Source organism: Phoenix dactylifera, unplaced genomic scaffold (assembly GCF_009389715.1).
Source record: "Phoenix dactylifera cultivar Barhee BC4 unplaced genomic scaffold, palm_55x_up_171113_PBpolish2nd_filt_p 000401F, whole genome shotgun sequence".
In the NCBI taxonomy this organism is placed as follows: domain Eukaryota; kingdom Viridiplantae; phylum Streptophyta; class Magnoliopsida; order Arecales; family Arecaceae; genus Phoenix; species Phoenix dactylifera.
This window is the reverse complement of record NW_024067843.1, coordinates 102,822-247,000: the sequence shown is the minus strand read 5'-3', so window position 1 is coordinate 247,000 and position 144,179 is coordinate 102,822. Positions and strand designations below refer to the sequence as shown.

At 39.0% G+C, this 144,179-nt stretch overlaps 1 protein-coding gene, 1 long non-coding RNA gene, 1 other non-coding gene and 2 pseudogenes across 5 annotated transcripts; 2 read left to right on the top strand and 3 right to left on the bottom strand.

The window, feature by feature from the left end:
• Window positions 1-42,343: 42,343 nt before the first annotated feature.
• LOC120105932 lies at window positions 42,344-92,724 on the bottom strand (annotated as a pseudogene).
• LOC113462133 lies at window positions 64,036-66,463 on the top strand. 3 transcript variants are annotated; one of them, XR_005508176.1, is made up of 4 exons: window positions 64,036-64,568; window positions 65,265-65,691; window positions 65,774-66,003; window positions 66,148-66,463. It is a non-coding gene; the product is annotated as an uncharacterized LOC113462133 (long non-coding RNA). The 3 variants fall into 3 exon arrangements; XR_005508178.1 differs by having other exon boundaries at window positions 64,047-64,467; window positions 65,587-65,691; window positions 66,148-66,418; XR_005508177.1 differs by having other exon boundaries at window positions 64,047-64,568; window positions 65,587-65,691; window positions 66,148-66,418.
• A 1,023-nt stretch (window positions 92,725-93,747) lies between the features above and the next one.
• On the top strand, window positions 93,748-94,449 carry LOC120105933 (annotated as a pseudogene).
• A 2,590-nt stretch (window positions 94,450-97,039) lies between these two features.
• TRNAE-UUC lies at window positions 97,040-97,111 on the bottom strand. Its single transcript has one exon. It is a non-coding gene; the product is annotated as a tRNA-Glu (tRNA).
• Window positions 97,112-117,526: 20,415 nt separating this feature from the next.
• On the bottom strand, window positions 117,527-119,161 carry LOC103697231 (pentatricopeptide repeat-containing protein At5g06540-like). The gene has a single exon (XM_008779051.2). The coding sequence runs from the start codon at window positions 119,159-119,161 to the stop codon at window positions 117,527-117,529; it is 1,635 nt and encodes a 544-aa protein (XP_008777273.2).
• Window positions 119,162-144,179: the final 25,018 nt, after the last annotated feature.

Below are 144,179 nucleotides of genomic sequence, written 5' to 3'. Positions count from 1 at the left end.
GTAAGGAATTTCACCAAGGACAAAAAGTCCTTCTATATGATTCTCGATTACATCTATTCCCTGGAAAACTTAAATCTCGCTGGACTGGCCCATACGCAGTAGAGAAAGTGCACCCGCATGGTGCAGTAGTAATATGCAATACCAAGGATGGTAGGTCCTTTCAAGTCAATGGACATCGTTTAAAACCATACCTTGAGTATCTGAGTCCAGAAGTTGAGGAGACACTTCTGACCGACCCTGTTTATCATGAATGAATTAGAATTGTCTGGCTGAAGACATAAAACTTAACGCTCTTGGGAGGCAACCCAACATGTAAATATTTTCAAAAAAAAAAAAAATGCAGGTTTGGGGGTATTTTGCCCCAATTTACCCGCCCCATATCAGGTACCTTCTCCTTTATCTTACTGCTTTAAATTTTCTTTAACATTGAGGACAATGTTAGATTTAGGTATGGGGGTGAGAATATTTCTGATTTTTCTTCAAAAATAAATAAATAAATAAATAAATAAAAAAAATAAAAAAAGGGAGAGAATATTTTTGATTTTTTTATGCAATTTAAAAAAATTTTATTAAAAAAAATTATTAAAATTAAAAAATAATAAAAAAAAGGGGATTTCAAATTTTTAACTCAAACTCTAATTTTTTTTGGCTGTACAAACTAGGAATTGCTCTGACAATAGCTTTGAGTTAAGAAATATGATAGCAGTTCTAGCTTAAGTTTTCATCCCACCTATCTTCTGCTAACATGATACAAGATGAGTTAGCACCTACACGTAAGCACCATGAATAGTGGGGTATGTAAACTTACGACTAATATGAATACTTTTAATTTTTGGGATAATTTAGAGTTATATGTGTGATGAACACCCTAACCTAACCAAAAAAAAAAAAAAGAAAAGAAAAAAAAGAGATAAAATAAAATAATGAGTTTAATTTAAGTCTCCTCACTGAGTAACCGGGCCTCCTGCCTGGCAAGCAGCGAGTGTTCGCGTAAAAAGGTAAGGACATTGAGATTAAACTCTGAGTGACTAATTTGGCCTTGAAGCCTAGTTAACTTGAGTTATTAAGCCTGTTAGGGTGTCTCTACACCTAGTGCCCTGAGCCATCTGGATCGGGAGTCATTGGCCTAACACTCGCTACATGGGTTAGCTAGAAAGCTTAATAAGGCTAGATATTGCACAAGTCATTCTTCTTAGCATTCAGTCTGAAAAAAAGAATAAATAAATCCGGGGTGTTCATTACCATTTAACTCTAGAAAGTCTTGAAAATTGGAATGATCATGTTGGAAGTAAGTGAAAGCCACTCATTTATATAATACTATCTTGCACCTCACTACATTCTTGACTTGTTAGCAGATAGATGGGGGTGTAATGAAACTTGAGTTAGAGTCTGTTTAAATATGATAACAACAAGTCTCTATTGTCCTTGCAATTCTAGTTTCATACAGTAATACTTGTTTAAATTTCGAGTTAAAATTTGGAAATTCCTGACTGATGAAGTTTGTGGGTAACTTCACTGCAAACCCTCACGAGACAACACTCGTCCGCTAGGGTAACCTAGGGGTTTAACGGCTTGTTGCACATGCTAAGTGCAATCGTAATGCTCTACGAAAGTGAGTATTTATCTTAGGATATTTATATAATAAATAACACTTTTGCTCTCTCATTTTATCATTTTCGCACTGAATTGCTAGAGACTAGCAATAAGCTAGTTGGGGGGTGTGATGAGAGCACAAAAGTGCGACCTACATGTTACTAAAATTAGTGTTATTGCTAACTAATAATGATAAATTCACTAGATTAATATTATATTTGGGTTTAACATAGATTAGTATAAATTAGAGATAAAATGCACATTGAGTACAAATTTGACTTCAAATCGGGTCCGAGTCGGGTTCGGGTCCGAGTCGGGTTCGGGTCCGAATCGGCTCCATTTCTTTGAGCCTTTGGAAAATAATTTTGGGAAAAGCTAAATTTGCCATAAGGTGCTGGGTGACCCGTGAGAATTGCACTTGACCTCTAGCCAGAATAGATGACCCGTCCGTCTACAAGCAAATTTCATATCATACTATATGACTAATCGGATGGAACTTGATGTCTCCCATATCCTCCCAGCCATCCGCACGCATCACAAAGCTCCCGGCTCCTCCCTCCTTCCACGATCGCTGCCAGCCGTCACCGCACCCAGCTTCATCCGCGCAAGGGAGAAAAAAAAAAAAGAATGAACCAAGCGCCGTCCGCGTTCATCACGGATCCCGTATCCGTCCGAGAGCCAAAGAAGAAGATGGATCTTCTTCCATCCGTGAAGCACTCCTTCCGGCGATCCCGCAGGCCTTCAAGAAGCCGCTTCAGCCGCCCGTGATTCTCCCCCAAATCCCCATGCGCGTCTCCTCCCTTCCGCTTTCATCCCGGAATCCTAGCGACCAGCCCACGGGTCATCACCTCCTCACAGCATCCAAGCAATCCCCACTGCCAGCAGCCTGTGAATCACCCCCTCCACGGATCAAGCTCCCAGCATCACGCGTCCGTGAATGGTGTCTTCCCAAGATCCCGCGGCAGCCTCCAAATGATTTCGAGCACCAACTCTCAACGTCCGCGTCATCCCCGCCTTGCAGCCGGCCCATGCGTTGCGCCTCAGCCGCGTCTCCTCCATTCCAGCCGTCGGCATTCAACGCCAACGTCCCAGCCGCTCACAGCAGCGTCCTCCTCCAGCAACGGTTCCGGGATCCAAGCATCAGCCGTGAATCATCCCGCGCCCGAGCTCCATGGATCGCGCCTCCTTCCTTCCGCGAGCGATCCCGGAATCCCAAGCATCCTCAGCCTATAAATAGGGTGGCCAAAAGAAGAAGAAGGGAGTCCTCGGCTTGGTGGTGGCCGGCGGGTCCAGGGAGAGAAGAAGAAACAGGGGAGTGGGAGTACTCTGTTTCTTTTGGGAAAGAAGAAAAAAAAAAAAAAAAAAAAAAAAGAGGGAATTAGTATTTTCCACCGTGGGAGAGAGAGAAGAGATTTGTTTTTGTTTTATTTTCTTTATTTTATTTGCAAAGTAGAAGGAGTATTAGGCCTCTAATCTCCATTTTTATTTGTAATCAGTTTTTCTTTTTATGAAATCCATCAATTTTCTTTCATGCAATCCCTGTTCTAGATTCAAGTTAATTTCTGTTTATGAAATCTTTTAATTGTTCTTTTTATGCAATACATTAAATCTTCCTTTATGCAAATTGTGTTCACTTCAATCTTCTTGTTTTCATCCATTTTAATTTATGCTAAAACTTTTCTTTGATTAGTTAAATATATAAATGCTTTTCGAATTTAAATACCTACCTTTTAGTTAATTTCAATTAAAAAAAACATTCTCCGGTAGACTAGAGAATCCATCAACATCCTCAAAATAATGTTTTTCTTTAATCATTCAAAAATCGATTTCAAATCCGAGTGAACGTTCTGATTTTTATGCAACTCCAATCGCCTCCCTGTGGATCGACCTCTTACAACCGCTATTCTTCGAGTAGGAAAGGTAAGAGTAGAATTTAAATTTAACTTTTGTTCGTCGGTTCTAACAACGATCTGTCTAGCATATTTTTAGGTAGACAGAAATCGGTCGAACACTGAGTGTCCCTTACTAAAGAAGGGCAGCAAGTACAAGAAGAAGAAAGCCCTTGTCACCACCTTATCGGACTCCGACGCATCATCTTCATCATCGGATGAGGAACAAGAAAAAAAGGCCAATTTCTGTTTCATGGCCAATGAAAATGAAGCGTAACATCCAACACGCATCTCGATTTTACCTTTGATGAATTGTATGATGCATTTAATGAATTAATGATTGAATATAAGGCCATAAATCTTAAGAATAAAGAACTAAAAATAGCTAATCAATCTTACCTACATAAATACGATAAGTTAGTTAAGGATAAGGACTGTATCACCAAAGAAAATGCAGAACTTAAAACAAGCAACCAAATCTTGATACAAAAGAATAATACCTTAACTAAAGAAAATGAAAGGTTGAACAAAGAAACATTAGAACCCAAAAACAATAAACATATAAATGAGAGTATCACAAAAGAACTGAATGATTTAAAAGTAGAAAAACAAACACTAACTAAAGAACTTGAAAAATACAAACCCTTGGTTGAAAAATTTATATATAGTTCAGAAAAACTGAATATGATACTTAATAGTCAACGAGCAGTATTCAATAGAGTAGGTTTAGGATATAAACCTAAAAATAAGCAAAAACTTATGAGTAACTTCTTTGTTAAAGCTGGAGAAAGCAAAACTAAGAAAGTAACCTGCTTTTGTTGTGGAACTGTAGGACATAAAGCAAATGTATGTGACTGTAGGAAAGGGAAAACTAAAAGAAAAATTAAAAGGGTATGGGTTCCGAAAGGAACCAATATGACTAACCATGAAGGACCCAAGAAAACTTGGGTACCTAAGATTATATGATCTGCTTGGTGTAGGAGTGTCTTGCAGCCAAGGTCAACAAAAATTGCTGGTACTTGGATAGTGGCTGTTCAAGACACATGACGGGTGACAAGGATCAATTCTTCACCCTTGAAGCTAAGAAGGGAGGTGCTGTGACTTTTGGAGACAACAAGCAAGGTCACATCATTGGTATAGGTAAAGTACAAATTATCCCTTCTACTTTTATTGATAATGTTAGATATGTTGACGGTCTTAAGCATAATTTATTAAGCATTAGTCAATTATGTGATAAAGGTTATGATGTTATGTTTAAACCATCACTATGCATCGTAAACAAACCCAAATGACAATAGTTTAGTTTTTAAAGGAATAAGACGTGGAAATGTGTATGTTGTAGACCTTGAGGATCTTGCCAAACACAACCCATGCTTAGTTGTTAATGAAACTAAGGACAATGATGCTAGTTGGTTATGGCACCGTAAGTTAGGTCATGCAAGCATGGACACAATATCTAAACTAGTTAAAAGAGATTCGGTGATAGGTTTGCCAAAATTAAAGTTTTGAAAAGAATAAAATATGTGAAGCATGTCAATTTGGCAAACAATCAAAGAACTCCTTTAAATCTATAAATTGTGTCTCAACCTCTAGACCTCTAGAACTACTACACATGGACCTATTCGGACCAACTAGAACCACAAGCCTAGGTGGAAATAAATATAGTCTAGTTATTGTAGATGATTATTCTAGATACACTTGGGTCATGTTCTTAGCTCATAAGGATCAAGCTTTTTCAGTTTTCAAGAAATTTCATAAAGAAGTAACCAATGCTAGAGATACTTCAGTAATAGCTATTAGAAGTGACCATGGTACCGAATTCGAAAATCATTTATTTGATGAGTTTTGTAGTTAAAAAGTGGATAACACACAATTTTTCTGCACCTAGGACACCACAACAAAATGGAGTTGTGGAGAGGAAAAACAGAACTCTAGAGGAAATGGCTAGAACTATATTATGTGAAAGTAACCTCCCTAAGTACTTTTGGGGAGAAGCCATTAATACTTCTTGTCATATATTAAATAGAGTTTTATGAGACCTATTATAAAGAAAACACCTTATGAACTTTGGAAAAACAGAAAACCAAAGGTAAAACTATTTTCATATCTTTGGATGTAGGTGTTTTGTTCATAATAATGGAAAAGATAATCTAGGAAAATTTGATTCTAAATCTGATGAGGCATATTCTTAGGGTACTCTACAACTAGTAAAGCATATGGAGTCTTTAATAAAAGGAACCCTAGTTATAGAAGAATCCATACATGTTGTCTTCGATGATTCTAGTGATATCTCTTCTAGCAAGAGAGTTAATTTTGATGAATGATATGGAAATTCTTGAAGAAAAGATTGACGAGATGACATTACAAGATAACAGTCAAAAATTAATTGAAGATGCATCATCAAGCCAAGAGACTATAGTAGATCATGGGCTAACTAAAGCTTGGAGATATGCTCACGGGGCATCCTAAGGAATTAATTCTAGATGATCCGTCTCAACCTATTAGGACTAGAGCATCCCTTAGGAACTTAAACAATCATCTAGCTTTTGTTTCGCATTTTGAGCCTAAACGCATAGAAGAAGCTGAAATCGATGTAAATTGGATAAATGCAATGCAAGAAGAATTAAACCAATTTACTAGAAACAAAGTATGGAATCTAGTTGAAAGACCTTCTGAATATCCAATTATAGTACCAAATGGATTTATAAAAATAAACTTGATAAAAATGAAATTGTCATAAGGAATAAGGCTAGACTAGTAGCAAAGGGCTATAATCAAGAAGAAGGTATAGATTTTGATGAAACCTTTGCTCCTGTAGCTAGACTTGAGGCTATTAGATTATTATTAGCATATGCATGCTCTAAGGACTTCAAACTATTTCAAATGGATGTAAAAAGTGCATTTTTAAATGGGTATATTAATGAGGAGGTATATGTAGAACAACCTCCTGGTTTTGAAAATCATCAATACCCTAATCATATATATAAATTGAACAAAGCACTTTATGGTTTGAAACAAGCACCTAGAGCATGGTATGAGAGGCTTAGCAAATTTCTATTAGAACATGAGTTCTCTAGGGGTAATGTAGATACAACACTATTTCTGAAAAAGCAAAACAAAGATATGTTATTAGTGCAGATTTACGTTAATGATATTATTTTCGGTGCTACTAACAATCGCCTCTGCGAAGAATTTGCTGATTTGATGCAGAGTGAATTTGAGATGAGCATGATGGGAGAGCTGAACTACTTCCTCGGACTTCAAATCAAACAGTCTGAAGGAGGCATCTTCATCAATCAAGCCAAATATATCAAGGAGATGCTTAAAAAGTTTGATATGGAGGGGAACAAGTCAATCAGCACCCCCATGAGCTCATCATGCAAATTAGACCAAGATGAATCAGGTAAATCTGTAGATCAGAAACTATATAGAGGTATGATAGGATCTTTATTGTATCTTACTGCAAGTAGACCTGATATCATGTTTAGTGTTTGCATGTGTGCTAGATATCAGTCTAATCCTAAGGAATCACATCTAATTGCAGTTAAGAGAATCTTTAAATACCTAATAGGAACTAAGAATATAGGTTTATGGTATTCTAAAGAATCTAGCCTAAAATTAATAGGATACACAGATTCAGACTTTGCTGGATGTAAACTTGATAGAAAAAGTACCAGCGGGTCTTGTCAATTTCTAGGAGAAAACTTAATCTCATGGTCTAGCAAGAAACAAAACTCGGTTGCATTATCTACTGCTGAAGCTGAATATGTTGCAGCCGGGAGTTGTTGTGCTCAAATCTTATGGATCAAACAACAATTAGAAGATTATGGCATTAAACAAGATAAAATACCCATTAATTGTGATAATACAAGTGCCATTAATCTAACTAAGAATCCAATTCAGCATTCAAGAACTAAACATATTGAGATAAGACATCACTTCATAAGAGATCATGTACTGAATGGTGATGTGACACTACAATTTGTTTGTACTGATGATCAATTAGCTGACATTTTTACAAAACCCCTAAGTAAAGAGAGATTTAGTGTGCTTAGGAGGGGATTAGGAGTGATTGATCCATGCTAGTGGTGTTTTCCACTAGTTCATGATGATTAGATTGTGGTTAATTTAGAGTTTCTTTACAATGATCATCAAATCAGATCATAACTTAGTGATTTTCCCTCATTCGGCACGAACATAGCATGATTTTTAGGTGCGTGCCAGAGTTCGAGACGACTCGAGCAAGTTTCAGAGTCGGCTCGTAAGGGGGAGTCGACTCGCGCATTTGCGGGAGTCGACTCGAGATCGATGGCAGCAGAGGGGGAGTCGACTCGCATACAGACGGGAGTCGACTCGAGGTTAACAAGCACATAAGGAGAGTCGACTCGCGCCTATTTTGGAGTCGACTCAAGGTCGAGTCGACTCGCGACTCAGAGGAGTCGACTCGCAGTCGGGATCCGACTTTTTAACCCTAACTCCATCGTTTAGAAAATACTTATTTTCACCGCCGCCACTGTTCAAAACCCTAGAGCCGACTCCTAGAACGTCTCCGGCCGCCCCTAGGTCCTTTTCCCGTTGATCCTTCATCGTCCATTAGGATTTCATACCATTATAGGTCAACCATGCCTCGCAAAGCCACTGTCCCAAGCCGGAAGAGGCCCCATTCCGCGACCGGTGCCGAGCGGCGTTCCAAGGCTCGGAACGACCCCGTGAGGCCACAACCTCCGGCTCGTTCCCCGCCGAGGGCCGTTCCCTCGAGGCCGTGTGCCGGGAAGGCGGTCTCCACCGGGAGATACGTCGATTTCGACTATCTCTCCCGGGAGGGCTTCACTATAGGAGATAGACTTAGGACCCAGGGTTTAGAGTACTTTTGTTCCCTAGACCTCCCCACATACCCTGGCCTAATTAGAGAGTTCTATGGTACTGTCCATAGGGGGAATGGGGGAATAGAGGGAACCGTAGCCGGTGTCCCATTGTTTATTTTCGAGGATTTCATAGCCCAAATCCTCCACCTTCCACAGTTAGGGGTGGCTCCCACACACCCCGAAGATAGGACTGAGGCCCTTACGGCCATTCTAGGGCATCCACCCCAGTCTCCTTTAGATGAGGTGTCCGCCAGCTCACTTTCAGTTGAGATGCGGCTCCTCTTGAGCATCATTTCTCGGTCTTTGTTTCCCAAAGACCGGACGGTTTGATTTTGTGTCTGAGAGGGACCTAGCCCTCATGTACTACATTCTTCAGGATACCCCCATAAACTTTCCCAAGATGATATATAGATACCTATGTGAGCCACTAGATAGACCTAGGCTCACCCTCCCCTATGGCATGATGTTCACCCTTATCTTTAGGGAGGCCGAGATCCCTATTCCTGAGGGGGAACCCTCTCGCGCATTGCGATGGACAGATCGCATGCGTCCGGGGACCCTACACAGGATGGGGTTTTGGAAGGTAGAGGGGACCTGGGTTAGGAAGTCTTCCACCTCCACACATACCACCAGACATTCCCTTAGTCCTGAGCCAGACTCAGATTATCCTGACTTTCCCTCCACTTCTGCTCCTACCACCTCAGTCGGACCCTCCTCCTCAGCTCCTCAGCCCATGGAGGTCCGGATCGCTCCTGAGCAGCTCCGGGAGTTGCGGCAGGAGATTGTCCGAGATCTGCGAGATGATCTACTTCGGGAGCTCCGGGGTTCAGTGCCTGCTCCCACTCCTGCACCTTCGTCAGCATTGGTCCCTTCCTTGACAGCCGTGACTGAGATGACGGCCCATGTGCGGGAAGAGATTTACAACGTCTGGAGCCTGATCCAGGCTCAATTCTCCAGTATGAGTGAGGTCACGGGCATCACTCGGAAAATGCGCGATGACATCCGGAAGGACATGAGCACCACTACTCAGGGGGCCGAGCGCTTGGCGAATGTGCTCATCGACAAGCTGGACACACTTCAGAAGTCGGTGACCGAGCTCGATACGACACATAGCAGGGCCACCTCGGCCATTATCCGACAGCTCGAGCACGTCACCAATGCAGTCACACTACTTGCAGAGCGCATGCCCCGGGGATCCGCATCCTCCTCGAGGAAGCCTTAGATCATTTTGTGTTATTTTGACATGTACTTTTTTTTTTTTGCTTTACTTATTGTATTCTAAAATGTATTTACATACACATCAATACAATGAGTAGACATATTCTCTTCAATTGTGTGCAATTTGATCTCTAAGTGATTGTTTGTTCTGCTTACCTCCTTTTTGATATGATGACAAAAAGGGGAAGAAATATTTAGTACTTATGTAAATGGAATCAACATAAAAGAACTCAAAATGAGAATCAAAAATTAAAACATAATTTGTTCTTAGTGGATTTGGTACCTCGAGGCTCATTATCTCTCTGTTGGGGCTCTTAATGGAGTAATCTCCAGAATCTATTCAAGGGATATTCGGAGATTAGTTGAATCCAACTCAAGAACAAATTGTCAGATTTTTCCTCTAAAAACCAAAAATTTCAGTTCAAAAACTTCAATGCATTAAAAGGAAATTCAGAGAATCAAAACAAAGTTGAATGCATATGTTGAGGAAAAGAATCTGAATTTTTAAGAAAGCTAAATCATTAAATATATATAAGCCAAACAATTGATTGGCATGATATGAAGGCTTATATAATTCCAAATGAAAGGGGGAGCTTTAACTCCAAAATTTATTGTTTCACACCTTTCAAGATTGGATAAATCAAATAACCAGACACTTGAATTCATTTATGGATTTTATTTCCTTGTTTATTGAGCAATTCACTTTACATATACTCAATGTTTTGTCATCATCAAAAAGGGGAAGATTGTGGAGTGATTGATCATAACCCTATTTGATTTTGATAAGCTCAAAGCATCTGAGTATATCTCTTGTTTACTAATGAATTCAATTGAGTGTTTCAGTGAAAATCTTGTCTAAAGTGTTTCTAGACTTGGTTCATAATATTTTGGATAAGTTAAGAAGTCAGTTTGAACCAAAGTCTGAGACTCGAGTCGACTCCAGAGTATTACGAGTCGACTCCAAGCGTATCAGAATCACTGGCACGGGCTCGAGTCGACTCCGGATCATTACGAGTCGACTCCGACTGAGAACAGACAGACAAGCAGAAAGCATCAACTCAAAATCTGTCAGCGAGTCGACTCCTGAAGTGCGCGAGTCGACTCCGATGTTTACCGAGTCGACTCCGGAGGAGTATGAGTCGACTCCAAGGAGTTACAGACAGAAAAGTCAGAGAGCGAATTTCGACCCTGAGATTCGAGTCGACTCCTGTGGAACGCGAGTCGACTCCGATGGTTGGCAGGTCGACTCCAAAGAAAGCGAGAGTCGACTCTCAGTGGTACACAAGGCAAAAGTCAGAGAGGAGTTTTCGGACTCTAAGATTCGAGTCGACTCCCGCAATACGCGAGTCGACTCCGAGACAGCGCGACCCCAAAAAGACAGAAGACCGATTTACTGTCTCTGAGAGCCGAGTCGACTCCCAGACAGCTCGAGTCGACTCCAAGGCAGCGCTACACCAAAAAGGCAGAAGCCTATGTTTCGGAAACTGAGAGCCGAGTCGACTCCGGGGAAGTTCGAGTCGACTCCAAGACTGGACGAGCCAAAAGACAGAAGATCGGGAGTTCGGGCTCTGAGCGCCGAGTCGACTCCCAGGATTGTCGAGTCGACTCGAGTGGGCCAAGTTGAAAATTAGCTCCATGAATTTCATGAGATGAGCCGACTCCGAAAATGCCAAGTCAGCTCCAGAAGTTGGCGAGTCGACTCCGGGTCAAGACGAGTCGACTCCCAGTCGAAGAGGCCACTTTAATTCAAATCCGGAACAGTTGCCGAGTCGACTCCAGAAAAGCATGAGTCGACTCCCGCTACAGCCGAGTCGACTCCTGATCGCGCGAGTCGACTCCGACCCCCCAACGGACATATTGTCAGGTTGTGCAGAGTGTGCAGAACGGGCAGAAAAAGGTGTCTAACGGCTAGTTTCCATGGGGGATGGCTTAAATAGCCACAGAGGACTGTAGCAAGGCAGAGACGCACCATTCCATTCAAAGTAATCAAGCATTCATTCTCTGTAAGTGGTTTTTCAACGAAAAGAGGGAAGAGCGCCATAACTCCATCCAACTACCTCTTTCCAAACATTGAAAGAGATCTCCTCCTGCATTCAAGTCGACCAGACATTCAAGAGGAGATCCGAAGTTCAAGAAGCCCTACTCTACTCCAACTCAAACGTGTTTGAGGGCTCTTAACTTCTCTCTAGTTTATATGTTATTTATCTGCTTTTGAGAAGCTCTGTTTTTCTGTTTGTTGTCATTATTTCCATCTTGTCTTTGCTTGGTTCAATCGGGGGATTGAATCAAGGGTGTAGAGGTTGGTTGGTGAGCCGAGTGTAAAACCAACGTGTACGGGTTCGATTGTGATTCCAGGAAAACAATCGGGGTGGTTCTAGTCGGTGAGCCAGGAAAAACCGACCGAGTTCATTGTGAGCTCGTAAAACAACAAGTTTGGTTGTGAGCTTGTAAAACAACCGGCTGTAATCCAAGGAATTATAGTGAATTCCCAAGTGAGACTTGGGGAGTAGACGTAGGAGCAAGGGTTAGCTCCGAACTACTATAAAAGCCTTGTGTTTGTGATTGTTTGTCTCTTTCTTTTACTCTCATTTCATTCACAGCACATAGCAATTAATTAATCATCTTGGTAAAGCATTAATCAGTCATCCACAACGTTTTAATTGCAAAATTATTTTAAAATCCAATTCAGCCCCCCTCTTGGGTTGTCTATCTGGGCAACAGTCTATCATCTGTACGATCAACTGAATGGAGGGTCCAACGCCTCCAACTGCGATTGATGGTGTGCGTGCATGCTCCTAGGTGGCTACTGCTACTCTGATAGAAGTGGTAGGTGCATCTCCATGTAGTGCCTCTTCTTAATCTCTTCCATCTCTTGCACCACCATTTGACTTAACCCATTATCCCACAACTTTCAAATGGCCCATTTTGTGAAAAATTATGTCATTATAAGTATCTAAATGGAACAACTCTCTAGCTGTATCTACTAAATCCACCCCAAATTCCTTAAAAAAATAAAGTACGTGTCAATACCACGCGACAGGGTAGTGAAGCCTTAGATCTACTTGCATCTCTTGAATCATAAGACTTAGCATATTCAATGGTAAGTAGTTGATGATATGAAACATCACACAGATATTTCTTCGAGAGTGTGAGATACGGGGCTGAAGTCGGCAGCCCCAGCCAACTTCAGCCCCGATCCTAATATGGGAGGAACCGGACAGAGGATCGCGATGGCGATCCTCTTCGGCTCCTCCGGGAACAATTGCGGCAAGGCACCGCGGGCATCCCGTGGCACCCCCCCTCCGGTCAAACTGCAGCCAATCACGGCCGCGGATCACGCTCGATCGCCGCGATTTTCGCGGGCAGAGAGCCATTACGAGGGGATGATAAAAATCCCTCTTTTTCTTCCCAAATCACCACCGACCCTCTCCTCCATCTTCTCCCTCCTCCTCCGTTGACCGCATGCACCACCCCAACCGAGCTTCTCCACCCTAGGTCATCTTCTTCTTTGGATTTTTTTTGGTTCCCTCCACTTCCCCTTTTGAGATCTAGTTTGGCCGTTGGAAACCCCACCGCTGTCGCCGCTGCTAGCTGCCGGACTGAGACACCTGTGACCGAGATCCACCGCCTCCGTCGACTCGCCGGTAAGTAATGAGAGCACAAAAGTGCGATCTACATGCTGCTTAAATTAGTATTATTGCTAACATATAACGATAAAATCACTAAGTTAATACTATATTTTTGTTTGGCATAGGTTAGTATTAATTAAAGTTTAAATGTGCATTTGGTAGGGTTTAGAGGGATGCATCATGGCTTCAAACCGCGCGGGCCCAATCCTGCCATGATCTGATCGAGCACATTTGCACCCAAACATCCGAGCCCGCGTGCGATCTCCCAGTGATCCTCGCGTTCCCTCCTTTCCAGATTAGCACCCGCACTCTTCCGGAATAGAGATTTCCACTCTCACTTCATCACAAAGAAAAAGAGCTTTTTAACCTCCAATCCCATGAAGAATAGCTGAAAATACTATTCATTCCTGAAGTTACTATTCATGCTGAAACCACTGTTTATATGAACAGTATTCCGAGATGACACTATTCATATGAATAGTATTCCGTGAAAATACTGTTCATATGAATAGTGTTTGAGATGAAACTGTTCATATGAACAATGTTACGTGAAAATGCTGTTCATATGAACAGTGTTACGAGAGACCATTGTTCAATTTTTCACTATTTTTCTTCTTCCTCCCGCAGTGCCCCAGCCGTCCATCTTCCGTGATCAACGTCCACAGCATCCCGTGATGCATTTCAGTGCTCCTAACTCTTCGTAGCCCAAAGAAGGAAATAAGAAGAAACCTCCCAGCGATCCTCCGCGTTCACAGCAGCAAATCCTCCCCACATGCATCTGCAGCCCTTCCATTTCCAACACCCCAGTGATTTTCGTGGCATCCTTCCTCTTCTGTGTGCGATCTCGAACGATCGCCTCCTCCTCCAGCAAAGATCCTGCAGCGCCTCTTTCCGGATCAGTCTCCCAGCAAACATCAGCCGTGAGCTGTGCGAAAACAGGGGAGATTTCGTAGTCAATCCTTGCCATCTTTCAGCCTCCCACGTCCGATTTCAAGCCGTGATCCCAGTGTCCGAAGCTTTCGGAGCCGATCCAGCCTCTCCCATTGTCTACAACGCATCCGGATCCACCTCCCGGAATCCCAGTGACCGCATTCTTCATGCGGTGAAAATCCCAACTGTTCACCCAATCTCCGCGATCACCGTGCTTCCTAGCGTCTTCAACGTGTCTCCAAGGGCCTATAAGAAGAGGGGAGGAGGAGCAAAGGGTGTGCTCGATTGGGGGGCCAAAGAACAGGGGAGGAGTTCTCGGTTGGGGGCCAAGAAGCAGAGGGGAAAACAGAGCCATGTTTTGTTTTTGAAAGGAAAAAAAAAAGAGAAAAAAAAATGCATGGGTTCCACCGAGAGGGAGAAGTTTTCTATTTTATTTTCTTTTAGTCTTGTTTTCTTTTTTATTTGCCGAAGAAAAGAAGCATTAGGCTTCATCTTCATTTTTACTTCTGTAATCATTTCTTGTTATGAAATCCATCATTTTTCTTTTATGAAATCCGTGTTTAAGTTTCAGTTTAATTTCTGCAATTTATTTTATGCATTTTGGAATTCTTAGTTTTAGGATAACTCTAAAATTTTTCTTTGCTATTCGATCTGTAGTTTTCATTTATATCATGTCTTCAGGAATCGATCCCTACTCTGCATTAGAATTCAATTGCAAGTTTTCTTTCTTCCCTTTGTTTATTTTCAAATAAAAAACATTCTCTGGTAGACTAGAGAATCATTCAACATCCTCGAAGTAATGTTTTTTTTTATTATTCAAAAATCGGCTTTGAATCCGAGTGAACATTTTGATTTTTATGCAACTCCAATCGCCTTTCTGTGGATCAACCTCTTACGACCACTATTCTTCGAGTAGAAAAGGTAAGAGTATAATTAATTTTGAAAAAAAAAAATTAAAATTCAAAAAAAATAAAAAATAATAATAATAATAATAATAAATTTTTCAAAATTCTAAAATTTAAAAATTTAAATTCAAAATTTGAATTCTGAAATTCAAAATTTGAAATTTAAAAGAAAAAAAATTGCTTGCTCATTTAATCAGTACAACCTAATGACATTCTATAAACTTTAAAAAACAAAAAAAATATTGAATATTTGCTACATTTAGTATTAAGCATTTGCATAAAATAATTTAAGGGCAAAATTCATTAAAAAGATAAGGTCGGAAAGTCATTACCTATCCTTAGCCCAAAAATCACCACCTTGCATACATATCCTAAGCTAAATTAAATTAAAATCAATTAGACGTTAGCTTTAGAATTTTCAAGCTCAATTAGGCTATTGGAAAGAAGCGGCTGAAAGCCACTCCAGTGAGAATTTAGTAATTGGTGATGTCTAGAAAAGTTTTACAACAGTGAGAACTGTTACGGGTATTGTGGTACTGGTGTATCCTTTCTGGTACCACCACACACCCCGAAACTTTTCTGGTCACTGGTTATTGGATCGCTTAACTGGTAAGCTCAAACTTAATCTGAAAGGAAGATTAGGAGCTGTCTAATCTAGGAGAGAATTTCAGAAACTTTTTAACCTGATAAATCTCTGTGCAACTAGATTAAAAGCTACTAAACCTTCTTTAATCTCAAGATTAAAGAGCCAATCCGTTGTGTGGTGTTGATTGTGGTCATCTTGGTCTAGCCCTTCTTCATCCCTTTTAGGATTTTGTTTAGGAGTCGAGTCTGATTAGTTATGGATAATGTATGCATGGTAGAAGGTCATTAAGGGTAAGTTAACAATATTTAACCTAGAGGTTGGAAAAAATTATCGTCACATCCAACGAATTATTGATCAACCACCAATCTTTACAATGGGTGATCATATTAGAACCCTGAATAACTTATTCGCTCCTGCATCCGCTAGTCCACCTACATGTATAGTGTTACCAATAAATAACGCAGCCCAATTTGAAATTCGGGCTGCGACAATAAATATGCTATCCAAATTCCATGGGTTTGAAAGTGAACAACCCTACATTCATCTAAATAAATTCATGACAATTTGTCAAACTTTCAAAAATCAAAATTTAGATGAAGAAAGTATAAAATTGAGATTATTCCCAATGACCTTAGAGGATTGAGCCGCGGCATGGCTATATTCTCTGGCCCCAAATTCCATCACAACATGGGAACAAACAACTATCTAGGAAGTTCATGGCAAAATTTTATCCCATGATTAAAATAGAAAAAATTAAGGATGCCATAAGAACTTTCAGAGAAAAATCTGAAGAGAAATTTTTCCAAACTTGGGAACGATTCCATGTCTTGTTGGTCAAATGCCCGCACCATAGGCTTGATAAGGCTGATCTGGTCGACTTCTTTTATAAAGGACTACTTTCGGCACATAGAAACATGATCGAGTCCATGCACAAGGGTAGGTTCATAAACCGAACCCCAGATCAAGCCTATGAATTTCTTGTTGACTAAGCCGAGAACGCCCAAAATTGGAGGAACTATGGTGAGAAAGTAAATAGAGATGAGTTTGGGTCTAGAAAACCAGATAATTATGAAATAAAAGCAGACTGATGAGAGCACAAAAGTGCGATCTACATATCACTTAAATTAGTGTTATTGCTGATTGATAACGAAAAAATCGCTAAGTTAATATTATATTTTTTGTTTGGCATAGGTTAGTATAAATTAAAGTAACAATGCGAGTTTAATACAGATTGGGTCTAGAAAGATGCACAACTCAGGCCGCGCACGCTCAACTTTGTCATGGCATGATCGAACCCACCATTCGTCAAGTGCACTTGCACTCGAGCAACACATGGCAACTATCGAGAGGCAATGCACAATGGAACATCCAAGGGCATGCATTCATCAAGCAAAGAAGATCCAAAGGACGAAAAGGCCCAAGCGGAAACAGGGAAGGAGCAACGGTCCAACATCAGGTCCCGCTCGCTCTTCCGTGATCAACGTCCCAGGCGATCGCGTCTCCGTCCATGATCCCACACCGCACCCCGCCTCTGCATCCGCCTCTTCCATGTCAAAGGGAAGAGCAATGGTCCCATCGTCCGCGTCCACATCTTTTCGAATTTCCTCCCTGTGTCTTCCTTCTGGATTCGAGACCCCCCCCCTCCTCCGCCTCTGCTTCCGCCCGTGATGCATCCAAGATCCAGCATCCCGAGCGATTTCTCAGTTTCTTTCGGATTCCCTCCGCGACCCAGCACACATCGCAGCCATCCGTGAAGGAAGTCCCAGATTCCTTCCGGATTTGAGATTCCAAGCGTCCGCGATGCACAGATCAGCAAGCCGCGTCCGCCCTCTCCTTCCTCGCGTCAATCCCATAGCACTCTTCATTCCGGATCAGCCTCCTCTCAGCAAAACTCCAAGCAATCCCATGATCTCCGTCCGTTGCAGCCTCTGCATCCGGACATCCCGCTACCAGCTCCCGTGGTCCAGCCGCTTCTTCTTCAGCCCTCCCGCATCCGCACCGGATCTCTTCCACGATCAGCTCCTCCATCAGGGGATCCATCGCCAGCTTGAAGGGGTGGGGGAGATCTATAAAAAGGGTGCTCGGTTGGGCCAAAAAGAAGAGTGGGAAGAGACCTCTCGGTTGGGCCAAGAAACAGAGGAGAAGAGGGAGAAGGAAAGCCACGAACAGAGCCATGCTCTAGTTGTGAACTAAAGAAAAAAAAAAAGAAAAAAAGAAAGAAAAGAGTGGTTCCACCGAGAGGGAGAAGTTTTCTTTTTGATTTTTGTTATTTCTTGCTTTCACTTTATTTGCAGAAAAAAGGCAGCATCAGGCTACCAATCTTCATTTCTACTTTTGTAATTAATTTTCTTTTTATGAAATCTATCATCTTTCTTTTATGCAATCGAGGCTTAAGTTTCAATTTAATTTATGCAATTTATTTTATATGTTCTGAAAATCTTAGTTTTAAGATAACTCTGAAATTAATCTTTGCTGTTCGAGTGACAATTTTAATTTATATTCTATCTTTAGAAATCGACCCCTACTCTGCATCAGATTTAAATTGCAAAGTTTTCTTTCTTCCCTTTGTCTATTTTTCAAATAGAAAATATTCTCTGGTAGACTAGAGAATCATTCAACATCCTCAAAGTAATATTTTTTTCTTATTATTCAAAAATTGGATTTGAATCCGAGTGAACGTTTTGATTTTTATGCAACTCCAATCGCCTCCCTGTGGATCGACCTCTTACGACCACTATTCTTCGAGTAGAAAAGGTAAGAGTATAATTAATTTAAAACTTTGTTTGTCGGTTCTAACAACGATCTGTTCAGTGCATTTTCAGGTAAATAAGAATCGGACAACAAAATTTTGGCGCCGTTGCTGGAGAGGCAAATCGAAAAGCAAGAACGATCACGAAGATCAAATCAAATTTTAAATGCCTGGAGTGAACGCACTCCGGTAGTAAATTTTTCTTTTAAATTTTTCTTGTTTTGATTATTTTTAGTTAATAATTTCGTAGTTATTAAATTCTAAAATTTGAAATTCGGAATTTAAAATTTTGAAAAAAAAATTTAAAATTCAAAAAAAAATTAAAAATTAAAAAAAATTCGAAATTCTAAAATTTAAAAATTTAAAAATTTTAATTCAAAATTTGAATTATGAAATTCAAAATTTAAAATTTAAAAAAAAAATTGCTTGCTTATTTAATCAGTACAACCTAATGACATTCCACAAACTTTAAAAAAATCATTGAATATTTGTTGCATTTAGTATTAAGCATTTGCATAAAATAATTTAAGAGCAAAACCTATTAAAAAGATAAGGTCGAAAAGTGATTACCTGTCCTTAGCCCAAAAATCACCACCTTGCATAGATATCCTAAGCCAAATTAAATTAAAATCAATTAGACGTTGGCCTTAGGGTTTTCAAGCTCAATTAGGCTCTTGGAAAGAAGCAGCTGAAAGCCCCTCTAGTGAGAATTTAGTAATTGGTGATGTCTAGAAAAGTTTTACAACAGTGAGAACTGTTACGGATATTGTGGTACTAGTGTATCCCTTCTGGCACCACCACACACCCCGGGACTTTTCTGGTCACTGGTTACTGGGTCGCTTAACTGGTAAGCTCAAGCTTAATCTGAAAGAAAGATTAGGAGCTGTCTAATCTAGAGAGAATTTCAAAAACTTTTTAACCTGATAAATCTCTGTGCAACTAGATTAAAAACCACTAAACCTTTTTTAATCTCAACATTACAGAGCCAATCCGTTGTGTGGTGTTGATTGTGGTCATCTTGGTCTAGCCCTTCTTCTTCTTCTGTTTTAGGATTTCGTTTAAGAGTCGAGTCTAATTAATGTGGATAATGTATGCATAGTAGAAGATCATTAAGGGGTAAGTTAATACCATTTAACTTAGAGGTTGGAAAAAATTATCATCACATCCAACGAATTATTGATCAACCACCAATCTCTATAATGGGTGATCATATTAGAACCCTGAATGAACTATTCGCTCCTGCATCCGCTAATCTACCTACATGTATAGTGTTGCCAATAAATAACGCAACCCAATTTGAAATTCGGGCTGCGACTATAAATATGCTACCCAAATTCTATGGGTTTGAAAGTGAACAACCCTACATTCATCTAAATAAATTCATGACAATTTGTCAAACTTTCAAAAATCAAAATTTAGATAAAGAAAGTGTAAAATTGAGATAGTTCCCAATGACCTTAGAGGATCGAGCCGCGGCATGGCTATATTCTCTGGCCCCAAATTCCATCACAACATGGGAACAACTATCTAGGAAGTTCATGGCAAAATTTTACCCCATGATTAAAATAGAAAAATTAAGGATGACATAAGAACTTTCAGAGAAAAAATCTGAAGAGAAATTTTTCCAAACTTGGAAACGATTGCATGACTTGTTAGTCAAATGCCCACACCATGGGCCTGATAAGGCTGATCTAGTCCACTTCTTTTATAAAGGATTACCTCCGGCACATAGAAATATGATCGAGTCCATTCACAAGGGTAGGTTCATGAACCAAACCCCGGATCAAGCCTATGAATTTCTTATTGACTTAGCCGAGAACGCCCAAAATTGGAGTAGCTATGGTGAAGAAGTAAATAGAGATGAGTTCGGATATAGAAAACCATGTAATTATGAAATAAAAGCAGACCCAGATCTCAAAAATGTCATATCCAGTCTGGTGACTGGAGTGACAATTTAAGTAAAAAGTTTGATGCTTTCACTGTTTCCAATAGTTCGAGTTCATACAAAGCGTCAAATCCCACCATGAAAGTGGAACACGAGCCACATAGTTTGTTTATCTTATGTAACAGTCCTGAGCATCTAGTGGAGTGCTGCCCTAATTTGCCCACCATAAAGTTCGAGCAAGCAAATGCTCTAAATTCATATAGTGCCTTTAAGAAGCCCACTCCCAACTCGTTCAGCCCAGTTTACCATCCTGATAATAGGTTCCACCCAAATTTCTCATACAAGCAAAATAAACCTATTCAGCATCAAGGTGGTCTACCAGGTTTTCAGAACAACTTCCCCAGGATAGATCCATCACAAATGAACCAACCTTTGGTTCCATCTGTACCTCCTTATAATGCCCCTATCCCACAGCAACCTTCACCATTAGAAACCATGATCGCTAATATGATGAAACAACAACAAGATTTTATCAAACAACAACAACAGACCAATACAGCCTAAGCCCAGACTAACCAATTCCATACGCAAGCAATTGCAAAACTTGAGGTTAGTCTAAGCCAAATAGCAAACTCTCTAGGGGATAGGAAGAAAGGTGAAGTACCTAGTCAACCAGTGCCTAACCCTAGTAGACAACAAAATCAAGGTCAGAGAGGTCAGTATCAAATCGATTCTAATGAAAATCTGACCTATGAAGTTCAGGCAATTACCATTTTAAGGTATGGCAAGCAAGTGGACAATAAAGTCCAACTTCCTGAACACGTAAAAGAAAATAAGAATGAATCCAATAAGAACCCTATTCAAAAGAGGGGTCAAGAATAGGATAAAAAGAAAGAACCCATAGAAACATACAAACCTAAGGTTCCCTTTCCTAGTAGACTTCAGGACTCCAAGAAACAATCTAACTTTGATGAAATAATGGAAGTCTTTAAAACTGTTCAAATAAATATACCTTTTCTCGATGCCATACAACAAATTCCCTCCTATACAAAATTTTTGAAAGATCTCACCACGGTCAAAAGAAAAACCAGCATTCCTAGGCAAGCTGTTATGGCTGCACCAGCCTCATCTCTCATTCAACAACAGATTGCCTCGAAATTCAAAGACCATGGTTTCCCCACCATTGAAATAAAAATAGGAGAGACGATCATCTAGAGAGCCCTATTAGATTTAGGAGCCAGTGTGAACCTACTTCCCTACTATGTGTACCAAAAGTTAGGTTTGGAAGAATTAAAGCCCACAAATATTATCCTTTCCTTAGCAGATAGGACGGTGAAGTACCCCAAGGGGATTGTAGAGGATGTAATAGTAAAGGTAAACGAGTTTTACTATCCTGTGGACTTCGTTATCCTTGAGACCGAACCTGTAATACATCCAGACAGTCACACACCTATAATTTTAGGTAGATCTTTCTTAACCACATCAAATGCTGTGATAAATTATCAAAATGGCATGCTGAAGTTATCTTTTGGCAATATGAAAGTCGAGCTTAATGTCTTCAACATAATTAACAACCACCAGACGATGAAGAAATCAATAAAGTTGATATAATTGAAAGTCTGGTTCAGGAGACTTTCTTACAAACTTATAGTAAGGGCCCTTTAGAGGCTTACCTTGCCCATTCCGAGGAAGGGGTCGAGCATGCGCTCTCTAATTCTGTTCTCCTTATGAGCATAGATCGTCATCGGCCGACTGTTCTTCCTCGGACTCTTCCAAAACCATTCTTAGATAATGGTTAAAAAAAAAAAATGAATCTACATTTTGTCTAGCTGAAGACTTAAAACTTAACGCTCTTGGGAGGCAACCCAATTTATATAAATTGTAAAATTTTACTAACATATAGATTTGTCTGTTTTTGCCCCAATTGTTAATTTACCTACCCATATCAGGTAACTTCTTCTCTGTCCTATTACTGCTTTAAATTTTCTTTAACATTGAGGACAATGTTAGATTTAGGTATGGGAGTGAGAATATTTTTAATTTTTTTGCCTAAAAAGTTTTTTGTCCCAAAAAAAAAAGGGATTTCAAATTTTCAACTCAAATTCTAATCTTTTTAGCTGTATAAACTAGGAATTGCTTTGACAATAGCTTTGAGTTAAGGAATATAATAGGAGTTCTAGCTTGAGTTTTCGTCCCACCTGTCCCCTGCAAACATGATAGTAGATGATTTAGCACTTACACGCAAGCACATGAATAGTGGGGTACGTAAACTTGCAACTAATATGAATACTTTTAATCTTCTGGATAATTTAAAGTTATATGTGTGATGAACATCCAAAAAAAAAAAAGAAGAAGAAAATAAAACGAGTTTATTTTAAGTCTTCTCACTGAGTAACCGGGCCTCTTGCCTGGCAAGCAGCAAGTGTTCGCGTAAAAAGATGAGGATGACTGAAATTAAACTCTGAGTGACTAATTTGGCCTTGGAGCCTAGTTGACTTGAGTTATTAAGCCTGCTAGGGGGTCTTTACACCTAGTGCTCTGAGCCATCTAGATCGGAAGTCATTGGCCTAACACTCCCTACATGGGTTAGCTAGAAAGCTTAATAAGGCTAGATATTGCACAGGTCATTCTTCTTAGCATTCAATCTGATTAAAAGATTAAATCTTGGGTGTTCATTACTATTTAACTCTAGAAAGTCTTGAAAATTGGAGTGATCATGTTGGAAGTAAGTGAAAGCCACTCATTTATATGATACTATCTTGCACCTCACTACATTCTTGATTTGTTAGCAGATAGATGGGATGTAATAAAACTTGAGTTAGAGTCTGCTTAAATGTGATAGCAACAAGTCTCTATTGTCTTCGCAATTCAAGTTTCATACAGTAATACTTTTTCAAATTTCGAGTTAAAAATTGGAAATTCCTGACTGATGAAGTTTGTGGGCAACTTCACTGCAAACCCTCACGAGACAACACTCGTCTACTAGGATAACCTAGGGGTTTAAAGGCTTATTGCATATGCTAAGTGCGATTGTGGTGCTCTACGAAAGTGAGTACATATCTTAGTTTTGTGTACTTAGCTTCAATAAAAAATCATAGGTTAGACTACATCTTTTGTGCCCTCATTCTATCATTTGCTCGTTAATTGCTAGAGACTAGCAATAAGCTAGTTGGGGGGTGTGATGAGAGCACAAAAGTGCGATCTACATATCACTTAAATTAGTGTTATTGCTGACTGATAACGAAGTTAATATTATATTTTTTGTTTGGCACAGGTTAGTATAAATTAAAGTAACAATGCGAGTTTAGTATAGTTTGGATCTAGAAAGATGCACAACTCAGGCCGCGCACGCTCAACTTCTCCATGGCATGATCGAACCCACCATTCGTCAAGTGCACTTGCACTTGAGCAACACATGGCAACTATTCGGAGGCAATGCACAATGGAACATCCAAGGGCATGCATTCATCAAGCAAAGAAGATCCAAAGGACGAAAAGGCCCGTGCGAAAATAGGGAAGGAGCAACGGTCCAGCATCAGGTCCCGCTCGCTCTTCCATGATCAACGTCCCAGGCGATCGCACGTCCATCCGTGATCCCACGCTGCACGCCACCTCTGCATCCGCCTCTTCCGCATCAAAGGGAAAAGCAATGGTCCTATCGTCCGCATCCACATCTTTCCGAATTTCCTCCCTGCATCTCCCTTTTGGATTCGAGACCCCCCTCCTCCGCCTCTGATTCCGCCCGTGATGCATCCAAAGATCCAGCATCCCGAGCGATTTCTCAGTTTCTTCCGGATTCCCTCCGCGCCCCAGCACACATCGCAGCCATCCATGAAGGAAGTCCCAAATCCCTTCCAGATTTGAGATCCCAGGCGTCCGCGATGCACAGATCAGCAAGCCGCATCTGCCCTCTCTTTCCTCGCGTTGATCCCACAACACTCTTCATTTCGGATCAGCCTCCTCTCAGCAAAACTCCCAGCAATCCCATGATCTCTGTTCGTTGCAGCCTCTGCATCCGGACATCCCGCTACCAGCTCCCATGGTCCAGCCGCTTCTTCTTCAGCCCTCCCGCATCCGCACCGGATCTCTTCCACGATCAGCTCCTCCATCAAGGGATCCATCGCCGGCTTGAAGGGGTGGGGGAGATCTATAAAAAGGGTGCTCGGTTGGGCCAAAAAGAAGAGTGGGAAGAGAGCTCTCAGTTGGGCCAAGAAACAGAGGAGAAGAGGAGGAAGGAAAGCCACGAACAGAGCCATGCTCTGTTTGTGAACTAAAGAAAAAAAAAAGAAAAAAGAAAGAAAAGAGTGGTTCCACCAAGAGGGAGAAGTTTTCTTTTTGATTTTTGTTATTTCTTGCTTTCACTTTATTTGCAGAAGAAAGGCAACATCAGGCTACCAATCTTCATTTCTACTTTTGTAATCAATTTTCTTTTTATGAAATCTATCATCTTTCTTTTATGCAATCCGTGCTTAAGTTTCAGTTTAATTTATGCAATTTATTTTATGTGTTCTGAAAATCTTAGTTTTAAGATAACTCTGAAATTAATCTTTGCTGTTCGATTGGCGATTTTAATTTATATTCTGTCTTTAGAAATTGACCCCTACTCTGCGTCAGATTTAAATTGCAAAGTTTTCTTTCTTCCCTTTGTTTTTCAAATAGAAAATATTTTCTGGTAGACTAGAGAATCATTCAACATCCCCGAAGTAATATTTTTTTCTTATTATTCAAAAATCAGATTTGAATCCGAGTGAACGTTTTGATTTTTATGCAACTCCAATCACCTCTCTGTGGATCAACCTCTTACGACCACTATTCTTCGAGTATAAAAGGTAAGAGTATAATTAATTTTAAAACTTTGTTTGTTGGTTCTAACAACGATCTATTTAGTGCATTTTTAGGTAAACAGGAATCAGACAACACATACCCAAATCTCAAAAATGTCATGTCCAATCTGATGACTGGAGTAAACAATTTAAGTAAAAAGTTTGATGCTTTCACTGTTTCCACTAGTTCGAGTTCATACAAAGAGTCAAATCCCATCATGAAAGTGGAACACGAACCACATAGTTTGTGTATCTTGTGTAACAGTCCGGAGCATCTAGTGGAGTACTGTCCTAATCTGCCCACCATAAAGGCCGAGCAAGCAAATGCTCTAAATTCATATAGTGCCTTCAAGAAGCCCACTCCCAATTCATTCAGCCCAGTTTACCATCCGGATAATAGGTTCCATCCAAATTTCTTATACAAGCAAAATGAACCTATTCAGCATCAAGCTGATCCCCCAGGTTTTCTGAAAAACTTCCCCAGGATAGGTCCATCACAAATGAACCAACCTTTGGTTCCATCTGTACCTCCTTACAATACCCTTATCCCACAACAATCTTCACCATTAGAAACCATGATGGCTAATATGATGAAACAACAACAAGATTTTATCCAACAGCAACAACAGACCAACATGACCCAAACCCAGACTAACCAATTCCATGCGCAAGCAATTGCAAAACTTGAAGTTAGTCTGAGCCAAATAGCAAACTCTCTAGGGCATAGGAAGAAAGGTGAACTACCTAGTCAACCAGTGCTTAACCCTAGTAGACAACAAGGTCAGAGAGGTCAGCATCAAATCGATTCTAATAAAAATCCGACCAATGAAGTCCAGGCAATTACTACTTTAAGGTCTAGCAAGGAAGTGGACAATAAAGTCTAACTTCCTGAACACGTAAAAGAAAATAAATATGAACCCAATAAGAACCCTATTCAAAGGAGGGGTCAAGAACAAGACAAACTAGAAAAAAAGGAAGAACCCATAGAAACATACAAACCTAAGGTTCTCTTTTTTCCAGTAGACTTCAAGACTCCAAGAAACAATCTAACTTTGATGAAATAATGGAAGTTTTTAAAAATATTCAAATAAATATACCTTTCTTCGATGCCATACGACAAATTTCCTCCTATATAAAATTCTTGAAAGACCTCACCACGATCAAAAGAAAAACCAGCATTCCTAGATAAGCTGTTATGACTGCACAGGCTTCATCTCTCATTCAACAACAGATTGCTCCAAAATACAAAAATCCTGGTTGCCCTACCATTGAAATAAAAATAGGAGAAACGATCATCTAGAGAGCCCTATTAGACTTAGGAGCAAGTTTAAACCTGTTATCCTATTCTGTCTACACCGAACTAGGTTTGGAAGAATTAAAGCCCACAAACATTACTTTGTCATTAGCAGATAGGACTGTGAAGTATCCTAAGAGAATTGTAGAGGATGTTATTGTAAAGGTGAATGAGTTTTACTATCCTGTGGATTTTGTAGTCCTAGAAATTGAACCAGTGAAAAATCCAGGTAGTCACATCCCGGTAATCCTAGGCAGACCATTTTTGGCCACTTCAAATATTGTAATCAATTGCCAAAATGGGATAATGACTTTAGCATTTGAAAACTTGACCGTCCAGCTCAATGTCTTTCACAGTAGTAATCAACCATCTGAGATGGACGATTTAGAAGAAATTCACATGATTGAGAACATAATCAGCAAGTCCTTCGAGGAATCAAGTTATTCTGATCCACTAGAAAGATGTTTGGCCCAATTTAGTCAAGATTGTGAGGAAGGAGAGTCAAATCAGGAGGTTAATGCATTGTTAGATTCCAATGGATACTAGCAGATGGGCTACTAAATTTGAATCATTACCTATATCTGAATTCTAGCTAGTACCTTCAAGTGTCAAACCCCCTAGCTTGAACTTAAAGATCTATCTGAAAACTTAAAATATGCATTTCTCGGGGACAACAATACCTTACATGTTATTATTGCATCAAATTTAACTGAAGAACAGGAAGAGAAGTTGTTAAATATCCTTCAGAAAAATCAAGAAGCGATCGACTGGTCTATAGCTGATGTCAAGGGGATTAGCTCTTTTGTGGTCCAACATAAAATTCATCTAGAAGATGATGCAAAAATCTCTAGAGAACCACAAAGGCGACTTAACCCAATCATGAAGGATGTGGTTCGAGCTGAAATCATTAAACTCTTAGATGCAGGGATTATATATCCTATTTCTGATAGCTAGTGGGTGAGCCCAGTTCAAGTCATGCCAAAGAAATCTGAAATTACTGTAATTAAGAATGACCACAATGAGTTATTCCCAACTCGAATCCAAACTAGATGACGAGTATGCATCGACTACAGAAAGTTGAACACCATTACTAGAAAAGACCACTTTCCACTACCCTTCATTGACCAAATGTTAGAACGTCTAGCTGGCCACTCTCATTATTGTTTCCTTGATGGTTATTCTGGATATAACCAAGTTCCAATTGCACGTGAGGATTAAGAGAAAACCACATTCACCATCCTTGTGGCACTTTTGCCTATCGTCGCATGCCTTTTGGGTTATGCAATGCACCGGCTACATTCCAGCGGTGTATGATGAGCATTTTCTCCGACATGGTGAAGAAATTTTTAGAAGTTTTTACGGATGACTTTTCTGTATTCGGATCTAATTTTAATGAATGTCTGCATCTCTTGACCCTTGTTGTAGAACGATGTAAAGAGAAAAATTTAGTTCTTAACTAGGAAAAATGTCATTTTATGGTTCAATCAGGTATTGTTTTGGGACACATTGTGTCACAAAGGGGAATTGAGGTGGATAAAGCCAAAGTAGAATTAATTGCTAAGTTACCACCTCCCAAAATTGTTAGGAAAGTCAGATCCTTTTTAGGGCATGCGGGTTTTTACCGCCGCTTTATCAAGGATTTCAGTAAATTGTCAAAATCCTTATGCGATCTGTTGGCGAAAGATGCTATTTTTAATTTTTCGCCAATTTGTATAACTGCTTTCGAAAGACTGAAGTCTGAACTAACCTCAGCACCCATCATAAGGTCCCCTGATTGGAATCTGCCATTTGAAATCATGTGTGATGCATCTGATTATGCAATAGGAGCCGTCCTAGGTCAGCGAGTGGGGAAGCTTCCCCATGTGATTCATTATGCGAGCAAAACTCTGAATGACGCCCAACTCAACTATTCTACCACTGAAAAAGAGTTGTTGGCTATTGTCTTTGCTCTTGACAAATTTTGTCCCTATCTGATAGGATCCAAGGTCCTTATTTATTCTGATCATGCCGCCCTTAAATACCTTCTCACAAAGAAGGATGCCAAGGCAAGACTCATTCGTTGGATCCTACTGCTCTAGGAATTTGATCTTGAAATACGAGATAAAAAGGGATCTGAAAATATTGTAGCTGACCACTTGTCCAGATTAATTGTTGAATCATCTGGAGAATCCATGCCTGTGTCCGAGACCTTCCCTGATGAACAATTAATGATGATTTTCTATACCAATGTTCCATGGTATGCTAATGTAGTCAACTATCTAGTTACTGAACGAATGCCCAGTTCATGGACCAAACAAGAGAAATTCTGCTTCTTAGCTCGTGTAAAATGGTACTTTTGGGATGAACCATACTTGTTCAAATATTGTCCTAATCAAATCATCAGACGATGCATCCCTGAACACAATCAAAGGAATGTCCTTTTTTTTTGTCATGACCATGCTTGTGGTGGTCATTTTAGTGGAAAAAAACTGCTGCAAAAGTTTTGCAGTGCGGATTTTATTGGCCCACACTTTTTTGAGATGCGCATGACTATTGTAAATCTTGCAATCGATGTCAATGATTAGGAAAACTTTCAAGAAAGAATGAGGTGCCCCTGAACCCTATCTTAATTATAGAAATCTTTGATGTTTGGGGTATTGATTTTATGGGTCCGTTTCCTATGTCGTTTGGGCACCAATACATTCTTGTGGCAGTTGACTATGTATCAAAATGGATTGAGGCTGTCGCGTGTAAGACCAATGATCACAAAGTGGTGATCAAGTTCCTTAAAAAATCTATCTTTGCTCGTTTTGGCACCCTTCGTGCTATCATTAGTGATGGGGGAAAATATTTTTGTAATAAAATCTTTAAAGCCCTTATGAGAAAGTACAACATTAATCATAAGGTCAGTACACCATATCATCCACAAACAAGTGGACAAGTCGAAATTTCCAATTGAGAAATCAAGACCATCCTTGAAAAAACTGTTAATACATCACGGAAGGATTGGTCTCTTAGACTAACAGATGCAATGTGGGCATATCGGACGGCTTACAAAACACCAATTGGAATGTCTCCATACAAAACTATCTATAGCAAGGCCTACCATTTACTTGTCGAGTTAGAGCACAAGGCCTATTGTGCGATTAAATATTTAAATTTTGATCTAGACAAAGCGGGAGAACATAGAAAGCTTCAGCTCGATGAGCTTGAAGAAATTAGAAACGATGCTTACGAGTGTGCCAAGAAGTACAAAGATCGCATGAAGATCATGCATGATAAAATGATCATTCGTAAGGAATTTCACCCAGGACAGAAAGTTCTTTTATACGACTCTCGATTACATCTATTTCCTAGAAAACTTAAATCCTGCTAGATTGGCCCATACATTGTGGAGAAAGTGCATCCGCATGGTGCGATAATTATAGGCAGTACCAAGGATGGCAGATCTTTTCAAGTTAATGGACATCACCTCAAACCATAACTCGATTATCTGAGTCCAGAAGTTAAAGAAACACTTCTGGTAGATCCTGTTTATACTAATTAAGTTAGGATTATCTGGCTGAAGACATAAAACTTAGCTCTCTTGGGAGGCAACCCAATTTTTATAAATTGTAAAATTTTACTAACATGCAGGTTTGAGGGTTTTTGCCCCAATTGTCAATTTACCTACCCATATCAGGTAACTTCTCCTCTGTCCTATTACTGCTTTAAATTTTCTTTAACATTGAGGACAATGTTAGATTTAGGTATGGGGGTGAGAATATTTTTAATTTTCTGCCAAATTTTTTTTTATTTCAAAAAAAAGGGATTTCAAATTTCTAACTCAAATTCTAATCTTTTTAGCTGTATAAACTAGGAATTGCTTTGACAATAGCTTTGAGTTAAGAAATATAATAGCAGTTCTAGCTTGAGTTTTCGTCTCATCTGTCTCCTGTTAACATGATAGAAGATGATTTAGCACCTACACGTAAGCACATGAATAGTGGGGTATGTAAACTTGCAACTAATATGAATACTTTTAATCTTCTGGATAATTTAAAGTTATATGTGTGATGAACACCCTAATAAAAAAAAATATTGATAAAAAAATAACAAAATAAAATAAAAAAATAAATTAAATAAAATGAGTTTATCGTAAGTCTTCTCACTGAGTAACCGGGCCTCTTGCTTGGCAAGCAGCGAGTGTTCGAGTAAAGAAGGTGAGGATGATTGAGATTAAACTCTGAGTGACTAATTTGGCCTTGGAGCTTAGTTGACTTGAGTTATTAAGCCTGTTAGGGTGTCTTTACACCTAGTGCCCTGAGCTATCTGGATCGGGAGTCATTGGCCTAACACTCGCTACATGGGTTAGCTAGAAAGCTTAATAAGGCTAGATATTGCACAAGTCATTCTTCTTAGCATTCAGTCTGATTAAAAAAATATAAAAAAATAAAAAAAATAAAAAAATCTGGGGTGTTCATTACCATTTAACTCTAGAAAGTCTTGAAAATTGGAGTGATCATGTTGGAAGTAAGTGAAAGCCACTCATTTATATGATACTATCTTGCACCTCACTACATTCTTGACTGTTAGCAAATAGATGGGGTGTAATAAAACTTGAGTTAGAATCTGTTTAAATATGATAGCAATAAGTCTCTATTGTCCTTATAATTCTAGATTCAAATAGTAATACTTGTTCAAAATTCGAGTTAAACATTGGAAATCTCTGACTGATGAAGTTTGTGGGTAACTTCACTGCAAACCCTCACGAGACAACACTCGTCCACTAGGGTAACGTAGGAGTTTAGAGGCTTATTGCACGTGCTAAGTGCAATCGTGATGCTCTACGAAAGTGGGTACGTATCTCAGTTTTATGTACATAGCTTCAATAACAAGTCATAGGTTAGACTACATCTTTTGTGCCCTCATTTTATCGTTTGCTCGTTAATTGCTAGAGACTAGCAATAAGTTAGTTAGGAGATGTGACGAGAGCACAAAAGTATGATCTACACACTGCTTAAATTAGTATTACTGCTAATATATAACGATAAAATCACTAAGTTAATACTATATTTTTGTTTGCCACAGATTAGTATAAATTAAAGTTTAAATGTGCATTTGGTAGGGTTTAGAGGGATGCATCATGGCCCCAAATCGCGCGGGCCCAATCCTGCCATGATGTGATCGAGCACATTTGCACCCAAACATCCGAGCCCGCGTGCGATCTCCTAGTGATCCTCGCATTTCCTCCTTTCCGGATTAGCACCCGCACTCTTCCCGAATAGAGATTCCCACTCTCACTTCATCACAAAGAAAAAGAACTTTTTAACCTCCAATCCCATGAAGAATAGCTGAAAATACTATTCATTCCTGAAGTTACTATTCATGCTAAAATCACTGTTCATATGAACAGTATTCCGAGATGACACTGTTCATATAAACAGTGTTACGAGAGAACACTGTTCAATTTTTCGCTATTTTTCTTCTTCCTCCCGCAATGCCCTAGCCGTCCATCTTCCGTGATCCACGTCCACAGCATCTTGTGGTGCATTTCAGCGCTCCTAACTCTCCGTAGCCCAAAGAAGGAAATAAGAAGAAACCTCCCAGCAATCCTCCGCGTTCACAGCAGCAAATCCTCCCACGTGCATCTGCAACCCTTCCATTTCCAACACCCCAGTGATTTCCTTGGCATCCTACCTCTTCCGTGTGCGATCCCAGACGATCGCCTCCTCCTCCAGCAAAGATCCCGCAGCGCCCATTTCCGGATCAGTCTCCCAGCAAACATCAGCCGTGAGCTGTGCGAAAACAGGGGAGATTTCGCAATCAATCCTTGCCATCTTTCAGCCTCCCACATCCGATTTCAAGCCGTGATCCTAGCGTTCGAAGCTTCCGGAGCCGATCCAGCCTCTCCCATTGTCCACGACGCATCCGGATCCACCTCCCGGAATCCCAGCGACCGCGTTCTTCACGCGGTGAAAATCCCAGCTATCCGTCCAATCTCCACGATCACCGTGCTTCCCAGTGTCTTCAACGTGTCTCCAAGGGCCTATAAGAAGAGGGGAGGAGGAGCAGAGGGTGTGCTCGATTGGGGGGCCAAAGAACAAGGGAGGAGTTCTCGGTTGGGGGCCAAGAAGCAGAGGGGAAAACAGAGCCATGTTCTGTTTTTGAAAGGAAAAAAAAAGAGAAAAAAAAATGCATGGGTTCCACCGAGAGGGAGAAGTTTTCTATTTGATTTTCTTTTAGTTCTTGTTTTCTTTTTTATTTGCAGAAGAAAAGAAACATTAGGCTTCATCTTCATTTTTACTTCTGTAATCATTTCTTGTTATGAAATCCATCATTTTTCTTTTATGAAATCCGTGTTTAAGTTTCAGTTTAATTTCTGCAATTTATTTTATGCATTTTGGAATTCTTAGTTGTAGGATAACTCTGAAATTTTTCTTTGCTATTCGATCTGCAGTTTTCATTTATATTATATCTTCAGGAATCGACCTCTACTCTGCATTAGAATTCAATTGCAAGTTTTCTTTCTTTTCTTTGTTTATTTTCAAATAAAAAATATTCTCTGGTAGACTAGAGAATCATTCAACATCCCCGAAGTAATATTTTTTTTTATTATTCAAAAATCGACTTTGAATCCGAGTGAACATTTTGATTTTTATGCAACTTCAATCGCCTCCCTGTGGATCGACCTCTTACGACCACTATTCTTCGAGTAGAAAAGGTAAGAGTATAATTAATTTAAACTTTGTTTGTCGGTTCTAACAACAATCTGTTTAGCGTATTTTCAGGTAAACAGGAATTCGATAACAAAATTTTGGCGTCGTTGCCGGGGAAGGTAAATCGAGAAGCAAGAACGATCACGAAGATCAAATCAAATTTTGGATGCCTGGAGTGAACGCACTCTGGTAGTAATTTTTTTTTATTTTTTTTAATTTTTCTTATTTTGATTTTTTTTAGTTAATAATTTTATAGTTATTAAATTCTAAAATTTGAAATTCGAAATTTAAAATTTGAAAAAAAAATAAAATTCAAAAAAAATAAAAAAATAAAAAAATAATAATAATAATAATAATCCCTCTTTTTCTTCCCGAATCACCAGCGACCCTCTCCTCCGTCTTCTTCCTCCTCCTCCGTTGACCGCGTGCGCCACCCCAACTGAGCTTCTCCACCCTAGGTCATCTTCTTCTTTGGATTTTTTTTGGTTCCCTCCGCTTCTCCTGTTTTGAGATCTAGTTTGACCGTTGGAAACTCCACCGTCGTCGCCGCTGCTAGCTGCCGGACTGAGACACCTGCGACCGAGATCCACCGCTTCCGTCGACTCGCCGGTAAGCCCTTCATTTTTTTGCTCTTCATCCCGTTGAGTTCTTCCTTTCAGCCCCCAACCGAGATCATTCTCGGATTTCTTCTTCACGGCCGAGCCGCCGCGGCACTCTGCCGCCGGCCACGACCACTCTACCGACGGCCGCGCCACCCCCTGCAAGCCGCTAGCCGGGCCATCGGACTCCTTCTTCTTCTTCTTCTCCCCTCTTGGTTTTCTCCTGTCCGTGGGGATTTGGGGAAGAAGAAGGCCCATCGTGGGCCGAACTGGGCCAAGCTTGGGCCCTATTCACTGTGGGCCCAACTTGGGCCCAGGCCAGTCGTGTTGGGCCTAGATGGGCCACACCCGTTGTGGGCGCAACTTGGGCCCAATTCAGCCTTATTGGTCCTATTTGGGCCGTAACTTTTGTGGGCCAACTTGGCCTAGTTCAGACCCAAAACTCGAAACTCAGTTCAAACCCAAAACCCCAAACCCAATTCAGATCTGAAACCCGAAACCCGAATTCGTTTGGCCAATAAAATGGCATTTTTTAGTTAAGCCTATGACAGTAAATTATTTCCTTCTGCAATTTAGGTTCGATCCCTCTAAGAAAGTTGTATTACGTAAAGGTCCTCAAATATATTATTAGTCCCTTTACTCAAGTTTTATTATAGAACAGTACCCTGTAATTAAGTATTAGTCCCTACAATGAATTTTATTGCATAAATAATCCATCTAGAGGCCAACTTTGGGGACCCTATTGGGCCGGGTCTATGCGGGCCCATTGGGCCGTGTCCGATGTGGGCCCTACCATGCCTATTATGGGCCAACTCTGGGCCCTATTGGGCTGTGTCCAATAATATTAATTTTGGTTTTACTTAGCTCTAAAATTAACAAAGAATGTAATTTAACAGGTGTATCTGACATGTTTGCCTGAAGTGGGATTTAAAGCAAAAAGAGATAAGTAATTTAATACTTCAAGTATGATTTCCAAATTATTTGATAAACTGATTAAGTTTTGAGATATGTTTTGTATTCAGTAAAATAGGTCAAGCATGTTAAATTTTATTTGAAAATCATGTTATATGCTCTAAAATCCGTGAAATATGACTGGATAGTTTATGAAATCTATTTTTTAATATATGCATTCTCAGCATGGCTATGACCTGTTCTGTTTTGTTCTGGACCCGCTAATGGGGATTATACGTTGGATCTGTCGACTTGTAATCTGTGAGGAACTGATTTCGACACCGCACCATCGATGATTAGAATAGTGGTTTCTGGACACCGTTGCCACCGGTGATTAACAATAGTGGTTTCTGGCACTCTTTGCAGCCCAGGCCACTGGGTTACGTGGCCGTAGCCTATCATGTTGAGATTCCGGTATCAGAGTTTTTTATAAAAATGATAATAAGTTTTGAAAAGAGAAAAAATGATGTTACTTATGATTTATTCCAATCATTATTCTGTATTTTGATTTGATATGCTTTAACCCCACTCTGGGGTATTTTGTTGCTTACTGGGCTAGTGTAACTCATTATCCTATTTTCTCTATTTTTTAGATCCAAAGACTTGATTGCATGGGATTGGGGAGTGCGTTAGATTTTTTCGATGATTCCGTCGGTTATTGGCATTTTAGTTAGATTAGCTTGAACATTTGAATTATGTTAGCAAATGTTATTTTGAAATTTTGTAAGACTGCTTTCGAACAACTTAAATAATTATGTCAGTTTTTAACATCTGTGATTGTTTTGATATCTTCCGGTGCCTTGCACGCTTGTGCAGCCCGCCGTGCGGGCCCTCGGGCTCGGGGAGTGACAGATTTGGTGGTATCAGAGCTCATATTTCAGATTCCTAGGGATTGTATTTGAAATAGTCGGATGGAGCTTAAGTTTTAGGATCTTTAGGATTCGTCAGAAAGTTTGAGAGATGGGTAGACATTAGGCCATTAGATGAAAGTATTTATTTGCTTTTGCTATTGATAAATTTATGTTATTTTATCAGAATTTTGAAATGCTAAAATTAGAATGCAACCTAAGTATGGCCATAACCAAAGTGTAAATAAGCTATTCTAAGAGTTTTTTTGGTGGAGCAATTTATATTTCAAATTATGATTAATTAGACTTTTACTAAATTAAGTGAAGGAATATTAGTCATGGGATATTATCGCGCAACATAATTATTTTAGAAGTTTAACTTGATATCAGGCACTGTGGATATTGCTTCTAGTTCAAGTTAATTATTTTGGTGGCAAGTTAAGGTTCACTTATAAAAAGTTGTTTAAAGTTTGGACTAGAAAATATTTTATAATATTTATTGAAATATTCTTCGAGGATTAAAATCTGTATGTGGATCATGCATGGAACTCTTATATAGAAGGAAAATATATTTGGGATGAGACTTAGGAGTTCTTATTTGGCTCTACTTGAGACTTGAAATAATTAAGATTGATATTTTGATGGAAAGTCAATTAGTAAATCTTGAGAATATTGGTGGATTAAAATGTTTCTGGGTTGGTTGAAAATAGGACTTGTTTGATTTGGAAAAGTTCTTGATTCTTTTCCTTGTTAAAAAAAAAAAGATCGTTGGAAAGTATAGTACTTTTGATTTTGATCAATATGGATATCATTGTGTTATTAGTAGATTTACAAGATCCCGAAATGTTTGCAGTACTGCAAATAAAAATATTTTACTTATTTGAGGAGTTGATCTCAATGTAAAATCATAGAGCTTATATCTTGGTGGAATTTCTTGTAAATCTTTGAACCAGATTATTAGATTCTTGTGAGTTAAATATTTATAAATCAAGGCTATAAGTTGATTGTGGATTTTGTATCACCATATGAGAAATGCAAGTAGGATTTTATGAGAGGCCCAAATGAGTTTAGCCTAAAAGAAAAGATTCAGGATGATTGAGTAAGCTCTTGAGTAAGATAATCTAGAATTTTTTAATCGAAGCTTGGAATAAATATCAACTTGTATAATGGAATTGTCAAGGGAAACTAGAATTGGCTTTGTTCAAATTTGGATCTAGAATATGATTACTTGATCATATGATGGTACAAATACGGCAACTATCTCGAGGGTTAATCATGACCTAGTGTACTTGGGAAGCAAGGATAAAATTTTGCTTGGATATTATTAAAAAAAAAATGTTGATGATCTGGGATCATTAAGAAATTTTGGAGAATCTTAATGAGAGTTGCGCAGCGAAAGTATGATGGACTGAGTAAATTTAAACTGGCCAAAAGTATTGACTGTGTTTTGGTAATGTGTTATGATGAAAGACTATGTTGTTCAATAATGAATGATTTTGTTAATAAGAGAAGGTGAATACTATTGATTCTCTGGTCAATCATGATATGATTATATTATCTTTTAGATAGACTTTGCTATTTTTGGGTTTGCTAAGAAAATAATAATAATAATAATAATTTGAGTGAATCTTGACTCGGGTTAATTGATTGTTGACCAAATATGGTCTAATTTATTAAGTATCTGAATAAACCATGCATTATTTGCTCCCATCTTATGATTTATAAGTTTAAGTTAAAAGTTTTGTGGCATATTGAGTCATGGTATCAATACTTTGCCTTCTCAGACCTGCTTTTGTGATTTGATGCAAATCATTTTTGAGATAGACTGTTGCTAACTAATGATTATCAGTACATGTTCATTTTGTGAATTACATTCCTAGCCATATAATGATTTGACTTTAAGGTTGGTCATTATCCTTTGAGTGATTAGCACACTACCATGATAAGTGTATGAGATCTATTTGAAAGATGATAATTTCAACCCTGTTGTGAATTGATCCTGATCCGATCTAGAATGAACTTACATCAAGATGACGACTTCAATCTTAGTTTTAGTTAGTCACTTATCTATTGCTAATCTTGCTGGTTTTTGACAACTGATCCAAAGTCATCTATCACACTGATTTTGATCGAGAAGAATACGATCTTGAATTTATATTACTCAATGGGTTGAGCATCTTTAAATTTGAAAGGCCTAGATCTCTAAAATTTCGAGGATGAATTTTTTTTTTAGGAGGAGAGAATGCGAGATACAAGGTTGAAGTCGGCAGCCCCAGCCGACTTCAGCCCCGATCCTAATATGGGAGGAACCGGACAGAGGATCGCGATGGCGATCCTCTCCAGCTCCTCCGGGAACAATTGGGGCAAGGCGCCGCGGGCATCCCGCGGCACCCCCCCTCCGGGCAAATTGCGGCTAATCACGGTCGTGGATCACGCTCGACCGTTGTGATTTTCGTGTCGGAGAGCCATTACGAGGGGATGATAAAATCCCTCTTTTTCTTCCTGGATCACCACTGACCCTCTCCTCCGTCTTCTCCCGCCTCCTCCGTTGACCGCGTGCGCCACCCCAACTGAGCTTCTCCACCCTAGGTCATCTTCTTCTTTGGATTTTTTTTGGTTCCCTCCGCTTCCCCTGTTTTAAGATCTAGTTTGGCCATTGGAAACTCCACCGCCGTCGCCGCTGCTAGCTGCTGGACTGAGACACCTACGATCGAGATCCACCGCCTCCGTCGACTCATCGGTAAGCCCTTCATTTTTTTGCTCTTCATCCCGTTGAGTTCTTCCTTTCAGCCCTCAACCGAGATCATTCTCGGATTTCTTCTTCACGGCCGAGCCGCCGCGGCACTCTACCGCCGGCCACGACCACTCTACCGACGGCCGCGCCACCCCCGTGCAAGCTGCTAGCCGGGCCATCTGCCTCCTTCTGCTTCTTCTTTTACCATCTTGGTTTTCTCATGTCCGTGGGGATTTGGGGAAGAAGAAGGCCCATCGTGGGCCGAACTGGGCCAAGCTTGGGCCCTATTCACTGTGGGCCCAACTTGGGCCCAGTATAACCTTATTGGTCCTATTTAGGCTGTACCTTTTGTGGGCCAACTTGGCCCAGTTCAGACCCGAAACTCGAAAACCAGTTCAAACTCGAAACCCCAAACCCAATTCAGATCTGAAACCTGAAACCCGAATTCATTTGGCCAATAAATGGAATTTTTCAGTTTAGCCCATTACAGTAAATTATTTCCTTCTGCAATTTAGGTTTGATCCCTCTAAGAAAGTTGTATTACGTAAAGGTCATAAAATATATTATTAGTCCCTTTACCCAAGTTTTATTATAGAACAGTACCCTGTAATTAAGTATTAGTCCCTGCAATGAATTTTATTGCATAAATAATCCATCTAGAGGCCAACTTTGGGGGGCCCTATTGGGCCGGAACTATGCGGGCCCATTGGGCCGTGTCCGATGTGGGCCCTATCGGGCCATGCCCATTATGGGCCAACTTTGGGCCCTGTTGGGCCGTGTCCAATAATATTAATTTTGGTTTTGCTTAGCTCTGAAATTAACAACGAATTTAATTAAATAGGTGTATCTGACATGTTTGCCTGAAGTGGGATTTAAAGCAAAACGAGATAAGTAATTTAATATTTCAAATGTAATTTTCAAATTATTTGATAAACTGATTAAGTTTTGACATATATTTTGTATTCAGTAAAATAGGTCAAGCATGTTAAATTTTATTTGAAAATCATGTTATATGCTCTAAAATTCGTGAAATATGACTGGACAGTTTATTAAATCTATTTTTGTATATATGCATTCTCAGCATGACTATGACCTGTTCTATTATGTTCTGGCCCCGCCAATGGGGATTATACATTGGATTTGTCGACATGTAATCTGGGAGGAACCGATTTCGACACCGCACCGTCGGTGATTAGAATAGTGGTTTCTGGACACCGTTGCCACCGGTGACTAACAATAGTGGTTTCTGGCACTCTGTGCAACCCATGCCACTGGGTTACGTGGCCGTAGCCTATCATGTTGAGATTCTGGTATCAGAGTTTTTTTGTAAAAATGATAATAAGTTTTGAGAAGAGAAAAAACAATGTTACTTATGATTTATTCCAGTCATTATTCTATATTTTGATCTGATATGCTTTAACCCTACTCTGGGATATTTTGTTGCTTACTGGGCTAGTGTAACTCATTATACTGTTTTCTCTATTTTTCAGATCCAGAGAGTTGATCGCACGGGATTGGGGAGTGCGTTAGATTTTCCTGATGATTCCTTCGGTTATTGGTATTTTAGTTAGATTAGCTTGGACATTTGAATTATATTAACAAATGTTATTTTGAAATTTTGTAACACTGCTTTTGAATGACCTTAAATATTTATGTCATTTTAAACATCTGTATTTGCTCTGATATGATCTGCTGCCTTGCATGCCTGTGCGGCCCGCCGTGCGGGCATGCGGCGTCTGCCACGCTCCGGGCTCGGGGCGTGACACGGAGACAAACTCAAAATGACCAGTTTTAGGAAAGAAAATGCACTTAACAAAATGGTGTAGAAGCCTCATCTCTACACTTAATCAAATTTTATCTTCTTTATCTCTGGCACATCAGATCTTCCTGAAATGCATTTCAACCCTATCCTTCTCTCATCCATCCTCTTGGCTGCCAATCCATCACAAGGCATGTGTAAGATGCATCTAAGGCCTCGTCCATTAAAGAAAATCTCAACATGCTTCACCAAGGATTCAACACTCCCAACCCCAAACTTAATTATGATAAAACTCCTTCACAAGGTTGGGTAAGGTGGTTTCCTTCAAGCTACAAATAAGCTCCCATATCAATTTCTTGATTTTCTCCCCAATGGTGGACCCTTGTTCCTCTAAAATCTTGAAATCTATGTTCCTCCTGGTGGTGATAGTTCTAGTGGAGGGAGGGGTCTTATTTGGCGTCCGTGGAGAAGAAGATTCAGCTCTTTGTTGGATGGAAACCCCGACATTCTGCTTCTTCCAATGTTCTAGGTGTTCCATGGGTTTTGCATTCGTTTTGCCATGAGATGTGTGCTCATTGGAGCTATTTCCACTCGAGCAAGAGGCTAGGAGCGAAGGAGAGGTTAATGAAGTTAGAGAGTTGAGGGACTAGAGAGAGAAAAAGTTGGATGATTTCGAACGATTGAGCATTTTGCTGAGAAATGGGAAGAGATGACTCGATTTATTTTCTAAGTTACAGTCATGCAAGTGGACTCTTATCTGTCAAAAGTACTCCACCTAGCCAGGAGTCGAATTCTCTCAGTTCCTTTTAGGTAACATTGCAGGAGTTGACTTCAACTCAACTCATGTGGAGTCAGCTCTAGCTCCCCTTCACTCTTAAGGTATCGACTCCCTAATATCAAGGATTGATTCCACATCCATTGAGTTGACACTATATGGTTCCTTGTTGAAGGAGTCATCTCCTCTCCGCTAAGAGTTGGCTTCTCTAGACTAAAACTTTATGAAACTAAGAGAATACTTTAACTTTAAGGGTTAGCTCCTGAACCCTAGCCTTTCTAATTTAAGGGTTTTCCAACGAAATTCTAAAGGTTTTGTCTAAACAAATGGATCACAAAGCCCTCACTTTCCTCTACTCAAACAATTTTTTTTTTTTTTGGTGCACAACAAAATCTTTTTTCAGTTAAAGGTTTAGTGAAAACCTCAGCCAATTGTTTCTCTACATTAATAAAATCTAGAGTTATTTCTCCATTTTACACATGATATCTTATAGAATGACGTCTTATTTCAATATGCTTTATTCTTGATTGTTGAATTGAGCTTTTAGTTAAGTTAATTGCACTAGTATTGACACATTTAATTAAAATTTTATTAAGATTAATTACATAATCTTTTAGTTGTTGTTTAATTCATAAGATTTGAGCACATCTTCTAGCATCTACATACTCAACCTCAGTTGTTGATAAAGCTTTTGAATTTTGTTTCTTGCTAAACCAAGAGATTAAGTTAACTCTGAAAACATGGTAGGTTTCACTTATTTCTTTTTATGAATTTTACAACCTACAAAATCAACATCAAAAAATCCAGTTAAATCCAAAGAATATTGTTTGGAATACCAAATTCTAGGTTTTCAGTTCCAATGAGATATCCAAGTATTCGTTTAATAGAAATTAAATGAGATTCTCTAGAAGCAAATTGCAATCTAGCAATAAGCATGCATAAAGAGAATATCAGGCATACTAGAAGTCAAGTATAATAAAGATCACAAAGGCCAAGGGATGATCTACCTCAATCTTGGCCTAAATCATGGCTGATTCCACTAACCAATGGTCACACGATCTCAGGGTCCCAAGAAGAATCAAAGCCCAACCTTTTTCGGTGATCGACAGTGATGTACAAGGGAGGAAAGGAGCCAAAATTGGGCACCCCTATTTTGGATGAGATTCCAGCAACTCGCCAGTCCAAATCAAGGTGACAACAACTATAAATCCACGAAAAAAAGGTGGTTAAAGAGGTATGGATTGGTTACCTCATTTGGGGAGGTAGCCCAGTAGCTTTTCTAGCGGAGATCCAAGAAAGAGGTTCGAAGAAGGACATTGGGATCGACGGCTATTCCTCCAGTTATTGGGGATGGTATTCAATGGAGAAAGTGGAGGATCTTAAATAGAGGAAATTCTAGAGTTCTAGATAAACTTGAATTGCCCCAAGAGTCCCGATTTTCGGTGAGAACGGGAAGAAAGAAGACTCCTAACCGAAGTCTTCTTCTCCTCATCTCCTGTGCAGCAAAGCACGTTGGGCTAAAGGCCTAGCCCTCTTCGGGCCGGCCCACTAGCGCAAGAAAATTAGGTTATCACAATTAGATAACCGGCATCATGTTCAACTTTGAGAATAAAAAAAATAATGGTTTTAGCTTGCTATGAGAGACGAGGATCACCATCAGTAAATGATTCTTTTGTTATCTTAGGATGATTCTAGTATTCCTTAAATAGTGAAGGATTTCTAACACAACATTCATCCACCTTGGTTGTTCTAGTTCCACTCCCATCTTCCGGAATAATCTTGACCGCTACTCGAGGAACAGGTATGCCAATTGTGCCTCCCTTTCAAATACCATGCAAGGGTTGGGATAGTGCCATGATAAACTCAGTCATGCCATAGCGTTTCAAAAGACTATGGCCTGTTATTTCTTCCAGTTGTTTTAGGACTAGATATGGAAGCGCTGATGACCCACACATCATGAGACATAATTTACTTGCAGCAAAAGCAGAAGCTTCTTGTACATACGAGTCCATTATTTCATAGCCTTGTAGCAGTCGAGTATTCGTCATTGGAACTCCCATAAACAGAGTAATAGCTGTTAGAATTATGCCCTCAGAAACTAATATGTAAATCAATTTTAATAATTATTGAATTATTTATTTCTCTTTTTTACATATATGTTTATTTGTTTATTGGGTATTTTATTGTGACATGAGATGTTCACATGGTATTTATATTGAGTAACATTGTAAAAGGACCACACCGATATTAATGAATCATAGGCGCAGAGTGATGGCTTTTTAGTTCTTTGTTAACTCATGTTGTTCTAGGCCGAGTTACATATTTTAAGCCTACACTCATTGTGCGGCTATATAAATAGGATGATAGACTCCATCATTGAGGTAGAGACCTTAAGGAAACGAGTGGGTGCAGTGTAAGAGTACATGCACTAAACGGGATCCAAATATAAATACCTTCTAGAAGTAATCACTGATGTTAAAAAGAGTATTCAACACAATTAGTTTATATGTCGTTTGACCTGAGAGGTCTATACAGATATATTTGATATGTTCTTGCGCTTTGACCGAGTTAATTGTTAATGGTCTTCTCAAGATCAAATATACAAACAAAGTTGGGTCTTGAGTGCACCAGATAAATTTGTATAGATGCTCAATAAGGAATCCACCAGCCTCAATTTAAGGTAGTATATTTAGTATGTCTATATGAGGTTGGACCAAAAGAAAAACTGGCAAGTGAGATTTATAAAAAACATTTTTATTATGTTTTATTATTATTATAAATAAAATATTTATTTGTGAAATTATTTTAGAAATAATTTTTGAGATCTAACTGAATTTACAGAATAAGAATTAAGAATTATATAAGCCAAAAATTTAATCAGTGATATTTTTTTTGATCCTATTGGCTTATGTGGAATATAGTGTGGTAAAAGGATAAATAAACAAAATTGTAAACAAAAGAAAATTTACTAAATTAAACTCCTTTTCTCAGGGGTCAATTGCAAAGTGTTGATGGACATTTTTGCAATTTGTAAAAGCCCAAAATTTAGAATTAAAAGAATATAAGGGGTTTTGTAAAAAATAATTTTTCAGTGATCCTACGGTCGAGAATAAAGATCCCTAAGAATTCCACACATATCATTGTCTAGGATTTTATATGGTGAATATAAATAGCTAGGGTTAGCCATCACCATAAGTAACGTAGAAAAGAAAAGGGCCATAAAAATCCAGGGAGAGGCAGTGAGCGTGGATGTCTTAGGAGGCAACACGCTTGAGTTGCTAGTAGTGAGATCTATGTTTCTATCACCCTATTCATTGTTTTGCAGGATTTTTTTCTTGATTTTATTTCGCTGCAGGGAAAAGATCCTTGGTTTTCAGAAATATCATCCTTTAATAGCATCATCTGCTATACTTCCATCTTTTGGGTATGAATCATGCCATCTCTGGCACGCTAAACTTTGGCATGAACTCAACCATCACTACAAGAATATTGGGCATTAGCGACGCATTTTTTGGCCTTTAGCGACGCTTTTAAGCGTCGCTAAAATCCTCCCGACGCTTTCCTAAGCGTCAGTAAAGCGTCGCCTATGCTACAGTGGAGAAAATATTTTCCGACGCTTCCGGAAGCATTGAAAATTAGCGACGCTTTACCGACGCTTTTTAGCGTCGGTAATTTAAAACATAGCGACGCTTTAAAGCGTCGGTACGTTTGAATTAACGACGCTTTATAGCGTCAGTAAATGTTCGATTTACCGACGCTTTAAAGCATCGTTAATTCAAACGTACCGACGCTTTAAAGCTTCGCTAATTGATTTCTGTTCGATTTACCGACGCTTTAAAGCGTCGCTAATTGATTTCTGGTCGGAATTTTAACGACGCTTTAAAGCATCGTTAGCATATTATTTTTTTTAAAAAAAATTTAAAATTTTTTAAACCCTGTTTACAAAATCAAAGCCACACACACTAAGCGAGATATACACAAAATCAAACATATTTATCTAAACATTCATATTGTCAAATTACATTCATACTATCAATTTACGTTTACAATGTACTTCAAAAAACATAAAAAATACATATAAAACTCCAAAATAAATGCTTCAGGGGTCGCTAGCATCACCATCTCTACGTGCAGATGAAGTATCAGGAACCTGTAATAAAAAAACTAAAGAAGTTAAGAATACAAAAATTATTAAGATCTTTAAGAAAAATATGATACTTATGCAAAATGTTCAAGTAGATGTAGTAATTTACCTGAGGAGGGACAAACTGATGCAACAAAGATGTAATCTGATTAATCTGAGCCCTCAAAGATTGCATCTCTGTCTGGTGGCTCTGCTTCAACTCTTTTATCTCTGCCTTCAGATCATTAACCTCTGCAGTGCTACTACTCTGTCTAGCATATTGAGTATATCTACCCACTGCAGACAACTGAGTGGGGGTAACTCCAACGCCATAACCCCTCACTCGACCATAACGCTCCGAGCCCATCAATTCTGTAAACACCTGAGCTTCGATACCTCTCGTGTTGCCGATTGAAGATGACTCTCCGATACGCTCTAAAATAAAGGATGTAGCTCTGTCCTATATCTCTAAAAAAAATCAAATTAATTTTTAAAAAATTGAAATACATGAAAAACCAGTTGTACAAATTATTAATGAATACATACAACTATATCTCTCGACTCCTTCCGGACAAAGCTGCCATCTCGGTGGATGTGAGTCATCTTATAGAACTCCACCTCACCATGTTTCCTCCCATGGTCTTCCATCTACAACAAAAAGTGTATTGGAAGTGCTACATATCATGATACATGCTATATGATATAAGAGTTTCAAAAAGTTTCAAAAAAACTTACGAATTCAGCTAGGAGCCTTGCATAACTCTTCGAGCCTGAAGTGTGAGGAATTGTCTGAGATGCTCGTGCCGCTTGACCAATGTCAGAATATGTCTACCATGAAAAAAGTAAACATTGTAATATATTAAATGTATTAAATATTATATAAGGTATTGAGATAGAATACACAACCTGTCATCTCTCAGAAAATCAATAGTGAATAAGCTCCCTCCACTGATGATGGTATACATCAGGAGGACAAACACGAGCAACCTCCTCCTCTGTCATACCCTCGCGCTTCCAGTCGGCCTTCAACTTCGACTTATATTCTTTTCATTTGCGATTGAGGGACTTTAGCACCCAATCATGGCTCTCTGGAGGGAGCACAAACTTTTTCTACACCAAAATAAAGAATGTTATAATAATATTAAATCGAAAAATTAAAATTGTAATAGTAAGCAAATTAACATACAGTAGCTATCAAATTAACAATATTAAATTCAATTCTTTACCTGTACAAATTTAAGAAGCTCAACTTTATAAGAAGGAAGCATATCATTCCACTTATGATAGTTGAGCGGACACAACTGACCCCTACGCGCAACCGATCCTAAAAAACTTGATAAAAGGCTTCCAGCCCACTTGATGGGCTGCCCTAGTTCGTTGCATTCGACGACTATCTTCTCATCCTCACGAAGCTGCCACACATCCCGTGCTCGAGAGGAATCCCGTGTCAACCTCACTCTCCCTTGTTCATCTATAAAAAATAATAATTAAAACATTGGAGGCAAATTAATTAAAATAATTAGATTGTAAATGAACTTAATATATGCACTTTAAATCAAATTACCCTGGATATGCAAGTCATCCATAACCTCCTGGCCTGGATGTTGCTGAGACTGGAACTCATGCTGAGACTCGGACTCGTGCTGCTGGGGCTGCTGGGATCGCATGGACTGAGCAGAAGAAGATCCCACCTGAGACTGCTGGAACTCCACATCTCTGAATCGTTTTCCTCGGGACATTTTGTTACCTAAGCAAGTACTTAAGCAATTGAAATCTATTTAAAAATGCATTAATATGTGCATATAAATGTGCATACTACAAAGAAATTAGTTAAAAGAAGCCATCATGCTCTTTATGTACAGCATCACTGCAAGAAACAAAAACCTTCTTTTTGTTGTCTCTGAGTTGTTAGAAACAAGATAAACACTAAACCTGATATTCTATAAAACAAGTCTATGAAGAAGAAGGGGGCGCCTTTTCTATAAAATTGAATTATCAGGTTCTATGATGCACCAGTTTGCACAAAATAGGCTGTATGAAAAGAAACCAAATTACAAGAATTACAGTCAGTATGGACTAAAACCTGACAAGCAAACAACCCCTAAGAATCTGTTCTTTTTCAATTTGTATTGGAGGCTTTTGAATTATTCCATTAGAAGCAAGGGAATCTGAAGGGGTGCTCAATGCTTAGAACTTATGTATGAAGTAAAGCAAACCATGATAATGTCTGCTGCCAATACAAACAAATTCATAAATCAGGCTGATTTACTAAAACTGCACCTCATATTTGTCTTGGTTAGCTAGAATGACATCTTGTCCATTTGTTTTCCATTTCAAATGTAAGGGATATATATTGCCCCCCTTTCCAGCTGTGCTGCATGACTTGCCCTGATTAGTTGCTCATTAATTTGCTTTTGTGGAAGGCATGCATTAATTTCATTTCTGGTTCTATATAAGTATTTAGAACCAGAAAGAGTTAATTTCTGATCATTTCATTAATTTCTATTTCATTAATTTGTTTAAGATGTAAAATGAACATTTTTCTACATTAACTAGCAGCAGATATGCAGAATTCTTCCTAAAGAATTGCCAATCATTAGTGATTTCTCTAGGTGCCAAAGATTAACCAGATATCAATGCATAAAAGAGAAAATTACACTCAGTTCCAGATTCAGGAGCTTAAAAGTTTAAACGAAAACATACCTGGCGTTATTCTAAATTCATAAAGACATTCACAAAAATCTTCAGAGAGCAAGTCAAATTTAACCTTCAACAAAGCAATAAATATAAAAATTTCAGACAAAAGCAAGCAAATAGAACATGTGGAGTGATTGATTAAAACCCCATTTGATTTTGATGAGCTCAAAGCATTTGAGTATATCTTTTGATTACTAATGAATTCAATTGAGTGTTTCAGTGAAAATCCTGTCTAAGTGTCCCAAGATTTGGTTCATAATTTTTGGATAAGTTAAGGAGTCTGTTTGAACCAATGTCTGAGACTCGAGTCGACTCCCGAGTATCACGAGTCGACTCCAAGCGTATCAAGTTCACTGGCACGAGCTCGAGTCGACTCCAGATAAGTACGAGTCGACTCCGACTGAGAACAGACAGAAGGACAGAAAGCTTCAACTCAGAACCTGTCAGCGAGTCGACTCCCGAAGTGCGCGAGTCGACTCCAAGGAAGTAAGAGTCGACTCCAAGCAGTCACAGGCAGAAAAGTCAGAGAACAGTTTTCGGGTCTGAGATTCGAGTCGACTCCAGTGGAACGCGAGTCGACTCCGATAGGTGGCAAGTCGACTCCAGAGAAAGCAAGAGTCGACTCTCAGCGGTACACAAAGAAAAAGTCAGAGAGCATTTTATGGACTCTGAGATTCGAGTCGACTCCCGCAATACGCGAGTCGACTCCAAGACACCGCGACCCCAAGACAGACAGAAAACCAAGTTACTGCCTCTGAGATTCGAGTCGACTCCCAGACAGCTCGAGTCGACTCCAAGACAGCTTCACGTCAAAAGGCAGAAGACCATCTTTCGGAAACTGAGAGCCGAGTCGACTCCAAGGAAGTTCGAGTCGACTCCAAGACTAGACGAGCCAAAAGACAGAGGATCGGGAGTTCGGGCTCTGAGATTCGAGTCGACTCCCAGGACAGTCGAGTCGACTCGAGTGGACAAAATTCAAAATTGGATCCACGGACTTCAGTGGATGAGCCGACTCCAAAATTGCCAAGTCAGCTCCAGAAGTTGACGAGTCGACTCCAGGTCAAGACGAGTCGACTCCCAGTCGTGAAGGCAACTTTAATTCAAATTTAGAACAGTTGCCGAGTCGACTCCCGCTACAGCCGAGTCGACTCCTGATCGCGCGAGTCGACTCCAACCCACTAACGGTCATATTGTCAGGCTGCGCAGAGTGTTCAGAACGGGCAGAAAAAGCACTCTAACGGCTAGTTTCCGTGGGGGTTGGCTTAAATAGCCACAGAGGACTGTAGCAAGGCAGAGAACAACCATTCCACTCCAACTAATCAAGCATTCAAGCTCTGCAACGTGCTCTTCAACGAAAAAGAGGAAGATCTGCATTTACTGCTTCCAACTACATCTTCCCAGCAATTAAAGCCTCCTTCTCCTGCATTCAAGTCGACTACTCTTTCAAGAGGAGACCAGAAGTTTAAGAAGCCATTCCTCATCTCCAATCTAAAAGCGTTTGAGGCTTCTTAACTTCATTTATTGTTCATATTGTTTTCATCTGCTTTTTGAGAAGCTCATTTTCTGTTTTCTTTCTACAACTTGTATTTACTTAGTTCAATCGAGGATTGAATCAAGGGGATTGAGGTTGGTTGGTGAGCCGAGTTAAAACCAACGTGTGTAAGGGTTTGATTGTGATCCCGGAAAAACAATCGGGGCGGTTCTAGTCGGTGAGCCTGGAAAAACCGACCGAGTTCGTTGTGAGCTCGTAAAACAACAAGTTTGGTTGTGAGCTTGGAAAACAACCGGCTGTAATCCAAGGGGGTTATAGTGAATTCCCAAGTGAGACTTGGGGAGTGGACGTAGGAGCAAGGGTTAGCTCCGAACCACTATAAAACCTTGTGTTTGTGTTGGATTGTCTCTCTTCTTCTTCCCCTCACATCACTCACAGCATTTAGCATTAATTAAATAACTTGCAATAGTTTTTAATTAGTCAACCACATCGTATTAATTATTCAAATTATTTTAAAACCCAATTCACCCCCCCCCTCTTGGGTTGTCTATCTGGGCAACAAGTGGTATCAGAGCCTAAACTCTTCCACCCAAGAGTTAAAAGATCAAAATGACAACCCCATTTGGATCTTCCCACATTGAGGGTCAGTCCACCCAAAGACCCCCTTTCTTTAATGGATCCGACTACTCATACTGGAAGGCTAGGATGAGAATATTCATCCAAGCCCAAGACTATGAGATGTGGACCATTGTAGTAAATGGCCCACACATCCCATCCATATATGTAGAGGGTATCAAGGTACCCAAACTAGAAAAGGATTGGGATGAATATGACATGAGGAAGGCACAACTAAACTCTAAAGCTATGAATGTGTTTTATTGTGCCTTGGATAGAAATGAATTTAATAGGGTCTCTACTTGCAACTCTGCAAAAGAGATTTGGGATAGACTTGAAGTGACCCATGAGGGCACGAATCAAGTTAAAGAATCCAAAATTAATATATTGGTTCATAAGTATGAACTATTTAAAATGGATTCTAATGAGACAATCACTAGCATGTTCACTAGGTTTACTGACATTGTCAATGGCCTAAAAAGCCTTGGCAAGAGCTATACTAACAGTGATCTTGTCAGAAAAATACTTCGCTGCCTACCAAGGTCATGGGAAGCCAAGGTGACGGCAATCCAAGAAGCTAAAGACTTGAACAAGCTTCCACTTGAAGAGCTCCTTGGATCCCTAATGACTCACGAGCTAACCATGAAGCAACACAGCGAAGAGGAGTCCTCCCACAAGAAAAAGGTAATAGCTCTTAAGTCTACTTCATCTAACAAGGACTTGTCTTGCAGTAGCAGCAGTGACGAAGAAGAGGATGAGGAAGATGATGGTGAGGCTCTTCTTGTGCGCAAGTTCAAGAAATTCATCAACCACAAGAAGTCCTATCATCAAAGGAGAGGCCCCTCAAATTCCTACCGCAAGGACAAAGGTAAGGAAAGGAAAAATGAGGGGATTGGGTGTTACGAGTGCAAGAAGCCGGGTCACATAAGAGCTGAGTGCCCCTTACTGAAGAAGGGGAGTAAGTACAAGAAGAAGAAGGCTCTTGTCACAACACTATCCGACTCCGACTCATCATCCTCCTCATCAGATGATGAACAAGAAGAGAAGGCCAATTTCTGCTTCATGGCCAATGAAAACGAGGTAACTTCCGATACGCATCCTGATTTTTCTTTTGATGAACTTTATGATGCATTTAATGAATTAATGGTAGAATATAAGGCCATAAATCTTAAGAATAAAGAACTAAAAATAGCTAATCAATCATACCTACATAAATACGATAAATTAGTTAAGGATAAGGATTTAATCATCAAAGAAAATATAGAACTTAAGACAAGCAACCAACTTTTAACTCAAAAGACTAGTACCTTAACTAAAGATAATGAAAAACTAACTAAGGAACTTTCAGAACTTAAAAATCATAAACAAATCTTAAATAAGGATCTCACAAAAGAACTTAATGACCTAAAAGCAGAAAATCAAACTCTAACTAAAGAACTTAACAAATACAAACCCTTAGTTGAAAAATTTACATATAGTTCTGAAAAATTAAACATGATACTTAATAGTCAACGAGCCGTATTTAATAAAGCGGGTTTAGGGTATAAACCAAGAAATAAACAAAAACTTCTTAGTGACTTCTTTGTTAAAGCTGGAGAAACTAAAACTAAGAAAATAACTTGCTTTTGCTGTGGTACTATAGGTCATAAAGCGAATGTGTGTAATTTTAGGAAAAATAAAACAAAAAGGAAAATTAAAAGGGTATGGGTTCCAAAAAGAACCAACTTGACTAACCATGAAGGACCCAAGAAAACTTGGGTACCTAAGATGACATGATTTGCTTGTGTAGGAGTGTCTTGCAGCCAAGGTCAACAAAAACTGCTGGTACTTGGATAGTGGCTGCTCAAGGCACATGACGGGTGACAAAGATCAATTTTTCACCCTTGAAGCTAAGAAGGAAGGTGCTGTGACTTTTGGAAACAACAACCAAGGTCACATCATTGGTATTGGTAAAGTTCAAATCACCCCTTCTACTTTTATTGATAATGTTAGATATGTTGATGGTCTTAAGCATAACTTATTAAGCATTAGTCAATTATGTGATAAAGGGTATGATGTTATGTTTAAGCCATCACTATGCATTATAACAAACCCTAATGATAATAGTTTAGTTTTTAAAGGGATTAGACGTGGAAATGTATATGTTGTAGACCTAGAAGATCTTGCAAAACATAACCAATGTTTAGTTGTAAATGAAACTAAAGATAATGATGCTAGTTGGTTATGGCACCGTAAGTTAGGTCATGCAAGCATGGACACAATAACTAAACTAGTTAAAAGAGACTCCGTGATAGATTTGCCAAAATTAAAATTTGAAAAGAACAAAATATGTGAAGCATGTCAATTTGGCAAACAATCTAGGAACTCTTTTAAATCCATAAAATGTGTCTCTACCTCTAGGCCTCTAGAATTATTACACATGGACCTATTTGGTCCAACTAGAACAACAAGCCTAGGTGGAAATAAATATGGTCTAGTTATAGTAGATGATTACTCTAGGTACACATGGGTCATGTTCCTAGTGTATAAGGATCAAGCATTTTCTATGTTTAAGAAGTTCCATAAGGAAGTAACAAATGCTAGAGAGTCTTCAGTCATAGCCATTAGAAGTGACCATGGTACCGAATTCGAAAATCAGTCATTTAATGAATTTTGTAGTAAGAAGGGGATAACCCATAATTTCTCAGCACCTAGGACACCACAACAAAATGGAGTGGTGGAAAGGAAGAATAGAACACTAGAGAAAATGGCTAGAACTATGTTATGTGAAAGTAACCTCCCTAAGTACTTTTGGGGAGAAGCCATTAATACCTCTTGTCACATGCTAAATAGAGTTCTATTGAGACCCATTATAAAGAAAACACCTTATGAACTGTGGAAAAACAGAAAACCAAAGGTTAATTATTTTCATGTGTTTGGATGTAGGTGTTTTGTGCATAATAATGGAAAAAATAATCTAGGAAAATTTGACCCTAAATCTGATGAAGGAATATTCTTAGGTTATTCTACAACTAGTAAAGCCTATAGAGTCTTTAATAAAAGAACCTTTGTTATAGAAGAATCTATACATGTTGTTTTTGATGACTCTAGTGACATCTCGTCTAGTAAGAAGGTTAATTTTGATGATGATATGGAAATACTTGAAGAAAAGATAGATGAGATGGGATTACAAGATGATAATCAAAAGTTGATTGAAGGAGAATCATCAAGCCAAGAGGCTATTATGGATCATGGGCTAACTAAAGCTTGGAGGTATGCTCATGGGCATCCTAAGGAACTAATTCTAGATGATCCATCTCAACCCGTTAGGACTAGAGCATCCCTTAGGAATTTGAATAACCATCTAGCTTTTGTTTCACACTTTGAGCCCAAACATATAGAAGAAGCCGAAAATGATGTAAATTGGATAAATGCAATGCAAGAAGAACTAAACCAATTTACTAGAAACAAAGTGTGGAATCTAGTAGAGAGACCTTCTGAATATCCAATTATTGGTACTAAATGGATTTATAAAAATAAACTTGATGAAAATGGAATTGTTATAAGGAATAAGGCTAGACTAGTAGCAAAGGGGTATAATCAAGAAGAAGGTATAGATTTTGATGAAACCTTTGCTCCCGTAGCTAGACTTGAGGCGATTAGACTACTATTAGCATATGCATGCTCTAAGGACTTCAAACTATTTCAAATGGATGTAAAAAGTGCATTTTTAAATGGGTATATTAATGAGGAGGTATATGTAGAACAACCTCCTGATTTTGAAAATCATCAATACCCCAATCATGTATATAAGCTAAATAAAGCACTTTATGGTTTAAAACAAGCACCTAGAGCATGGTATGAGAGGCTTAGCAAATTCCTATTAGAACATGAATTCTCTAGGGTAAATGTAGATACAACACTATTTCTAAAAAAGCAAAATAAGGATATGTTATTAGTACAGATTTATGTTGATGATATCATTTTCGGTGCTACTAACAATCGCCTCTGCGAGGAATTTGCTGATTTGATGCAGAGTGAGTTTGAGATGAGCATGATGGGAGAGCTGAACTACTTTCTCGGGCTTCAAATCAAACAGTCTGAAGGAGGCATCTTCATCAATCAAGCCAAATATATCAAGGAGATGCTCAAGAAGTTTGACATGGAGGGAAACAAGTCAATCAGCACCCCCATGAGCTCATCATGCAAGTTAGACCAAGATGAATCAGGTAAATCTGTAGATCAAAAACTTTATAGAGGTATGATAGGATCTTTACTGTATCTTACTGCAAGTAGACCTGATATTATGTTTAGTGTGTGCATGTGTGCTAGATGTCAGGCTAATCCTAAAGAATCACATCTAGTTGCAGTTAAGAGAATTTTTAAATACTTAATAGGAACTAAGAACATAGGGCTATGGTACTCTAAAGAATCTAGCCTAAACTTAATAGGGTACACAGATTCAGACTTCGCTGGATGTAAGCTTGATAGAAAAAGTACCAGCGGGTCGTGTCAATTTCTAGGAGAAAACCTTATCTCATGGTTTAGCAAGAAACAAAACTCGGTTGCATTATCCACTGCAGAAGCTGAATATGTTGCAGCCGGGAGTTGTTGTGCTCAAATCTTATGGATTAAACAACAATTAGAAGATTATGGCATTAAACAAGATAAAATTTCCATTAATTGTGATAATACAAGTGCCATAAACCTAACTAAAAATCCAATTCAATATTCAAGAACTAAACACATTGAGATAAGACATCACTTCATAAGAGATCATGTATTGAATGGTGATGTGACACTCCAATTTGTTTGTACTGATAATCAATTAGCAGATATTTTTACAAAATTCCTAAGTGAAGAGAGGTTTAGTGTGCTTAGGAGGGGATTAGGAGTGATTGATCCATCCTAGTGGTTCCACTAGATACATTGATTTTGATGATTACAATGTGGTTAAAAATAGAGTTTCTTTCCAATGATCATCAAATCAGATCTTAATTAAGTGATTTTCCGTCATTCGGCACGATTATAGCATGAGTTTTAGGTGCGTGCCAAAGTTAGAGACGACTCGAGTAAGTTTCAGAGCCGGCTCCTAAGGGGGAGTCGACTCGCGCATTGGCGGGAGTCGACTCGCAAAGATGGCAGCAGAGGGGGAGTCGACTCGCATACTATCGGAAGTCGACTCGAGGTCCACAGGCGCATAAGGAGAGTCGACTCGCGCATATTCTGGAGTCGACTCGAGGTCGAGTCGACTCGCGACTCAGTGGAGTCGACTCGCAGTCGGGATCCGACTTTTTAACCCTAGATTTGTCGTTTCGAAAACACTTTTCTTTCAAGCCGCCACTGTTCAAAAAGCCCTAGAGCCGACTCCTAGGTCGTCCCCGATCGTCTCCAAGCCATTTTCCCGTCGATTCTTCGCCGGACATTGAGTTCTCCTCCCTTCCTAGGTCATTCCCGGTCGGTTCCGAGTCTTTTCCGTCGGTCCTTCACCGTCCTCTAGGTTTTTCCTCTCAGTTTAGGTCAAAATGCCGCGTAAGACCGTAGTTAGGAAGAGGTCCCGACCCGAGGCCGGTCCCGAGCGGCGCTCCAAGACGCGGCACGATCCCGCGAGGCAACCACCTCCGGCTCGTTCCCCGCCTAGGGCGGTTCCCGCGAGGCCATTGGCCGGGAAGGTCGTCTCCACCGGGAGGTATGTCGATTTCGACTTCCTCTCCCGGAAAGGGTTCACCATAGGTGATAGACTTAGGGCCCAGGGCCTAGAGTACTTCCTTACACTGGACCTCCCCACATACCCGGGCCTTATTAGAGAGTTCTATGGTACCGTCCATCGGGGAGATGGAGGTATCGAGGGCACAGTAGCCGGTGTCCCTTTGCGTGTCACGGAGGATCTTATTGCCCACATCCTCCACTTTCCATTAGCAGGGGTAGCTCCCGCACACCCTGAGGATAGGGTTGAGGCCCTTACGGCCGTTCTAGGACATCCACCCCAGTCACCTCTAGATGAGGTATCCGCGAGCTCACTACCGATTGAGGTGCGGATCCTCTTGAGTATTTTGTCTAGATCCATCTTCCCTAAGACAGGAAGATTTGATTTTGTAAATGAGAGAGACCTAGCCCTTATGTTCTATATCCTTCAGGACACCCCAATCAACTTCCCTAAGCTCATCTATAGGTATATGTGTGAGCCTCTAGATAGACCTAGGCTCACCCTCCCATACGGCATGATTTTCACCCTTCTTTTTAGGGAGTACGAGGTTCCCATTCCTGAGGAGGAGCCCTTTCGCGCTTTGCGATGGACTGATCGCACGCGTGCGGGGACCCTACACAGGATGGGGTTTCGGAAGAGAGAGGGGGTATAGGTTAGGAAGTCTACCCTCACCGCTCAGACCACCAGACCTTCACCCAGTCCTGAGCCCGATTCAGACTACCCAGACCTTCCAGACCATCCAGACCTTCCATCCACTCCTCCTGCTCCTACCACCTCCGCCGGACCTTCCTCCTCGGCTCCACCATCCATGGAGGTCCGGATTGATCCTGAGCAGCTCCGGGAGCTGCGACAGGAGATAGTCAGAGATGTGAGGGATGAGCTGCTTCGGGAGCTCCGAGGTGCGGTGCCTGCTCCCACTCCTGCACCCGTATCTTCTCAGTTGGTCCCTTCCTTGACAGCCGTGACTGACATGACGGCTCATGTACGGGAAGAGATCTACAATGTCCGGAGTTTGGTCCAGGCCCAGTTCCACAGCATGAGTGAGGTCACGAGCACCACTCGACAGATGCGAGAGGACATAGGTCGTGACATGCACACCACCACCGAGGGGGCCGAGCGCTTGTCGAATGTACTCATCGACAAGCTGGACGCACTTCAGACGTCGGTGACTGGGCTTCAGACGTCGGTGACTGAGCTCTCCACTACACATAGCAGAGCCACTACGTCTATTATCACGCAGCTTGGCCATGTTACAGATGCAGTCACCCTCCTCATGGAGCAGAGCCGATTGAGAGGAGGAGCCACATCCACGAGAGGAGGACCCACATCCTCGAGAGGAGGTGCCTCATCCTCGAGGAGGCCATAGATGTTTTTGTGTTTTGTCTTGTTTTACTTTACTTATTGTATTCTCACATGTATTCACATTCATATCAATACAATGAGTAGACATTTTATCTTCAATTATGTGCCATTTGATGATTGGTTGTGCCATTGATTGTGTGTGATTGCCTCCTTTTTGATATGATGACAAAAAGGGGGAGAAATAAAATATGTAAAAAAAAGGGGAGAAATATGTATAAAGTATGTAAAAGGGGCGAAATATGTAAAAGAAATCAATGGAAATCAATAAAAACATAAAACTCTTAAAAACACACAAATTTGTTCTAAGTGGATTCGGTACCTCGAGGCTCATTATCTCTCTTTTGGGGCTCCTAATGGAGTAATCTCCAGAATCTATTCAAGGGATATTCGGAGATTAGCTGAATCCTACACAAGAACAAATTGACAGATTTTCCCTCTAAATACAAAAAATTCAGTTCAAAAACTTCAAAGCATTAAAAGGAAATTCAGAGAATCAAAACATAGTTGAATGCATATGTTGAGGGGGAGAATCTGAATTTTAATCAAACTAAATCATTAATGACATATAAGCCAAACAATTGATTGCATAATATGAAGGCTTATATAATTCCAAATGAAAGGGGGAGCTTTAACTCCGAAATTTATTGTTTCACTCCTTTCAAGCTTGGATAAATTGAATTACCAGACATTTGAATTCATTTATGGATTTTATTTCATTATTTATTGAGCAATTCATTTTACATATACTCAAAGTTTTGTCATCATCAAAAAGGGGGAGATTGTGGAGTGATTGATTAAAACCCCATTTGATTTTGATGAGCTCAAAGCATTTGAGTATATCTTTTGATTACTAATGAATTCAATTGAGTGTTTCAGTGAAAATCCTGTCTAAGTGTCCCAAGACTTGGTTCATAATTTTTGGATAAGTTAAGGAGTCTGTTTGAACCAATGTCTGAGACTCGAGTCGACTCCCGAGTATCACGAGTCGACTCCAAGCGTATCAAGTTCACTGGCACGAGCTCGAGTCGACTCCAGATAAGTACGAGTCGACTCCGACTGAGAACAGACAGAAGGACAGAAAGCTTCAACTCAGAACCTGTCAGCGAGTCGACTCCCGAAGTGCGCGAGTCGACTCCAATGTTCACCGAGTCGACTCCAAGGAAGTAAGAGTCGACTCCAAGCAGTCACAGGCAGAAAAGTCAGAGAACAGTTTTCGGGTCTGAGATTCGAGTCGACTCCAGTGGAATGCGAGTCGACTCCGATAGGTGGCAAGTCGACTCCAGAGAAAGCAAGAGTCGACTCTCAGCGGTACACAAAGAAAAAGTCAGAGAGCATTTTATGGACTCTGAGATTCGAGTCGACTCCCGCAATACGCGAGTCGACTCCAAGACACCGCGACCCCAAGACAGACAGAAAACCAAGTTACTGCCTCTGAGATTCGAGTCGACTCCCAGACAGCTCGAGTCGACTCCAAGACAGCTTCACGTCAAAAGGCAGAAGACCATCTTTCGGAAACTGAGAGCCGAGTCGACTCCAAGGAAGTTCGAGTCGACTCCAAGACTGGACGAGCCAAAAGACAGAGGATCGGGAGTTCGGGCTCTGAGATTCGAGTCGACTCCCAGGACAGTCGAGTCGACTCGAGTGGACAAAATTCAAAATTGGATCCACGGACTTCAGTGGATGAGCCGACTCCAAAATTGCCAAGTCAGCTCCAGAAGTTGACGAGTCGACTCCAGGTCAAGACGAGTCGACTCCCAGTCGTGAAGGCAACTTTAATTCAAATTTGGAACAGTTGCCGAGTCGACTCCGGAAAAGCTTGAGTCGACTCCCGCTACAGCCGAGTCGACTCCTAATCGCGCGAGTCGACTCCAACCCACCAACGGTCATATTGTCAGGCTGCGCAGAGTGTTCAGAACGGGCAGAAAAAGTACTCTAACGGCTAGTTTCCGTGGGGGTTGGCTTAAATAGCCACAGAGGACTGTAGCAAGGCAGAGAACAACCATTCCACTCCAACTAATCAAGCATTCAAGCTCTGCAACGTGCTCTTCAACGAAAAAGAGGAAGATCTGCATTTACTGCTTCCAACTACATCTTCCCAGCAATTAAAGTCTCCTTCTCCTGCATTCAAGTCGACTACTCTTTCAAGAGGAGACCAGAAGTTTAAGAAGCCATTCCTCATCTCCAATCTAAAAGCGTTTGAGGCTTCTTAACTTCATTTATTGTTCATATTGTTTTCATCTGCTTTTTGAGAAGCTCATTTTCTGTTTTCTTTCTACAACTTGTATTTACTTAGTTCAATCGGGGATTGAATCAAGGGGATTGAGGTTGGTTGGTGAGCCGAGTTAAAACCAACGTGTGTAAGGGTTTGATTGTGATCCCGGGAAAATAATCGGGGCGGTTCTAGTCGGTGAGCCTGGAAAAACCGACCGAGTTCGTTGTGAGCTCGTAAAACAACAAGTTTGGTTGTGAGCTTGGAAAACAACCGGCTGTAATCCAAGGGGGTTATAGTGAATTCCCAAGTGAGACTTGGGGAGTGGACGTAGGAGCAAGGGTTAGCTCCGAACCACTATAAAACCTTGTGTTTGTGTTGGATTGTCTCTCTTCTTCTTCCCCTCACATCACTCACAGCACTTAGCATTAATTAAATAACTTGCAATAGTTTTTAATTAGTCAACCACATCGTATTAATTATTCAAATTATTTTAAAACCCAATTCACCCCCCCCCCCCCTCTTGGGTTGTCTATCTGGGCAACAGAACATTATGATTATAACTCATGCACTAAATTGGCCTGTTGAGAATCATTAGACCGTTTTCATTCTTCTGTTCTTGCCACTAACTACGGCTAGATGATGCATGAAAATTCCTTCAAAATGACTTGCACAAAGCAGGAATTAATATTAGTTAAATAATAATTAAATACTAAATGAATTAGTAATAAAAAACACATTATTCAATGTATACATCGTAAATTTTTCTTACCATTACGAAACTATACTCTTTCATTGTCCATCAGTCGGCATAATATTAAAAGGCATACACTGAGTATAAGTCTCATTATCCTCCTCTTCTAACCCTTTTTCTATATCATACAAGTTCCTAGGTTTAGTCTTAATGACAACAGACCAATCTTTATCTTTTGAGTCTTGTACAAAAAACACTTGTCGAGCTTGAGATGAAAAAATGAATGGGTCATCTTTCAATAGCACACCGGTATGTATCAACTTTGAAAAATTTACAAGTGTGAAACCATTTATGTCTTGTCTCAAACCTCTAGATGAGTTTATATCCACCCAATCACATCGAAATAGTACTACCTTAAAGTTTCCATAATAATCCAGCTCATAAATATCCTTCAGTGCACCGTAATAAGTTTTTCCCTCCGCATCAACCATAACCCCACTATTTTGAGTTTTTCTAAATTTCTCACGTTCTTTAGTATGAAATTTAAAACCATTTATAATTAACCCATCATATCTGTTGATAATATTATTCGGTCCTCGAGCAATGACTATTAATTCATCAGAACAATTTTCCTCCATCATCGTGGGCACCTAAAAAATTATAGAAGCAATGATTAATTATTCAATGACAATGTTTTAAAAAATTGTGAAAATACCTAATGTATTAAATGTCTAACCTGTTTGAATAGCCATTCAGGAAATAACTCAACCAACCATCTTTACTCAATCCTTGGGGTAGGATGAATGTTATTGTTGATGCTTCGCTGAGTTACTAAAAATTCTCTACACGATCAGAAACTCTTTAGCTAAGCATTTATATCTGATATGACAGATAAGAAGATTACAATCATACTAACCTGCGATACTCGGATATTATATCACTGTGAAGTAACACATAGTGATGTGCTTGTGCTAATGATTTTTGGTCAAGAACAACACTTTTAACTATCCCCAAAACTCTTCCCGCGGATGATAAATTGTAAATTTCTGCATTCTCTACAATATCAAAATTCCTTGGAGGTCAATTGAGAGCAGTTTCAACACCTTCGAGAAACAATCTTTAAAAAATGATGACAACTGAGAAACAATTACAAGAACTTGTTTCAGCGTTGACGATCTTAAAGCCAATAGAAATATATCTTGCATCAAACTGTGACAATCATGACTTTTAAGATTTGAAAGTCTTCGCTCTTTAAGATTTACGCACCATGAAATATTCGATGCATACCCGTCAGGAACCTTCATATTTTTCAGAACCATTAGAAAAAAATCCTTATTTTGAGTAGACATTGTGTAACATGCAGGAGGTATAAAAAATTTATCATTAGCAACCTCTTTCGAATGAAGCTCTTGTCGTATGCCCATATCTTTCAAATCAAGACGCGCTTTCAAGTTGTCTTTGGTCTTTCCATCAAGATTTAACAATGTTCCAATCAAGTTATCACAAACATTATTTTCTATGTGCATGACATCAAGATTATGTCGAAGAAGATTATACTCCCAATAAGATAAATCAAAAAAAATACTTCTTTTTCTCCATAACTATTTCTGTGTAGAAGCAACCAATGTGTCATCGTCATTTTCCTGTCCATATACATTGTCATCATTCTCAAAAAAGTTAGCATCCTCTAAAATCTCTGATATTAACCCTTCATTTAATTAGCTACCAACATCCTTCCTTCCCCTCTTCTTTGAACATTTGGAGACCTTACCAGGTATGTAATTTGTGCCATGCATTTGTCTAAGAACTTCGGTACCAGTTGGTGGAATAGGGGCAGAATGCAACTCTGTGGTACTATCAAACAGATCATTCTGAAATCGAAATGGATAGTTTGGTTCTAACCATCGACGATGGCCCATATAACAGAACTTTTCTCCATATTTTAACCAATATGAATGGGTTGAATCTCTACAAGAAGGACATGCAATACGCCCCTTAGTGCTCCAACCGGATAAATTAGCATATGTAGAAAAATCATTAATAGTCCATATAAGAGCTGCACGCAATTTGAATATTTGACCAGTAAAAGCATCAAATGCATCAATACCCTCCCATAACTGTTTCAATTCCTCTATTAAAGGCTGCAAAAAAATATCAATATCATTATCTGGGCCCTTATCACCTGGAATAACCATTGACAAAATGAGTGAAGATTGTTTCATACACATCCATGGTGGTAAATTATATGGAACCAAAACAACCGGCCAAGTGCTGTATGTAGAACTTATAGTTTGAAAGGAATTAAATCCATCAGTAGCCAAACCCAGTCTAACATTGCGAGCATCAGAAGCAAATTCGTGATGCCTATCATCAAATGCTTTTCATGCTAAACTATCCGCTGGGTGTCGTAACATTCCATCTTTTGTACGGCCTTCGTCATGCTATCTCATAGAGGAAGCCGTCTTCGATGATGCATACATCCTTTTCAATCTAGGTATGAGAGAAAAATATCTCAACACTTTAGCCGATCTTTTCTTAGTTTGTGCAGCATCCACTTCATTCAAAAAATCATGCTCAACTTTAGCTTTCTCCCATCGTGAAGATCCACATATTTGGCACAACTCTTCGTTAATATTTCCACCACGGAATAAAATACAGTCATTCGGACAACTGTGTATCTTCTCGTATCCAAGATCCAATTCTTTTACTAATTTTTTGGCTTCATAAGAAGATGATGGCAAAGTAACGCCTTCCGAAAATGCATCATTTAATAATTGGAGAAGCATAGTAAAAGACTTGCTAGACCACCCATTCAAATACTTCAAATGGAATAAATGCACAAGAAAATAAATCTTTGTAAAATTCTTACAATCCGGATATAGTTCTTTATACTACAAGAAAATACACTTTCAGCGACCACTTTCGGTGACTAAATGAATAGTGGTCGCTGCAAATAAGGCTACTTGCGACCAACATCCTTGTTAGTTACTGAATGATTGTCCTACACCGACTAAATACATATTTGGTCGCAGAAAATCAAAATCAAGTTGGCGGGGTGGAGGTAAAATGTTTGGCAACTAAAGTTTGGTCGCTGAAAATAAGGCTATCTGCGACCAACATTCTTGTTAGTTACTGAATAATTATCCTACACCGACTAAATGCATATTTGGTTGCGGAAAAGTAATACCAAGTTGGCACGAGTCCAATATTTCGCGCAGGCTGGAGGTAAAACTTTTGGCGACTAAATTTTGGTCCTTAAAGGTTCACCTCCAGCAACTAAAAAAAATTTAGTCCAAGAAAACTTTTACGAATGGCGCCTTTTTCTGATGAAAAAATTGGACAAAAAGTTTGAGTTTTTTAGTGACCAAACTTTTGGTAGTGAAAGGTTCCCGTAAAACTGAACGATGTTGTACTAGCCCCTGTAAGATGCTAATTTCTAAGTCCAAAAAAAAAACTGCTTATTTACAAACGATGTCGTTTAACACCTTAATTCACTTAGGCATATCCTCGTCTCTTCGGCTGAATCTCAATCCCATAACTTTTCTTCATACTTAAATTCTTTTTTATTTTTAATGTTATAATATAATTTTAAAAGCTCGAGCTCGGTGCTTGACTCCTTGTATCTCTCTATACATGCACATTCATTCATGCCTCCATATACATGTATGGGTTTATGCAATTTGATAAATGTATTTCCACTTTTTACTGTGTTCTTATTGTTTCTCTCCCACTAGAGAGGAAGAACTAATCCAATAGCAATTCTTGAGGGTTTTCAAGGTCCTGGACGCAAACTGCGGACGGCTTACACGAGAGACTGACTTACATTATTTACATAGAATGAGGTTTTATATGTAAAATGGTTGTTTTGCACGAGAAACTTATAAAAAAATATATATACACAAAATAGTTTAGAATAATATCAGGAGTCAGATGCTGACATTAATTTGGAGTAGAAGAGTGGCAATTGGGTCAGGTCAGATATGGATTGGATCAAATATGAATTGGATCGAAAATTCATCAATCCGAATTCGACCTATTTATTAAACAAGTCAAAATTTCATATATGAATCCGTCGTATTTATTAAATAAATAATAAATAAATTTTTAATAAATTAAATATATTTAAATAAACTAAACAGATTAAGTAAGTCGGATTACGCATGTCAGAAATATATTAAGTAGGCTAAATATATCGTATTATGGTTCGATCTAATTATTAAATAGATTAAATATGTTTAAAATTTAAATTTAAATCTAATTTATTTAATAAATAGATATAGATAAGTGACATCTTTATAATCTAAATTTATTTATATTGAACCTAAATTTGCCTGAAATGGATCGTGCATTGGTTAGATTGACGGGTTGGTAAATTGCCACTTTAGTTCGGAGGTTCCAAGTGGCAAGCGCTTGAAAGTCGAAACCATACCCTAAAAATAAAAATCTACCTTCCCGGTGTTCCCACATACGAAACCCTAAAACCCCCCAATCCCAACCTTATCTCCATCTCCCCCCCCCTCCTCTGCTCCAATGGCGACCATGAGCTCCTCCTCCCTCAAGGCCCAAATATTCTCCTTTACGAATCCTAGAATGGCCCCACGCCACACCCTCGTCCCCGCCCTCCACCCTAACTCCTTTCTTCCCCCTCTCTTGTCCCGCCACCGGCCAGCCTTCCGGTCGGGGCTGGCCCGGGCGATGGCGGCGGACAGAGAGTACTCCTCGAGGAGGAGCAGCAACAGCGAGCCGAGAGAGACGATCCTGCTGCCTGGATGCGACTACAACCACTGGCTTATCGTCATGGAGTTTCCCAAGGACCCCACCCCCACCCAGGAGCAGATGATCGAGACCTACCTCAACACCCTCGCCACCGTTCTCCGAAGGTAAAGGGATTTAAGATTTAAAAAGATCGAATCTTTGTGGAACAGGGATCCTCTTTCTGAAGATTTTTCAAGATTTCTAATGTCCGGCAACTTGATACATGGTAATTTCATATTTTGTTATCTTATTTTTATTTTTAATGAACTATGACCGTTTTCTTGAATGTCTTTCTTGGAATCATGATGATTGGTATCATTCTTGAAGTATTTATCTATTCTGGTATCATTCTTTTTTTTTAAAGAGATAAATGGAAAAAAAAATGCATCAATGTCTGAAAGGATAAAATAAGCATCAAATTAACAAAGTTGCCAAATGTGATAGCTAAAATTTACACTATATTAATTTAACTCTGTGTCATTGTGATGAAATGAAATACAAGGATATTGTAACAAGTGTTCATGCAAGCACACTAGTTTGTGGATACTTGAGCATATGTCCTAGCTAGTCAATGGAATTTCTGCTCATATGGTGGAGGTAGCCACGCACCCTTCACTCCAAACGCCAGTCAGGTGAGTGTTCAATGTGGTTGTGTGGCTATATTATTGACCACTCGATGTACCCTGGTCAAGAAGATTATTTCGGACTCCAAATGTAGGATGATTAAGGACCACAAAGTAGTTTATATGCTATAACTTTCTTCTTGTAAGACCACCTTTCAGACTACATCAACAAGCTACTATTTTCCTAATTCCCTATTCCTCTATTCGAGAAAAGTATACATGTAGGGGACGTCGTGTGAGAAACCAAAAGGTGAGATTATAATGTTTTATTTAGATTTTTAATTTATATTTTTTTGAAGGTGAGATCAAAAGCTGGCAAAAAGAATAGGAAAAAGCTTGAGTACAATCATTGTTCAGGATTTTGGTCATTTGTTGCAACAATGACTATACCAATAATATGTTTTTGAGTATGTACTGGCTATATTTTTAGTGAACTGCATGTGAAACAGTCTATGGGATAGTTTTGGCTATTGTAAAATAGACAATTTGCTGCAAGTAGATTTTTTATTCTAGTTTGCTACAAGTATATTTTTGGAATTTTTTTATGCAAGTAGATTTGACAGTTATTCTAGTTTTCTTATTATGTAGTGGCTATATGCTAATCTAAATTACACTTTGCAGCCAGAGTTTAATGGTTGTGAAAACCTAGAATTTCCAGAATTCTATAAGCAAACTCATACCAAGAAGAACAAAGAGTGGATTGATCCTATTTGTGCCGTGAAACATGTAGATATCTAAAATCTCAATAATCATTTAAATCAGTTTTTGTTTTTGCAAGTTTATATACATCTTACAAGTTTGGTGACAGAGTTCTTAAAGAAAAGAGCGAGAGATGGAGCGTGAGGAGCTGCGGAGGCAATTGAAGCAGGAGAGAAGAGAGCGTGAGGAGGAAAGAGAAGAGTGAGAGGAAGAACAGAAGCAAATTGCACATCTTACAAGTTTGGTGATAGAGTTCTTAAAAGAAAAGACTCAAACGCACAAGTCATCTATCCATCATGATGGGGCCATGTATTTAACTGGTGGTACAAATACTCGTTGGTATGTATTCTTATTTATATTACGTAGGTTATTTAGAGATTTTAACCAAATTAAGCGAAATGTCATTGTGAACTTATACTTGAATTTTAGTTTATTATTTTTCATATGTGGTTATTGATTGTGTATTCTTTTTTGCTTTCTCAGATACATGGTGGAGTTATGAGCATGTGAAATCTAGTTTTTGGTACATGGATAGCTTTTGTTCAGATGATCATGGTGGAGTTGTTTACAAGCAGAATCAAGTTTTTGGTATAAGAATATTTTTGTCTACATGATGGTGGTTTGGATGAATAGCAAGATCAGATATTTTGGAATTTTTAATTTACATTTTGATGTGTTTGGTGATGATTATCACCTTAACATATGGTATGGATGAAACATTGTGATGTATGGTTAATAGGTATGCTTGACTTTAGACTTATGAATAATGATTTATAATGAATGATTATGGATTCTCCAACATTGTGTATACTTCTATTTGGATGAGCAAATGTATTGTGCAATATGGATATTGGATAGGCTGTGTTGGTTGTACAAGATTTGGAACGAGCCCAAAAATAAATATTAAGCATATAATTTGAATTGTTAATTAAATACAGGTTAATACTTTCTGCCAAAAAATGTTTGTTGTCAATGCATTCCAATACATTCTACGACCAAACTATTGGTGGGGGAAGATAGACATTTAGTGACCATTTTTTAGGTAGCGGAAGACAAACATTCCATGACCAACTATTTGGTCGGCGTTGAAATTAGCGACAACAGATTTGGTCGCTGAAATTTTCTTCGGCAACCAAACGTTGGTCGTTGTTGGCGTACCTTAGGTGACCACACAATATTGGTCGCCAAAACCTTTCAGTGACTAGGGTTCGGCGACGACGAGTATGCTAGTCGCGAAAAAATTTCGGCGACCAAATATGGTTATTCAGCGACTAGAATCTTAGTCGCTGAATATGTATTTTCTTGTAGTGAATTATCACAAGATTGCAGCAAGTTATGATACCGAGCTGTGTCATCATCAGAGTGTATATGTTCTTCAACGTGCATAAAATCAGTTACTGTACGCTCATCACCTATTTCAGTTGCTTCTTGTCCTCCACTAATATCTGTTAAATTTCTAATACTATGTCCAAGAGCATCTCTAAGTAAGCCCCTTATATCATCTTCTCCTACAGGATTTTTTTCTGTATTACTGGATGCAAAACTAGAGGTGTCTTCTATATACGAGGGTTGGTTACATAGAGATGACAATATCAACTCTCCATGAAATACCCATTCAGTATAACCTCTTGTAAAACCATTCCACACTAAATGTTCTTCAACAGTTTTTGGAGCAAGAGAAGAAGCATTTACACATTTTCGACATGGATATAAAATCTTTCCATTCATATTAGATTTCTCAAAAGCAAATTTAATGAAATTCTGAACTCCATTCAAATATTCGTCACTGTATCTCGGCTTATTCATCCAACTTTTGTCCATTCTAAGAAAAAACAAGGTAAATGATACAGTCAAAAATATGCATGTGCACACTGACTCAAGCAAAATTAAGTTAAACAAATAGCACTTAATCAATTAATTCAATGATTGCATAGCCTACATTAACTGACATGGTCTGAATTTTGACTAGCTTTAGATAGTAAAGTAGACCAACCTCAGCAGGATTCTAAGCCAACAGAGTTCTATAATCATTGCATGCGAAAGATAAGAGTAGCTAACTAGCTATACGTATCAAAACATAGGAACAATAAAGCCTTCAATTAAGCATACAGCCAGATAATCTCAGGTTAAAATGCATGAGATGAACTAGAGAGCCATGATGATCTCCTTACATACATATATGTATGTATCAACATGTATATACAAGAATAATACTCAAAGAAGAGATAATATTTCATATTAAGCAAATAGGAAACAAACAGAAAAATGATCATCATTCAAGAGAAGTCATCTGTATCAGAAATTTCAATTCAGAAGTAAATGAATGCTTCAATTGAAATCCCTTGCCAATTAAAAAAAACCCAAATATTTAACTTTTCCATCAAGCATCAATTACATACAGCAATTAAAAAAAACCTGATCACCAATATACATACAGCAAGCCCAAGACTATAGGATGTAATTATAATTAGTATCTATGAATAATACTTTCTGCACTTTGCTTTTATATTCATATTTAATTAGTATCTATGATGGTAATGTTTTAGGTTTCATAAAATAATAATGTCGATAAAATTTTAGCAAACCAGGGTATTGGATCAAAACTAGTTTTTTTGAAAAATAAAAGCAGAAGCTGTATGATGGCTTTTGTGAATCAAAAGTATGTGAAGACAATCTTCTAGAATAGTGGGCTGTTTCATTTACCATCTCTCTCTCAACAGCACCCCCCATCCCCCCAACACACACACACATCAAATGATTAATGCAAATGAAAGGCTAGTTAATGTTACAAAGAACAAAAGTTCTTGACTTTTACATTAATATGTATGGTGTCAATGCGTTTTATGTACTCAACTATCAGCATGTTAATATTGGCAAGCAACAAACACACATGTTGCTGTATTATAGCTGTTGGTATTATATTATATGCTATTCCTTTGGATTGAATCTCATCACTTTATTGAGTTGATGCATCTACTTGGGTGGCAGATCTCTGATAGCAGCCTACTTGCTGGTCCTGGATGGATATAAAAATGTATTTCATCTGGAAGGAGGGCTCTATTCATGGTTCAAAGAAGGGCTACCTGCTGTTGCAGAAGAAGAGTGAGAGGCTGAGATTAGAGTATAATTTCTTAGCTGTAGATTTTGTTTCTAAGCTACATATATAATTTATTATGTTCAACATTTAAGAGCTATATATATGTATTACATGACAAATGAGGAAGCTTGTTGTCGCTCCCCCAACTTTCAATTTGAGCTTTGTTGCATCAGTCTAGTATCTTAAAATGGCTTGATTCTAGCCTTTCAATACCCTATCAATACCCTATCTTAAAATGGCTTGATTCATATGTCTTTTCCCTTTTTCTACTCAGAAAACTACCTGTGCCAGGATAGAGGGTTATGTAAATCCACAGTCAAAAGCAATTACCCTCGGCTTCTTTTTAACCCATTAATTACACTAGAGCGAGACCACTTCCAAAAATTAATTTTAGGACGGTCCTGTTCGACTTAGGCCGGCGCATTGCTAATCCTAGTCTAGGATGATGGTCTAGACTCTAGACCTTGTTAAGTTTTGTTAAATTATGCAAAACAAATGCATAATCTAATCGGACAAACTCAGTGAAATAAAAGTAAGAGAGCAAACGAAACCATATATTTCCAAGACTACCACCTCAAAACTTAGAAAATAAGCTAACAAAGCAAAGGAAACGCCAGAATCTATACATTTACAGAGAATTCTAAAGCATAAACCGGAGATTAAAAAAGGGACAAAGGGAAACGAGTTCTCAAGTACCTGATAAGAGAGCAAGTCTTCCTTTGATAACTTTCCCAAATTTCTAAGCCAACGAAGAGATCTGAAGAGCAGTAGATCTAGATCGCATGCAATCGCTCCAATCCACTGAAATGAAAATATTAATACAATAATGAATGAACATTCCTAAAATAAGGAGACAGAAAGAGAAATGATGACCCAAAGATTGATTTAAAGATTGATTTTGATGATCACAAAACCTTGAAGTATAAATACTAATGTTTGTGTTGCAAGGAGAAAGAATTTATTTTGTAAGGAACATAGCAAGATTGGAAGAATACAAGAAGGCCTCCAAAGCTCTCAAGAAAAGTTGGAAGAAAGCTACAATTTATGGCCCAAGCTTCAAGTTTAAAGAATTCAAGTTGGAGGAGCAAATTTAAAGAAAAATTCAAAAGAATAGTCCTCGAGTCGACTCTGGGAAGTTTAGAGTCGACTCTGGCACTCTAGAGTTTCAAGAAACAGTGCTCGAGTCGACTCCGATACTCTACGAGTCGACTCCGACTGAGAACAAACAAAAAGACAGAGAGTTGATTTTCAGCGCTACAGTGATCTCGAGTCGACTCCAACTTCAGTGCTACAGTGCAGAGTCGACTCCCAGCTACAGTGCCGGCAGACTACTATTCACGAGTCGACTCCTATTTCAGCCGAGTCGACTCCTGCTTCAGCCGAGTCGACTCCTGCTTCAGCCGAGTCGACTCTAGCACGCTGGGAGGCATAACGGCTAGTTTTTTCTTGATTCCAACGGCTCTATTTTTGTCTCTAACGGCTAGATTTTTGTTTGCACTCCCTCTAAAGCTATAAAATCAAGAGAAGAGCTAGGGAAGAGAGTATGGAAGTGGGAGAGAACATTTAGGGAAGAGATTTCAAAGAGATTACAAGGAAAATCTTCTAAAAGCACAAAAGGGCCATTCAAAGCAAAATAGAGAGAAGAAGAGCATCCAAGTGAATCCCAAAGCCTCCTCTCCATCCGTGTGCTGCCTCGGTGATCCTCTACTTCGTGCAAAATCAGAAGAGGGTCAAGTAAAGAAGAAGCCGAGTTCCTCCATCTACAAATTTGTTTGAGGGCTTCATCTCTTTACTTTACTTATTTATATTTGCTATATTTGCTTATTTGAGAAGCTTGTATTTGATTTAAACTCTTGCTCTATTATCTTGTAACTTGATTCAATCAAGGGATTGAATCAAGGGGTTAAGATTTGTTGGTGAGCTAAAAGAAAAACCAACTTTGTAAGGTTGTGGTTGGTGAGCCTTTGGGAAAACCAACTGGGTTGGATTGTGAGCCCGTGAAAACAATCGGTTGGTTCTAGTCGGTGAGCCTGTGAAAACCGACCGAGTTCGTTGTGATCTCGCAAAACAACAAGTTGGGTTGTGAGCTTGTAAAACAACCGACTGTAATCTGAGGGATTATAGTGAAATTCCCAAGAGGTCTTGGGGAGTGGATGTAGGTGCTGGGGTGCACCGAACCACTATACATCTTTGTGTTTGTGATGCCTTATCTCTTGTATTTCATGCCTTACATTCATGCTTGATTGTGTAATATCTCTAGCTTTGTTTTCTATAGAGTTATAAGTGATTGTTTAGAGTTTGCTTAGTTTCCACTCCATTCTTACCATACACATAGATTAAAATTGATCATACAACTATAAGTTAATTTTAGATCAATTGCACCCTAAAGCCATAGTATAATTGCTCTAGCTTAATTTTCCACTGCTTTACTTGGAATTGCCTAGAGCTTAAGTAAATAACATCTTATTATTCCGCTGCATTCTATTCAAAGTAAAAATTAGGGAACATAATTTTTAGAAAACCCAATTCACCCCCCCTCTTGGGTTGTCACCTTGGGCAACAAGTGGTATCAGAGCAGGTGCTCTAAGATTAATTATTGATCTCACGATCAAAAGCCAAAGATCATGACAACTCAAATAGATAGTCTTCTAGAAGAGGGACAATTAATTGATAGGCCTCCACTATTTAATGGCATAGACTACATATATTGGAAAGCACGCATGCGCATTTTTATTCAATCACAAAACTATTACTTATGGAATATCATAATAAATGACCTTCACACACTCTCTCAAACTATTAATGAAAAAGACTTAGCACAATTGAATGCTAATGCTATGAACATGCTATATTGTGCTATCCATGAAACTATATTTAATAAGATTTCTGCATGCTTATCTGCTAAAGAAATCTGGGATACTTTAAAAATTATTTATGATAAATCTCAAATTAGCTCACATGTGCTTCAATTACATACTAATAGTGAGACTGCAGAATCTCCCACATCAGCCGAGTCGACTCCCAGTTTGTCCGAGTCGACTCCTAGAGGAAAACAGTCTGAAAGGCAGAGACTCAGTTTTGGAGACCCTGTGAACGAGTCGACTCCAAGTATTTCAGAGTCGACCCCCAAGTTAGCCGAGTCGACTCCAATAAAGCCCGAGTCGACTCCGAGGCAGGACAGTTCAAAAGACAGAAAACAAACTCTTCGGCCTCTGAGAACGAGACGTCTCCCGAAGATCTCGAGTCGCCTCTCAAGTCAGTCGAGTCGACTCCAAGTAAACCCGAGTCGACTCGAGGAAGAAAGAACAACAAAAAAATTCAAAAGCTTCCTAAAGACAAAGAAGAAGAGGAAGCAAGAAGAAAGAAAGAAAGAGATAAAAAGGAAGAAAGTTTTGACCAAGGAAGAGTCAAGCAAGGAAATGAAAGCTAGGAGCAACAATGATGATATTAGCTCCAAAGAACTACAAGAGGTAACTAACTTTTGCTTTATGGCACAAGAAGATAAGGTAAAATCTGAATCTACTTTTACATCAAATAATTTTCAAGAAGAATTTTCTTATGATGAACTTTTAAATGCTTTTCATGATTTGTATGGTGAATGTAGAAAATTAGCTATGAAAAATAAAAATCTTAAAAAGCTAAATTTGCAAATTTCAAAAGAAAGAAATTCTATTGCTGAAATACAAGACAAACTAAATTCTGAAAATAAAAGCTTAAGGTTAAATTCAGAAGAATTGATTCAGAAAAATCATAGCTTAATCAAAACAAACCAAAACTTGAGTGAAGAAGTTGACCAACTGAAATCTCTTATTAACAAGTTCACTGTAAGTTCAGAAAGATTAAAAATGATGTTTGAAAGCCAACATGCTGATTTTGATAAATCAAAATTTGGCTTAACTCCTTCACTTAGCAATGAATCCCTAAAGAAAAAGGTTTTAAATTTGTCAAGCAAATCATCAAAAAGGATAACGTATTTCAAACATCAAAAGAATGGACATAACAACCTTACCTATAGTTCTAGTACAATTAAATCAAATGGTAAAGTTATTACTATTAAACAGATTTGGGTTCCAAAAGGAACCATATGTCCTAACTCTCAAGGACCCAAGCAAGCTTGGGTACCCAAAATGAAAATATGAGTATGTAGACATAGGTGTGCCAAGATGCCCATGGAACAAATAGAACTTTCATACAAATGGGTGCTCTAGACACACGTCAAAAGATGAAACTTAAAATATACTTATGAAAAGTAATTTTAAATAAAAAATAATAATAATGAAATCAGTAATCCTTGCATCTCATCATTATTTTTGCTTTAGTATTTGATTAAAATCTGAATTGCAAGTATTGATCAATTTTGTGATATAAAAAATACTTTTGGAAATATAATCAAATCACTTCATTTTATAGTATGCTTTACTCACTATTGGATAAGTTGCTAAATGATTAATCAATCTATTAAGAATAACTCTATGAATTCTCTATATGCTTGATTGAGAGTTTTTATCCATGGCATTATTGTTTATTGATCATAGATATGATAATGTGTACTTGGTATGCTTTTGAATATCTGCACTATGAATACCAAGATTAAAGAAACCATCTTTGGCATATAAAATCAACTCATGCTAGTATGTACTTAATCTCAAAAGACCTTGCCATTGGCTTACTTAGATTATCTTCTGAAAGGCCAAAGTTTGCTATGCATGTTAACTAAGGAAACAAACAAGAATCAATTTCTAAATCTAAAGATGTTGTTTCCATCACTAAGTTTTCAAAAGCTTACATTGGATTTGTTCTTGGCAAATAAAATTGAAGTATTTTCTGTATTTGGTAAATCTTGTAAAAGTGTTTTAAAAGAAAAAGGTTTCCAAACTATGAAGATAAAGAGTATCATGGCACAGTGTTGAAAACCAAAATTCTGATAAAGTTTATACAGAAAATAATATTAAATTCAATTATTTCAGCTCCAAGGACACCATAAGTAAAATAAGGTTAATAGAATTCTTGAAGAAATGAAAAAGACAATTGAGTATGATAGTCATCTACTTAAATGATTTTTAAAAGCTATCATCACTGCTTGTCATACATATGACTTCTATTTGATCTATTTTTGATGAAAACTCCTTTTGATCTTCTAAAAAATGGAAAATGAACCATTGCATATCTTTCATATTCTTCAGTCATACACGTTATGCTTGATATGTTCTTATGAAAATAATGCCAAATCTGATAAAGATATCTCTATCCTTGGATATCATTCATCAAGCAATGCATATAGAACATTCATAAAAAGATTCTAGTTGTAGAAGTATCAATTCATTTTATTCTTTATGAGACTAATGATTTATTATCAAGATACTAAAAATTATATATGTATATGGTTAATCTATTATATATAACAATCTAAAAAAACTTGTTAATAATTAGAACCAAATTGGATTTTTCAGAAATGCACTTAATGAAGAAAAATTGATGAATCAAGAAAAGATGAAATAGATCTTGATAAGATTCTTGCATGATTAGAAGTAAAGATCACCATTATCATTTGCTTACTTTATGAACTTTAATTCTGTCAAATGAATGTGTAGAATGCACTCCTATGTGGTTATTTCATTAGAAAAGATCTATGTAAAACAACCACCTTATTTAAAAACACTCATTACATATATGATAAAGTAATATGTGATTTGGAACAAGCATCAAAAGCATGATATATAAAAGCTTGAGTAACTTTTTGATAAAAAGTAATAATGATAAATCTATACATTAAAAAGATGAATCTGTGATATCTTGCTTGCTCAAAGCACACATTGATGGCATCATTTTTGTTCTACTGATGAAAATTTATATGGAGATTTTACTAAGCTCATGCAAAGTGAGTTTGAAATATGTATAATGAATAAATTAACATTTTCTTTCTCGAACTCCAAATTAAGCCAAACAAGAAAGGGGATCTTCATTGACCAAAGTTAGTCCACAAGAAAACTCTTATAGAAGATTGGCATGAAGAAGGTATGTCTATGACCCCATCTTGGAGAATTTGAAAAGAATGAGCAAAGTAGATCTATTGTTTTTAAAGCTGTATTGAAGCATGATAGAATAATCATTTTATCATACAGCTAGTAGACCAGATTGTATGCTCATTATGTGCCCTTGTGCAAGATTTCAATCTAACTTTAATGAAGCATATTTTATTGATAACAAATAAATCATAATCTGAATTTTGATAGAAACAACCGTTTAAGATAAGTTGATTAAAACTTAGCTAACATGTCTTATTGATAATTATCTTAAGCAAATAGAATCTAAACTAAATTGATTTTGGAAATAAGAAATTGATTTGATCTTGATGAATCTTTCTATTGCCTCACATGCTTGTCCTTGAACCATCTTGATTAATGAAACTATCTCTTTAGTTCAAATGATATGTGCTTGCTTATATTTAGGCAATCTCTTGAGTAAAGTGACTCAACATGCAACTATTGTCATATCTTATATTGAGTCATCTAGTTAAAAAATATGTTGGATGAATGTTTTGTATCTTGAAGAAACTAATGACTTTCTTTCAAGAAAGAAAAGGAGTTTGTTAATAATGCAGGATCCTTGAGCAAGAAAATGAGAGATTTCAACTTGAAGGATATCTCCATGTAAGATACAATAAACATTCACATGCAAACAAGAGAGAGGACCTCCTTCAGCCAAAAGTTCGTACATAAGAAATCTAGTAGGTATTTGGCTTGAAGAATATAGAATGAATAGGTAATTTTAGATACCTCTCTCATACATTAATTGAGCAAAGTCAATAACTTAAATCTTATTATGGTATGATTAAATTCTTTAATTATTAATTTTTGATATCATGTCTATATATGTATTGACTGACTTATACTTTAGAAATTGTTTCATGGTTTGCCCAAACTAAATTATTTCTTTGCCTATATCATAACCATGAAATACACAAGTATATGCTTAAAATTTTGATGTAAAATAACTTGTGAGAAGTTATGAATCCTTGAGCACAATGAAAATGTTGTTTGCATGATATACATCTATATGATACATAAGATTATTTCTTTATTCTGCTCTTTCATGTAAATTACTTGAGAATAACGAAAAGAGAGAGAGATAAAAAAAAGAAAATAGATATTATTCAAGAGAAGTAAAATCTAAGTAAAGGCAAATACTTCAATCTTAAGGGAAAGCAAAACAAGCATAATATATTTGGGACATTTATGAGACTTGCGAAAGGGATAAAATCCGCAATTAATTACACTTAAACAGGGAGAGTTTGAAGTAAACATTTTAACATTTCTATATTGCTCATCATAGGGATGGTGCCAATGGGGAGGCTAGTGGTAGTACCCGGCACTATTTGACCCAACTATTCGGTGTAGGATATATTAGGGACGGCACAAGAGGGAGGCTAGTGGTAGTACCTCGTGCCCCTTCCAACTCCACCGGATAGGGAGCAAATAGAGTATAGAGCATAAGAAAGTAAAAATGAAAGACAAAGTAAATGAAAGTATATAGGAAGAATCAAGTCAAATTTTTTAATCACTTGAAAACACACTTTAAGGATGAAATCAATGCAAGATTATATTTAAATAGGAAGAGTTTATTTGAAAAGAATTGATTTTGATCCTTGACATGCTTGTTCTTAATATTTTAATGCATGACTTAACACATAATATATTTTGCATGTGGCATGATGTTTTGAATTATGGGTTCTCAATATTTTGTAATGCTCCATGCTTGGATAAGTTGATTGAAATATGTCTTAACTTTGCTCACAAGTCTTTGCTTCACCCTTGCCTCAAACTAACTTGTGTTCCAATGCTTGAATGTTTAAAATACTACATAAAGTTTTTTTTTAAGTAATATTAAAAAGAAATTTCAGTTTTATCATTCACGATTATCTTTGAAAGTTAAATAGATTTACAAAAAGAAGAAGAGAAGGATATTTCTATTTAGGCAAAATGTATTGATCTTGATCTATCTTTCTACTTGCCTAACTTTGATACATAATGTCCTAATACTTGTTAAAATATTCTTTATTTTATATCGAAACTCAATATTAAATACAAAGATTCTGAAAGTGCTCGAATGTTATTGAAATATGTGTTTCCAATCTTAGAGATTTAAGATGAGCTACAATGTAGAAGATACATATCTCAAATTATAATTGTGAAAGCCTTCTTGGAAATTCTTATGAAAATTCAGAATCTGATTTTGTATAAAAGCTTAAACTTAACTTAAAAATGCTTATATCATTACATCTTTGTAACCTTAGTTATATGCTTCAATGATCACGTCATTCAGGAGAATAACTCAATATGATTTCTAAATGAAAATTTTAATATAAGAAAAACAGAATTAATTTTGACGCCTTGGTTGATTGTCTCGATACGCATCCGAAACATATCTTTTCTTATCCTTAAAAGTGTACTAATATTGGTCTAAATGATGTGTCTTTCAATGATCTTAATTGCAAATAAATATTTTTAAATATATGATTTTATTTTGATATTAAAAAGGATTTATTGTGCTTCATGTATACATTGCTGAAAAACTATGATTAAGAAATTGAGTTCTATAAATATATATACTTCAATGATCATCTATATGTTTTTCTCTCCTACATTATTAAATACTTCCATCAATATATATATATATATATATATTATTAAGAGAGTGAATGATCTTAAGTCTAGAAATATTTCAGCTCACTCAAATGATTCTTAAAAGAAAGAAAATGTAAATGCTTTTGAAAGAATTTGAGCTTCAAATGAATCATTTTCTGATTAATATTTCAGTACATTTTCTCAAAAATTAAGAGAAAGCATAACTTGTTCTTGAAGGATTAAAAAGAGTGATTGCTATAAATTTTGAATAATTCTAGATCACTCTACATTCTTGATATCATAAAGTTTCAGTTTTATTCACGTTTATCATTAAAATCTGAAATTCAACAAAAGAAAAGAATGATTAAAGAAGAATGCATCTTTTGAGGGGGAGCTTTAGATATTCAGTATCTTATCCTAAAGTTACTTTAATTTGATGCATACCTTAAATTTTATGGATTGATTTTGATGAACCTCCTTATATTGCAAGACTTGCTTTAATTATATAATAAGTTTATACTTTGAGATGAGTTCTATAAAGATTGTCTTATCTCAAACCTTGAGTCTTATGAAAATAAGCTGAAACTTATAGAAAATATATTTTCGAGATTGACAATTTTATTGAACATTATCTTTAAATTCTAAACTCTTAAATGGAATGATCAATTGAGGGGGAGAAAGAAAATTTCAGAAGAAGAAATTTTATGGAACTTAATCGCATAAATCTATAACTAAAGGAGAGAGAAAGAATCTATGCATAAATCATGAACCAAATTGCAATTCAAACAGTTGATCTTAAGAGCCTCTAACTTAATGAAAAAGGGGGAGAATAATGTGTTGAATCCATATTTTGGTATTTGTGCCCCAATGCTCTTATTATCATAAAAGAACTTTGAAGTCATTAAGAATTAATGATCCAACATGATGGTATGTTTTTCAAGTATATAAGTTTTGATCTTATACTCTGAAAATTAATTAAATTCATGTTGATAAACAAGCTTTATATATTGGGCAAAAGATCTTAAATGAATAAGCTTTCATACTTATTATTGAAGAGAGGTTAGATTTCCATTCGTGCCTTCTTTGAATATCAGTCTTGATACTCGTCGAACTAACTTGAAAAAGATTCCACCTACACTTGATTTGAAAACTATCCTTGGAATCACATTCGATGTGCTCTCATCATAATTTGCTCTGAAATCATCTTAATTGGCTCTGATCTATGCTAATTAATCTTGTTCTGACATTATTGCCTTGAGTTATATGATTCATATTCTTGCAATAATTTGACATGCATTAACTGAAAATCAGAGTACTATAAAAAAAAATATATATATTTGAGTACCATTATCTTTGTGCTTAATGTTTCATTATCTTACAACCTTTTTGATGTTGTCAAAAAGGGGGAGAAATATCTGAGTATATGCTCATAATGTTTTATGTGTTGATTATGTTAAGATTAAATCTAAAGCATTATCATGAAGTATATTTTAAAGATATATAATTTCTACTTCATGCAACTTAGCTATGCATTACTTCTAGAACACAATATATTGCATATACTCCAAGTTTTGTCATCATCAAAAAGGGGCAGACTGATGACCCAAAGATTGATTTAAAGATTGATTTTGATGATCACAAAATCTTGAAGTATAAATACTAATGTTTGTGTTGCAAGGAGAAAGAATTTATTTTGCAAGGAACATAGCAAGATTGGAAGAATACAAGAAGGCCTCCAAAGCTCTCAAGAAAAGTTGGAAGAAAGCTACAATTTATGGCCCAAGCTTCAAGTTTAAAGAATTCAAGTTGGAGGAGCAAATTTAAAGAAAAATTCAAAAGAATAGTCCTCGAGTCGACTCCGGGAAGTTTAGAGTCGACTCTGGCACTCTAGAGTTTCAAGAAACAGTGCTCGAGTCGACTCCGATACTCTACGAGTCGACTCCGACTGAGAACAAACAAAAAGACAGAGAGTTGATTTTCAGCGCTACAGTGATCTCGAGTCGACTCCAACTTCAGTGCTACAGTGCGGAGTCGACTCCCAGCTACAGTGCCGGCAGACTACTATTCACGAGTCGACTCCTATTTCAGCTGAGTCGACTCCTGCTTCAGCCGAGTCGACTCCTGCTTCAGCCGAGTCGACTCTAGCACGCTGGGAGGCATAACGGCTAGTTTTTTCTTGATTCCAACGGCTCTATTTTTGTCTCTAACGGCTAGATTTTTGTTTGCACTCCCTCTAAAGCTATAAAATCAAGAGGAGAGCTAAGGAAGAGAGTATGGAAGTGGGAGAGAACATTTAGGGAAGAGATTTCAAAGAGATTACAAGGGAAATCTTCCAAAAGCACAAAAGGGCCATTCAAAGCAAAATAGAGAGAAGAAGAGCATCCAAGTGAATCCCAAAGCCTCCTCTCCATCCGTGTGCTGCCTCGGTGATCCTCTACTTCGTGCAAAATCAGAAGAGGGTCAAGTAAAGAAGAAGCCGAGTTTCTCCATCTACAAATTTGTTTGAGGGCTTCATCTCTTTACTTTACTTATTTATATTTGCTATATTTGCTTATTTGAGAAGCTTGTATTTGATTTAAACTCTTGCTCTATTATCTTGTAACTTGATTCAATCAAGGGATTGAATCAAGGGGTTAAGGTTTGTTGGTGAGCCAAAAGAAAAACCAACTTTGTAAGGTTGTGGTTGGTGAGCCTTTGGAAAAACCAACTGGGTTGGATTGTGAGCCCGTGAAAACAATCGGTTGGTTCTAGTCGGTGAGCCTGTGAAAACCGACCGAGTTCGTTGTGATCTCGCAAAACAACAAGTTGGGTTGTGAGCTTGTAAAACAACCGACTGTAATCTGAGGGATTATAGTGAAATTCCCAAGAGGTCTTGGGGAGTGGATGTAGGTGCTGGGGTGCACCGAACCACTATACATCTTTGTGTTTGTGATGCCTTATCTCTTGTATTTCATGCCTTACATTCATGCTTGATTGTGTAATATCTCTAGCTTTGTTTTCTATAGAGTTATAAGTGATTGTTTAGAGTTTGCTTAGTTTCCACTCCATTCTTACCATACACATAGATTAAAATTGATCATACAACTATAAATTAATTTTAGATCAATTGCACCCTAAAGCCATAGTATAATTGCTCTAGCTTAATTTTCCACTGCTTTACTTGTAATTGCCTAGAGCTAAAGTAAATAACATCTTATTATTCCGCTGCATTCTATTCAAAGTAAAAATTAGAGAACATAATTTTTAGAAAACCCAATTCACCCCCCCTCTTGGGTTGTCACCTTGGGCAACAAGAAAGATATATAAATATCTCCAGGCAGAGCTCTCTCCTTCTGAAAGAGAAGAAGATAATCCTATTGTTGCCCAAGGTGACAACCAAAGAGGGGGGGTGAATTGGGTTTTCTAAAAATTATGTTCCCTAATTTTTACTTTGAATAGAATGCAGCGGAATAATAAGATGTTATTTACTTAAGCTCTAGGCAATTACAAGTAAAGCAGTGGAAGATTAAGCTAGAGCAATTATACTATGGCTTTAGGGTGCAATTGATCTAACATTAACTTATAGTTATATGATCAATTTTAATCTATGTGTATGGTAAGAATGGAGTGGAAGCTAAGCAAATCACTTATAACTCTATAGAAACAAATCTAGAGATATTACACAATCAAGCATGAATGGAAGGCATGAAATACAAGAGATAAAGCATCACAAACACAAAGATGTATAGTGGTTCGGTGCACCCCAGCACCTACATCCACTCCCCAAGACCTCTTGGGAATTTCACTATAATCCCTTAGATTACAGTCGGTTGTTTTACAAGCTCACAACCCAACTTGTTGTTTTGCGAGATCACAACGAACTCGGTCGGTTTTCACAGGCTCACCGACTAGAACCAACCGATTGTTTTCACGGGCTCACAATCCAACCCAGTTGGTTTTTCCAAAGGCTCACCAACCACAACCTTACAATGATTGTTTTCCGGGTTCACAATCAACCCAGTTGGTTTTCCCCAAAGGCTCACCAACCACAACCTTACAACGTTGGTTTTTCTCTTTGGCTCACCAACAAACCTTAACCCCTTGATTCAATCCCTTGATTGAATCAAGTTACAAGATATTAGAACAAGAGTTTAAATCAAATACAAGCTTCTCAAATAAGCAAATATAGCAAATGTAAATAAGTAAAGAAAAGAGAAGAAGCCCTCAAACTAATTTGTAGATGGAGGAACTCGGCTTCTTCTTCACTTGCCCCCTCTTCTGATTTTGCACGAAGTAGAGGATCTCCGAGGCAGCACACGGATGGAGAGGAAGCTTTGGGATTCACTTGAATGCTCTTCTTCTCTCTATTTTACTTTGAATGGCCCTTTTGTGCTTATGGAAGATTTTCCTTGTAATCTCTTTCAAATCTCTTCCCTAAATATTTTCTCCCACTTCCATACCTTCTCCCCTAGCTCTTCTCTTGATTTTATAGCTTTAGAGGGAGTCCCAACAAAAATCTAGCCGTTAGAGACAAAAATAGAGCCGTTGGAATCAAGAAAAAACTAGCTGTTATGCCTCCCAGCGTGCTCGAGTCGACTCGGCTGAAGTAGGAGTCGACTCGGCTGAAACAGGAGTTGATCTGTGAATAGTAGTCTGCCGGCACTGTAGCTGGGAGTCGACTCCTGAAGTTGGGAGTCGACTCCTGAAGTTGGGAGTCGACTCCTGAAGTTGGGAGTCGACTCGAGATCACTGTAGCGCAGAAAATCAACTCTCTGTCTTTTTGTTTGTTCTCAGTCGGAGTCGACTCGTAGAGTCCCGGAGTCGACTCGAGCACTGTTCCTTGAAACTCTAGAGTGCCAGAGTCGACTCGAAACTTCCAGGAGTCGACTCGAGGACTATTCTTTTGAATTTTTCTTTGAATTTGCTCCTTCAACTTGAATTCTTTGAACTTGAAGCTTGGGCCAATGAATTGTAGCTTTCTTCCAACTTTTCTTGAGAACTTTGGAGGCCTTCTTGTATTCTTCCAACTTGCTATGTTCCTTGCAAAATAAATATCTTTCTCCTTGCAACACAAACATTAGTATTTATACTTCAAGGTTTTGTGATCATCAAAATCAATCTTTGAATCAATCTTTGGGTCATCAGTCTCCCCCTTTTTGATGATGACAAAACTTGGAGTATATGCAATATAAAAGATATTATTTTCTAGAAGTAATACATAGCAAAGTTGCATGAAGTAGAAAACATATATATTTAAAAAACATACTTCATGATAATGCTTTAGATTTAATCAACTTAAGATAATCAATATATGTCAATTCCAGCTGATTTGTATTCAATTCAAAACATAAAGCATTATGCTCACTTAAGATAATCAATATATGTCAATTCCAGCTGATTTGTATTCAATTCAAAACATAAAGCATTATGAGCATATACTTAGATATTTCTCCCCCTTTTTGACAACATCAAAAAGATAGGGAAACATTAAGCACAAAGATCAGAATACTCATATATTTCTTTTCCTTATTGTACTCTGATTTGAATGTTAAATTATTGCAAGGATATGAATCATATAACTCAAGGCAATAATATTGGAATCAGATTAATGAGCACAGATCAGAGCCAATTAAGATAATTTCAGAACAGAACACATTAAATGTGATTTCAAGAAGTTTTCTAATTTGATACCACAGATAGTTTTCTATTCAAGTGTAGGTGGAATCTTCCTTAGGTTAATCCAAGAAGTACTACAAATGATATTCAAAGAAAACACGAGTGGAAATCTAACCTCTCTTCAATAATAAGTATGAAAGCTTGTTCATTTAAGACCTTTTGCCCAATCTATTAAGTATTTTATCAAACATGAGAGCAATTTTAGTTAATTTTCAGAGTAAAAGATCAAAACTTATATATTTGAGAGACATATCATCATGTTGGATCATTAATTTTTAATGTCTTCAAAGTTCTTTTATTCCTTTAGAAAATAAGCACAATTTGATACATATATAAAAATATGAATTGGCACAGAATTGACGTTCTAAAGAGCAAGCTAATTAGGACTTATTAGTGAATTTCAAAATAAATTTTCTAAGAGATACTCAAGACCATTCAACACGTTATTCTCCCCCTTTGTCATTAAGTTAAAGGCTCTTAAGATCAACTTGCAATTTGGTTCATGATTTATGCATAAGATATACTAACCAAATAACACGCCTCAAGGTGTATCATAAAGGTTTTCAGATTTAAATTTCAGATGATACATATTGGAGAGTATTAGGATCACTTTTCATTTAGTATTCTTTCTCTCTCCTTTATAAATTTATGCAATTAAGTTCCATCAGACCTCTCCTTCTGAAATTTTCTTTCTCCCCCTCAATTGATCATTCCATCTAAGAGTTTTAAAATTTGAAGATAATGTTCAATAAAATCGTCAATCTCAAAAATATATTTTCTATAAGTTTCAGCTTATTTTCACAAGACTCAAGGTTTGAGATAAGACAACCTTTATAGAACTCATCTCAAGGTAATTAAAGCATGTCTTGCAATATAAGGAGGTTCATCAAAATCAATCCATAAAGTGCAAGGTATGCATCAAATTGAAGTGACTTTAGGATAAGATACTGAATATCTAAAGCTCCCCCTTAAAAGATGCATTCTTCTTTAATCTTTCTTTTCTTTTGTCGAATTTCAGATTTTAATGATAAACGTGAATAGAGCTGAAACTTTATGATATCAAGAATGTAGAGTGATCTAGAAATATTCACAATTTATAGTAATCACTCTTTTTAATCTTTTAAGAACAAGTTATGCTTTCTCCTAATCTTAGAGAAAATGTATGAAAATATTAATCAAAAGTAATTCATTTGAAGCTTAGTTTCTTTCAAAAGCATTTACATTTTCTTTCTTTTAGATCATTCACTCTATTGATGAAAGTCTTTAATGATATAGGAGAGAAAAAACATATAGATGATCATGGAAGTATATGTATTTATAGAACTCAATTTCTTAATCACAATTTTTCAGCAATGTATACATGAAACTCAATAAATTTTTAAATATTAAAATAAAGTCATATATTTTAAAAATATTTACTTGCAATCAAGATCATTGAAAGACACATCATTTAGACCAATATTGGTACATTTTAATGATAAGAAAAGATATGTTTCGGATGCGTATCGGAGCAATCAAAATAAATTCTGTTTTTCTTACATTAACATTTTATTTAGTAATCATATGGAGTTTAAGCTTTTATACAAAATCAAATTCTGAATTTCATAAAGATTTTCAATAGAGGCCTTTTAAGTCATAATTTGAGATATGTATCTTTCACATTGTGGCTCATCTTAAATTATTATGATTGAAAAATACATATTTCAATACCATTAAAGCACTTTCAGAATCTTTGTGTTTAATTTTGAGTTTCGATACAAAATAAAGGATATTTTAACAAGTATTAGGACATTATGTATCAAAGTTAGGCGAGTAGAAAGATAGATCAAAATCAATTTATTTTCCCTAAATAGAGATATTCTTCTCTTCTCCTTTCTACAATTTTATTTAGCTTTCAGATTTTAACAATGATTGTGAATGACAAATCTGAAATTTCTTTTCAATAAAACTAAACAAAAGATGTTATGTAGCAATTCATGCATTCAATCAAATTGTCCAAGTATGAAACATTACAAAATATTGAGAACCCATAAATCAAGACATCATACTATATGCAAAATATATTAAGTGTTAAGTCATGCATTAAAATAATAATAACAAGCATGTCAAGGATCAAAGTCAATTCTTTTCAAATACACTCCCCCTATTTAAATATCATCTTGCATTGACTTCATCCTTATGGTGTGTTTCCAAGTGACTAATAATTAGACTTGATTCTTCTTATATATTTTCATTTACTTTGTCTTTCATTTTCAACTTTCTTATGCTTTATATTCTATTTGCTCCCTATCCGGTGGAGTTGGGAAGGGGCACGAGGTACTACCACTAGCCTCCCTCTTGTGCCGTCCCTAATATGCCCTATACCGAATAGTTGGGTCAAATAGTGCCGGGTACTACCACTAGCCTCCCCATTGGCACCATCCCTATGATGAGCAATATAGAAGGATTAAAATGTTTGCTTCGAATTCTCCCTGTTTAAGTGTAATTAATTATGGATTTTATCCCTTCCAAATGTGCCAAATATATTATGCTTGTTTTACTTTTCCTTAAGATTGGAGTATTTGCCTTTGCTTAGATTCTACACCTCTTGAATAATATTCATTTTCTTTTCTTTATCTCTCTCTCTTTTTGTTATTCTCAAGTAATTTACATGAAAGAGCAGAATAAAGAATTAATCTTGTGTATCATATATATGTATATCATGCAAACAACATTTTTATTATGCTCATGGATTCATAACTTCTCACAAGTTATTTTACATCAAACTTTTAAGCATATACTTGTGTATTTCATGGTTATGATATAGGCAAAGAAATCATTTAGTTTAGGCAAACCATGAAACAATTTCTAAGAGCATAAGTCAATCAATATGTATAGAGCCATGATATTAAAAGTTAATAATTAAAGAACTTAATCATGCCATAATAAGACTTAAGTTGTTGACTTTGCTCAAGAAGTATCTAGAATTACCAATCCATTCTGCATTCTTCAGTCAAATACCTACTAGATTTCTTATGTATGAACCTTTGGCTGAAGAAGGTCCTCTCTCTTGTTTGCAAGTGAATGTTTATTGTATCTTACATGGAGATATCCTTCAAGTTGAGATCTCTCATTTTCTTGCTCAAGGATCCTGCATTATTAACAAACTCCTTTTCTTTCTTGAAAGAAAGTCATTGGTTTCTTCAAGATACAAAACATTCATCCAACATATTTTTTTTTAACTAGATGACTCAATATAAGATATGACAATAGTTGAATATTGAGTCACTTTACGCCAGAGATTGCCTAAATATAAGCAAGCACATATCACTTGAACTAAAGAGATAGTTTCATTAACCAAGATGGTTCAAGGACAAGTATGTGAGGCAATAGGAAGTTTTATCAAGGTCAAATCAATTTCTCAAAAACGATTTAGTTTAGATTTTATTTGCTTAAGATAATTATTAATAAGACATGCTAGCTAAGTTTTAATCAACTTATCTTAAACAGTTGTTTCTATCAAAATTCAGATTATGATTTATTTGTTATCAATAAAATATGATTCATTAAACTTAGATTGAAGGCTTGCACAAGTGCACATAATGAGCATACAATCTGGTCTACTAGCTGTATGATAAAATAATTATTCTATCATGCTTCACTACAGCTTTAAAATAATAGATCTACTTTGCTCATCCTTTTCAAATTGTACAAAATGGGGTTATAGACATATCTTCTTCATGCCAATCTTCTATAAGAGTTTTCTTGTGGACTAACTTTGGTCAATGAAGATCCCCTTTCTTGTTTGTCTTAATTTGGAGTTTGAGAGAAGATGTTAATTCATTCATCATACGTATTTCAAACTCACCTTACATGAGCTCAGTAAAATCTTCATATAACTCTTCATTAGTAGAACCAAAAATGATGTCATCAATGCATATTTTGGGCAAATAAGATATCACAAATTCTTCTTTTTGATGTGTAGATTTATCACTATTACTTTCTATCAAAAAGGTTACTTAAGCTTTTATATTATGCTTTTGATGCTTGTTCCAAATTATATATTGCTTTATCATATTTATAATGAGTGTTTTCAAATATGGTGGTTATTTAACATATATCTTCTTTAATAAAGTAAGCATATAGGAGTCCATTCTACACACTCATTTGATAGAATATAAAGCTCATAAAGCAAGCAAATAATAATGGTGATCTTTACTTCTAATCATGCAAGAATCAAGATCTATTTCATCTTCTAAGCAAACAATTTTTCTTCATTAAATGTATTTCTGAAAAACTCAATTTGGTTATAATTATTAACAAGTTTTTAGATTGTTATATGTAAAAGATTAACCATATACATATATAATTTAATTTTAGTATTTTGATAATAAATCAGTAGTCTCATAAAGAATAAGATACCTTGATATTTTTGCACCTAAAAACTTTTCATTGAATACTCTATATGCATTGCTTGATAAATGATATCCAAGGGTAGACATATCTCTATCAGATTTGGCATTATTTTCATAAGAGCATATTAAGCATAACATGTACGACTGAAAAATGTGAAAGATATGCAATGGTTTATTTTCCATTTTTTCAGAAGATCAAAAGGAGTTTTCATCAAAAAATAGATCTAATAGAAATCATATGTATGACAAGCAGTGATGATAGCTTTTTTTAAAAATTATTTAAGTAGATGACTATCATACACAATTGTCTTTTTCATTTCTTCAAGAATTCTATTAACCCTATTTTACTTAAGGTGTCCTTGGTGCTGAAATAATTAATTTCTGTATAAACTTTATCAGGATTTTGGTTTTCAACATTGTGCCATGATACTCTTTATCTTCACAGTTTGGAAACCTTTATCATTTGAAACATTTTTACATGATTTAGCAAATACAGAAAATATTTTAATTTTATTTGCCAAGAACAAATCCAATGTAAGCTTTTGAAAACTTAGTGATGGAAACAACAATTTAGAAATTGATTTTTGTTTGTTTCCTTAGTTAGCATGCATAGCAAACTTTGACCTTTCAGAAGATAATCTAAGTAAGCCAATGGCAAGGTCTTTTGAGATTAAGTACATACTAGCATGAGTTGATTTTATATGCCAAAGATGGTTTCTTTAATCTTGGTATTCATAGTGCATATATTCAAAAGCACACCAAGTACACATTATCATATCTATGATCAATAAACAATAATGCCATGGATAAAAAACTCTCAATCAAGCATATAGAGAATTCATAGAGTTATTTTTAATAAATTGATTAATCATTTAGCAACTTATCCAATAGTGAGTAAAGTATACTATAAAATGAAGTGATTTGATTATATTTCCAAAAGTATTTTCTATATCATAAAATTGATCAATACTTGCAATTCATATTTTAATCAAATACTAAGGCAAAAATAATGATGAGATGCAAGGATTACTGATTTCATTATTATTATTATTATTATTTTTTATTTAAAAATTACTTTTCATAAGTATGTTTTAAGTTTCATTTTTTTTGACGTGTGTCTAGAACACCCATTTGTATGAAAGTTCTATTTGTTCCATGGGTATCTTGGCACACCTATGTCTACATCCTCATATTTTTATTTTGGGTACCCAAGCTTGCTTGGGTCCTTGAGAGTTAGGACATATGGTTCCTTTTGGAACCCAAATTTGTTTAATTGTAATAACTTTACTACTTGATTTAATTATGTTAGAACGATAGGTAAAGTTGTTATGTCCATTCTTTTCATGTTCGAAATATGTTATCTTATTTAATGGTTTGCTTGATAAATTCAAAACATTTTTCTTTAGGGATTCATTGCTAAGTGAAGGAATCAAGCCAAATTTTGATTTATCAAAATCAGCATGTTGGCTTTCAAACATCATTTTTAATCTTTCTGAACTTACAGTGAACTTGTTAATAAGAGATTTCAGTTGGTTAACTTCTTTACTCAAGTTTTGGTTTGTTTTGATTAAGCTATGATTTTTCTGAATCAATTCTTCTGAATTTAACCTTAAGCTTTTATTTTCAGAATTTAGTTTGTCTTGTATTTCAGCAATAGAATTTCTTTCTTTTGAAATTTGCAAATTTAGCTTTTTAAGATTTTTATTTTTCATAGCTAATTTTCTACATTCACCATACAAATCATGGAAAGCATTTAAAAGTTCATCATAAGAAAATTCTTCATGAAATTCACTAGATTCAGATTTTACTTTATTTTCTAGTGCCATAAAACATAAGTTAGTTACCTCTTGTAGTTCATTGTTGCTTCTAGCTTTCTTGCTTTTTATCTCTTTCTTCCTTTCTTCTTGCTTCCTCTTCTTCTTTGACTTTAGGAAGCTTTTGAATTTTCTTGCTGTTATTTCTTCCTCGAGTCGACTCGAGTTTACATGGAGTCGACTCGACTGACTTGAGAGTCGATTCGAGATCTTCGGGAGACGTCTCGTTCTCAGAGGCCTAAAAGATGATTCTCTGTCTTTTGAATTGTTCTGCCTCGGAGTCGACTCGGGCCTTGTCGGAGTCGACTCGGCTAACTTGGGAGTCGACTCGGAACTACTTGGAGTCGACTCGTTCACAGGGTCTTCAAGAATGTGTCTCTGCCTTTCAGACTGTTCTTCTCTAGGAGTCGACTCGGACAAACTGGGAGTCGACTCGGCTACTGTGGAGGATTCTGCAATCTCATTGTTAGTATGCAATTGAAGCACATGTGAGCTAATCTGAGATTTATCATAAATATTTTCTAAAGTATCCCAGATCTCCTTAGCAGATAAGCATGCAGAAATTTCATTAAACTTCGTTTCATGAATAGCACAATATAATATGTTCATAGCATTAGCATTCAATTGTGCTAAGTCCTTTTCATTAATAGTTTGAGAGAGTGTGTGAAGGTCATTTATTATGATTTTTCATAAATAATAGTTTTGTGATTGAATAAAAATGCGCATGCGTGCTTTCCAATATGTGTAGTCTATGCCATTAAACAGTGGAGGCCTATCAATTAACTGTCCCTCTCCTAGAAAACTATCTATTTGAGTTGTCATGATCTTTGGCTCTTGATCGTGAGATCAATAATTAATCTTGAGCACCTGCTCTGATACCACTTGTTGCCCAAGGTGACAACCCAAGAGGGGGGGTGAATTGGGTTTTCTAAAAATTATGTTCCCTAATTTTTACTTTGAATAGAATGCAGCGGAATAATAAGATGTTATTTACTTAAGCTCTAGGCAATTACAAGTAAAGCAGTGGAAGACTAAGCTAGAGCAATTATACTATGGCTTTAGGGTGCAATTGATCTAACATTAACTTATAGTTGTATGATCAATTTTAATCTATGTGTATGGTAAGAATGGAGTGGAAGCTAAGCAAATCACTTATAACTCTATAGAAACAAATCTAGAGATATTACACAATCAAGCATGAATGGAAGGCATGAAATACAAGAGATAAAGCATCACAAACACAAAGATGTATAGTGGTTCGGTGCACCCCAGCACCTACATCCACTCTCCAAGACCTCTTGGGAATTTCACTATAATCCCTTAGATTACAGTCGGTTGTTTTACAAGCTCACAACCCAACTTGTTGTTTTGCGAGATCACAACGAACTCGGTCGGTTTTCACAGGCTCACCGACTAGAACCAACCGATTGTTTTCACGGGCTCACAATCCAACCCAGTTGGTTTTCCCAAAGGCTCACCAACCACAACCTTACAATGATTGTTTTCCGGGTTCACAATCAACCCGGTTGGTTTTCCCCAAAGGCTCACCAACCACAACCTTACAACGTTGGTTTTTCCCTTTGGCTCACCAACAAACCTTAACCCCTTGATTCAATCCCTTGATTGAATCAAGTTACAAGATATTAGAACAAGAGTTTAAATCAAATACAAGCTTCTCAAATAAGCAAATATAGCAAATGTAAATAAGTAAAGAAAAGAGAAGAAGCCCTCAAACTAATTTGTAGATGGAGGAACTCGGCTTCTTCTTCACTTGCCCCCTCTTCTGATTTTGCACGAAGTAGAGGATCTCCGAGGCAGCACACGGATGGAGAGGAAGCTTTGGGATTCACTTGAATGCTCTTCTTCTCTCTATTTTACTTTGAATGGCCCTTTTGTGCTTATGGAAGATTTTTCTTGTAATCTCTTTCAAATCTCTTCCCTAAATATTTTCTCCCACTTCCATACCTTCTCCCCTAGCTCTTCTCTTGATTTTATAGCTTTAGAGGGAGTCCCAATAAAAATCTAGCCGTTAGAGACAAAAATAGAGCCGTTGGAATCAAGAAAAAACTAGCCGTTATGCCTCCCAGCGTGCTCGAGTCGACTCGGCTGAAGTAGGAGTCGACTCGGCTGAAACAGGAGTTGATCTGTGAATAGTAGTCTGCCGGCACTGTAGCTGGGAGTCGACTCCTGAAGTTGGGAGTCGACTCCTGAAGTTGGGAGTCGACTCGAGATCACTGTAGCGCAGAAAATCAACTCTCTGTCTTTTTGTTTGTTCTCAGTCGGAGTCGACTCGTAGAGTCCCGGAGTCGACTCGAGCACTGTTCCTTGAAACTCTAGAGTGCCAGAGTCGACTCGAAACTTCCAGGAGTCGACTCGAGGACTATTCTTTTGAATTTTTCTTTGAATTTGCTCCTTCAACTTGAATTCTTTGAACTTGAATCTTGGGCCAATGAATTGTAGCTTTCTTCCAACTTTTCTTGAGAACTTTGGAGGCCTTCTTGTATTCTTCCAACTTGCTATGTTCCTTGCAAAATAAATATCTTTCTCCTTGCAACACAAACATTAGTATTTATACTTCAAGGTTTTGTGATCATCAAAATCAATCTTTGAATCAATCTTTGGGTCATCACCTATGATCCTATGATCAAAGCAAGAGAAGAAGATAATCCTTGCCGGCTCCAAACTTCAAACGCCGTGTGAGTGCTCTGCAGCGGAGGAGGAGGAAGTCGTCCACGAAGAGGAGGCCAACGGAGAGGGGAGGAGGGGAAGGAGATGCGGCGGAGATCGGTGAAAAGGGCTGAGGACGGAAGGGGTCGGTCGCCGGAAGGGGACGGAAGGGCTGAGGATTTAGGGCTGTTGGATGTGGGGGGAGGGGATCGATTAGGTTTTGTGGTGGGAGGAGTGAAGTCCGACGACGCTTATAAGCGTTGTCATATTTTTACCTATGCCGATGCTTATAAGCGTCAGTAATGGTTTTTTTTACCGACACTCTTTACAAGCGTCGGCGGTTACTGTCGGAAAAAAAAAATTGCCGACGCTTTTATTTAGCGTCGGCAATATAGAGTCGCGACAACCCTTTATTGTTGTAGTGCATACCTCCTCTATAAAGAGGTGCAAGTAAGCCATTAAAGAGACCATGCACGTGGTGTAAAGGTAGATAATGAAGAAGTTGATCCGAACATGTATATTCCCATGCCTCTTGTCAGAATTTGGACCTGAGAAATTGTGCTTTTTGTGTGTGTTCATTACACCTTTTTGTTTACCGGTTATACCACTTGTATAAAGAATGAGATCAGGGCCATCTCCTTCACCTATACTTGAATCCTCGATTTGCCCAATCAACTTAGAACCACATTTGCTGTTGCACTACCGAACTGCTCCATGCTGGTGACAGCATAAATAACAGAAAAAGAATCATAACATTTATAAGCCACATTCTCCAAAAGTTGTTGATGCTTTGAAGTGTTGAGGATCATGCAAAATCTCTGCTTGTGTAAAGAGCTTATTCGCAAGCTGAAGGTATTTAACGGCAAAATCCATTGTCAGTTTTGATGCCCTATACCCTTCAACCTTTTTCTCAAGAAAGAATCTCCTCAAGATACTATATGCAAATGAGGGTGAGCAGATCGGCTTTCCAGCATGAAGAAATAAACTCACATAATTCTCCATGGATGAAAGTAGTGATCTCTTCTTAATATCAGTGTATCCTACAGCATTTGCAAGTAAATCCACTACTGATAAGCCAGGAACTCAGCAATTGCTCTGCATGTGAACGGCATACTGGAATCACCCAGTCAGAGACATTCAATATAGCTTTGAAGCGAAGACGCAAAGCGTCACTTTTCAAAAGGAAGGAGTGAGGCTGACTGAATCCATCCATAAACCCGGAAACGAAACGAAGTTCGTTCCCGCAACCACTTTGGTACTTTGCTTCTTATAGTCAAAGTGGGGGACTTGCGCTTGAATTGAAGTAGCGCCTTTTGAATATGAGTGGGGCTCCTAGGTGGCGCGTTCGTGGAGCCAAACCGAAGGAAGAGCAAAAGGAAGGTTGGGCGAGGCCACCCGGCCTCGAATAGGAGGGGGCTTAGCTCTGGATCCCGCCTGCTTGCAGAAATGAATGGATCAGAAGGGGGGCTGGGTTCTATTTCCGGGCCGGGCGGGAGGTGAAGGCCAGAAGAAGAAGAGAAGTGCGCCTTCCCGGTAAGGAAGAAGAGAAAAAGGTGCTGTCATCTATCTCGACCAGTTTCCCGAGGCGTTGGAAATCAAGACCGGCTCAGAGAATCACTGGCGTGGTTTCTCCCCCCCCATCGTTTCGCCAACAAAGAAGTCATCCTTGACTTGACGATTGACCATTCCTTCCCTACCGAGCCGCCTCTCTTCGCCATTCGAAGTACTTACCTCTGCCTTCCTTTGTTTATAACATACCAACCTTTCCAATCACTAATAAAAAAAAAAGAAATTTTGTTAAAAAAAGACTTCGTCTGTGATTTTCTCGGCCCCAAGGGAGTTTACTCGACCCATTCTCCAGTCTCCCGCACTGCTCAAGTGTGCGACTCCGTATGAGGACCTCCTTCCCTTTTGCTCTGCCCACTCTCCGTTCACACGGTTATCAAAGCGGAGGAAGGGTGGGCAGCAGGTACCACGAGCCCTCTGTCCCACACATCTATCAAGAAGCAAGTGTAGTTCACCGGTTCCACCGAATGCTCCTATCTCTCGGCAAAGATCGTGTGAGTGTGCAGTTATGCTTCGGATGCTTCGCCATGGAATAGATCGACTCAGTTCCCGTTCTTTTCCGGTGCACTCGCTTTATATCTCCGACACACAAGGAAGGACGCGGTGGGAAGGAAGCAGCCCTAGCCTCTGTCCGGCCGATCATTCCGCTGGCATCTTGCATTCACGCCTCCGTTTGACTGCCGCTCGGGGATGTAGTTGTAGATACGTGAGTCTTAGTGGGTCGTTGGCTCCACCTGTTATCTCCTTCTACGACATGCTGTTGTCGTCGCCATATCAAATATGTCACTTAGTAATATCTGCCTCGCTGCGGGTCAGCACCTCCGAAAGAAACGGAGGACTTCATTCAGTGACTCCGCGATCGCCCTCTGAACGATCAGAATAAGGTAAAGCTTGAAGATAAGTTTTGTACTCTATTAATTTCTCAGTCCCTCTAGTCGGGTGGGCGCCGGCCGGTCTTTCGGCCGGATCCCCCTGAAAACCGTACGTGCGGGTCTCCCCGCATGCGGCTCACGCCATTCGAGGTGGCCCAGCCCAGCATTCATTCGCAAATCCAGTAGTGAAATTGAGACTGCTCGACCTCGGAAGCTAATTCGCGTGTAGGCAGCGCTGTCTGTCTACCGTCTATCTATTCATTGATACATTGGCTCGCTCCCTCCCTCTTTTTCCAAGAATGAATGAGCCGCTCGGAAAAAGCCTTCCATTTCCGTCAAATGACCCGGCCTCCCCTGGCTCTTCCACCGTCCGGGCTCCCTTTCCTCCCTATGCTCCCCCGGCGCAGGCCTACCACGCTTCGCGCCTGCGGCGTTTTCGCCAGACGGTCTTTGCCAGTAGTGCCATCCTCCCCGCAGGCTGTCTGTATGGGTGGGTTGTCCCTTGCTGCTACGTTCTGTTAGGCGCTATGAATTACAGGAAATTAAGTGGTTGACTTGGACAGCAGGCGGGTTACACGTTCCACTGTGCCGAGATGTGAGGTGCAGGTGGTGATGATCACCCCGGGGTATGCGCTAGCGCCCTTGACGGGCACTCCAGGACCCGCCAACGCTCGTGAAAACCCAGGTCGGTCGGTCCTCCATTCATCCGACCAGATGTGTGGATAACGAGGCCACCTTCACAACCTTCTCCCTTCTATCCCTATCCAAAGTAAGGTAGGGCGGTTCGCTTGAGTTGCTCAACCGCCCCTTTGCCCGGTGCTCATGACGCGCTACGGAACCTCCACCGTGCCGGGGGACCGAGCAGGGCATAGCTAGCGGCATAGGAGCCTACTCAGCGTCAGCGGCTTCGTGCCGCACTGGAGTGATCCAATATGTGGTTCCGCACGTTCCACCACTTCTCCGTTCATTTCCAATACTGATCGTGAAACACCATGAGCAGCAGGATGTTGAGGTCCGGAATTCGAAGTGAAATTCTTGATTTGCCCGTTCCTAGTCGTCATGGGAAAGAAAGGCAGAAAGAAATAAGAAAGAGATTATTCCCCTAGAGCTTGTCCAGTACCACCAGTACTAAAAATGCATCTCCTTCGCCCGCGCGTGTCTACCTGGCGCGCCGCCTTGCATGCAAGCGAAGCGCTATTGGCGGCAATTAATAGCTCACTGAGCGATGATTGATGCAGTCAGTCAGTGCCCTCGATTGTTCCAGATAGAAGGATCATGGCGCCCCGGAACCATGACATCCAGCAGCAGCAGCATCTCCTTGCGTGCAAGAGACTTCTATGCCGGCCGTTATTCCCGGCTCTGTGTTGAAAAAAAGCGGCAGCTAAAGCAAATCTAAAGCTTAGTTGCTTTTTGCTTCTTATTCTTTGCCAACCAACCACTTGGTACCAAGCAACCGGTTAGCTGTAGCGCTTTCAAAGTAGAAGAGTGGTCTCTTATCTTAGAAGTGGTGGTGTAAGAAGCGCGCTATCCTCTTTGTCTTGAAAGAAAGTGAGTAAGCGTATACGTTAGATAAGTAAGCAGCGTAATAAGCCGGCCTTTTCAGAAAGTCCCAAATTGAAGAAAGAAAAAAGTAATGAATGCCAGTGTCCCGGAATAGAACATATGATTGATTGAATGAAGTGGCTGGCTTGGCGAGAAAAAGAAGTGTTGGTCCCATGCACCATGCCTGCTGCCTGCTCTTGTCATGCAGGCTCCCCACGCTGAATAACATGGGGGCTGTTTGCCTTTGGTAAAGATGGGGAACACCTGCTCGCTGACCCCTCTCTTCCTTCCTATGGACGACCAAAAGCAGGGTGCTCCCTATTACTAATCTATAGGGCAGGGCGTATAAGACTTGATTTGCGGCAGTCAAGGTCTGTCTTGTATAAGCGAGCAAATTGGTGCCCCCTATATCTTAAAGGCCTTTTCTAGTTCTGGCAGGGCTCCTGTTCTATCTAAGCGGGAGCAGGGTTCGCCCTCCGCCATTAAAGAAGGGGAGATGGAAAGGCAACCGTGCAGAATGCAAGGCGTGTGTGGAAGCGAGCAGGCAGGAATGAAGGCTGCGAACGATACACTCAATTTATTACCACCTGGTGTAGTGGTGCTTCGACCACATAAATATAAAAGATGAATAACGAAATGAAAATTCATTTCGAAATGAAAAAGAACTGAGGAACCTTCCGCTCTTGGCGGCCTTGGAACGTCGATTCGACGTAAGTGGAAGGAAGAATGCATGAACCACGGCAGAGGAGAAAGGACGGATCACCTGCCGATCTTTGATCCAACAAAACTATGCCAGAAGAATAGGATATAAAGATTGACCGGTACAAAAGCCATCTCCATCAATCTACGCTCATTGAGGAGACGGTGACATAGAGAAAAAAAATGGGGGGCGAACGAAAGAGATGTGTGGCTGAGGGGAGGAGAGAAAGAACGCATGCATTGAAATTCTTTCTGTCGGAGGTTCGAGAATCTATGATAGGAAGGACATCTAAGGCTAAGGAAGAATTCAAGGAAGTCCATTACTTAGAAGTGGTGATCTCATCTCGTCTTGCTTGCTGGGAGAGAGGAAGCTTCCGGACCACCTTTTCAAGCCAGATAGCGAGCGATCACTCAGCAATGATACCGCCGGCCGGGAATAAGTACCTATCCCTTACGGGAATCGAACCCGTGTCTTCGACATGAAAAGACGATGTCCTAACCACTGGACGAAAGGGACCAAAAAGCAATTCTTCATATACCTCAGCTCCGAGAATAGAAGTGGTTCGTTTTGTTTCTATACGAAATTCGACGATTTCGTTTGTGTTCATGTTGGCGATTTCTGATGTGAATTCGGCGGGTCGTCCCCCCTTCCTACGGGTTCCCCACCGACCCAGTGACACATCAACCACGCCCCTTCCTTTTCTCCGATCATAAAGCCCCCTGATCCCTTTCTTTGTCTTTCATCCCCCCGTCCCGTTCTTTCTAATTCAAAAAAGAAAGGGGGGCGGTAAGGCGCCTATGGTTTGACAGGCTCCCAACTTACAAAGGGCACTCGCTGCTCGCAGGCCTGGTTTCTATTATGATTTCGATGTCTATTCAAGCTCCTTTGACTCCAGCCCCAGAAGCTATTCTTTCACCAGCACCTGCACCTACGATACGACTATTGCTATTATTTTTCATTGCCATTCTGATTCCTACTTCGAGGGGATCTGTAAAGAGAAGAAATGGCAAAAAAAAAATGAGCTAAAGCCAAGCGAACAAGGTAATGTCAATTAAACAACTCGGGTGAAAAAGCAGGAAAGAAAAGCTCTAACTTGAGTCAAAAAGCCAATAACCAAGATAAAAGAAGCTCGGCAAGCGAGTAGGTTAGGTAAAGGACAGTAAGGCTTCATAAGGTAAGGAGGGAAGTTTTCTTTTTCGAGGGTGCTTGTACCTGCTTGCCGATTCCTATTCAGAATACGAGAGTGACAAAGCGGAAAGACGAGTTAATAAGCCAGAAGAAGAGTAAGAGAAGGTCAGGGGAATGGGTAAGAGACAGAAGTAGAGATAAGGAGACGGAAGCTAGTACGAGAGGAGTAGGAGTAGCGAGTATATCAAATTGATTATTAGAAACCGTTTCCAGTTGTTGTTCCCCTCCCAAGGGCAGGTTCTTACGCGTTACTCACCCGTCCGCCACTGGAAACACCACTTCCCGTCCGACTTGCATGTGTTAAGCATATAGCTAGCGTTCCTTCTGAGCCAGGATGGCTCTTTCTCGTTTATAGTAAAGTCCACTCTTAGAGAAAACTCTTTTTTTGTCTTTCTCTACGAGAGGCCGATGAATATTGAGATACGCAATTCTTGTGAATGGAAAGCGCATACATCGAGTGAAGACTCAAGAATAGGAAATGTGAGTCCCACCAACTAAATAAAGGATTACTAGACGCAATCACCAGAACCAGATTAGATTCGAATGATTCATCCGAGCTAGGTCCCAATGGCTTTGACTCGATTAACAGGAGCTCTACTTTCGGTCTATCTCTTTCCGGAATAGGTGTACTAGAGTATGAGACTCCTCAACCTTTCGTCACGATCCAGTTGAGATATAGATATAAGAAAGAGAAAAAAGAAAAAGGGGTTCGAAACCATGCCCCTGATCTACATAGCCGAATCCAAAGAGGCAACTCTACTATAGTGACTCCACCATAGTGACTCGGGTAAACTGTCAAGTGAACGAGAGTCTGAGAGCAGGTGACCAAAACCTAAACCCCAACCAGTTTAGGAAAAACACTAAGCATACAGGTAGAAAAAGTGCTCGAGCAGAGACAAAGCTAGATCATTTTCCGAGTATACAGACCAAAAAGGCTAAAGTGGAGGACGGTGGAGCTAAGTTAACAAACAGCTTATTGACCGCGCATCCATCCCTTGACTAGCCTGACAAAGGAGCCTACTTTAGCGGAGTTCTCCTATAGTGGTGGCTGCTCTCCCCCAAGAGAAGAGATTTTTGGGAAAGAAAAGGCCCTCAAGAAGCATCGGTAAGCCTATCAATTAGAAGTAGAGCTGGGCAGGCAAACTCATAGCCGAGGAGGTCATACTTGGAAAGTCAAATAGAGGAGTTGAGCGTGCCTCTATGAGTGTCAAAGTTGAGATGCGCAGGCGTGCAAGATACGTTAGCTGTGTAGCGTAGGTAGGAGCGAGACATATAGGAAGGTTTTGCAAGGTAAGGGACATATAACATATAGGAAGCCGACGGTTGGTTTTGATTCTACTCTACAAACGAATTTCTTTGTAGTTTTTCTCTCGTTGACAACGAAAGAAAATTCTCTTTCTTTTTCATTCCTTTCCTCCTTAGCGAGACAAGAGAATTTCTTGTTTTTCGCTAGTGGGATGGGAAAAAAATGATCTTGTTCATGCCGCCAAGGCAAAAAAAGTCTCAATGCCATCTGATGGGCAAAAGCCATTCCGTTTGTTTCGAAAATCGTCGAACTCGAACATTGCCTCGATCACTAAAAGATCTTTTTTTTTTTTTACAATGACAGGACGCAGATTAGACTCGTCGGGTAGTTTTCCATAAGGTTTCTTTTTTGAAAGAAAGATTCTTTTCATTGGTTGAAACAAAAAAAAAGTAGAGTTAGCTAAATCTTCCTAAAGAAGATTGAAATCAGCGTCCGACAACACGATTCTATCTTTCTCCAAAGAGCTATCGTCCCAATATCGCCACGTTTAACTGTCGTATTAAAATTGTGATAAGAATCATTCTCATTTGTCGTTTTTGTCCAACTCAGAGAGGGGCCAAAAGCGGGGCTCTTTCTTTGAAAAGGGACCGAGCTTTTCTTTTGTCTTCCTTTGATTTGGAAGAAGGTCTTGGTGAGAAAGAGCAGAATGTGAGAGCTCCCTTTGTGCTAATTGCGGAAAAGGCGCGTCTCCGGTTCAACTGCCCTTTGCCTGTTATACCAAAAAAGCGCATAGGTTCATTCCGTGTGTGGATCGAGCTCCGGTCTAGTTGACGTTTCCTGTGATCGAGACTGTGGTCTACGTGTGTGGTACGTTGGCTATCGTGGTTCGGTTAGGGTGGCCAGTGCTCTTTCTGAACATAAAAAGTCAATTGCCGTCATGCGGTCGGTGCGGCCTAAAGAGCATCAACCCACCTTGCGCGTGACTTGCTTGCGTTTCACCAGTAACTCCGCGGAAACGTTCGGTCCTCTGCGCCATCACTGATTGCGTCCGCACTTTTAAAGATAACGCTTCGCCTTAATTAAAAAAAAGTCAAAGCGCTTGGCATTGGCTTGCGTATAGCTCCATCCTACTAACCGGAAATCAGGATTGACTTCTGTTTCTAAGTATACCCATTCCTGGGGCCCTGGGAGGGTGGTCGGATCACTAGACAACTTTTCGTACAGTTGCATCAGTAGCTATTTCATTCGTTATAGGTAATTTCGTTCGCCTTTGTGGGCTTTGAAGCGTCATAGAGCTTTCCGCTTCGGGTAAAGGTCCACTTTGTCCCCCAATAGGGGTGTTCTGGCCCATGATCAGTTCGGTTGCGTAGTGTTAGCTCAGGTGTTGTCTACCCTGGTCGGAGCTGGAATTAGAACTTTGTTTAAATGGGTCCAGTCCTTTCGGGTCCGACGTTTCTCTGAAATTCTGCCTTTGGTTAGCAGGAAAGGCTCACCTGGCTTGATCATGCTTGCTTGGTCGACCTCTCCTGATTTATCTGTCAGTAATGGAAGCATCCATGGGTTGTGTCCTTGGTCAGCACGATGGAGGAGTGAGCCTAGTGCTTCGTTTGATGGAAGCACGAGGGAACGGGTTTCATCGGCAGGCTTTTTTTGGGGCGCTTCCGTTACAACGACTTCACTCTGAGGCCTCTCACCTACCCCATGATTCTCCCTGGACGCTTCATCGTGATTATTGCCCGGTGAGTGCGAAGTCAAAGTGGGAAAAAAAAGATTCGCTCTAGCCCATTCTAACAGGGCTTGGGGTGGAATAGACCGACTTGATGTAATGGATGGCACTTGATTAATTAATAGGGCACGAGAGGATACTACCTTTATTCATTCATTTATTCACCTCCGCCCCTACCCCCGTTGGGGGGTCCTGATCTCGATCAAATGCAACTGACTATTCTTTTTCGGTTTGAGGCGATCGGTAATTATTTTGATGATGGGAGTGGGTCGGCCATGGAAAGCATTCTGGTTTCTTCTTCAGTGAGGCATTAACGAATCTCACATTGATTGAAGTGTTTGATCTTCCCCGGTCAGTCAAAAGAAGAGGAGTAAGTTGATCGGGGAGAGGCAGGTGGTAGAGGCGCTGAACTACATTACATGGATGGCGGGAGGAAACAAATGTCTGAAGCGGGTCGGTTTCTCGGTTCCTCATCTGCTTATTCGTGAATCAGAAGGTTGGTTCAGATGCGGGTCAGAAGAGGAGATTTATTTCCAAGGAGGATAGGGAATTGGGGAAGGCTTCAAAGGCTGGTCTACTTACTGCTCGATGAGGGTAATCAGGTCGGGTCAGAAGGTGGTCCGATTCCTCTTCATTGGTTTCAAATCCAGCCAATGAACATTTGGTTGCAGGGGAGGATAGGTAAACATCTTTCTCTCTGAAGGCGATAGGTTTCATTCCATCTTGAGTCTTCCATCCCTCCGGAGTCAACTACTGTATGGAAGGATCCTCCGTCCTGAGTGGCATTAGAACCCACCCAATAGTAGGAGGAGGAGGAGCCTTTGGTTCGTGCACTTTACTCGAGCTTAATAATCTGCCTTTACCGGACGGACGGGATTTCTCGGCGCCATGAAAAAATTATGATAGGGCTCGATGACTACGTCTTGTGGATGCTACCTACAAGGGAAGAGAATCCACGCTTCCGCCAGTGAGTTCTTTTCTGCGGGATTCCTTTCTGTTGCTCTGTATCCTATGGAGATGGATTGATATGGAGGGTTGGTTTCCACTTCTTACCTATTCACTTCTACTTGAACCGTTCAACGAGCGTTGTCACGATCCAAAGGAAGATCTCCTGGCTCAGCACTACTCAACTTGTGGAGTGCCACATACCCTGCTGACAACAACTGCAGCAGTCACAAGTCTGGTCCCCTACCTCACAAAGTCGCTTGATGGCCGAAGCACTCCCAAGGCGAATAGTGCCCTAGGGGCCGACCCGACACCGACCGGCGGATACTCCCGCGCAGCAAACTCCGCAAGTCGGTATTCGTCTACGAGAGGCGCACTCCTATGCCTTTCGAGGCTTCTCAGTGTAAGAAAGCCTCACCTCTTTCTGTTACTGAACACACACTTTTGATCCACTAGAACATGTAGATCTACTAGACGACAAACAAAGAAGTTGGTAGCAACAGAACTGCCTCTAAACCACTAGAGCACCTACAAAAATCAGTCTACCTACGCTACATTGTACCTTCTATTAATTAAGATTGCCGTTTTAGGCCATCTTAATGAAAGCCTGGGAATTGTGTGTGCACCATTAACCTATGCCTCTCGATTTAGCGAGAGGGCCTGCGAGCGGCCTTGGTAGCAAGGCCAACCCTGGACCTGCTCAGATGAGCCTCCAGGAGCGAAGGCAGGCCGCTGAGGCCGCCCACAGAAGGGTTCTGGCCTACATGGCCGAACAAGACGGAATAACAGACAGCCAGCTGCAACAAGACCTGCATTTCCATGAGGTATGCTCACTGATTGAAGAGCTCGCGCTTTCTTCCCGACGAAGACATCTTTCTCTGATCCTTGAATGCTTCCTCGTTGCTTTGCCTTTCGAAGGATTCCCTTCAGCTTCCGCAATGATATTGTACCCTTTTTTCAAGGAAATCCCAATGCTTCTCTTATTCAGTAGTTCAATCCGCCTTTGTTACCCCGGATCCCGCTCTTAATGAGCCGAAGAGAAGTGCATGAAATGGTGGCCATTGGCCAACAAGTTGCGTAGACTTCAGACCCACTTTGCTTTCACGATTTGACCTTGACATTCCATCAATGAATTCATCTTCCGCTTTGCACCGACCCCATTCCTCAAGTCCGTGGTCTTCGATCATAAACTATCTCTCCCTCTCGAGACAGTCAGGTTATTTATTCCTAAAATCCAGGTTAGTCAAACTCCAGCTAAAGCGGAAAAGAGTGAAAAGAGGAAAAAACGAGCCTGTCAATCCTAAGAGTGTGCGTCGAAGCACAAGCTGAGTTTCAAAATTTGGACTTCTAAGATGCAAATCAAACTCATGTTCCGACAGTCAAATTTTCTCTTTAGCTTGGACAGTTGGGTAAGCCGATTGTATTGTCTTCTTTTCTTCTTTGCCAGTGCAATCGATTTAAGAAGCTTGAAAGCCGGTCTCCTGTGTTGTTTCCCAACTAGAAAACATGTTTGAAACCCTATACCTTAAAGGGAGGGGGGTCAAAAGGAAAGGGATATCACTTCAACTGCTTTTGCTTCCAAGCCGGAGAAGAGAGATCGAAAGAGCTACCTGAGGCTTGGTTCAACCACTTGACTAGATAGGAAGAACGACAGAAGCAAGCAGCCTAAAGGGAGAGGGTGATGTCTCCATAGGTAGCAAGAAGCGAATGTCAGTCAAGCGGGCAGGCCTTTGTATCTAAGGGGGCTTGAAGAGAGAAAGGGTGGAACAGTGCATACTCCGCCTAACCGGGAAATCACTCTAAGGTATTTTAGGCTAAACCAAATTCCATCATGCAAAGCTTAATAGAAAGAATTTTTTTTTCTGACTCAAGACAAAAATGAAACACGGGACTGAAAAAGCAAGGTTGGTTACATACTCGGGAGGGGCCATCAACCTGCAATCGAGAGTGGTTCAGTGAAATAGACTATTGTACTGACACAGAGTTGATCATACTTTTAGATGAGAGCTCACACCAGATTGAAGGGTGTGGAGTTGCCAAGATGAATATGGAAGACGGCACACTGAAAAAGAAGAATGATATGCTGCTAGTACAAAGGAGGAAGAACCTGCTCTCTGTATCTTCGCAAAAGACGGATACAAGATAGATCTGGAAGAAATAGTTTCGTGAAGGATAATAAGAACGGTTTCAGAATCGTGGCCAAAGGGCACGAAGAGCTTAGTACCAGTTTCATGGAGGATCTTAGAGAGCCTTAGCGGCTGTATCAGATACCACACGAGTATGGCATGGAAGGTATAGGTATGGTCATCTGACCTATGAGCGAGGAAGAACTTTGAGGTGCAAGGTATTTTCTGACTTTCACGGATGACTTTACTTTTATACATATAAGTAGTCTCGACTTTTTTTTCTGGAAGTTGAAATCTCGAAAGTTGCCCTATGTTAGTTGTTCAAAGAAATGGTTGAGAAGGAAACGGGTTTGCTATATTTTTTGTTAAAGATCTGACAATGGAGGTGAGTTCTGTTCTAGAGACAGGACTTTCAAAAACAAAATGGAATCCGGCCCTTTACACTCCAAAGCTGAATGGAGTCGCAGAGCGGAAGAACAAAACAATCGTTGATATGGCCAAGTTTATGTTAAAAGGGCATGATGACAGAAAAGAGCATCTCTAAATCTTACTGGGGACTGTGGCCTCACGGCAGTCAATATTATTCATCGGTGTCTGCTGTTGAATGGCATAACACCAAAAGAAGCATGGACAGGCAGAAAGCCTGTGATTTCACATCTGAGGACATTCGGCTGCAAAGCTTATGTCCGACGTTCCGAAGGAGAAGAGGACCGGATGACAAAGGTAAGTAAGAAAATGACCTTATTAAGTGTGAAGATTCTAAGGCTTATCAATTTTATACACCTGAATAATTGCAGTGTTTGGTTTCAAGAAATGCAATACTTATAGAATTTTAATTGAAAAGCCATCTCTCTTTCTTTACTGACAAGCAAGCCTGATTGATGAAGAAGAGGAGATTGTTGAGCTGTTAAGTACAAGTACGCGTCATAAGCTTTCAATTGCAGCCGCTTACTTTATGAGCTATTAGGTGCTGCCGCACTACGGATATCGTGGCGTGTCCACGCTATTCTCCCGGCGTTCCATGTTGCCGCTCAGACCTCCGCTTGTTGGTTTGGTGGTTGTGTGGTATTTAATAGAATTCAACATGTTGCCGTGCCTCTGTAGCTTTTGTCTTCGCCCTTCGACTTCCGGCTTCGGCTTTTAGACTAAAGTGATTAAAACATGCCTTGCCTTCCGCCGCTTTCGGATAAGACTAAGTAACCTTACCAAAAACCTGACACGCTACGGCCTGACTTTGAAGCCGCAAGCTTACACGTGTAACTCCAATTAATCACCAAAGGATGCTTTCATATTGACGTGGTTGTACAGGAAGAGCCCCAAGCCCTACAGACAGGAAGGAGAGGGAGAGGAAAGTAACAGGAAGTCTAAGTCTGAGAGCCCCCCTAAGCCCCAAAGAAAGGGGGAACTCCTAAAAGACACAAAAGATGTCCGGTTGTTGGTATCTATTTTCTGACTTCCATGTTGCCGTGCTACGAGTCATTTTAGATAAAAGGAGCTGTACTGAAAAAGCCCGAAGTGTTAATGAAAGCCGCACCATCAACCAAGGCAAAAGCCAGACCTTAAGAAAATGAAAGCCGGAAAGCCTATGAATCTAAAGTGGCAGAAGCTACAGAGGCTAAACAACCCTTGCCCAACTAGAGCGGAACTATCGCCGGTGCTTATGAACATATTTTTGCATTCATTTGATCTTATCTATTGTTGTGAAAGGAGTCTTAAAAAGTGTTCAGTGCAGTGACTCAAAGGAAACCCCAACAAAAAAATCATTTCTTTCAATACTCACTTGTTACGTTATTGTTATCTTATTAGTTAACAATCCTAATGATTGGATTCATATGTTTAATTCCTTATAGGAAATAAAATAGTAAAATGATTATTCATGGAATGACTATTCATCTATTGTATTTTCATCAAATAGGGGGCAAGAAGACTCTATGGAAAAATGGTGGTTCAATTCGATGTTGTCTAACGATAAGTTAGAACATAGGTGTGGACTAAATAAATCAATGGATAGTCTTGATGCTATTGGGCATACCAGTGGAAGTGAAGAACCCATTCTAAATGGTACGGAGAAAAACATTCCTAGTCGGAGTGATAGTGGCAGTTATAGTTTCAGAAATGTTGATTATTTATTTGATATCAGGGATATTTGGAGTTTGATCTCTGATGACACTTTTTTAGTTAGGGATAGTAATGGTGACAGTTTTTCTGTATGTTTTGATATTGAAAATCAGATTTTTGAGATTGACAATGATAGTTCTTTTCTGAGTGAACTAGAAAGTTTTTTTTCTAGTTATTTAAATAGTGGGTCTAAGAGAAAATAAGGATTCATTATATTCTACGTTATATTCTAAAAAAGAAGCATTTTTTATATTTTCTATATCTAATAATATACACGTCCAGCTATATATTTTGAATATACATCTTCCTTTGTAACAAATTAAATATGTAACAAATTAAATATCAATAAATGCTATTCATTACTTATAATTACTTATATTATTACTTATATATATTATTATTATTTATTATTTTATTATAAAGATAATTATTATTTATTATTATAATTATACATGTGTATCCGTAATATTATTGAATCGTTTCATTCGCGAGGAGCTGGATGAGAAGAAACTCTCATGTCCGGTTCTGCAATAGAGATGGAATTAAGAAACAACCATCAACTATAACCCCAAAAGAACCAGATTTCGTAAACAACATAGAGGAAGAATGAAGGGAATATCTTATCGAGGCAATCATATTTGTTTCGGCGGATACGCTCTTCAGGCGCTTGAACCCGCTTGGATCACAGCTGACAGATAGAAGCGGGGCGGAGAGCAATGACACGATATGCGCGTCGTGGTGGAAAAATATGGGTACGTATATTTTCCGACAAACCTATTACAGTAAGACCTACAGAAACACGTATGGGTTCGGGAAAGGTGAATATTCCTTGAACCGATAACCATCTTTCGGCTAACCTAGCCTCCTTCGTCCCTCGACTACGCCTTTCGGCCTGATCTTAGGCCCTGACTCACCCTCCGTGGATGAACCTTGCGGAGGAACCCTTAGGTTTTCGGGGCATTGGTAATTAAGTGAAGTACTCCAGATACATAATAACCAGACGAATATGATATTACGATCTTTTCCCAGAATGCAATTGGGTTTTAAGATCACTTCCGGATTTAGGTCTTTTACTAGTTAGTCCTGGTAAAGTCCCCAGACGGCGTATTTTTTTGAAACGAGGTCCTCGATAATGAGACATAAAGACTCCTTTTATTTTATTTTATGGATAACGCAATTGCCCAAGCAGCTATTGGGCTGGCTATTGTTTCATCAATCCATCGTAACAGAAAATCAACTCGTATCAATCAATCGAATTTGTTGAATAATTAGTTATGATCATAAGATACATAATATCACATAGAATATTAATCTATTAGATATTCTATTATATTAAATATTTAATAATATAAAAAAAATATATTAAATACATATATAAAATATCAATTTATTTATAAATTGATATTTTATATTAAATTTTAATTTATTCTAATCTAATTTTATTAGAATTAATATATTATTATTATTAATTTTATTATAATTATCATATTATTATATAATATCTTATATAATACCTTATATAATAATTAATATACTTATTTATTTTTATTATTATTTTTGTTTTTATTATTATTATTATTATATTATTATTATAAATATATAATATTATTATAAATATATAAAAAATATATAAAATATATACTAATATATATATATATTTAGTATTGAATTAATTTACTATTGAATAATAAATATTTTCATATTGAATAAATACTTTGAATTAATATTGAAATATTGACCAATTTGTTGGTCAATTTGAATTCACATGTGCAACTCGCATGATCATGGTTGTTGAAAGAGAAATCAAAGTCTCTTGGACCTTTCTCATGAACAGATTTAGAAATATATTGATTCTTAAAATTTTGATAAACCACTGGTTCGTGTGGTGTCTATACATCCATTTACAACAAATTTTGATTCTTAAAATTTTGATAAACCACTGGTTCATTAAGTAAGGGGGCTGCACGGGGGGGCTCTTTCTCTTTTCTCTTGGAGGACTCCTCTTTCTCTTTTCTCCTTGGAAGTTTGCATCCACGGCTCTGCGTGGTTAAAGCTTTTATTGGTCTAAGGAAACAGAAGCCTCGGAATCAATAACACTGTGAGATCTGAATTTGTTTTCATTGTTCAATTCTTGCTTTGATGTCGAATGTCCTTATGTGCATATTTTCATGATTGTTTTCGTTTAATTACTAGGAGGCCTACTAGTTTATTATTCATTGCAATCTACTGCTAGGTTAGATATCAAATCCGTAATTGTTTGATCCCTCTAATCTGTGAAGCAACTAAGATCTAATAATTTGCTGCGTCAGAAATTTTCAGATCTTAGGAAGAATACTTGGCTAAATCAAATGCAACCGCTTGTGTTTGTGTTGTTTAGCTTCATCGATCTCTCTAATTCTTAAGGCTGCTACTAGATTAAACCTTTAGCGCTTGTCTTGGGTTGTTTAGTAGTTAGAGTTAATTAGATCGCTTGTTTTTAATTAACTACGACTAAGAAGAGATAGGAAAATATTTCTATCGGTGGACATTCAAAGTGCAAATTGATATCATTGCATCAATGATCAGTTGTAAAATTCTGATGGTGGATGTTGACTTAGACCAAGATTTGTTCTTTTGATTGATTTCAATACTTTAATCTGAATTCTTCTTTAGTTGTTTTATTGTTTTCGTTATACTCAAACCTCCCCCATCCTTGTTCAAGTAGCATAAAATTAGGCTAGATACTCTTCGTAGGAACGATCCTTACTCGCACTACTACATATATATTTTTAGGGGTATAGGTTTTATTTTTGGTTGCTTGCGACAGCACACCATGAGGTCTTTCAAGAATTTTGTATAGGAGAGAATTTGTCGTATGGCATCGAGGAAAAGTATATTTATTTGAACAGTTTTAAAGACTTCCATTATTTCATCAAAGTTAGATTGTTTCTTGGAGTCCTGAAGTCTACTGGAAAAGGGAACCTTAGGTTTGTATGTTTCTATGGGTTCTTCCTTTTTTTCTGATTTATCCTGTTCTTGACCTCTCTTCTGAATAGGGTTCTTATCGGATTCATTTTTATTTTCTTTTTTATGTTCAGGAAGTTGGACTTTATTGTCCACTTGCTTGCCAGACCTTAAAGTGGTAATTGTCTAGACTTCATAGGTCGGATTTTCATTAGAATCGATTTGATACTGACCTCTTCGACCTTGATTCTGTTGTCTACTAGGGTTAGGCACTGATTGACTAGGTAGTTCACCTTTCTTCCTATCCCCTAGAGACTAGTCTAGCCTTGTTTCTAACCACAACTCCATTTTCATCAAGTTTATCTTTGTATATCCATTTAGTTCATATTATTAAGTATTCAGTGGGTCTTTCAACTAAGTTCCATACTTTATTTCTTGTAAATTGGTTAAGTTCCTCTTGCATAGCATTTATCTAATTTACATCACTTACAGCTTCTTCAATATTTTTAGGTTCTAAATGTGAAACAAATGCAAGATGATTATTTAAGTTTCTAAGAGAGGCTCTAGTTCTAACAAGTTAAGATGGATCATCTAAGATTAACTCTTTAGGGTGACCGTGAGCATACCTCCAAGCTTTTGTAAGCCCATGTTCGGCAATTACCTCTTGGCTTGTTGAAGTTTCTTCAACTTGCTTGGGTTCATCCTCTTGTAGAGTCATGTGATCCATCTTTTCTTCAATTATTCCTACATCATCATCAAATACTACTCTCTTGCTGGAGGAAGCATCATTAGACTTATCAAAAACAACATGAATGGATTCTTCAATAATAAGGGTTCTTTTATTGAAGACTCTATAAGCCTTACTCGATGTAAAATATTCCAAAAAGATACCTTTATCAGATTTGGAATCAAATTTACCTAAGTTATCTTTGCCATTATTATGAATGAAACACCTACAGCCAAACACATGAAAGTAGTTTACTTTGGGCTTTCTATCTCTCCAAAGTTCGTAAGGTGTTTTCTTTATAATTGGTCTTAATAGAACTCTATTTATTATATGACATGATGTGTTAATGGCTTCTCCCTAAAAATACTTTGGAAGGTCACTTTCACACAACATGGTCCTAGCCATTTCCTCTAGGGTTCTATTCTTTCTTTCCACAACTCCATTTTGTTGTGGTGTCCTAGGTGCAGAGAAATTATGAGTTATCCCCTTTTTACTACAGAATTCATCAAATAGATGATTTTCAAATTCTGTTCCATGATCACTCCTAATTGCTATAACTGAACTATTTTTTGTATTTGTTACTTCCTTGTGGAATTTCTTAAAAACAGAAAATGCTTCATCCTTATGAGCTAAAAACATGACCCATGTGTATCTAGAAAAATCATCAACTATGACAAGTCCATACTTGTTTCCACCAAAGCTTGTGGTCCTAGTTGGTCCAAAAAGGTCCATGTGAAGTAGCTCAAGGGGTCTAGTTGTAGGGACACAATTTATGGACTTAAAAGAGCTTCTAGATTGTTTGCCAAATTGACATGCTTTACAGATTTTGTTTTTCTCAAATTTTAACTTTGGCAAACCAATCACGGAATCTCTTTTAACTAATTTAAATAATGTGTCCATGCTTGCATGACCTAATTTACGATGCCATAACCAACTTGCCTTACTAAGCTTAGTATCATTAGCTACTAAGCAGTGGCTGTTTTTAGCAAGATCATCAAGATCTACTAAATAAATATTGCCACGTCTTAGTCCTTTAAAAACTAAACTATTGTTAGTTGAGTTAGTTATGATGCACATAGATGGCTTAAACAATACATCAAAATCTTTATCACATAGTTGACTAATGCGAAGTAAATTATGCTTAAGACCATCTACAAACCGAACATTATCAATAAAGGTTGAAGGTGTGATTTGTATCTTACCAATACCCATGATGTGACCTTAGTTATCATCTCCAAAAGTCACCACATCTCTTTCTTAGGTTCTAGGGTGAAGGATTGCTCCTTGTCACCCATCATATGTCTTGAGTAGCCACTATCCAAGTACCAACAGTTTTTATTGAGCTTGGCTGCAAGACACTCCTTCACAAGGAAATCATATAGTCTTAGGTACCCAAGTTTTCTTGGGTCCTTCAAGGTTAGCTTTGTTGGTTCCTTTTGGAACCCAAACCTTTTTAATTTTTCTTTTAGCTTTTATTTTTCTATGGTCATACACATTAGCTTTATGTCCTACTTTTCCACAACAGAAACAAGTTACATTTTTAGTTTTACTTTCTCCGGCTTTTATAAAAATGTTTTTAAGAAATTTTTGCTTATTCTTTGGCTTATACCCTAAATCAGCTATATTAAACACAGCTCTTTGATTATTAAAAATTATTTCTAATTTTTCAGAGCTATAAGTGAACTTCTCAACAATAGGTTTATATTTTTCAAGTTCTTTTGTTAAGTTCAGTTTTTTCCTGTTTTTAGTAAGCTTAAATCTTTTGTAAGGTTATCTTTTAGAGTTTGATTATTGTTTTTAAGTTCTGAAATTTCTTTAGTTAGTCTTTCTTTATCTTTAATTAGGGTACAGTTTTTTTGAGTTAAAATTGGTTGCTTGTTTTAAGTTCTAAGTTTTCCTTAACAATGGAATCCTTTTCCATAATCAGATTGTCATTTTTATGACTGTAGGATTGATTAGTTAGCCTCAAATCTTTATTTTTAAGATTTATTGATTTATACTCATCCATTAGCTCATTAAAGGTATCATACAATTCTTCAAAAGTGAAATCTAAATGAGTTTCAGATGTTAGCTCATTTTCATTTGCCATGAAGCAAAGATTGGCCTTTTCCTCTTGTTCCTCATCCGATGATGATGATGATTGATCGGAGTTTGTCACAGTGGAGACAAGAGCTTTCTTCTTCTTGTATTTGCTACCCTTCTTCAGCAAGGGACAGTCGACTCTGAAATATCCCGGCTTCTTGCATTCATAGCATCCGATTCCCTTACTTTCCCTTTTCTTACCTTTATCCTTGTTGTAGAAACTTGAGGAACCTCTCTTCTGATGAAAGGACTTCTTCCGGTTGATGAATCTTCTGAACTTTCGCACAAGAAGAGCCTCATCTTCATCTCTCTCATTGTCTTCTTCTTCGCTACTGCTACTGCAAGATAGATCCTTGTTAGAAGAAGTAGATTTGAGGGTCATTACCTTCTTCTTATAAGAGGATTCTTCTTCGCTGTGTTGTTTCATTGTGAGCTCATGCGTCATTAGGGATCCAAGAAGCTCCTCGAGTGGCAGCTTGTTCAAGTCCCTTGCTTCTTGGATTGCCGTGACTTTGGCTTCCCATGACCTTGCTAAAGAGCAAAAATTTTTCTGACAAGATCATTGTTAGTATAACTTTTGCCAAGGCTTTTTAGTCCATTGACAATATCAGTAAATCGAGTAAACATGCAAGAGATGGTTTCATTAGACTCCATTTTAAATAGTTCATATTTATGAACTAGCATATTTATTTTAGATTTCTTGACTTGATTTGTGCCCTCGTGGGTCACTTCAAGTCTATCCCATATCTCTTTTGCAGAATTGCAAGTAGAGATTCTATTGAATCATTAGGATCCAAGGCACAATAAAATACATTCATTGCTTTGGCATTTAGTTGTGCCTTCCTTCTATCGTTGTCATCCCAATCTTTTTCTAGTTTGGGTATGGCGATGTTATCTACATAGAAAGAGTATATGGTCCATTAACTATGATGCTCCCAACATCATAGTCTTGGGCTTGGTAAATATCCTCATCCTAGCCTTCCAATAGGTATAGTTAGTTCCATTGAACAATGGAGGCCTATTGGTGGATTGCCCCTCACTAAGGAAAGATCCAAAAGGGGTTGTCATTTTAATCTTTTACTCTTTTGGGGATTGGAACACCAATCGATATAAGAGCACCTGCTCTGATACCACTTGTTGCCTAAGAAGACAACCCAAGAGGGGGGTGAATTAGGTTTTAATTAATTATTGACAAATTAAAACTTAATGAGTAATTAATTAAATCTATTGCAAGCAGGTTAAATAGATTACTAAATGTAGTGAATGGAGAGAGGAAAAGAGACAATTAATCAATACAAACTCAAGAGACTTTATAGTGGTTCGGAGCCAACTCTTACTCCTACGTCCACTCCCCAAGCTGCACTTGGGAGTTCACTATAATCCCTAGGATTACAGCTAGTTGTTTTACAAGTTCACAACCCAACTTGTTGTTTTTGCGAGATCACAACGAACTCGGTCGGTTTTCACAGGCTCACCGACTAGAACCACCCGATTGTTTTTCCAGGATTACAATCAAACCCTTACACCATTAGTTTTAACCTTGGGTCACCAACAAACCTTACAACCCTTGATTCAATCCCCTGATTGAACCAAGTAAGAAAAATAGTTTGGAAAAAGATACAAGGAAAGCATCTTAAAAAGCAAATATGAATCAATATGAATAGAGTAAAGTTAGAAGCTCTCAAACAGATTTCGGAAGAGGAAGAAAGAGCTTCTCGAACTCTGAGTCTCCTCTTTGAGTGCACTGAAGATTTGATGTCAGAAGAAGAGCCTTGAATGTGAAGGAAAAACTTTTAGGAATGAATTGAATGCGTTTCTTCCTTCTTTTGCTTGTCTTTTCTCTCAATGGACTCTTGGTAGTTGGAAATGCCTTAATGCACAGATGGAGTAACTCTTTTGTTGTTTACTACTGTTTACTCTAGCTATTTAAATAGTCCCTTTTGAAAAATAGCCGTTAGACACTGATTTGTAGCTGTTCTGCACAGTCTGCACCTCCTGACAATGTATCCGTTAGGGTTGGAGTCGACTCGCTCGATCTGGAGTCGACTCGGCTATTGCAGGAGTTGACTCATGCTTTACTAGAGACGACTCGCCCACTGTTCAGGATTTGAATTAAAGTACCGTCCCGACCTGGAGTCGACTCGGTCCGAGTTGACTCGTCAAGATCTGGAGATGACTCGGCATTTTGGAGACGGCTCGTTCTCAGGATTTCAGAGATCTATTTTTCTGCATTTCTCTCTCAAGTCGACTCGGATCCTCTTGGAGTCGACTCGGCTCTCAGAGCCCGAAAAACCGATCCTCTGTCTGTTGATCTAAGCTGCCTCGGAGTCGACTCGCATTTTGTTGGGGTCGACTCGGCTGACTTGGAAGTCGATTCTGGAACATTTGGAGTCGACTCGTTCACAGGATCTCCGAAAATGGTTCTCTGCCTTTTGGACTTGCTTTCCTCTGGGAGTCGACTCGGACATAACTAGGAGTCGACTCGCTAAATATCGGAGTCGACTCGTAACCTTCTAGAGTCGACTTGGTAACAGGGTCTAAAAACCATCGTTCTGTCTTTCTGTCTGTTACCCTTTGGAGTCGACTCGGAACCGTCGGGAGTCGACTCGGCAAGCGTCGGAGTCGACTCGTAATCTTTGGAGTCGACTCGGTGACAGGATCTGAAATTCATCTTTCTGTCCTTCTGTCTGTTCTCAGTCGGAGTCGACTCGTAGTGTACCGGAGTCGACTCGAGCTTGTGCGAGAACCTCTGAAACACTTAGAGTCGACTCGCAATCTTCCGGAGTCGACTCGAACTTCAGACTTTGGTTCAATTGAGTTCAATCACCTAGCCAAATTACTTTGAACCAAGGCTCGATGCACTTAAACATAAATTTACATATATTCGCCTGAAACACTAGATTGAATTCATTAGTATAACATAAGATATACTCAAATGCTTTGAGCTTATCAAAATCAAATAGAGGTTTAATCAATCACTCTACATAACCCAAAAATGAAAGAATCAATTGGGTTCTTTTAAAATTTTGGAATAAAAATTATAATAAGTAATTAAGTGTTGTGATAGCACAATGAAAATCAATAGAAAAGCATAATAATCTATTAATTTAACCAATACACAAATGAAATAAAAGCAATTAGAAAAAAAATGGATGAAGATAAGCAAATAAATCAAGCACATCATAAACATAAATTTTATAGAGGTTCGGGGCCGAACTCCGCTCCTATATCCTCTCTTCAAGATACCCCTTAAGAATTCCAATCCACTAATCATATTGCAACGATTATAACAACCCATCTATCTACCACTGACAAATAAACACCTCGGCCTTATCCCCAAGTTTGTACAATAACCAGCTTCAAGGCATGGTCAGGGGTCTTCAATAAGTTTTAAATTTCCATTGAAACTTATCCAAAACAGTTACAAATCAGAAGGAATGTTTACAAACATAGTAACTCTTTACTATAAGCTTGATGAATACTAAACTCTTTCAAATATGGATGGAAATAAGGATTGAGCCAGTTGAATGCTTTTTTTGCTTGGAGGCTCCATTCAATGAGATTCAATATGGTAATTCTTTTGTATTCAAATTTCTCCTTGAAAAAAATTTCTTCATTAAATGTTTGAAGCCTTTTAAATAGGATGGAAGACAACTTTGATCCTTTTCTAACCATTGGAGGGCTCTTTCACCTCATTAATGGCTGAAACTACACTTTTAAACATGCTGAAAAACTAACCGTTGAAAGTGCCAACAGAAAAGTCAGTTCTTGGCTGCTTGAAGTAGTCTCTTAAATATCTAGGGTCGACTCCTCTCTAACTTGAGTCAGCTCCTAAATTGTCATAAAAAAACAACCCTTCTATCCTCCCTATGGTCATTCTGGAGTCGACTACTCCAAGACTGAGGTAGTCGACTCCTAATTATGTACCGATCAACTGCTGCACTATCGAAGTAGTTGACTCCTAATTATGCACCAATATGCTTTGAGAGCTTCTCCAAACACTGAAATGATTGCTCCAAGGGTTCTTCAACCAATCAAACACCAAAAGCTTAATGCAAATAGATTTTTCTATTTCTAAAGCATATAAAAACATTAATATCATACTTAAATATTTTGTATCATCAAAATCAATCCCTGGAATCAACGTAAAGTAATACAAAAATAGAAATGGACAAAAACTTACTTAAATTGTCACTTTATGAGTCATGTTACACTGATGCAAGGGGGTTATGGTGTACATTTCACCAACTACAAATGCAACTTTCTAAGTTATAAAGATCTTCAGTTGCGAATCAATAAATACATACAAGCAAGATGGGTCATGTTGATGTGAAACATAAAAAGCGAAGCTAAACTGGTTCCACCCTTCAAAAACTTAGAAAGGATCAAAATGGCCAGCAAAATCTGTCCAGATCCTTTCTTGCCTATCAAAATTTTGTCATACACCTCTCGGAATTGAAGATATATGATAAGTGGACAAATTAGACAAGCATCCATGAACCTGTTTACATGGCAAGATCAGTACCCATCTGATGTTGCTATACGTCTCACTGTAGATATATCGAATCATTAAATACATACAAGCAAGAATGGTTGCACTGAAGCGAAGCATGAAAAGTGAAGCTAAACTAGTTCCACAGTGCAAAACTCAGAAATGATCAAAATGGCCTGCAAAATCTGTCCAAATCCTTTCTTGCCTATGAAACTTTTGTTATACATCTTACTGAATTGAAGATAATGACAAGAGGATAAAGTAGACAAGCATCCATGAATCTGTTTACATGGCAAGATCAGTGTCTATCTAATGTTGTTATACATCTCTTTGAAGATATATGACAATCTATACATAGATACACAAACACGCCCACATAAGAGAGAGAGAGAGAGATTATAACTGACATTCAATGAGTCGTGTTATACTGATGCAAGAGGGTTATGGGATAAATTTCAACAACTACAAATACAATTTTCTAAATCACGAGCATCCTCAGCTGTGAATTATTAAATACGTATACAGAAGCAAGTCTATCGCATCACAATGATTTTTTACAAGATGAGGTAATGTTGAAGTGAAGCTTAACTTAAACCTTGAAACAAAACTGATGCTGACCTATTTCCACAATTTACAACAACTCAGAAAGGATCAAAATGGCCTGCAAAATGTGTCCGAATCCTTTCTTGCCTATCAAAATTTTGTTATACATCTACTTGAAACAAGCTAATACCAGGAAATAAAAACCAGTATTCAGCTCTCAGAAAACATCAACAGCATTCACTCCTCTGTCATTATGGGGAAACTTTAAGATGTCACTAAAACGAATGGTCAGTACTTCACTAGTGCCACCTCCGTGATCTAGCAGACAGGTAGAGGTGTAAGAAGATTCAATCATTAGTGCTTTGGACCACATTTAGGAGTGTCACTTGTACTTCCCAACAGGCAATATCCCCAATTATAGTTTGTGGCTGTGTTCCCATGGAGGGTTTCCAACTTTCATACACTCCATGATGCTACTCAAATCACCACTGTCAAGATTCTTAGCAAAAAAGATTCCTTCGAAGCTTTAGCACGCTATGCTTGCTAACAAAGACAAGGCAAATTTCTACTGTAACATTGCAGTAATTTCCTCATTTTAGGGTCTTCTAAAAAGCTCCCAACAAAAAATTAGCTTCCCAAATCCAGATGATTCCACATCAGTGTATGTGGCATGACCAACTTCTTGTATAGAAATGACACTCCCATGACGAAGCAAAGATAATGAGTAGAGCTCAAATAGATGAAGTACTACGACATAGATGATAGAATCCCCAAAATTTGTTATGTTTCTTGTCTCTACATGGACTCAGTCAAGGCATCCTCAGCAGCCCCAGAAGGCTGCAATGTTAGTTGCTCCGCGATCTCCTTCAGCACTCCATAAATTTTCTGAATTTCATGTTGGGATTTGTCACCTACCAAAAATTTATGAACCACAACATTCAAATCAATCAAAGTACAATCTGGCAAATTTTTTAAACCCCTTGCCTTCATCAGTTCCTGTAACCCATTATACTTATCCCATCTTGATGCAGCAGCATAAACATTTACAAGAGGCAGATACCTTCTGCTATTATCTGGCTCCAACTCGATCAAACGTTTCCCCAAAAATTCTCCCACACTGATATCACCATGAACCTTGGCAAGCCAGATGACTGCACCCCATATGGCTGACTGATTGTCCAAGGGCATGTCCTGAATTATCTTCAACGCATCATTAGGCTTTTGGGCTCGAACAGAAAGATCAACCAAACACCAGTAATGGGCAAAGCTTGGCTTGATACCAAACACTGAGCTCATCATTTTAAAATACCGCTGCCCTTCATCAACCAAACCTGAATGAGCACAAGCAACCAAAATACCAATAAATGTAATATCATCTGGTTGCACTCCCTCATGCAGCATCTGTGAAAAAAAGCCGAGAGCTTCCTGACCCCTACCACAACTCCCCAGACCTGAGATCAATGAGTTCCAACAAATCAAATCTTTCTTCGGAATTCTCTCAAACAGTGAAACCGCTGCATCCAACAACCCACATTTGCAGTAAAAATCAACCAATGCAGTGCTCACCGGAGTCAGTAAATGCAACCATCTCCTAACCACAAACCCATGAACGGATTTGCCCTGAGAGGCTGACTTGAAAAGGGCATACATAGATAACAAAGAAACCACCGAGCAGCTATCGGGCTCCACCCCAATCTCCTGCATTTGGTGGAAAAAGCCAACAGCATTTTGAAACATTCGGTTTCGAACGTACCCATTAAAAAGCGTGGACCAGGACACAACATTCCGGTCCGGCGTGCTCCAGAACAGCCGCTCGGCTTCCTCCAAATCGCCGCTCTTAACGTACCCATCGATCAAGGAATTGTACGATATTCTGTCCCTCTCCAGCATTTCATCAAACAACTGCCTTGCAAGGGTCAGACCGTCACAGGACGCGTACATGTGGAGCAGAGAGTTGGGAATTGGCAGATGACTTAAAAATCCAAGCTTTATAGCGAGGCAGTGAAAGGCTTCTCCTTCGTGGATGGAGTCGCGGAGCTTCACAGCGGTGACTAGAAGGGGGAAGGTGCAGCGGCTGGGGCGGCAGCCCGCCAGGTGGGCTTGCCGGCAGTAGAAGGCGATGACATCGGAAGGCTGAGCGCGGCGGACGAGATTTTTAAGGATGAGGTTGGAGGCGACGGGGTCAGGGTGGCGGAGGTGGGAATGGAGGAGGAGGGCGTAGTCAAGCGCCCCCGCAGAGCGGCGGCAGTAGAGGGCGACGAGGCGGCGGGCGACGAGCTTGTCGAAGGCGGCGCCGAAGACGATGAGGAGACCGTGGGCGCGCCTGAGGTCGGAAAAGGAGGGAGAAGAGGAGTACAGGAAGGAGAGGACGGAGGCGAGGAAGTCGGAGCAGGGTTGGCGGAGACTGGAGGGCAGGTTTCGATGAGACATGGGGGAGGGAGATGGGAAGGGGTTGATGGTTTGTATGGAGTTCTTTATATGGTCATGTAGTCCCGCGGCCAGAGAGGCATCTTAAGTACTAGGGTTTGCAAGTGGATTAGATCAACCCGTCACCTGACCCGATCTAAATCTGATTAGATCAAACATAATCCGTATTTGAACACATGGGGGAAGGGTTAGATTCCAAAATTAGATCAAATCTGTCAAATTTGGGTCCTATATTTCTCAACCTAACCAGACCTGATCTGTCATCCAGGTCTAATTTGCACCATAAAAATAGGCCCAATCTCACTTGAATTCAACCCGATCTGGGCCCAAAACTTGAATTTTGTAATTCTTCTTTTCCTTCGCTCAAAATACCTTTTTCAATTCATTTAATAAATTCTCAATTAACTTAGTTTCTCTCTTTTCATCTTAACAACTCCATCTCCTCTCATTTATTTTCACTTAATTATATATGTTCAAAACAATATGCCGGATATGAAATTGGGTTATTTTAGTATAAAGGATGAGGATCGACCCACAAAGTATCTAAAAATTTTCACCTTATTTTGGGGTTCAAATAGTGAGGATGTAAATTTGGGCCTCTAAGTAGATGTGTATATAAGGTTTTATTGTGATGGGATGAGAGACATAGCCATATCAGATCACCTTCATATTTTCGTGCATATATGTTTGCAATTGTTGACCGAAAAAGTTTTATTTGATGATATAAAATAATTGAGTAAAAATTTCACTAGTCAGTTGCTTGAAGCGTGCTAGAATATTTGCAAGAAGCCAAGAACAAATCTTTCATTAAATCTCAATATAAAAAAATAAAGTTTAATTATCTAAAGCTCTGCACAAAGAGATTTAACTCCAAAAACATCTTGAAGGGCCCCCTGAATGCTCACATACAATGACAACAAATGTCAAGTTATGCTATCTCAAAAGTCAACCCTTATAATACAATGAGTCAACCCTGGCACACTTATACAGACAAAAATGCCTTCACGAGTCGACCCTAAAAGCAAAGGAGTTGATGTAGGAGCATGAGCCCAAGCATGAGGCATGCATGGAGATTGAGTCCTCTTCCTTGGGTGTGTCTAGTTACATTGGGTTCTAAAGTTTCAACGCCAAATTATATTGAGTATGTTGAGTTACGCCCTGCGCGATGCGACGATCGTAGCAGAATATCGCACGGAACGTCGTTCATCGTATGAACACGCCACGGATCGTAGAGTTCAAAATTTTTTCTAGATCCAAATTTAGAAGATCTTTGAACTCATGAGGGAGAGAAGATTAGGATCTGAAAGAGGTTGATTAAATATCATAAAAATCTGAAACAAAAATCAGAAATAAGATTTGAAGATCCCATCTTCAAACTTTGTGCGAGTGAAAAACACCACAGCCTGATGATCATAGGAGGTTCCTGTTAGAGCCGCACAAGCGTCCGGCTTCTACAGGTATTTACACGAGGACATGACTATCTGAGATTAGATCTTACTAGAGTGCTAGCTCCTTGCAAAGATCTCTCATGACTATCAAAAATATTAGAATAAAATCAGCATCATACCTCCTTGAAGAAGAACTCTTTCTTTTTCAACCTTGCTCGCGATAGAGGAGGAGGAAGCAGGAAGCTTTCACCACCGTAGAAGAAGAGGATGAAGAGGGCCTCTTGCTGCCATGGAGAAGGAGGAAGGAGAGGGCTTGGGCGTGGGAAGGAAAGAACCTTTCTTTCCTTGGCGTGTGGGCTCCTCTCTAGGGTTCTCTTCTCATGCTTCCAATGGCACCTTGAAAGAAGGAAGAAGAATGCCTCCTTGCTGTCGTGCGAGAAGAGAAGGGGAGGAAGAGAGAGGAGGCGTGGAGAAGGAGACTTCAATTCATCCTCTCACACGCCTCCAATCCCCTTTTATAATTGATGGCCTAGGGTGTTTCCAAGGCTTATCATGACCAAAGATAAACTCTTCATAACCGCCCACCCTTGGATCAATGCCAAGTGTTCATGCCTTCATGATCTTGAAGGAAAAATATCCCGCAAAATCCGATAAAATCGGATGCCAGGTCAGAAAATCAGTTTTAAAATTTTATCTACTTATTTATAACAGGTATAAATAAATAACATAACTATATTATGTTTACCATACCTCGATCCCGCAGCGGAAGATGGTCGAGGTACTCTGGAACAGAATCTGGTACAGGGCCAAGTGCTGGATCAGATACTGGATCGGATGCTAGATCTGGTCCTGGATCGGAAACTGGATCTGGAACTGGATCTGGTGCCGGATCTAGTACTGGTGGATCTGGTGCTATGCGAGGCCCGGATGTACGGACCCTCTACTTCACACGCACGCCAAGAAATGCAGGAAGGTAGGATGATGTCTGTATAGAGCAAAAATCCTTTTGCAAATAAACCCCTGGAAGAAAAGAATTTCAAAAATTCTTTCTTTCCTTTTTTTTTCTTTTTCTTTCTTTTCCTCTTTCTTCCAGTTTCCTTTTTCTCTCTTTTACAGGCTACTCAAAAGATCATGAATCTCGCCTCTCCCCAAATAAAATCTCTAGCTATCAAATGAAGAGAACCCCAGCCTATTTATAGGCAAAGAAAAGGCTGAACCAGGGAAGAGAAAACGCCAAACGATTCATGATTTTATTAAATTTTTGAACCGTTTGATTTCATTTAAATCAGCACTACATTAAAGAGTTTTGAAAACCGAAGAGACACGTCTCTTCGGATCTTCAAATGGTTGCAGGATGAGGAAGATCAAGCGGTCAAATTATGTGTTCAGAAGAAGGGAAAAAACGTGGTTCACGGGAGAACGTTTCAGCAGAAAAAGTGGTTCACAGGCTTATGTGGATGGAAGAAGAAATACAGGAAACGAGTCAATTAATTCGGGAGGGCATCTAAATAAATTTCCAATTCAAATTGACTTTTCTTAAATGGGTTAATTCAAATGGGCTGAATTAAAATAGGCTTGGGTCCATTATTGGTTCTAAACCAAATTGAAGACCAATTTGAAAGATTTTGGATCCGAAAAAATTCCACATGAATCTGATTCATGTGAACTCCAATTAGTTCAATTTTCAGATCAATCCGAGTCACACTTGGACTAGAATAAATATGGAATAAATCATCATAAAGCCCAATTACATTTATTTGAATCCAATTCAAAATCATACTCAACAAATGAGCCCAAATCAATTTCAATTACATTAATTGAAATTTGATTAAGCCAGAATACAGACATAATCAAATACACATCCATGAAATTCAGTATGTACCTCATGTTCAGTGCTAGCTGAACATAGACAAAACCAAATCTCACATGACCCACAATTTAATTCTCAATTAAATTGGATCAAGTCCTTCCTACTTAACTTGACTTATGTGCGTGACTCCGATAGGTTTGAACACTAAGCCGGTAGTACATGAACTACTTCATGCACTAATCGAGGTGACCATCTAGCAATGATACCCGACGTCCGGATAGGTCGAATATGCAAAGCAACATTCAAGAACCCATTCATATGGTTACCGCATAATTCATCCTTTTGACCAACGATGCTCAAGATGACCTAAAGTGAACTGTCACACTTTGGTCCGGTCATCCATATTGTATTTCAATTAATTAAATTCAAGTGACCAATCACTTGGTTTACTCTGGCCAAGGTTTTACTAAATTGAAACACAGCAAAACATCAACTCCTATAATCTGGAGCGGTCAATCCCTTCTTGACTCATACACACACTTCGCGAGTACTTGACTGCACCCAGCAACTTTTCAATATCTGAATTAGAAATTCAGATCGTTCAGTGCCAAAGTATAGTGAGTTGCTTGCAAGTCACCGTGATAGTCTCAGGTCTAAGGGATACTTATGCCCATATGCTTTGTGAGCTAACTCCTGACAGTGGAGCGCTCAACAGGTGAGTCACTGTTCAGCGACGATGTACTCCTACATCTCACCTATATGCTATACCAGTGTCTCCACACTCCTTGATTAAGAGGACAACCAACTAAATGGCATACAACGACCTATACTTGACATAGCTATTGTCCAGTTAATAGCTTGTCAATCGGTCGCGAACTAATTTAAGGACTAAATGATAAAACCTCCTTTATCCACTAAATTAGTCCTAAGGACTTCATCACAATACACAGGAGTTCCTATTTGAAGATGCAACACTTGTGATGAAAAGAATGCCAGAATAGATTTTATTATTCATTAAATAAAACATATATATTATTCTTACAATAAAAATTGGCTTTGGGACACAATTCCCAACAACTCCCACTTGAACTAAAGCCAATTTGTACAGTATCTAATACCCATCTTCGATTTGTGATAATCGAACTCCTTTACAGAAAGGGCTTTAGTGAATGGGTCAGCTAGGTTCTCCTTTCCATCGATCTTTTGAAGATTGACGTCACCTCGTTCCACGATCTCTCGTACAAGGTGGTACGACGCAGAATGTGCTTGGTTCTATGGTGGGACTTTGGCTCCTTTGCTTGTGCAATGGCTCCAGTATTGTCACAATACAAAAGAACTGGACCGTTGATTGAGGGAGCAACACCAAGTTGATTTACAAACTTCTTGATCCAAACAGCTTCCTTTGCCGCATCTGATGCAGCAACATACTCTGCTTCACATACAGAATCGGCTACTGAATGCTGCTTGGAACTTTTCCAGCAGACTGCTCCTCCATTCAGGGTAAACACAAATCCTGACATACTCTTACTGTCATCATGGTCTGACTGAAAACTAGAGTCTGTAAACCCCACAAGTTTTAAGTCAGATTCTCCATAGATTAACCATTGGTCCTTAGTATTTCTTAAATACTTAAGGATGGTTTTCACCACCTTCCAATGGTTCTCACCCGGATCAGACTGATACCTACTCGCTACTGCTAGTGAGTAAGCAACATCCGGTCTTGTACATGTCATGGCGTACATAATAGAACCTACTGCAGAAGCATATGGGATTCTACTCATACGCTCTCTTTCTTCGGAAGTTGTCGGACAATCTTTCTTAGAGAGAGAAATTCCTTGGCCTATCGGAAGATAGCCCTTCTTGAAATTCTCCATGTTGAAACCGCTTCAACATAGTGTCGATGTACGTGGATTGGGACAATCCAAGCAACCTCTTAGATCTATCTCTATAGATTTTCATCCCTAGGATGTAGGATGCTTCTCCCAGATCCTTCATGGAGAACTGTGATGACAGCCAGAGTTTCACATTTTGTAATGCAGGAATGTCATTCCCAATTAAGAGAATGTCATCCACATACCACACAAGAAATGTGATCACTGAACCGTTAACCCACTTGTAGACACAAGGTTCTTCTTCGTTCTTAACGAAGCCATATGTTTTGATAGTTTTATCGAAACGTATGTTCCAACTTCGAGAAGCTTGCTTAAGTCCATAAATGGACTTTTGTAGCTTGCATACTTTGGACTCGTCTATGGATGTGAAACCCTCAGGTTGTATCATATACACCTCTTCTTCCAGCTCTCCATTTAGAATAGCTGTTTTCACATCCATTTGTCAGATTTCATAATCCATATATGCTGCTATAGCTAGCATGATCCGAATAGATTTTAGCATTGCCACAGGGGAAAAAGTTTCGTCATAATCGATACCATAACGTTGACGATATCCCTTGGCAACCAGACGGGCTTTATAGGTCTCCACCTTTCCGTCTGCGCCTCTCTTTCTTTTGAAGATCCATTTGCACCCTATGGGTTTTATCCCTTCGGGTGGATCAACTAGTGTCCATACACTATTGATTTCCATGGACTCCATTTCGGATTTCATGGCATTAAGCCACAACTCAGAGTCGGATCTCTGCATAGCATCCATATAGGTGATCGAATCCTCATTGTTCTCATCGAGCTCAATAGGATCCGCGTCATGGACCAAGAAACCGTAGTATCTATCCACTTGACGCGGTACTCTACCGGATCGCCTTAATGGTGCTTCTACATTGGGCTCCGGGTTTGATCTAATCAAAACCGATTCTGTGGGTTCAGTAGATTGTGTTAAATCTTCCACCTGCTGAACTTCACTAAGTTCAACCTTAGAGGCAACAATTCCTTCACCAAGGAATTTCTTTTCCAAAAATGTTGCCTTAAGTCCTACGAACACTTTTTGTTCATTAGGAAGGTAAAAGTAATAACCTCTAGTTTGCTTGGGGTACCCTACAAAATAACACTTATCGGACCTAGGACCCAGTTTGTCAGTTTGAGAACGTTTAACATAAGCCGGACATCCCCAAACCCTAAGGTATGAAAGTGTCGGCTTACGCCCAGTCCATATCTCATATGGAGTCTTCTCAACAGACTTACTTGGAACCTTATTTAGTATTATATACGCAGACTCTAAAGCATAACCCCAAAAAGATAGAGGCAGACTAGTAAACCCCATCATGGATCGAACCATGTCTAACAGAGTTCGATTCCTCCTTTCGGATACACCATTGTGCTGAGGTGTTCCTGGAGGGGTCCATTGTGAGAGAATCCCATTCTCCTCTAGATAAGTCAAGAAATTACCGGAAAGGTATTCTCCTCCTCGGTCTGACCGAAGGATCTTAATACTCTTTCCAGTCTGTTTTTCTACTTCATTACGAAATCGTTTGAACATTTCAAATGATTCTGACTTATGCTTCATCAGATAGACATACCCATACCTGGATAGGTCATCTGTGAAGGTTATGAAGTAGGCATAACCACCTTTGGCACTTACGTTCATAGGTCCACATACATCAGTATGTATGAGGCCAAGAACATCGCTGGCTCATTCACCCTTTCCAGAAAAAGGTGACTTGGTCATTTTACCCAGAAGACAGGATTCACAAGTTGGCAATGATTCACAATCATTGATTTCTAAAATGCCTTGTTGGGCTAACCTGTTTATCCTGTTTTTGTTTATATGACCAAGCCGGCAATGCCATAAATAGGTTTCATTGACTTTATCTAATTTAGGGTGTTTATTAGATGTGTACATTACATTCACAGGCAATGATAGAGTATAAATGCCATATTTCATTTGTCCACTGAAAATTTTAGTATCATTCAAAATGATATCACAAAATCTTTCATTTATATAAAAGGTATAACCATTCTTGGCCAAAAAGCCTACAGAGATGACATTCATCAAGAATGCTGGACAAAAGTGGCAATCATCTAACATAACTACTCCAGACTCAAAAAACAACTCAATGACTCCTAAAGCTAGGATTGGAACAGATCTTCCATCACCAACATTTAGGAATCGATCGCCGTTCTTGAATCTTCTACTTACTTGAAGTCCCTGCAAAGAATTGCAAATATTAATTGGACTTCCAGTATCCAATACCCAGGTAGTAGAATCATAAACAAAAAAATTACAAGGTATTATCATATAATTACCTTGTGCAGCAACTGTTTGCTGCATTTTCTTCTTTGGCCTGTTTGGATCAAGGGACGCTAAATAAGCCGGACAGTTCTGCTTCCAGTGACCCTGCTTCTTGCAGAAGAAGCATTCTGCCTTACTCTGATCAGATTTCTGCTTCATAGTCTGTTTGGGCTTAGAAGCCCCAGCACGAACTTTATTTACCTTCTTTTTCTTTCCTTTCTTAAAGGAAGAACGACCTGCAGAAGTTCCACCCACCACATTCACCGACCCCTTAAAGAGTTGGTGATCCTTCTCATAGGTCTGCAGTAAACCTAGCAATCCATGATAGGATACTGCAGGTTTAGTCATTCTATAATGACTAAGGAAGGTCAGGTAGAATTTGGGAAGTGAGTTCAAAATAGCATCCTTGCCCAATTGCTCGTGCAAAGGAAAACCAAGTTTACTCAGGAGATCAATTTTCTCGACCATGTACAATACATGTTCTGTGATTGATTCCCCTTCCCTCATGCGGGCATTGAAAATCGCACAGGAGGTCTTATGTCGTTCGACATCATCAGGTGTCCCGAAAGACTCTTTCAACATTTGAAATATTTCCACAGGCTGTGCTTCTTCGAATTTACGACTAAATTCGTCATTCATCGAAGCCCTCATGATGCAGCGTACGGTAGTGCGATCATTAAGCCACTTCTGATAAGCGTCTCTGATTGCACGTGGTGTATTTGCTGCAGGTTCCTCAGGTGCTGGATCCAATATCACATATAGGATCCGCTCGTGCTCTAATACAATTTTCAACTTCCGATACCAGCTATCGAAGTTAGGTCCATTAAGTTTATCGTTGTCTAAGAGTGTTCGGAGGGACAAAGAGTTAGCCATATCTGAAAGGAAAAACCAGAGCTAATTAGTATATGATTTATTTTAATTCTAAAGACTTGGACTTCAGTCTAAAGATTTCTCCCACTATTTTAGTCAAATTTTTAGCCTCTACCTTTAATTCGAGGAATTACTTTAATTCCTTAGCGGGTACTAGAATCCACATGGACTGTATACAGGCCCGAGGAAAGCTCGGCCAACCCATATGCATCTAAGGGTAGGTACATTACCAATTATTTCTCTAAATAATTTCTAGTATTTTATTTTGCCCCAGGTGGTAATCAGTAGGCGGAGGCCTCCACTGAAAATCCTGGTCAGATCCAACCATTAATGAACTAACTCGATGACACTACCTAATGTATGATCAGGCCCGAGGAAAGCTCGGCCAACCTAATCACAATCAGATAGCTCAAAGAGCTATCATATAATGAAGGATAATTCCAATATTCAGATGAACACCAGACGGAAGCGTCCTGCATGTCCAACTGAAATACTGGACCAATTATTATCCATTTTAATGGGAGGCTATGACCTAGTTATCTATATAACTATATCATTTTAAGGACCTAATAATTTAGAGGATTTTAGAGAGACCGATAATTCTATATCCTCCCACTGACTACCAATTGTCAGGATCAAGCGCCACCATTACACCAAAACCCGCAGGTGTTAGTGAAGGCGCAACTTTATTTTCTTAAACTAGCGCAGGGGCCCATAGCGCCACGAGTCGACTCCGACCAAGCCTCGCCCAACTTCGGACTCCGACAGGGCCTCGCCAGTGGGTTCAGGGACCCCCTAGTGGTATAACCCATCCTACTCCTCCAGCGCATCCACGTTGGCAGGCGGCAGGACTGACTCGGCCCTTCAGGCCTCCGCCAACGTTGACTCGGCCCCTCAGGCCTCCACCAACAATCCCCCCCAACGTGATGCCTGGGTTTCGAACTCGAGACCTATGGCTCTGATACCAATTGAAGAAAAAATATCCCGCAAAATCCGATAAAATCGGATGCTAGGTCAGAAAATCAGTTTTAAAATTTTATCTATTTATTTATAACAGGTATAAATAAATAACATAACTATATTATGTTTACCATACCTCGATCCCGCAGCGGAAGATGGTCGAGGTACTCTGGAACAGAATCTGGTACAGGGCCAAGTGCTGGATCAGATACTGGATCGGATGCTAGATCTGGTACTGGATCGGAAACTGGATCTGGAACTGGATCTGGTACCGGATCTGGTACTGGTGGATCTGGTGCTATGCGAGGCCCGGATGTACGGACCCTCTACTTCACACGCACGCAAAGAGATGCAGGAAGGTAGGATGATGTCTGTATAGAGCAAAAACCCTTTTGCAAATAAACCCGTGGAAGAAAAGAATTTCAAAAATTCTTTCTTCCCTTTTTTTTTCTTTTTCTTTCTTTTCCTCTTTCTTCCCGTTTCCTTTTTCTCTCTTTTACAGGCTACTCAAAAGATCATGAATCTCCCCTCTCCCCAAATAAAATCTCTAGCTATCAAATGAAGAGAACCCCAGCCTATTTATAGGCAAAGAAAAGGCTGAACTAGGAAAGAGAAAACGCCAAACGATTCATGATTTTATTAAATTTTTGAACCGTTTGATTTCATTTAAATCAGCACTACATTAAAGAGTTTTGAAAACCGAAGAGACACGTCTCTTCGGATCTTCAAATGGTTGCAGGATGAGGAAGATCAAGCGGTCAAATTATGTGTTCGGAAGAAGGGAAAAAACGTGGTTCACGGGAGAACGTTTCAGCAGAAAAAGTGGTTCGCAGGCTTATGTGGACCGAAGAAGAAATACAGGAAACGAGTCAATTAATTCAGGAGGGCATCTAAGTAAATTCCCAATTCAAATTGACTTTTCTTAAATGGGTTAATTCAAATGGGCTGAATTAAAATGGGCTTGGGTCCATTATTGGTTCTAAACCAAATTGAAGACCAATTTGAAAGATTTTGGATCCGAAAAAATTCCACATGAATCTGATTCATGTGAACTCCAATTAGTTCAATTTTCAGATCAATCCGAGTCACACTTGGACTAGAATAAATATGGAATAAATCATCATAAAGCCCAATTACATTTATTTGAATCCAATTCAAAATCATACTCAACAAATGAGCCCAAATCAATTTCAATTACATTAATTGAAACTTGATTAAGCCAAGATACAGACATAATCAAATACACATCCATGAAATTCAGTATGTACCTCATGTTCAGTGCTAGCTGAACATAGACAAAACCAAATCTCACATGACCCACAATTTAATTCTCAATTAAATTGGATCAAGTCCTTCCTACTTAACTTGACTTATGTGCGTGACTCCGATAGGTTCGAACACTAAGCAGTACATGAACCACTTCATGCACTAATCGAGGTGACCATCTAGCAATGATACCCAACGTCCGGATAGGTCGAATATGCAAAGCAACATTCAAGAACCCATTCATATGGTTACCGCATAATTCATCATTTTGACCAACGATGCTCAAGATGACCTAAAGTGAACTGTCACACTTTGGTCCGGTCATCCATATTGTATTTCAATTAATTAAATTCAAGTGACCAATCACTTGGTTTACCCTGGCCAAGGTTTTACTAAATTGAAACACAGCGAAACATCAACTCCTATAATCTGGAGCGGTCAATCCCTTCTTGACTCATACACAGACTTCGCGAGTACTTGACTGCACCCAGCAACTTTTCAATATCTGAATTAGAAATTCATATCGTTCAGTGCCAAAGTACAGTGAGTTGCTTGCAAGTCACCGTGATAGTCTCAGGTCTAAGGGATACTTATGCCCATATGCTTTGTGAGCTAACTCCTGACAGTGGAGTGCTCAACAGGTGAGTCACTGTTCAGCGACGATGTACTCCTACATCTCACCTATATGCCATACCAGTATCTCCACACTCCTTGGTTAAGAGGACAACCAACTAAATGGCATACAACGACCTATACTTGACATAGCTATTGTCCAATTAATAGCTTGTCAATCGGTCGCGAACCAATTTAAGGACTAAATGATAAAACCTCCTTTATCCACTAAATTAGTCCTAAGGACTTCATCACAATACACAGGAGTTCCTATTTAAAGATGCAACACTTGTGATGAAAAGAATGCCAGAATAGATTTTATTATTCATTAAATAAAACATATACATTATTCTTACAATAAAAATTGGCTTTGGGACACAATTTCCAACAGATCTAAGGGTGCCGAGGAAACCTTCTGGTTTAAGAAGTTCATTGCTGAGTTAGGTGTAATGTCATCAGATGCCATAACACTCAACTGCGATAACAAAGGCACCATAGCACTAGCTAAAGAGTCAAGGTCTCACCAGAAGCCGAAGCACATAGAGCGGCGGTTTAACCTAATATGCGACTACCTCGAAAAGAAATAAGTAGAGGATCAGAGAATAAACTCCACAGGAAATATGGTGGACCCATTGACTAAGTAGCTAAGTCGGCAGAAAACTGAAGCGCATCTTGAGAAGATGGGACTTTAGGTTTTTGGCTGATTGGCTTTAGTGCAAGTGGGAGATTGTTAGAAGTATGCCCTAGAAGCTAATTTGGCTGATGCATTTTTATTCTGGGACATAAATTTATACTTGACCTTATTATTAATTTATTAAGTTGGGCATTCTTTTTCATTCACATTGTTTATGTATCTATGAATCGTCCAAAAAATTAATAAAATGATGATGCAAGACACATTATTTATTCTGGGACATAAATTTGTACTTGACTTTATTATTATTGAATAATAAATGGGCATCTTTTCATTCATATTGTTTATGTGTCTATGAATCGTCCAATAAATTAATAAGATGATGATACATATTCTCAAGAGTTGAGAATTTGAGCCATGTATCATTGGTGATTAATTTCTAAATGCTCCTGATCAATGGATCATCACGAGGATGGTGATCGATCCGATCAGTGCACAGATCGCTTTCCTTATGGATGGACGAGACTCGAGTCCACAGTGTAGGGACACTGAAGTGAGAGTGCAGGTGCTTGTTAGAGAACAAGGGTACTGAGCGTGACCAAGACAAGAAGTCACTTGGATGTCTATCCACTCGTCAGTGACTTACTTGATGTTGCAGTAGTGTGACTGGTCCTTTGACCTGCGGTGCTTCGGCTACTCACAGTGAGGTTATTGTAGTTTGACTGCACATATACATGGTTTCATGGCATATGTGGGATCCTAACAGTGGTTATTCTCAAGAGTTGAGAATTTGAGCTATGTATCATTGGTGATTAATTTCTAAATGCTCCTGATCGATAGATCATCACGAGGACGGTGATTGATCCGATCAGTGCACACATCGTTTTCTTACGGATGGACGAGACTCGAGTCCATAGTGTAGGAACACTGAAGTGATAGTGCAGGTGCTTGTTAGAGAACAAGGGTACTGAGCGTGACCAAGACAAGAAGTCACTTGGATGTCCATCCACTCGTCAGTGACTTGCTTGATGTTGCAGTAGTGTGACTGGTCCTTTGACCTACGGTGCTTCGGCTACTCACAGTGAGGTTATTGTAGTTTGACTGCACACGTATATGGTCTCTAGCCATATGGGTCCATGCAGTGTAGATTGGCTGCAGTAGGTTCACTGTAGGAGTAAGGTATGCACCTATAAGGAATCTATCGACCTTTATAGATAAGGAGAGATCCTATGTGATTTATAAGACTGAGTTCGTAAGACCTCGGCCGGGGCAGTATGCACAGTGGAGAAAGAGTTTTCCACTCTCGAACTTAAGTCGAATAAATCTTCACATACGACAGACGATGGGGTTCGACGAGTTGTCCATGACCTCCGTCCTGTAGGGATCCACGATAGTAGGACTGTATCGCATATTAACTGCACCTAGAGGTTTGACGCGTTCGCAAAAATGTTTTCGCGAAACTAATCTCCCAAGTATAGGAGAATCATACAAGTAGTAAAATCTCGGGAGTCTGAGGTCGAATCCTCAGAGAACGAAATATATATTAGATTATTTAATATAATTTTAGATTAATTAATTCAATAAATTAGTGGATAAAGATGATGTTTTGCAAATAGAAAATAAATCAGTAAACAGAAAATTGAAATTTGGATAGATTAAGATGGTGTAGGGATCTGGAATCCCCTTCGATGATCTTATTTTCAACAATTAAATTCTACGATTCTTGATTAAGGATCAATCAGATAGATTAGTTCTAATCATGGAGTTTATAGTTTAAAAACATGAATTCAAGATCTAAGTATTCATCGTGCCGATTACATCTACGATAAATCAAACATCGAAACAATCCATGAATCAAGAAATATAAACCATAAAAGATCTATCGCATAGATAAGCATGCAAGAATCAAAAAAACATATTAATAGATGTGAATCAAAGAGATCAATCGTTCAGAATTTACTTGAAAGAAAATAGGACATCAAAGATTCCTCCATCACCCTTCACAAGATATCAGCCCTCCATTAAAATATTAGCCTCTCTTTTTTTTTTTATTTCTTTTCGAAAGAACAGGGCATCCCCTGTTTCTTCCTTCTTCTTTTTTTTTTCTTTCCTTCAATAGCCGGCTGAGACTCCTCTGTTTTTTCAAATGAGGATGATACCTTTTCTCACCCAGCCGAGAGGTATATATCAAGCTGGGGTCGATCCCCTTCTCACACGCGGTGGAGATGAGCGGACCCGATGGATCTGGGGCGTGGATCGCGGGATCACGGTTGTTGGGATTCGGATGCTGGCTGGCCGCGAACGTGGCATGCTGGGAAGCTTCACAGATCCTGGGATTCGCTGTTGTTCTATCGCAGAAGCAGGGGATGCAGGATGCTCCAACGCGTGAGATCTGGACGTGGAGGATCACTCGCGGGAGAACCGAAATCTGGGAGGCTCGTGGATGCTGGAATCACGGATCGGAAGCTGGAAAAATCGCTGGGAAGAGGCGAAAGAGACATGCATTCGTGAGGAACTCGGACGTGGACGGTTGGGTGTTGATCACAGAAGCCGGGATCTTCGGTAAGGGAGGAAGGCTGATCGCAGGAGGCAGCTGAGATCCTCTGTGAACGTGGAAGCTTGGGGCTTGAACACTTGGGATCGGTTGGAAGGCACGTGGACTCGGAAGCGAGCTGATATTCCGGAAGATTGCAATCGCCATGGGATGCGGAAAGCTTCGCGGGAGATTTGGATCTTTGCTGGGATGGAGATGCTTGCGAACGGAAGAGCTGGGACGCGGACGCTGAGATCACGAACGCGGGGAATTTGCACGCGGAATGTCTGGGAGAGGCTGGATCACGGTGGAATCGCCACGGACGGCCGGATGTTGGACTCGGGACGCTGAGATTCGTATGATGCCTGGCTGACGGTGTGGACGGCTGGGAGCTGATCACACGCGCTGGGAGAAGTGGATGGGCTGCACGAGGGCTCTATCGGGAGAAGCTGATCGTGGGACAATGTAGAAATCGCGGGATGCTGGGACCTGTGACACGAAGGGTGAATCACGGACGCCTGCGGGATTCCTTCAAATGGACGCACGAAATGGGGAGGACATGCTGCTGCTGGATGTGGCTGCACCTAGTTGGCTAATGCTCCTTCTAGTGTGCAACTGGGACTGACTTTATGCGTATTTTAGCTATGATTTACGATCACCTGCACCCCACAAAAATATAATATTAATGCGGCAATTTTATCATTATTTGTTAGCAATAGTACTAATTTAAGCGATGTATAGATCGCACTTTTGTGCTCTCATCACACCCCCCAACTAGCTTATTACTAGTCTCTAGCAATTAACGAGCAAATAATAAAATGAGAGTGCAAAAGGTGTGGTTTAACCCATGATGTTTTATTAGAACTAATTGCATAAAATTAAGATAAGTACTCACTTTTGTAGGAATCACGATTGCACTTAGCACGTGCAACAAGCCGTTAAACCCCTAGGTTACCCTAGTGGACGAGTGTTGTCTCGTGAGAGTTTTCAGGGATGTTACCCACAAACATCATGAATGATATGACATGAGATTTTAATAAAAATATGAAATAAATCCTAAGCTAATACACATGTAATTAATTGATATATATTTTCAAGCATGGCAACTCTCAAAGCAAGGAAATATAAAAATGTAGTGTGCATCAAATCGTATGACTTTCTCAGAGTACTAATACCTCCACTACAATTGGGCACCGCTTGAGTTTTAGGTGCACTCTCAAGTTCACAAGTATTTTCTACAATTTGTTAGAACCTGATCCATCAAATTTTCAGAATATCACATGTCTAAATTTGTCAAGAATGGTTCGCATATAAAGAAAGAGCTATCAATCCCAACTAAACAACTCGGGTATACAGAGGTCCAACACAATAGAGTCAAACCAGTTATTACCACATGTCACTAGGTTCAGTCCGACCAACCCTATTCATGCTTATTTTTATTTTTAAACACAAATGACAATTACAATAGTCCAATCCCATTAGGCTCTAGTAAGGTCCATGTAGCAAGCTTTCAGCCAATGACTCTCGATCCAGTTGGCTCAAGACATTAGGTGAAACACCCCTCGGGCTTAATTACTCGAACCAGACTACGCCACGAGGCCAAACTTGTCATCATAAGGATTTTTTTTTTTTTTAATCATGCAAGAAAAGAGATGGTAGACTGAACCATATAGATATTTTTATTATATATGTGACTGCATTGTGACTATAGGTCAACCAAGGTCGGATCATAAGGCACCTAAGTAATCTAGTCGGGATATTCAACCTCTATTTTTATATGAAAACCAAATCATGAACCTTATGGTACGAACAAGGACACTCATACTTCTTTTATGGATAAGGCTAACAAAAATGCAGTTAACAAATATGAACTCCTGAAGCCTTCCTATTGTCATTAAGTACACGTGTGGGGATCTAATAATAGGTCTCTGATCAGTCATAGTATGCATGTGTTCCTTGCCTTAATAGTTGCACAAACTCAATATGAAAATACATGTGCATTTGCTCAGAAAAGAAAGTAACAGAATAAATCAAATGCAAAAACAAGTTTTTTTTTTTTTTTTGATCAAAATATTTCCCTCCCCCCAACTTAAACATTGCATTGTCCTCAATGTAAAAAAAATGCAAGAAAACTATATATGAGAGACAATAGAGAAAATAATAGAGAGAAGAAGAATACCTTGAGCTGTTGATTTTCAGAAAAGAAGACCTACAAAATAAGAAGAAAACTAGAAATAAAAGAAAAAAAAATTATTCTAAGTAATATACACATACCTTTGCCTTCATGTTTAGTCATAAGAAGGCTCCCCCAAGGAAAAGGAGTCCTCTTCATCTGCAAAATTCTCAAGAAAAGATTTTAGTCTATGTCCATTCACCTTAAAAATTTTACCATCCTGTGGATTCTCAATTTCAACTGCCCCGTGTGGAAAAATAGTTTTTACAATGAAAGGACCTGTCCATCTTGATCGTAACTTTTCAGGAAACAGATGTAAGCGAGAGTCATACAAAAGAACTTTTTGTGCAGGTTCAAAAGATTTTCTTAGAATTGAGTTATCATGCCTAATTTTCATTCGTTCTTTACAAAGTCTAGCATTGTCATACGTATCCAGACGAATTTCATTCAATTCACTTAATTGTAATTTTCTAGCGAAACCAGCATCTGACAATTCAAAGTTTAATTTTCTTATGGCCCAATATGATTTATGCTCTATTTCAACAGGTAGATGACATGCTTTTCCATAGACTAGCCGATACGGGGACATACCAAGAATAGTTTTATAAGCAGTACGGTAAGCCCACAATGCGTCAAAAAGTTTTAAAGACCAGTCTTTGCGTGATGGATTCACCATTTTCTCTAAAATTCGTTTAATCTCCCGATTGGCTAACTCTACTTGGCCACTAGTCTGCGGGTGATAAGGGGTTGCAATTCTATGAGTGATACCGTACTTTCGTAACAGGATCTCAAAAGGCTTATTACAAAAATATTTTTTCCCATCACTAATTATAACCTTGGGTATCCCAAACCTAGAAAATATGTTTTCTTTAAGAAATTTTAAAACTGGTTTGTGGTCATTTGTTCGACAAGGCACAGCTTCTACCCATTTGGACACATACTCAACACTAACTAAAATGTACTCATATCCAAAAGACGGTGGGAATGGGCCCATGAAATCGATGCCCCACATGTCAAAAATTTCAATAGCAATAATAGGCTGAAGAGGCATCATTTGCCTACGAGTTAGACTTCCAACACGTTGACATGGGTCACATGTCCTACAGAACTCGTGGGCATCTTTAAATAGTGTAGGCCAATAAAAACCACATTGCAACACCCTAGCTGCCGTTTTCTTAGATGCAAAGTGTCCTCCGCAAGCACTGGCATGACAAAAAGAGAGTACACTTTGTGTCTCATGATCCGGAATCCATCTTCTAAAGATTTGAGTATTGCAATACTTGAACAAATAGGGGGCATCATAATAATAACTTCTTACTTCACGCAAGAAATTATTCTTATCATTCGATCCCCAATGCTCCGGCATCCGGTTCGTGACAAGAAAGTTTACAATATCAGCATACCATGGCATAGTAGAAAGTGCAAACAATTGCTCTTCAGGGAACGAGTCCTTGATGGGCAACTGTGGCACCGAATCATTAAAAACTAGCCGTGATAAATGGTCAGCAACTACATTTTCTACTCCCTTTTTATCTTTGATAGTGATGTCAAATTCTTGGAGTAGAAGTATCCATCGTATTAAGCGTGGTTTGGCCTCTTTCTTATCCAGCAAATATTTTAGCGCCGCATGATCTGTGAAGATAACAATAGGAGCATCAAGGATATAAGAGCAAAATTTGTCTAATGCAAATACTACTGCAAGCAATTCCTTCTCGGTGGTGGTGTAATTCATTTGAGCATCGTTCAAGGTTTTGCTTGCATAGTAAATGACATATGACTTATTATCCTTGCATTGTCCTAGGACAGCTCCTATCGCATAGTCGTTAGCATCGCACATGATCTCAAAAGATAATGACCAATCAGGTGGTCGCACGATGGGTGCAGTGCTAAGCATAGACTTCAACTTTTCAAATGCCTCTTGACAGGTTTCAGTCCAATTGAATGGTGTATCAAGGGATAGGAGGTTACATAATGGTCGAGCTATGATACTAAAGTCCTTGATGAACCTCCTATAAAATCCTGCGTGACCCAAAAATGATCTAACATCTCTAACTATCTTGGGTGCAGGTAGCTTGGCGATTAAATCAATTTTAGCTCTATCAACTTCCATGCCCTTCGATGAAACAATATGTCCTAGAACAATTCCCTTTGGCACCATGAAGTGGCATTTCTTCCAATTTAGTATCAGATTCTTTTCCATGCATCGAGCTAAGACTGCTTGTAAATGTAATAAACAATCATCAAAAGAATCGCCAAAAATAGAGAAATCATCCATAAACACTTCTAAAAATTTCTCGTTTATTTCTTCAAAAATGCTGAGCATACACCTTTGGAATGTTGCAGGTGCATTATACAATCCGAATGGCATCCGACGGAAAGCGAATGTGCCAAAAGGACAAGTGAAGGTAGTCTTCTCTTGATCCTCAGGTGAAATTTCGATTTGGTAGTACCCGAAATAGCCATCGAGAAAACAATAGAATTTGTGTCCTGCAACTCTTTCCAAAACTTGGTCTAGGAAGGGTAGGGGAAAGTGATCCTTCCTAGTGACCAAATTCAATTTTCAGTAGTCAACACACATGCGCCAACTCGTCGGAACGCGAGTCGGAACTAACTCACCCTGCTCATTTTTGACACCGTCAGACCCGACTTCTTAGGAACGACTTGAGTAGGACTTATCCATTTACTGTCGAAAATTGGATAAATAATACCCACGTCAAGCAACTTGAGGACTTCTGCTTTAACCACATCTCTCATCGTAGGATTCAACCTGCGTTGCATTTGCCTTGTGGTTTTAGCATTGTCCTCTAATATATCCAGTGCGTGCAAATTAAAGGGCTAATCCCCTTCAAGTCGGCAATAGACCACCCTAAAGCTCCTTTATGATTCTTTAGAACACAAAGTAATTTTCTTTCTTGGGCATGATCAAGATCAGATGAGATGATTATAGAGAAAGTGTCCTCGGGTCCAAGAAAGGCATACTTGAGTTCCTTCGGTAAAGGTTTCAACTCGAGCTTAGGTGTTTGTTCATGGGATGGTACTATCTTTGCTTTTCGAGGTGGCAACTGTTCAAAGTCCTCTATTCGCGGTCTCCACCCATTGACTTCTTTGGACCATGGGAGGATAGGCGCGCCAGATGTGAAACGGGAGGCTTGATTGCAGCTTGTGAAATGGAAGGAAGCTGAACGCTGTGGGGGAAGACAGACGCATGATCGATGGGATTGGATCTCCGAGAGCTGGCTGCGAGATTGTTGGGAGGATCGTGGAGGAGGAAGAGCTTCGGATGCTGATGCGGAATGCTTGGATCACGGGATGCTGATTCGGGAAGGAAGCTGGGATGCGGACGGCTGGGACTACCCATGATCCCACGGGGTGAGAGACGTGGAGGCTGCAACGGAAGGAAGCTGGGATGCTGTGTCAAGATGGGCTGATATGGAAGGATGTGGTTGCTGAATTTCTGATCCATGGAAAGTAGGATATGCGGGTGTATGGTCTGCACGTGGGAGGACTTCGGAAGGTTGTGATGAACTCGTTCAAATAGACGCATGGGATGCTGGATCAAGGGTGTTTCGTGGAAGATCGACGGCTCGGCTTGGGTTGGCATCCTCCTAAAGTCAATTTGTACTCAATGTGCATTTTATCTCTAATTTACGATAATCTTTGCCAAACATAAATATAATATTAATCCAGTGAATTTATCATTATATGTTGGCAGTAATACTAATTTAGGCAGCGTGCAGATCGTACTTTTGTGCTCTCATCACACCCCCCAACTAGCTTATTGCTAGTCTCTAGCAATTAACAAGCAAACGATAAAATGAGAGTACAAAAGATGTAGTCTAACTTATGACTTTTTATTGAAGCTAAGTACGCAAAACTGAGATACGTACCCATTTTCATAGAAAATCACGATTGCACTTAGCACGTGCAATAAGTCTTTAAACACCTAGGTTACCCTAGTGGACGAGTGTTGTCTCGTGAGGATTTGCAGTGAAGTACCCACAAACTTCATGAGTCAGGAATTTCCAATATTTAACTCAAAATTTGAACAAGTATTACTACATGAACCTAGAATTGCAAGGATAATAAAGACTTATTGCTATCATATTTAAGCAGACTTTAACTCAAGTTTCATTACACCCCATCTATCTGCTAACAAGTCAAGAGTGTTGTGAGGTGCAAGATAGTATCATAAAAATGAGTGGTTTTCACTTACTTCCAACATGATCATTTTAATTTCCAAGACTTTCTAGAGTTAAATGGTAATGAACATCCAAGATTTAACTTTTAATCAGACTGAATGCTAGAAAAAATGACTTGTGCAATATCTAGCCTTATTAAGCTTTCTAGCTAACCCATGTAGCGAGTGTTAGGCCAATGACTTCCGATCCAGATGGCTCAGGGCACTAGGTGTAAAGACACCCTAACAGGCTTAATAACTCAAGTCAACTAGGCTCCAAGGCCGAATTAGTCACTCGGAGTTTAATCTCAGTCATCCTCACCTTTTTACAAGAACACTCGCTGCTTGCCAGGCAAAAGGCCCAGTTACTCAGTAAGAAGACCTAAAATAAACTCATTATTTTATTTTATTTTATTTTATTTTATTTTTATTTATTTTTATTTTTTTTGTGCTCATTACACACATAACTTTAAATTATCCAGAAAATTAAAAGGATTCATATTAGTTGCAAGTTTATATACCCCACTATTCATGTGCTTACGTATAGGTGCTAAATCATCTTCTATCCTGTTAGCAGAAGATAGGTGGGATGAAAACTTAAGCTAGAACTGCTATCATATTTCTTAACTCAAAGCTATTGTCAAAGCAATTCCTAGTTTATACAGTCAAACGGATTAGAATTTGAGTTAAAAATTTGAAATCCTCTATTTATTTATTTATTTATTTTGCAGAAAAATCTTTATAGGCAGAAAAATCAAAAAAAATTTCAACATCCCCCCCAACTAAATTTAACATTGTCCTCAATGTTAAGAAAATTAAAACAGTAATAGGGCAGAGAAGACATTACCTGATTTTTGGACCTTGATATGGCTAGATAAATTGAAGATTGGGAAAAATACCTCCAAACCTGCATGTTAGTAATTTTAATCTTTACATGTTGGATTGCCTTCCAAGAGCGCTAAGTTTTATGTCTTCAGCCCAACAATTCTAATTCATTTATGATAGACAGGGTGGGTCAGAAGTGTCTCCTTGACTTCTGGACTCAGATACTCAAGGTATGGTTTTAAACGATGTCCATTGACTTGGAACGACCTACCATCCTTGGTATTGCATATTACTACCGCACCATGCGGATGCACTTTCTCTACCATGTATGGGCCAGTCTAGCGAGATTTAAGTTTTCCAGAAAATAGATAAATTGAGAATCGTATAAAAGGACTTTTTGTCCTTGGTGAAACTCCTTACGAGTGATCATTTTATCATGCATGACCTTCATGCGATCCTTGTACTTCTTAACACACTCGTAAGCATCATTCCTAATTTCTTCAAGCTCATCGAGCTGAAGTTTTCTATGTTCTTCTGCTTTGTCGAGATCGAAATTAAGACGTTTGATTGCCCAATAGGCCTTGTGCTCTAACTTGAAAGGTATGGCAAGCCTTGTCGTAGACAATCCTATATGGGGACATTCCAATTGGCATTTTGTAGGCCGTACGATATGCCCACAATGCATCCGTTAGCCTAAGGGACCAATCCTTTCGAGATGGATTGACAGTTTTCTCAAGGATGGTCTTGATTTTTCTGTTGGAAATCTCAACTTGTCTACTCGTTTGTGGATGATACGGTGTACCAACCTTGTGGGTGATGTTGTACTTCCTAGCAAGGGCTTTAAAAATTATATTGCAAAAGTATTTCCCCCCATCACTAATGATAGCACGAGAGGTGCCAAAGCGAGCGAAGACTGACTCCTTAAGAAACTTGATCACCACTTTGTGATCATTAGTCTTACATGCGACAGCCTCAATCCACTTATATACATAGTCAACAGCAAGGAGTATATACTGGTGCCCAAATGACATAGAAAAAGGACCCATAAAATTAATACCCCAAACATCAAAGATTTCTACAATTAAGATTGCGTTCAAAGGCATTTCATTTTTTATTGAAATTTTTCCTAGTCTTTGACATCAGTCACATGTTTTACAATACTCGTGTGAGTCATGGAATAGTGTGGGCCAATAGAATCCGCACTGCAAAACCTTTGCAGCTGTCTTTTTACCACTGAAATGACCACCACAAGCATGGTCATGACAAAAGGAAAGGACTTTCCTTTGTTCGTATTCAGGGATACACCGTCGGATGATCTGATCAGGGCAGTATTTGAATAGGTATGGTTCATCCCAAAAATACCACTTCACACGAGCTAGGAAGAGAAATTGCTCCTGCTTGATCCAAGAGCTGGGTATTTGTTCATTAACGAGGTAGTTGACTATGTCAGCATACTATGGAACATTGGTATGGGAAATCATCATTAGTTGTTCATCCGAGAAAGTTTCGGATACAGGTAAGGATTCTGCAGATGACTCAACAATCAGTTTGGATAAGTGGTCAGCCACTACATTTTCAGATCCCTTTTTATCTCGAATTTCGAGATCAAATTTCTGAAGCAATAGGATCTAACGAATAAGCTTTGCCTTGGCATCCTTCTTTGTAAGAAGGTACTTAAGGGCGGTATGATCAGAATAAACAAGAACCTTAGATCCTATTAGGTAGGGACGAAATTTATCTAGAGCAAAAACAACCGCCAACAATTCTTTTTCAGTAGTGGAATAATTGAGTTGGGCGTCATACAGGGTTTTGCTCGCATAATGAATAACATAGGGAAGCTTCCCCACTCGCTGACCCAAGACGGCATCTATTGCATAATCAGATGCATCACACATGATTTCAAAAGGATGACTCCAATCAGAAGATCTTATAATGGGTGCTGAAGTCAATTCAGACTTCATTCTTTCGAAAGCAGCTACACAAGTTGGCGAAAAATTGAAAATAGCATCTTTGGCCAAAAAATCACATAAGGGTTTTGATATTTTGCTAAAAACCTTGATAAAGCGGTGGTAAAAGCCCGCATGCCCTAAAAATGATCAAATTTCCCTAACAGTCTTGGAAGGTGGCAATTTAGCAATTAATTCTACTTTGGCCTTATCCACCTCAATTCCTCTTTGTGACACAATGTTGTTAGGACCCGCCCATGCCGCAAAAAATTTAAAAAAATTCAGATGGCAGCGGAAGAGGCATGCGCGGGATCAACCGTTCATCGCATGAATGTTGTTCAAAAACCGTTCGTAGTTAGATAAGGATTAAAAACTTTTAAAAACAATTGGAAGATCAGATCTTCACATTGTGCGGGTAGATGATCACCGCAAACTGGAGTTCGGGGTTTTGGGATGAAGGTTCGCTTGAAGCCGCACAAGCGTCCGGCCTCTACGGGTATCCACACGAAGCAGAGGACCAATCCAAATGCTCCAATCTCCCCAAGGTGCTAGCTCTCTTGCAGAGATTACTTTGATGGCTGATCACCTCCCTTTCAATCAACTCTTGAATGCTAGAGGGAGGAGGAAGAAGATGAAGGGATCAAGGGAGAAGATCCAAAAGGCTAGATGCAGCCATTCCTTTCTCTTGCGTTGAATCCCAAACGGAGGTGGAAGAAGGAGACCGCCAAGGGCCTTTTTCTCTTCTTGCTTGCGGCTGATCCAAGAGGAGAGGAGAGAGGGGGCGTACGGCACAAGGAGAAGGGCTTCAATGCCCTAGGTCAGCCCCCACGCCTCCTCTTAAATAGCATGTGGAGCTCCTACTTTGTAGGAGCTCCTTGATTAGATTCCAAGAGGGGTGCCGGCCCCTCTTCTTTGCCGCACCAAGCAAGGCAAAGGAGGAGGGGCGTGTGCCCCTCCTTCATGGTTAACCTAATCCTCCTCTAAGGAGGATTAGGAAGGTCACTCATGGTTAGGTCCTAATCTAATTAAGCTTGGACCAAGGGTGAACCAATTTGGGTTTAATCTAGGTAAGTCCTAATCCAATTAGAACTTAATGAGCCATGACTCAATTGAACCCTTCAATCCTAATCTAATTAGGAGTCATCTTGATTCATTGATTAATAATTAATTAGGACTTAAGAAGTCCATTAGGATTTATTTAATTTTAGTCCTAATCCAATTAGGACTCTAATTTGAATCCGAAGTCCTAATCCAATTAGGATTTCTAGGAATCCTATTCTAAGTAGGAATCCAAAATGAATTCAAAATCCTAATCTAATTAGGATTGTAGGAATCCTACTCCAAGTAGGAATCCCAGTCCTACTCCAAATAGGATTCCCAGTCCTAATCCAATTAGGACTCTAGGAATCCTACTCGAAGTAGGATTTGTGTTTAAGTCCAATTAATTAATTCCATTGTTCCTTCTTCAACTGATTATCAATCGAATTAATTACTCGCGATTCATAATCATATTTCAACTATCGGATCGGTCAATACTTCTAGTGTGTGTGACCCCATAGGTTCTATTCTGACTGGTAGTGAGATATATTGCGATCTTTATCTCAATATCATTGAAAACTCATTTCCATGGGTTGGAACGATTCCA

Bases quoted from the DNA above. Each gene is read 5' to 3' on its own strand.
- LOC103697231 (XM_008779051.2), bottom strand. From the start codon at position 119,161: ATGTCTCATCGAAACCTGCCCTCCAGTCTCCGCCAACCCTGCTCCGAC.